Source organism: Acinonyx jubatus, chromosome E2, assembly GCF_027475565.1.
Source record: "Acinonyx jubatus isolate Ajub_Pintada_27869175 chromosome E2, VMU_Ajub_asm_v1.0, whole genome shotgun sequence".
Classification (NCBI taxonomy): domain Eukaryota; kingdom Metazoa; phylum Chordata; class Mammalia; order Carnivora; family Felidae; genus Acinonyx; species Acinonyx jubatus.
In genome coordinates, this window is record NC_069396.1 from 46,290,032 (window position 1) to 46,429,180 (window position 139,149).

At 53.1% G+C, this 139,149-nt stretch overlaps 5 protein-coding genes and 1 long non-coding RNA gene across 15 annotated transcripts; 3 read left to right on the forward strand and 3 right to left on the reverse strand.

Moving 5' to 3' along the window:
- The first annotated feature begins 19,291 nt into the window (after positions 1-19,291).
- ACP7 (acid phosphatase 7, tartrate resistant (putative)) lies at positions 19,292-36,213 on the forward strand. The gene is made up of 13 exons (XM_027044856.2): positions 19,292-19,414; positions 20,172-20,453; positions 26,391-26,591; positions 26,898-27,080; positions 28,063-28,186; positions 28,400-28,462; positions 28,560-28,674; positions 28,766-28,873; positions 28,963-29,020; positions 29,099-29,166; positions 29,266-29,337; positions 32,303-32,440; positions 34,377-36,213. Exons 2-13 carry the CDS (start codon positions 20,333-20,335, stop codon positions 34,440-34,442), a joined length of 1,317 nt encoding a protein of 438 aa, XP_026900657.1. The 5' UTR covers positions 19,292-19,414; positions 20,172-20,332; the 3' UTR covers positions 34,443-36,213.
- Positions 36,214-42,192: 5,979 nt separating this feature from the next.
- PAK4 (p21 (RAC1) activated kinase 4) lies at positions 42,193-86,982 on the forward strand. Of its 10 annotated transcripts, none has more exons than XR_008293400.1 (11): positions 42,193-42,352; positions 76,098-76,171; positions 77,377-77,635; positions 80,408-80,866; positions 81,081-81,518; positions 82,844-82,977; positions 83,196-83,322; positions 84,462-84,587; positions 85,408-85,542; positions 85,974-86,188; positions 86,328-86,982. XR_008293400.1 is itself a non-coding variant. In XM_027044954.2 (11 exons), exons 4-11 carry the CDS (start codon positions 77,432-77,434, stop codon positions 86,127-86,129), a joined length of 1,779 nt encoding a protein of 592 aa, XP_026900755.1. In that variant the 5' UTR covers positions 42,213-42,352; positions 55,670-55,799; positions 76,098-76,171; positions 77,377-77,431; the 3' UTR covers positions 86,130-86,982. The 10 variants fall into 10 exon arrangements, 9 of the variants coding, with proteins under 9 accessions (XP_026900753.1, XP_026900760.1, XP_026900759.1 ...); XM_027044954.2 differs by adding an exon at positions 55,670-55,799 and having other exon boundaries at positions 42,213-42,352; positions 85,974-86,982; XM_027044956.2 differs by lacking the exon at positions 42,193-42,352 and adding exons at positions 67,658-67,859; positions 68,313-68,376 and having other exon boundaries at positions 85,974-86,982.
- Positions 72,765-78,864, reverse strand: LOC128313146 (uncharacterized). The gene is made up of 2 exons (XR_008293401.1): positions 78,551-78,864; positions 72,765-74,446 (listed from the first exon to the last, which is right to left on the reverse strand). It is a non-coding gene; the product is annotated as an uncharacterized LOC128313146 (long non-coding RNA).
- Positions 86,983-100,100: 13,118 nt separating the features above from the next.
- NCCRP1 (NCCRP1, F-box associated domain containing) lies at positions 100,101-103,346 on the forward strand. The gene is made up of 6 exons (XM_027044857.2): positions 100,101-100,452; positions 101,072-101,134; positions 101,219-101,270; positions 101,854-101,949; positions 102,541-102,679; positions 102,812-103,346. Exons 1-6 carry the CDS (start codon positions 100,185-100,187, stop codon positions 102,950-102,952), a joined length of 759 nt encoding a protein of 252 aa, XP_026900658.1. The 5' UTR covers positions 100,101-100,184; the 3' UTR covers positions 102,953-103,346.
- Positions 103,347-104,200: 854 nt separating this feature from the next.
- SYCN (syncollin) lies at positions 104,201-105,594 on the reverse strand. The gene is made up of 2 exons (XM_027044920.2): positions 105,174-105,594; positions 104,201-104,364 (listed from the first exon to the last, which is right to left on the reverse strand). The coding sequence occupies exons 1-2, from the start codon at positions 105,566-105,568 to the stop codon at positions 104,355-104,357; spliced, it is 405 nt and encodes a 134-aa protein (XP_026900721.1). The 5' UTR covers positions 105,569-105,594; the 3' UTR covers positions 104,201-104,354.
- A 13,828-nt stretch (positions 105,595-119,422) lies between these two features.
- On the reverse strand, positions 119,423-120,427 carry LOC106988318 (interferon lambda-3-like). Its single transcript, XM_027044627.2, has 5 exons — positions 120,391-120,427; positions 120,037-120,164; positions 119,753-119,912; positions 119,616-119,671; positions 119,423-119,530 (listed from the first exon to the last, which is right to left on the reverse strand). Exons 1-5 carry the CDS (start codon positions 120,425-120,427, stop codon positions 119,423-119,425), a joined length of 489 nt encoding a protein of 162 aa, XP_026900428.2.
- Between the last annotated feature and the right edge of the window lie 18,722 nt (positions 120,428-139,149).

The following is a 139,149-nucleotide window of genomic DNA, read 5'->3' on the forward strand; positions in this document are numbered from 1 at the left end:
GCTTTTTTTTAAAGATATATGCTTTTTAAAACTTTTTTATTTTTTTATTTTTATTTATTTTTTAATTTTTTTAACGTTTATTTATTTTTGAGACAGAGAGAGACAGAGCATGAACGGGGGAGGGTCAGAGAGAGAGGGAGACACAGAACCTGAAACAGGCTCCAGGCTCTGAGCTGTCAGCACAGAGCCTGACGCGGGGCTCGAGCTCACGGACCGCGAGATCATGACCTGAGCCGAAGTCGGCCGCTTAACCCACTGAGCCACCCAGGTGCCCCTAAAACTCTTTTTTAAAGTTTATTCATTTTACGAGAGAGAGAGCACAAGTGGGGAGGCACAAAGAGAGGGAGAGAGAACCCCAAGCAGGCTCTGCATCGTCAGCACAAAGCCCAATGCATTGGACTCATCCATGAGATCATGACCTGAGCTGAAGTCGGATACTTAACTGACTGAGCCACCCAAGCACCCCAAGCTTTTTGTTTTTTTAAGTAGACTTTACACCCAACTGATGAGGGAGCATAAGGCAAGCTGAGGGCCAAGCACAAGCTAAGCTAATCCTCCCTCCACCCTACCTGGGATGTGTGTGATAGTCCTCAGGACTGCTGGCTGCCCAAGGACACTGGAAAGGACACAAAACAAATGGCTGACCCGAGAGCACAGGACCTGAGTCTCCATCAGTTCACAAACATCTTAGTAAATTACAAGAAAAAGGCAATCTTATCAAGAGCGTGATCTCCAGAAGCCTGTGGCCGTCCCCTCCATAGTGGTGTTGGGGACAAAGGCAAGAAGGAAATGGAGGGCAAAATTAAATTTCCTTATAACCTGCAGCCCATTGACAAATACTTGAGGCAAATACAGAGTGGACCATTTCTCTGGGAACGCCTACCGTCCTAATGTTAATGCTTTGCTAGAGGGAAAAAGCAATCGCAGCTCCACACTAGCTAGGCCTCCAGAAACCTGTGAGTCTTCTTTAGTATATGGAAATACCTTGAAGAAACTTCCTCTTGACTTTATCTCCCCCAACTCCATGGTGTATAAATGGTCACCCCTCACACTTACAACGCAGCTCTTTCTGCCCACGGGTCTTTGTCTTCGTGCTTTAATAAAATCACCTTTTTGCACCATAGACATCTTCAAGAATTCTCTCTTGGCCATGGGCTATGACCCCACCATCACCCCAAAACCCAATCACAATGTTGGAGCCCAACGTGGGACCTGAACTCATGATCTGAGATCAAGACCTGAGCTGAGACTGAAGAGTCAGATGCTTAACCGACTAAGCCACCCAGGCGCCCTGCTGTTTTTTTTTTAAGTTTATTTAAATAATCTCTACACCCCACCTGGGGCTCGAACTCATGACCCGGAGATCAAGCATGGCATGCTCCTTCGACTGAGTCAGCCAGGTGCCCTTCTCATAAAGTTGTTGTGGGTGATCGAAACATAGTTGTGGAGTCTCTCCGGATTGAATGGTGGCCCCGCAAATGTGGTCGACCCTATCGAGTGGGGGCAGGGCAATGAAAGGATTCACCTGAGGCAGAACAAAGGCGACAGAAGTTTATTGAATAGGCCCCAATAGCAGGGGTCAGGACAGCAGAGGAGAGGCTGTCTGCAAGGAGGCAGTGGGTGGGGGGCGTATTTAAAGTGAGAAGGTGAGGAGGTATGGGGACATGTGGAATTTTCTCTTTCTTAGTAACTGTGCCTGGTTGTCAGGAGCCCATTGGTCAGGTAGGGCCTACGGGTATTTTGAGGTGGGTCTCCCGATGGGCCCTTCTGTATTCAGCCCAGTTGTCGCTGTGGGCCCTTTGGCCTTGATCAAGTTTCCATTGCTGGAACCTGTTGTCTGAAAGCAGCTTCTGGGGGGGCGCCTGGGTGGCTCAGTCTGTTAAGCATCCAACTCTTGGTTTCGGCTCAGGTCATGATCTCGTGGTTTCGTGAGTTTGAGCCCCACATCAGGCTTTGCAATGGCAGCGTGGGATTCTCTCTCTGCCCCTCCCCCACTCTCGCTGTCTCTGTCTCTCTCAAAATAAATAAATTAAACTTTAAAAAAGATAAATAAAAGCGGCCTCTACAAGAATTGTTAACAAGTAAATTAAACAGACGTAGGCCGAATAAAAAGGTTTTAGGTGGACTTTTTTTTTAAATGTTTATTCATTTTTGAGGGGGAAGCGGGGGACAGACGACCCAAAGCAGGCTCTGGGCTGACAGTGAGAGCCTGATGCGGGGCTCAAACTCACAAACCTTAAGGTCATGACCTGAGGGGGAGTCAGACACTTAACCTACTGAGCCACCCAGGCGCCCCAGCTCTGTTTTTTCTAAGATGCCTCTTACAAACAGGGCATCTTAGAGCTGATGAGACGGAGCGCATGGAAAGGCAAAGAAGGGTGTCTGTAGCACAGAAAGCACGCCAGGGAAGTGTTAGTCGGTATTATTACTATTTAAAAACACATTTTTGGGGCGCCTGGGTGGCGCAGTCGGTTAAGCGTCCGACTTCAGCCAGGTCACGATCTCGCGGTCCGTGAGTTCGAGCCCCGCGTCGGGCTCTGGGCTGATGGCTCGGAGCCTGGAGCCTGTTTCCGATTCTGTGTCTCCCTCTCTCTCTGCCCCTCCCCCGTTCATGCTCTGTCTCTCTCTGTCCCAAAAATAAATAAAAAACGTTGAAAAAAAATTTTAAAAATAAAATAAATAAATAAACATTTTTTTTCTTAATGTTTATGTGTTTTTGAGAGAGAGACAGAACACGAGAGGGGGAGGGGCAGAGGCCGTGAGAAAGAGACACAGAATCCGAACCGGGCTCCAGGCTCTGAGCTGTCAGCACAGAGCCCGACTCAAGGCTCGAACTCGCGAACGGTGAGATCATGACCTGAGCCGAAGTCGGACACTCAACCGACTGAGCCACCCAGGTGCGCCCCCCCCCCCCCCCCCGCCAAGATTTTCTTTTTAAATAATCTCTACACCCAATGTGGGGCTCAAACTCAAGCCTGAGATCAAGAGCCTCAGGCTGTACCGACTGAGCTAGCCAGGGGCCCCAGCAGTGCAGTTGAGTAAGAGAATGACCTGATTCTTACCTGATGTGTGCTTAAGTATTTAAGATGAATGGTCATCCTGTCTACAACTTACTCCCGAATGGTTCAGGAAAAAAAAAAAAAAAGGACAAAGCAAACATGGCAAATCATTCACAGTTATTAAATCTGGACAGAGGTAATGGGTGGGGTTTATTATACGGTTCTATCCACTTTTCTGTATGTTTGGAACTTTTTAGTAAAAACGGGTTTTGGCAAACAGAACACCCATTATGGCAGGGGATTCTACTGACCAAAGGCAGGGCTGGAACCCACCAGGAGCTTTCAGAAGGGCTGGGGGTCCCACCTGATGCTCGATATTACTATAGATTGTAGATCTGTGCCCCCCGAGCTATGGACATGTTGTCCACGTCGCAATCCAGCCCCTTCTTCCTGGCGTAGAGAACCTCAGTTTTATTCAGGACCAGACAGTAATATTCTCAGGGAATTAGTTTCATTTGAGGTAGAAATGGCCAGGTCTGTGGGAAGAATGATGGGGGCAATCTGGGTGACTTTATCCTGCTTGATAAAAACTAGGAGACACACATGCCTCCTAGAATTGGGGGGAGGTGTCTGTGATTGGAGGGGGCGTGACGAGGAAGACGTCAACGTGAAGCAATGTCCCATTTCCTGGCCTGGTTGTTGGTTATATGAGTGTTTGCACTATGATAATCCATTTATGCTGTATGTTTATGGACTTTTTGGTGTGTATGTTACAGTGTTGTTACACATACAGTGTGTGTGCGCGTGTGTGTATAAAATGTTTTCTTTCCTAGGGAGCGTGGGTGGCTCAGGCAGTTGAGCATCTGACTCTTGATTTCAGCTCAGATCGTGATCCCAAGGTCGTGGGATCGAGCCCTGAGTTGGGCTCCACACTGAGTGTGGAGCCTGCTTAAGATTCTCTCTCTCGGGGCGCCTGGGTGGCTCAGTCGGTTAAGCGTCCGACTTCGGCTCAGGTCATGATCTCATGGTCTGTGGGTTCGAGGCCCACGTCGGGCTCTGTGCTGATGGCTCTGAGTCTGGAGCCTGCTTCGGATTCTGTGTCTCCTTCTCTGTCTGCCCCTCCCCAACGCGCGCTCACGCTCTGTTTCTCAGAAATAAATAGATGTAAAAAAAATAAATAAAAGATTAAAAAAAAGATTCTTTTCTGCTGCCCCTCCCCCACTCACGTGCACTTGTGCAAGCGCACATGCTCTCTCTCCCTGAAGAAAATATTAATAATAATAAAATAAAGAAATAGAAATGTTTTCTTTCTTGTGGCAAATGTTGAGTGAAGACACAGTCATGCAGGAGGTGTTGGCGGCCATCTTGGGACAATTGGGTGGCAAATCCCAAGTTGGATGACAGCATGCTGAGGATGATGGAGGAGAAAAATGGACAGAGGTGTCCCTCGCTGTCATCACTGAGCCACTGCACCAACCCAGGTGTTACATACCTCCTGGTTAGGAAGAGGGAAAAAATGCCCTCAATCTTCAAAGCCTCTTGGAATTGGGTTTCCTTTACTGTTTCCCAAAGCATCTTGGGAATTGTGGTGGGGGTCTCCAAAGCCACCCTTGGGTTTGGTGATTCACCAGAAGCAGTCACAGGACGCAGAGGGTGCAATGCTCACAGTTAGAGTTTACTACGGTGGAAGGGAAAAGGTGCATGGCAAGAAATCCAGAGGAAACCGGGCGCAAGCTTCCAAGAGTCCCTCCCCCACCCCCCTACCCCCCACCCCGCCCCCAGCGGAGCGATCAGGATGCAGCCTAGGTCCTTCAGCAATGATGGGTGACAGCTCATGCAAATATTGTCCACCTGGGACACTCACTTGAACCTAGGAGTCTAGCGTTTTTTTGTTTTTGTTTTTGTTTTTGTTTTTGTTTTTTTAGGAGTCTAGGGTTTTTACTGGAGGTTGGCCATGGAGGCACACAGTGTTTGAAGCCTGACTCCAGAGCTCCCGGACGAAAGGAGACGTTCAACTGCACATTATATTTTCTTTTCTTTAAAAAAAATTTTTTTTAATGTTTATTTATTTTTGAGAGACAGAGAGACAGAGCACAAATGGGGGAGCAGCAGAGAGAGAGGGAGACACAGAATCCGAAGCAGGCTCCAGGCTCCGAGCTGTCAGCACAGAGCCCGACGCGGGGCTCGAACTCACGGACCGCGAGATCGTGACCTGAGCCGAAGTCGGACGCTCAGCCGACGGAGCCACCCAGGCGCCCCTCAGCTGCAAATTATATTTTCTGCACCAACTATCTAGACAAACAAGCGCCAGGGTGGTTCGAGCCCCCAAGTGTGCAAAAACAATCTTGTCAGAACATTCAGAGAGCTCCATTGCCGGGTGCTGGCTAAGGGCCAGTCAGGAAAACAGGCGCCTCTCGGGACTGCATATTGGGCCTGCTGAATGAACTTTTTTTTTCTACATAAATATAATCATCACTTTCATTCTTGTCTTCGAGTACATGGAGGTCCAGAGGGGTTAAGAAACGGAATGTGCCCAAAGCCACCCTAACAAGTGCTGATGCTCTTTAGTTTCTGGCATGACTGCTTCCAGTTGGCCACATCAGTGGGACCGCCTCTCCAGACCAAAGAAAACACGGACGTGGGCTGGATTTGGCCCCAGGGCCTGCAGCCCTCATCCCTGGGATATCGAGATTCCACTGAAATCCTTATAAGGGAGTGCGAGGGGGGAGAAATCCCCAAAGGTAAAGGAAGGGATGTCAGAGGAAGGCCACACGAAGGGACAGATATGTCAACACACTTCCCAAAGAAGGAGCTCCACTCGTTGGGGGAGCAGTGGGCTCTGGGACAGGAAGAGGGGCTCAGAACTTGCAGGAAGGGCTTAGAGGGGAGGGTCCAGGTGGCGTCAGGGGGCAAGTGGAAAGGGGAGCTGGAATCCAGCTGTGTCAGCTGGCTGCTTACTCCCTCCTCCCAGGCGGCCCCACATTGAAACCCCGCCCCGGGAGGAACTATTCCATAAAGCAATACTTTTGGAATTGTGGTTATTTCATTATATTTTTTTAAGTAAGCTCCACGCCCAGCGTGGGGCTTGAACTCACAACCCGGAGCCCAAGAGCCACGTGCTCTACAGACTGAGCCAGCCAGGGGCTCCTGGAATGGTGACTGAGGATCATTCTTGGAGCGGCCACCTCTCCCCTGGGGGCATTTGGGAAACTGGAGGAAGGTTTTTATTACAAGGATTAGGGGGAGCGACCATCACTTCCTGGACAGGGGACCAGGGCACCAAGATGCCAAATGTCCCATGAGGCTTCCCACAGTGGCCCCGACGGAGAGTCCCACACTACAATCCATGAGACATTCGTGGAAGTTAAGAACCTGCTTATAATTACCCGAGTTCAGCACTGAGCTCCGTTTACTTATAAACAAAGTTATACATTTTCCAGAAATGCACACACGGCTCGCACCAAGGGAGGTTCGTTCATTGTTCGCCACTGGGTTCTTCGAATCACAAATACAGTATATTGTGTCTGTTTTGTTTGTGGCAGTCAGAGAGCATTCAGGAAGATTCTGCCCCGAGTACACACTCCCAGCCCCATCGTTATGTCTTGAGGCTTTATCAGGCCTGAGTCTTTCATGAGTGTATTACAAATTACTTTCCCCTTATTCTTTCCTTATATCACAATAAGGGCATTATCTTGATTAAAAAAAAAAACTTTTGGTATGTGGGTAGGTTATATTATCCACAAATTTTATTTCGGGGTGGCGAAAGGAGCATTAAAAAATATTTATTATAATACTAATCTACGGTGATAACAATCAGAACAGCAGTTACCCCGGAGGGTGGGTGGTGGGTGGTGAGAGGTTTGACTGCAAAGGGGCACAAAAGAACTTTCTGGAGCAATAGAAATGTTCTTTACCTTGACTGGGGTGGTATACAACTGTCAAAAGTCATTAAACTGCATACTTAAAGTGGGCTTGTTGCATTGCAATTGTAGTGCAAATTATAACATCACTCGGGCTGAATAAAACATAAATTTAAAAATATTTGTGCAGAAAAAATTTTAAGTACGTATTTGTTACAGAAAGGAGGTAATGGATCTGCTGAGGCTTTGAAATTGATTAGGTGGATTTGTGTGGGAATCTGAAAACAAAGATGAAACAATAGCAGAAGAGATCATTTCATCCAGGGCTGCTTTTCACACAAGTTATGCAAAACTTTCAACTAAATAATAAATGTGCAGATGTGGATGCAGGTTGGGTTGCGATGTGAATACATTTCTTATTTGGAGTTGCAGTCAAAAAACTTCGAGGGGTGCCTGGGTGGCTCAGCTGGTTGAGCGTCTGACTCTTGCTTTTGACTCAGGTCATGATCCCAGTGTCATGGGATCGAGCCCCATGTAGGGCTCTATGCTGAGTGTTGAGCCTGCTTGGGAATTTCTCTCTCTCTGTCTCCCTCTCTCTCTCTCCTCTGTCTCCCTCCCCTGCTCACACTCTCTCTCTAAAAATAAAACAAAAACCAAAAAACTTTGAAAACCACACTCTAAAATAGAAATCGCCAGACTTTCAAAGCGATCACTCATATTTCGGCACAAAGCGGATTCAGGGCAATGGCTTCGCTCATGGTGGTGGACGTCAATCTGTCCCCTCACATCGTTATCTTTGTTTAAAGTTTTTTAAAGTTTATTTGTTTTTGAGAGAGACAGAGTGGGACTGAGCGGGGAGGGGGGAGCAGAGAGAGAGGGAGACAGAATCCAAAGGGGGCTCCAGGCTCTGAGCTGTCAGCACAGAGCCCAACGCGGGGCTCAATCCCATGAACCGTGAGATCATGACCTGAGCTGAAGTCGGATGCTCAACCGACTGAGCCATTCAGGTGCCACCCCGCCCCCCACATCATTTTCTTAATAGATTCTTTTACAGCAACCCGATCTGATGTGATTAGATTAAATCATTCTGGCTTTACCTGAGAAGCTCGTCAGTCAGGAGCTTGTGTCTGAAGCTTGCAAGAAGATGAGATACAGGGAAGGGAGAAAGAAGGTGATGGGGTAAAGAATCAGAATCTCAATCTTTCATAATGAAAACTTAATACATAATGTCTAAATTCAATCAATCCAGCCATTAACACTCACAAAATGGGAAAAATATAAGTCATATCACACACAAAGGGCTAATTTTCCTAACATGCATACAGATTACTAAGCTTTGGAATGGGAAGCTCGTCATCACCATCACCATCAATAACACCAAAAGGTGGAGAAACAGAGTGGTTTGAGACTTCTTAAGAACAATACAGATTTTCCTTGACTTACGATGGGATCATGTCCTGATGAACCCATCATAAGTTGAAAGTACTAGGGGCTCCTGGGTAGTTCAGTTGGTTGGGCTTCCGACTTCAGCTCAGGTCATGATCTCATAGCTCGTGAGTTCGAGCCCCGCATCAGGCTCTGTGCTGACAGCTTGGAGCCTGGAGCCTGCTTCACATTCTGTGTCTCCCTCTTTCTCTGCCCCTGCCCTGTTCATGCTCTGTCTCTCCTTCAAAATTAAATAAACATAAAAAAAAATTTTTTTTAAGTTGAAAGTGCTAGAAGTCAAAGACACATTTAATACACCCAGCCTGCTGAACATCATAGCTTAGCCTAGCCAACCTAAAACATGCTCGGAACACTTACATATTAGCCTACAGTTGGGCAAAATCATCTCACACAAAGCCTATTTTACACTAAAGTGTTGAATATCTTATGTCAATATCGAATGTTGTACTGAAAGTGAAAACCAGATGGTTGTTTGTATTGGTTGTTGACCCTCACGATCGCGGGGCTGACTGGGAGCCGCGGTTTCCTTGCCACTTCCTAGCATCGTGATATGCCCATCCCTGCATATCACTAGCCCCAGAAAAGATCCAAATCCAAAATCTGAAATCTAGTTTCTACTGAATGCGTATTGCTTTTGCGCCATCGTAACAGTCAAAAGATCATAAGCCGAGAATCATTATTGTACATCGGGACCATCTATGTTACCAACGTGAGGGCAAGGGAGCAATGCCTTCAAAATTCTGAAGGAAACTACTTTCTGTCCCCGAATTCTACAGCCAGCCAAACTATCACTTGAGCGAGAGGGGGAGTTGAAGACATTTTCTGAAGCACAAGCTTTAAAAAATGTACCTCCTGAGACCCCTTCCTCAAGAAGCTGGAGGATGTGCTCTATAAAATGAAAGTGTCATTAAGGAAGAGAAGGAACTGGGACCCCAGACACACAGGGGGCCCTTCACAGGAGAGAAGTGAGGGGAACCCCAAGGATGATGGAAATCCCAGCACTTCAGCTAGTCTCAAAATTACAGGTCAACCAGTCCTAGTAGGACCATGTGACTGCAGGGACACTCACGTTGAGGGCTGTCATCCCCAGATGCCAACTGCCATTGAACTGTTTTGTTTTCTTTTGATTTTTAACCTGAGGAGAGAACGGCTGGATGGACACGAACCACATTCTTGTCTGTAGTTGACTTGTCGCGGCCATGATGGAGACCCTGTTCTCCCTCCACAACTGGCTGCTGGATCCCCACCCAGGGGGCTCATTTCTCCCCAAAAAAATGTGCTGCTTGGCTCCCACTCATGAGAGCTGTGGAAGGCTGGGGGTGTTCTCAAAAGTGGAAGACACAGGGCTGACCACATTCAGGCCGGCTGTGCTGGACGTGGCCCACATGTCCGCCCTGACTAACACTCATTTACATATGGTTAGCCGTATGCTTTCTAGGATTCATTCAGGCCCTCACCCACTGAATTCTCCAGAAGGGGTTTGTGTAGACTCTCAAGGAAGCTGCCACCAGATTACGACCTGGATATGGTCCAGCTCTTCCTCTCCCAAGGACTTCCGTTGAAGAGTGGCTGGTGTGCCCTTTCCTTACACAGATAGATGGCTCTTCTCTTGTTCTTTAACCTTTCCTTCTCTTGCAAAAAGCTTTCTTGTTTCCCTTGGGGCCATAGCTTGGGAGAGAGCTCCAGAGTGGTTACAAAGCTGCCCAGTGGGGCTGCAGGGAGAGGTTCAGGCACGAGCCCTGACCCCAGGGGGGATGCCAGATGGACCGGTCAAAGGCCGCTGGGCTCCAGTGTTTCCTAGTCATGGTTGTGTTCCCTTATCACTTTTTAAAAACTCAACCATAACAGTGGATAAATAGATATTATTATACACTAGGATCACAGTTACCACGAGAAAGGTGAACCCAGAGTGTGCAGTCTAACTGATAACGCCGTACTGACATAAATTTCTCAGTTTTGACAAACGTACTGTGGCTTTTTTTTTTAAATGTTTATTTATTTTTGAGACAGAGACAGAGCATGAACAGGGGAGGGTCAGAGAGAGAAGGAGGCACAGAATCTGAAACAGGCTCCAGGCTCCCAGCTGTCAGCACAGAGCCCGACGCGGGGCTCGAACTCACGGACCGTGAGATCATGACCTGAGCCGAAGTCGGCCGCTCAACCGACTGAGCCACCCAGGTGCCCCAAACATACTGTGGTTTTGTAAGATACTAGATGCGAACATCAGGAGAAACGGGGCAAGGGGTCTACTACACTGGAGCACTCTGTACTACCTTTGCAACTTTCTGTTGATGTAAAATTATTCTAAAATTAAAACATCGGGGTGCCTGGGTGGCTCAGTCGATTAAGCATCCAACTCTTGATTTCGGCTCAGGTCAGGATCTCACACGGTTCATAAGTTCAAGCCCCACGTCTGGCTCCTTGCTGACAGCATGGAGTTTGCTTGGGATTCTCTCTCTCCCTCTCTCTCTGCCCCTCTCCCGATTACTCGCGTGTGCGTGCATGCTCACTCTCTCTCTCTCTCAAAAATAAATAAAACTTAAAAAAAAACAAAAAAACAAAATTAAAACATTGAAAAGAAATGTCATAGGGCCACCTGGTTGGCTCAATCAGTAGAGCATGGGACTCTTTCTTTTAAAATATAGCAGCCTCTTATAAGGCATAGATTTTTAAAATTTTATCTCTGAGGGAGAGCACGAGCAGGGCAGAAGCAGAGAGAGAGGGGAACAGAGGATCCAAAGCACAGGCTCCACACGGACAGCAGTGAGCCCGATGTGGTGCTCAAACTCACCAACGGAACTCGCCAACCGTGAGATCATGACCTGAGCCGAAGCCGGGCACTCAACTGACTGGGCCACCCAGGTGCCCCAGAGCATGTGACTCTTGCTCTTGGGGTCGTGAGTTCAAGCCCCATGTTGGGCCTAGCGCTTACTTAAAAAATAAATAAATAAATAAGTGGGTGAATAAAATTAAAAAAATAAAAAGAAATGTCAACCATTATGGTGTCGGAGGACGGAGGAATTGCACGTAGGTGATCAACTATAGAGAAAAGAAAAGAAAGAGTAACACAAGAGGTCATGATAATGGCGACACGGGACTTGGGTGGGGCACACAGGTGGTGCTAAGACACTGAGGATGAGCTCGTTCCTCACCCAGGTGACGAGTTTACGGGCTTCTAAATTGTTATTCTTTAAGCTGTACACAGGGGTCTTACAACTCTGTACTGTGTTCTATGAAACCGAATACAATATTTGGGTAGTGTCTTACACACAGTCTGGTAGTGACCTACCACCAACGACACCCCAGCCAGAGTGAACACACATATCACAGGCATTCGGTTCTGTGTTCTCAGGGAAAATCCTCCCCTCCAAAACAAAACCAACTCCCTAAAGGGTATTCTACTCAATAAACATGTGTTTCATCATTTTGTTGCTCCTTCTCATAGCACAAACACCTTTCTTGTGGTAGCTGTGCTCCCAGTATATAATAATACCCATTTCTAAGATATCATGGGTCCTCGTTCAGTAGTGTTTTGTTATTGTTCTCAGATTTCAACCTCAACTCAAGCTTTATCTAAATCACCGTTCAGTGATCAGCTCTAATGTGTGAGGAAAAACAGGACGTCTTGCCCAGAGGTAAGCGGCTTAAGCCATCTGCGGTGGCTGACCCAGAGGCAGGCACTTTATGCTTGGCTTTCCTCATCTGTGAAATGGGTATAATGAAATCCCTACTCACACCCTTGTTAGGATGTGTAAAGCACTTAAATGTGGTCAGTTTTTTTGTTTGTGTTTTCAACATTTATTTATTTTTGAGAGAGAGAGAGAGAGAGACAGGGCTCAAGTGGAGGAGGAGCAGAGACAGAGGGAGACACGGAATCCAAAGCAGACTCCGGGCTCCGAGCTGTTAGTACAGAGCCCCACACAGTTCAGTTTCATGAACCTCAAGATCACGACCTGAGCCGAAGTCAGATGCTTAACTAACTGAGTCACCCAGGTGCCCCATGGATGTGTAAAGCACTTAGAATGACACCATGGCACCCACTGAGTACCCTGGAAATGTTCTTTTTTAAAAAAAGACAAAGAGTTTTTAAACGCAATTAAAAAAAATTTTTTTAATGTTTATTTTTGAGAGAGACACACAGAGAGACAGAGCTCGAGTGGGGGAGGGGCAGAGAGAGAGGGAGACACAGAATCTGAAGCAGGCTTCAGTCTCTGAGCCATCAGCACAGAGCCTGATGCAGGGGCTCGAACTCACATGCCGTGAGACCTGAGCCGAAGTTGGACACTTAACAGACTCGTCACCCAGGTGCCCAAAGGTAATTTTATTTTATTTATTTATTTTTTAAATGTTTATTTATTTTTGAGACAGAGAGAGAGACAGAGCATGAACGGGGGAGGGTCAGAGAGAGAGGGAGACACAGAATCCGAAGCAGGCTCCAGGCTCTGAGCTGTCAGCACACAGCCCGACACGGGGCTCGAACTCACGGACCGTGAGATCATGACCTGAGCCGAAGTCGGATGCTTAACTGACTGAGCCACCCAGGTGCCCCCCAAAGGTCATTTTAAATAACATCTGTTTTTAACTCTTACATAGTTTGGCTTTAAAGTCAATCCTTCCCTACCCTTCTCAATGTGACTCCAATGCGGCCAAACAATGGAACAATAGATAGGTGGGTACATACTGATGAGAGCTCACATGTGTTAAGGGTTTACTCTGTCCCAGGCCTCAATTTCTGGATCTTATGGAACCATCACTCCCACCCCACGATTGGACAGTGTTGGGAGATGCCCCTGAACTTGAGGCGTGAAATCCAGGATGTGATGGCTCATGTCTATGGGCGGAGGGCGCTGGAAATGATTCTCAGCTCTTCTTACTAAGGCATATATCTCAAGTTAGTGAGTTCACTTCTCTGAGCCTCAGTTTCCCGTTCTAGAACACGAGGGTATGAGGAGGAGTGTGGAATCTACACAATCCCACTCATGGCACCTGACACATAGTGAGCACCCACTGGCTCGGGTCATGACTATAAGGATGAAGCCTCAGGTAGGCGGGAGACTGGGTGTTCGGGGGGGCTCCCCTGGGTCTGTCACAGGAAGCTTCCATATCCAATAGGGTGAGTCACCCTTCCTTCCTACCATAATTTGAGGCAGAGTGGCATCTCCCAGGAGGCGAGCGGTGTCCTGGTCACACCCCTCACCTCCAGTGGCTCACAGGTCCCCTGACACATGACATCATAGTCAGGATGAAATAATGGAGCCAAAGGTTTGGATGAAAGGAAGTTGTTCTCTGTTCGTCTCTTCCTCTCAATCTCAAATTCTTTTTTGTTTTTTTAATTTTTCGATGTTTACTTATTTTTTGAGAGAGAAGCAGAGAGACAGAGCGTGAGCGGGGGAGGAGCAGAGAGAGAGAGAGAGGGAGACACAGAATCCGAAACAGGCTCCAGGCTCTGAGCTGTCAGCACAGAGCCCGACGCGGGGCTCGAACTCGCGAACTGCAAGATCGTGACTTGACTCGAAGTCAGGTGCTTAACCGACGGAGCCACCCAGGCGCCCCCAATCTCAAACTCTTGAACCTAGCACTTTCGGGTTCCTCTTGAAGCAGCGGTGCCCTAGGGAGTGGGCAACGGCCTTGGTTACCCCCGGTGAAGAAGGTGGTGTGGAAGATGGGCTCATGTTCTCAATAGTGAGGATTCATTCACGTATGCAATCATTTAACCTTTCTTGTACACCTACCGTGTACCAGGCAGACAAAATCCCTCGCCTTCCTGAAGCTGACAACCTAGTGGGGAAGTCAGACAGACGTAACGCCGGGGGAAATATTCTAATCTGTTAGAAAGTGAGGCGTGGGGCACCTGGGTGGCACAGTCGGTTAAGCGTCCGACTTCAGCCAGGTCACGATCTCGCGGTCCGGGAGTTCGAGCCCCGCGTCGGGCTCTGGGCTGATGGCTCGGAGCCTGGAGCCTGTTTCCGATTCTGTGTCTCCCTCTCTCTCTGCCCCTCCCCCGTTCATGCTCTGTCTCTCTCTGTCCCAAAAATAAATAAACGTTGAAAAAAAATTAAAAAAAAAATAAATAAATAATAAAAAAAATCATAAGGAAGAGAAAATATAGTGATAATGCTGTATTTACAAAGTCTACGGACATGTGGGCCCATACAATTTATTTATTTTTTAAATGTTTATCTTTGAGAGAGAGAACACAAGCCGGGGTAGGGCAGAGAGAGAGAGAGAGGGAAACACAGAATCTGAATGAGGGTCCGGACTCTGAGCTGTCAGCACAGAGCCCGAGCATGGAGCCCAACGTGGGGCTTGAACCCACAAACTGTGAGATCACGACCTGGGATGCAGTCAGACGCTTAACCCGCTGAACCACCGAGGCGACCCTGGACCCACACAGCTTAAAGCTGTATTGTTCAAGGGTCAGCTGTATAGGTTGACCACTCTATGCTGTGAATGTACCAGAACAAAATGCTCATTATATATCATTTGCGAGAGCAAAAAATGGAAACAACTTAAATTTCCAGCCACAGCTGGTGTGTAAACATATAAACATATTGTGGTGTATTCGCACAATGGAATACTACTCGGCAACGAGGACGAATGGATTGCGTCACGCACCCAACCTGGATGAATTTCACAATCGTAGCGTTGAGGGAAAGAAGCCCACACAGGAGTTCATACTGTAGAATATATTTACATCGTGTGGAAAAGAGGCACAATGAAACTCCTGTCTCTAAGGAGGCATACTTAGGCAATAAAACCTAAACCAGGTCAAAGTCAGTCCAGTAGGCACCTTCTCAGGGATGGAGAAAGTAGTGCCTGGGAGGAGGTGGGGAGGAGCTTATGGAAAGCTGGTAGAATTTGTTGCCTCACCTGGGTGGTGGTTATACAGGTACGGTCCCTTTGTCCTAATTCAGGAAGTGGACTACTTGTGTTTCAGGTACCCTGCATATGTTATGTCGTATTTCACAAGGAAGAAGGTTCAAATAATTTAAAAATGATTTAGAGGGGCGCCGGGGTGGCTCAGTCGGTTGAGCGGCCGACTTCGGCTCAGGTCATGATCTCACAGTTCATGGGTTCGAGCCCCGCGTCGGGCTCTGTGCTGACAGTTCGGAACCTGGAGCCTGCTTGGGATTCTGTGTCTCCCCCCCCCCCCCCCCGCCCCTCCCCTGCTTGCACTCTGTTTCTCTCTCTCAAAAATAAATAAACATTAAAAAAAATTTTTTTTAATGATTTAGAAAAGGAAGCTCATCACAGCCTCATGTTACAAACGGAGTAGACCAGATGTCTATGATATAATAATCATTGGAAGGGACGTGCGTGGCCCTTGCTTTGTGCTGTTGTTTATTATCTGTTACCTTATTTCATCTTTATGACAACCCTCTGAGACAGTTACTACCATTATTCCCATTTAACAGATGGGGAAACTGAGGTCCGGTGAAGTTCAGTAACTTGCCTACGTCAGTCAGCGCTAGAGCTCGATCTAATCCCAGGCCGTCGGGCCCCAGAGTCTGTGCTCTGTTCACCACCACGAGACTCTCTCCTCTCTAAGGAGAAGCAGAAATAGGGAAGCAGAAGGCTATTTCTCAAAACACAAAGCTGTCTGATGAGAGGATCTGGAAATCGTTCTACGGCCGTCTGTCCGGACAACAGGGGAAGGCCGTGATGGGAGCAGGGCTGGGGGGCAGGGCACAGGGAGCTGTGAGCCCCTCACCCACCACATCAGAGACCAGCAGGTACAAACAATTCTAGTGGGGCTTATTTATTGTTATTATTATTATTATTAATTTTTTTATTTTTTTTACTTATTTATTTTTCTACTGGGGCTTTTAACCGGAGCTGGTGGATGGAATTCAGCGGCTACGTGATTTTGGATGGGAAAGCCCATGACCTCTTTGCTTTCACTGCCCTTTAACTCAGCAGTCCTCAAAGAGTGGTTGGGGAACCCCCGTGAATCCCCAAGACCTTTTTCAGGGCATCAATGAGATCAAAACTCTTTCCTTTTCTTTTCTTTTTCTCAACTTTATTTATTTTTGAGAGAAAGAGAGAGTGCGTTCATGGACACATGCACATGACTGGGGGAGGGGCAGACAGAGAGGGAGAGAGGAAATCCCAAGCAGGCTCTGCACCACCAGCCCAGAGCTGCAGGTGGGGCTTGAATTCACAAACCCGGAGAATGATCTGGGCTGAAATCAAAAGTCCGACGCTTAACCCACTGAGCCACCCAGGTACCCCAAAACTATTTTCATAATAACACTGAGATGTGTTCGTCCTTTTCACTCTCCGAAGGCTGCTCGACCTGTGGTGACATCATTGATAGCACGGCTAATGAAATGTACGCATGTGTATTCTTGCGTTTGAAAAACTGCTCATTTTAGGGGCACCTGGGTGGCTCAGTGGGTTGAGTGTGGGACTCTTGATTTTGACTCAAGTCATGATCTCAGAGATCATGAGATGGAGCCTGGCACTGGGATTCATGCTCACAGTGCAGAGCCTGCTTGGGCTTCCCTCTCTCTCTCTCTCTCTCTCTCTCTCTCTCTCTCACTCTCTGCCCAGCGCCTCAAAATAAATAAACAAACTAAATAAAAACTTCTCGGGGCACCTATGTGGCTCAGTCGGTTGGGCATCTGACTTCAGCTCAGGTCATGATCTCGTGGTTCATGAGTTTGACCCCCCCAGCATCGGGCTCTGTGCTGACAGCTGGAGCCTGCTTCGGATTCTGTGTCTCCTTCCCTCTCTGCCCCTCCCCTGCTCGCACTCTGCCTCTGTCTCTGTCTCTCTCAAAAAATAAATAAATAAACATTAAGAAAAAAAATTTAAAAACCTCTCCTTTTATTTTTCTTGCATGACAAGTAGCAATGGATATAACCTATATGTGTGTGTGTGTGTGTGTGTGTGTGTGTGTACACAAAACGTCTTTGGGGTCCTCAATAATTTTTAAGAGGATACAGAAGGGCTGCTGCGATTGAAATTTACCATGTCCTTCTGTCCTACTTTCAGACTTTCAGCTCTGCTATGAGAAGAAATCAAAGATGTTTTCAAATCCCACTGAGTCATTGCAGGCCACTCAACCATCTTCTGTTCATCCATTAAAACTTCGGAGTTTGCCATAATTTTCTGAACCTGCACTAGATCTTGAAGTTTAATGCATTAAGAAGGAAGCGCACATCTCACCGTATCATGTATTTGTTTTAAAAATATTTCAATATTGGGGCGCCTGGGTGGTTCAGTCGGGTAAGCATCTGACTCTTTTTTTTTTTTTTTAATTTTTTTTTCAACGTTTATTTATTTTTGGGACAGAGAGAGACAGAGCATGAACGGGGGAGGGGCAGAGAAAGAGGGAGACACAGAATCGAAAACAGGTTCCAGGCTCCGAGCCATCAGCCCAGAGCCCGACGCGGGGCTCGAACTCCCGGACCGCGAGATCGTGACCTGGCTGAAGTCGGACGCTTAACCGACTGCGCCACCCAGGGGCCCCAAGGGTAAGGCGTCCAACTCTTGATGTCGGCTCAGGTCACGCTCTCAGGGTCTGTGAGATCGAACCCCACGTCGGGCTCTGTGCTGACAGTGCAGAGCTTCTTTGGGATTCTCTCTCTTTCTCCCACTCCCTCTCCATCTGCTCCTCCTCCACTCGCACTTTTTCTCTCTCTCTCAAAATAAATAAATAAACTTAAAAAAATTTTTTTAAATCTTTCAAGATCTATAATTTGGTAGCATCGGTTTCCTTCATAATCCTGTGTGTTTATTTCATGCCTGTAAAGACATGATTCAGGGAAGGGCTTCACCAGCCCGCTTAGCACAAAAAAAGTTTAGAAGCCTCAGCTTCTGCAAGAAAGACTAAAAGCAAGGGCAACTTACAATTGGGGGCGGGAGTGGGAATCGAGGGTGTTTGAGGATGAAAGAATTGTTTATTGTTACATTTTAAGCTGTAACGGGGACTCTGGAAGGTAAAAAAAAAAAATCCGAACAGTACAAAAGGCCCATCTGGAACCCCGCCCCCCTTCAGTGTCACTCCGAAATCTGTTGTAGCCAACCTGGGGACATTGTTATACTTTGAATTACAAAAACCAAGTAGGCGGGGTCATTTTATTTGCTGCGGGGAAGAGAGAACAATCGAAAACCTGGACCCTCCATACTTTTTCTGCTGCTGGAGGAACCCCCAAACACATTTTGTGGCAAGCCACACTCAACCTCCGAACAGCTCCCGAAGGTTTGCTGGAAAATTCTCACTTGCTCCCACCTAGACCTCAGACCCATTTCTGGAGTTCATGCAATAATAATTATAATGATGATGATGATGATGATAATAATAATAATAATAATAATAATAAAGCAGCTGATTCTTATCCAGCCTTTATTCTGGACCAGGCCGGTTCTCAGCCTGAAATTGCCTCACCTGGTTTAAGCCTCACACCCGCCCATAGGATATGCACTATTAATACCTTCGTTTTACGCGTGAAGAAGCCATGGCTCAGCGAGGTTAAGCAACCCGCCGAGGGCGCACAGCCCAGAAGCGGCACTGTCTTTCTTGGATTTTGATTTTGTGTTTTCAGTGTGCCCCGGGGTTGAGTGGGGGTTGGGGGGGGGGAATCCGTGAGCTAAGCTTGGAGAAGGAGGAAGGTGGAAGGGCTTTAGAGGAAGACGAGCCGGCTGGAAGGGATGGGGGACTCGAATCGCCTGGGTCGCAGACCCCCGCTGCTGGCACACGCGGGTACCGCGGGATCTGGCAGCTCCAGGGGTGGGAGCCAGCGTCCGTGCCCTGGGGGCTCCGCAGTCGCGGGGTGGGGCGCCTGGGGGACCCAGCTCAGCCTTACCTGTCTCGGCGCTCATCTGGTGGTCAACCTGGAGGTGTTGGCTGCGGCGTACCAAACCTTTCCGGGGCCCCCCATCCCACGCCCCACCCTGGGTGGGGGGGTGGGGCGCCCAGGACCGGCCGGACCTGTGTGGCCCGGGGCCCGGGTTGCCTGGGGAGCCTGTCACCTCGAGAAGGCAGGCTCTTCCGGGGCTGGGACAGCTGTGGGCGGCAGGATGCCACGATGCCTGCAAACTCATAAATACCGCCGCCGCACGGGTGGTCAGAGACGCGCGTGCGGGCAGCTGGCGCCCCCGAGGGTGAGCCGGGGACCGGGAAGGCGTCCCCCGCTCCAGCTCCCGGCGTTCGGGCTGACGGTCCTGGCCCGGCTGTGCCCCGGCAGGTCCTAGGGGAGCTGGAGAGCGAACGGGAGCCGGCCAGAAGGGGCTGGGGAGAAGGGGGGTGGGTATGCAAGTGCAGCGCCGGGGGCCGGATTGGGGTCGCCGAGGCAGGATGGGATGCTGGGAAGAGGGCAGAGAGGCTGGGGCCGCCTCCGGGAGGGTGGAATTCCGGGGGGATCTGGGGTTGGAGTGGGGGGTTGGGGTCACTAACACCAAAATGGAAGGCTGGAGGACCAAATAGAGAGCGACGAGGTCTGAGAGCCGAGTGCAATGCTAGGGGTGGAGGTAAAAAGGTGAAAAAGCTGCGGTTGCTGAGAGCAGGCGGAGTGCTGGTTACGGGGTTGCCAAGGGCAACTTGCTACCCCGAGCCCCCACCCCACTCCCAAGCCTGTCACCGAGAGTGAGCTGCGCTTAACGGCAGGAGCTCTGGGGCCGGGACCCCTGGGTTCCAGTCCCGGCTCCGTCACATCCCCAGCTGTGCACTGAATCACTGTTGCTCATTTCCCTCCTGGGTGACACAGGGGACACCCGGTGACACGGGGATCATCACAGTAGCCACCACACATAGGAATGTTGTGAGGCGCCCGTGACTTAATGTATGCAAAGTGCTTAGCACACAGCGAGTCTCGGGACATCGGGCGCTTGGTAATGATCAATACGCTTGTTTTCCCTGCAGCATCCGGGTAACCATCCTGCCTCCCTCCCCCCGGCATTGCCTGCGCTCCCTCCACTCTGTCTCCCAGGCTCTTCGCGTGTTCCTGACCTTCGCGCTGTTCCGGAATCTGAGCTACTGTGGACCCCTCCCCTCCCCCATCTGTCCCTCACCGTCCCCTTACCATGCGCCTCCTTTGTCTCTGCTCGTCCTGCTGCTGTGTGCTCCTGTTTTTCTCCCTCGGAGTGCGAGGGGCCCCAGAGGCTCCCAGGGCCCCCCCTGAGCAAGTCCACCTGTCCTACCCGGGTAAGTTTCTGTGAGCACTTCCTGGGCATTTCCCCCGGAGGCCCAGTGGGTTGGGGGCTCCGGAATCCCATGCCAATTGTTGTGGGACCTTGGGCTTGCCCTTCCTGAGCCTCAGTTGTCTGCCTCTGTTAAATGGGGGTTCCAAGCAGTGTTTCCTCTGGCTGTGTGGGAAATGATTACCGTGTCCACCCGGTGGTAAGCATTCCCCAAAGGGGGCTGCTGTTGTCCCTGCCCATTGTGTCCCCACAAAGCTGCCTCCTGATCCTTGATCCAGAGGCCATGGTGCCCTGTGGCAGTAAGGCCTTGGACCCTGGAGCCTCTGTACCCAAACATCCTGGGTTTTAATCCCAGTTTAAGTAGTTTAATCGTACTTACCTGCTGTGTGACCATGGGCCAGTGACTTAACCTCTCTGGTCTCAGCGTCCTCATCTGGACAATGGGAAAATGTTAGTGTGACCTCATGGCGAGGAGTAAATGAGATATTACCTGTGAAGGGGCAAAGCGGAGCTTGCCCTGCGTGCATCCATGCTTCTCCCACATTTTTGTCTCAGGGCCCCTTGGCACAGCTAAAAATTATTGAGAACCTCAAACACCTTTGGTTTATGTGAGTTATAGCCAAATATTTGCATCTTAGAAACTAAAACTGAGGCATTTACAAATTTTAAGTCATTTAACGTGAACACTAATAAATCTGCTCTGCACTAGGTAAATGGCATTTTTCATGAGATATTACTATGCAAAAGAAAAGAAATTTCATGAGAAGAGCAGCACTGGTTTACATCTTTCTAAGCCTCTTTAATGTCTGGCTTCATAGGAGACAGCCAGATTCTCCCCACATCTGCTTCTGCTGCTGTTGCAATAGGTTGCTTTGGATGATACCTAGGAAGAAAATTTGGTTTCTCATGGGCACTGGGTTGAAACAGGGAAGAGGCTTTTTTCATTATTATTTTTTTAATGTTTTATTTTATTTTTGAGAGAAAGAGAGAGAGAGAGAGAGAGAGAGAGAGACAGAGCATGAGCAGGGGAGGGGCAGAGAGAATAGGAGACACAGAATCTGAAGCAGGCTCCAGGCTCTGAGCTGGCAGCACAGAGCCCTCTGTGGGGCTTGAACTTACGAGAGGTGAGATCATGACCGATGCAGAAGTCAGACCCCCAACTGACTGAGCCACCCAGGCGCCCCCGGGGAGCAGGCTTTTAAAAGGAGTTTCAAATTATTGTGCCTATAGCTTTTCGATACTGCACCAAATTTCAGCACACAGCCCTGTCTTTCAAATAATTTTAGCTTTTTATTTTGAAATAATTTTAGACTTATGGAAGAGTTGCAGAGAGAGTGCAGAGTTCCTGTACCCCCTTCACCCAGCTTCCCCAAATGTCAATGTCTTATGTACCCATGGTATCGTTGTCAAGGCTAAGAAATTAACATTGGCATCATATCACTAACTGAACTATGGACTTCACCCATCTTTCCACTAATGTCTTCATTCTAATCCAGGATCCAACCCACGACTCCACAATGCTTCTGACTCTATGTCTCTAATCTCCTCTCTGTAACAGCTCCTGAGTCTTTCCTTGTTGGTTTTTTGTTTGTTTAAAAAAAAATTTTTTTTAACGTTTATTTATTTTTGAGACAGAGAGAGACAGAGCATGAACGGGGGAGGGGCAGAGAGAGAAAGAGACACAGAATCAGAAGCAGGCTCCAGGCTCTGAGCCATCAGCCCAGAGCCGGACTCGGGGCTCGAACTCATGGACCGTGAGATCGTGACCTCAGCTGAAGTCGGATGCTTAACCGACTGAGCCACCCAGGCGCCCCTGTTTGTTTGTTTTTTTAATGTCCTTGACACTTGAGGAAGAGCGTGCCCTAAAGGTTAGTTGCAATGTAGAACCTGAAACTCACAAACACACTGCTTTGGCGTTTGTTGACCAACTGACCCAGGACAAGGCACTTTGCCTGGAAGCCTCTGTAAAATGGAGCAATGATAAAACCCATCTCATGGTGCTGCTGTGGAAATCCAGTGGGATGACAGCTGTCCCTTGTTTGGCCTGCACAGTAACAAGAGCAAATACACTCTTACTAAGTCCCTCAGATAGATAACTCACTTCACCTCAAATTGGATCTTATGCTGTAGGTACTATTGGTACTCCCATTTTACAGGAGCATAAACTGAGGCTCGTGGAGGTTAACATCGGTACAATACTACTAACTGAACTAGAGACCCTGTTCGTATGTCAGTACTTTTTCCACTCGGTTATTTTGTCATTCAGCATTTAGTTGTTCTCCTTAGTCATCTCCAATCTGCCAGTTGCAAAGTCTTTCCTTGTCTTTCGTGCTCTCGACATTATTTAGCACTGAGCAGTTATTTTGTAGGGTAGCCCTCATTTGGGGCTGGTCAGGTATTTTCTCAAGATTAGGGTGAAGTTATGTGTTTTTCTGGCAAGACTATCACCGCTGCGATGTTGTGTCTTGCCCGGTGCCTGTTATCAGAGAGTTCATGATGCTGACACAGTTTATGGCTGTTACTGAGGCTGTTATCCTTCACCGCCTGGTTACAGGGGTGCGTGCTGGGTTTCTCCAGGGCAGGATTTTTATTCTTCCCTTTGTGGTTAATGAGTCTCTTGGGGGAGATTCCTTGAGACCATGCAAATGAATGTTTCTCTTGAAACTTCCTCCAGCCAACTTTGGCAGCTGTCAGTGGATCTTGCCTGCAACAATTGTTAGGTGGTGTTTGTCTAATTGTGACTTTGTAACTTTCTAATTCCCTGTCTCCATCTAACGGAAACTTTTCTGTAGGGAAAACTGTTCCTTCCCCCCTTCGTCCGTCCATCCATCCATCCATCCATCCATTCATTCTTTTATGTCAGTATAGACTTACAGATACCCACTGTTCCATCGGTTAAATATACAGTACTATTGTTATTTACTTTGTGGCTCAAACTGTCCCGGATTTGGTCTTCTGGATTTCTTTCAGATTGGCTTCTGTGTTCTTTCAACAAACCCCCATCATTTTTGGAGCACTTCCACTTTTTCTGGGATCATAGGTTATTCCAGGCTTATCTTGTATATTTCCTGCCCCATCTTTGGAATCAACCGCTTATCCAAGGAGCCCCAGTTTCTTTCACTGGAGAATGGGTATTTAGAAACTAAGATCTGAGCACTCGGTGTGCTCGCGGCTACCGAGGTATCATTGCTTCCAGGCCCTTTCACAGAGCTAGGCAGCATGTGTGTGTGTTACATGCGCATGCACACATCTCTATTTTCGAGTCTATCTGTGTGTATACACTACATACCATGAGATCATGCTGATACCTCTGATTCTATTTTTTTTTTAACATTTATTTATTTTTGAGACAGAGAGAGACAGAGCATGAACTGGGGAGGGTCAGAGAGAGGGAGACACAGAATCTGAAACAGGCTCCAGGCTCTGAGCTGTCAGCACAGAGCCCGACGCGGGGCTCAAACTCGCAAACCGCGAGATCATGACCTGAGCCGAAGTCGGCCGCTTAACCGACTGAGCCACCCAGGAGCCCCTGATACCTCTGATTCTAAATCAAGGATTTATTTTGGCCATTTTCTTTCCTTGTTTGTAATTTCTCTCGCCAGCATTGAGAAACCTACCTTCCACTTCTACAACATGCTTACTTATTTGCTCAACGCGAGTATGGGCATAAAGCGGTTCCGGAGAACATTTAGTAGGTGACAACGTGTGTGTGGTCCTTTTCCTCTGTAGTCCTTTTATTTTTTATTTTTCTGAAAGGAGAGAGGTTTTGGGTTTTTTTTTTTTTAAGGTTTATTTTATTTTGAGAGAGACAGAGATAACGTGGATCAGAGAGGGGCAGAGAGAGAGGGAGATGGAGAATCCCAAGCAGGCTCTGCTCTGTGGGCACGGAGCCCGCTTTGGGGCTGGAACCCATGAAACCTCGAGATCATGACCTGAGCCGAAACCAAGAGTCGGACGCGTGACCGACTAAGCCATCCAGGCGCCCCTCTGTCGTCTTTTTAAAAACATTTTTTTATTACTGAAGTATAAGTTGACATCCAATGTTATATTAGTTGCAAGTGTAAAGCATAGTGATTGGACAATTCTATACACTACTCAGTGTTCACCACGGTAAGTGTAGTCGCCATCTGTCACCATACAATGTTATTACGATATAATTGACTATATTCCCTGTGCTGTACTGTTTTCATCTCGGTGACTTATTTATTTTATAACTGGAGGTTTGTACCTTTTCTCTATAGTCTCTCAGTGTCCAGTCGAGACCTAGTTCCCGTGGTTACCCACCCCTTCGGTGTGGCTACTTTATTCACTTAAAAAAATTTTTTTCATGTTTATTTTTGAGACAGCGTGAGTGGGGGAGGGGCAGAGAGAGAGGGAGACCCAGAATCTGAAGCAGCTCCAGGCTCCCAGCTGTCAGCACAGAGCCCAATGGGGCGCCCGAACCCACAAACCTGGAGATCATGACCTGAACTGAAATCAAAAGTCAGGCACTTGACTGACTGAGCCACCCAGGCGCCCCACCCCTGTTCACTTTTTAAATATAGTTACCTCCATTGGTCAGTATTTATATTCCATACTGGCTTCTCCCCACATCCTGGGTGGTTTTAATTGTTAGTTTATTTGGGGAGTGCGTGAAGGAAATTGGAAGCGGGACTATAATTCTAAGAGTCAGAATTACACAAAAAAGGTAGTGTTTTCTCCCCAGGTCTTTCCTGCTCCGTTCCTGTCCCCCCCTTTTCTACCCCATCCACCCCATGTAAGTAACCCATCTATTTCCTTTCTGCTGTATCCTTCCTGTATTTCTTTGGTAGAAACGAGTAGATAACTTGTGTATATCCTCTTACATGAAGAGTAGCTGACTATAGGCACAAATAAGGGAGGGGCAGAGAGAGAGAGGGAGACACAGAATCCCAAGCAGGCTCCAGGCTCCGAGCTGTCAGCACAGAACCGGGCGCGGGGCTTGAACTCACCAACCGCGAGATCATGACCTGAGCCGAAGGCGGACGCTTAACTGAGCCACCCAGGTGCCCCGACATTTAAGAATTTTGAACTGTCACTTAAAAGTTTGGATCTCTGGGGTGCCTGGATGGTTCAGCTCGTTAAGGGGCCAGCTCTTGATTTCGGCACAGGCCGTGATCTCACGGTTCGTGGGATTGAGCCCCGCATCCCGCTCCGCGCTAAAGCATGGAAAACCACCACATAGAGACTTAGTCTAGAAGTTGACAGATTTCGTGGCACTGGGCCCACATGGTGGCTGTCACCAGAGCCAGCGATGGCCGCCCCTTTGAGATAGGGCAGGGTCTACAGTTGGCCACACACACCATAACTCCTTGCTGCCTTATTCCTTCCAGCTGGCCCTTGTCTCCATTTATATTACCCAGCAGGCTTCTAGACATCTAAATTTATAACCCCCAAATAATATCAGGTATGGGGGTGCCTGGTGACATTGGGGAGCCTACTTGGGATTCTCTCTCTCTCTCTGCCCCTCCCCAGCTCGCGCTGTCTCACTCTCTCTCTCAAATAAATTAAAAAAAAAATTCTTTTTAAATCATGCATGTAAAGTGGCACAAGGTCTGCACAGAGTGAATAATGATATTAATAATGTAATCCCAGCTGCACTGTTGCAGGCGCTTTATTTGTATTTACTCACCTAAGCCTCATCAAAACCCTGTAGAGTAGATATTATTGTCATTCTACCTTACAGATGAGGAAACTGGGGCTCAGAGAGGTGAAGCGACTTGCTCAGGGAAGCACAGCTTAGAAACGGCAGAGCCGGGATTGAACTTGGGGAGCTCCGGAACTGTGTCCATTGACTCCTCGGTGTTCAGGAGCTCTTAGTTATTGGCCCTCGCTCTCGGTGCATCCTTCCCTTCCCCCCCTCTCAGCACCCCCCCCCCCCCAGGCCTCACCGCCCAGCCTCACTCTGTTCCTTTCTCCCCAGGTGAGCCAGGCTCCATGACGGTAACCTGGACCACATGGGTCCCCACCCACTCTGAAGTGCAGTTCGGCCTACAGTTGACGGGGCCCCTGTCCCTCCGGGCCCAGGGCACCTTCAGCCCCTTCGTGGATGGGGGCGTGCTCCGGCGGAAGTTCTATATACACCGAGTCACGCTGCGGGGGCTGCTGCCGGGGGTCCAGTACGGTGAGGGGGCCCCGGACCCAAGTGTTGAGGGGAGCAGGAAGAGGAGTGCGGTGTAGACTAGAAGCTACTACCACCAGCAGGGGGCTCGGGCTGGGCTGGCAAGTGCTCTGTTTACCCGGACCCCATCGTAGGAGACTTTGAAGATGAAAATGGAAGGCGCTGGGGTCCGGGGCCTGGTGGACCAGAGGGCACGGGTCAGAACCCTTCGATCCCCCACTGCCTCCCCCCACCAGCTGAAGGTGGATGGTGGTGGAGGAGACGGCCGGGGGTGCCCCTCGCTGACCACGACCTTTCCCTTTCCCTCAGTTTACCGCTGTGGCAGTTCTCGGGGCTGGAGCCGTCGGTTCCGCTTCAGGGCCCTGAAGAACAGTCCCCACTGGAGTCCCCGCCTGGCTGTGTTTGGGGACCTGGGGGCTGACAACCCGAAGGCCTTACCCCGGCTGCGCAGGGACACCCAGCAGGGCATGTACGATGCTGTTCTCCATGTGGGTGAGGCATCGGCAAGGGTGCGCCCAGAGGTGTGGGGTGGGGCGTGGGTGGGAGGACTGTTGAGGGGACCTGGCCGGGGCCAGGGGGTTCTGAAGGGACCGGGGATGCGCCTGACCTTGGTGATGGTGTCTATGGTTAACCAGAACGCCCGGGTGAGAATCCCAGCTCCCAACACGTAGAGCGTTGCTTTTGTCCTCTGCGTTATTCCCCTGTGACAGCTGAGACTGGGTCAGAATTCACGGGACTGTCGTCATGACTAAATAGTTGACACTGCCCAGCATGCTGTAAGTGCTACATGTTCATTGTCATTATCATTGCTGCTGTGGCTTCAAGGGACAGGGAAACAGATGGGAGATGGAGATTGGGGCTGATAAGGTTCAAGGCCGCAGACTCTGGAATCAGACTCTCGGGGCTTGATTCCTGGGTCTTTACTAGCCAGCCTTGTGACCTTGCACGGCCCCCCTGGGCCTCAGTTTCCCCGTTCGAAGTGAGGTCATAATAATATCCACCTCAGAGGGTGTATTGAAGATTCAGGTGATCAAGAATGTGAAGCATTTGGAACTGTGCCTGGGACGAAACCAGTATCAGACTGTGTCGCTCTTAACATCGTTGTCCTGGGAGGGGACAAGAGGGCGGGCAAAGATGTGGGCCGGTGTAATCAGAGCACAGGAGACCAGCACGGTCCTGCGGCGGGGGCTCAGACCAGAGGTTCGGGAAACAGCCCCAAGGGCACATGTGGGTGGGTGTGAGGTAGGGATCAGAGAACCAGGATGGCTCCGAGCCAGAGTTACGGTCCTGCGGCGGGGGCTCAGACCAGAGGTTCGGGAAACAGCCCCAAGGGCACATGTGGGTGGGTGTGAGGTAGGGATCGGCGAACCAGGATGGCTCCGAGCCAGAGTTACAGCCGACTGAGCAGCTGTCTCAGTCCTGGCAGAAGGAGAGCCGGGCCTGGGTCCTCACTCTCTCCCCGCCCGCCCCTCAGGAGACTTTGCCTACAACATGGATCAGGACAACGCTCGCGTCGGCGACAAGTTCATGCGGCTCATCGAACCTGTGGCCGCCAGTCTGCCCTACATGACCTGCCCTGGGAATCATGAAGAGCGCTAGTGAGGGCCGAGGGCTTCAGGGTGGGCGGGGGCCTGAGCGGTGAAAACGGATGTGTCCTTCTTAGTGTCTCACCTTAGTCCCTCGTGCTGCAGCTGCTGATTAGTGGAGACAAGGGCTAGGCTGGGAGCCAGACCCAGCCTGGAAGTGGGGAGGTGGGGGTGGGACCGGAGAACCCAGAGTCTCTTCCCACCCCTTTATTTCCTTTTATCCAGCAACTTCTCTCACTACAAGGCTCGCTTCAGCATGCCGGGGAACAACCAAGGCCTGTGGTACAGGTAATCTGGGGGACCTGGGGGACTGGCTTCCCTCCCCCGAAGGGCGGGAGATGCAGAGGAGACCCCGCCTTCGACCCATGCCCTTTGACCCCTCCAGCTGGGATCTGGGCCCCGCGCACATCATCTCCTTCTCCACCGAAGTGTATTTCTTCCTCAATTATGGCCGCCACCTCGTAGAGAGACAGTTCCACTGGCTGGAGAGCGACCTCCAGGTAACTTGGCTGGAGGTCCCCTCTCATCCCCTGACCAGCCTGCCCTCCCCCTCCCCTCTCCCTGCCTCTCACTCTGGGCTCTTCTCTCCAGAAAGCCAATAAGAACCGGGCGGCCCGGCCGTGGATCATCACCATGGGCCACCGGCCCATGTACTGTTCCAATGCAGACTTGGACGACTGTACATGGCACGAAAGCAAGGTGGGGACCCCCTCCCCGGGGGCGGGGTGCCGAGCGCCACGTGGGGGCCGACCCGATTCACCACTCACCTCCTCTGTCGCCCTGCCCAGGTTCGCAAAGGCCTCCTTGGCAAGTTGTATGGGTTGGAGGACCTTTTCTACAAACATGGTGAGTGACCCGGGGGAGTTCCCCGCCCCCTGATCTCTCCAGGGTCAAGGGGCTTGACCCCCACTTTTTCTGTCTCAGGGGTCGACCTGCAGCTGTGGGCTCATGAGCACTCGTACGAACGGCTGTGGCCCATTTACGACTACCAGGTGAGGCTCAGGGAGGGCCAAGGGCCCGTGTGGCTGGTGTCGGTGGACCCCTGGACGCCCCTGTTGTGACATGCCCCTCCTCCTCGCTCCCTCCTCCAGGTGTTTAATGGCAGCCGAGACATGCCGTATACCAACCCCCGAGGCCCCGTCCACATCATCACTGGATCTGCTGTGAGCAGGGCGGGAAGGGGGCGCCTTCGGCTTCTTGCCTCTTGACTTTCATCGCCTCTTGTACTGGCCTCAGTGCCATGTGCTTTGTATAGTCACGGTCACCAACTCTCAACCCGAGAGCATAGGTGCCCCTAGTAGCATGCCCATTGTACAGATGGGGAAACAGAGGCACAGGCAATCAGATGCTCGTTCAGTAGTGGGTTCAGTAAGTGGCAGGGGTTGCCCTGGTCACCGGATGATCCAGAGGCACCGGGTTTATTATTATCCTCATCGCACCTGAACTCCAGACTAGTCCCATTTCCCCGAACTTCTCACTAACGACTGCCCCCTGTTCCGGGATCCCACACTGTGTCCAGTATCTTGTGTCTCCTGAGTCTTGTCCCATCGGTGACGGTTCCTCCGTCTTTCGTTGTCGTTCATCCTTCACATTTTGGAAGACTCCCGGCCAGTTGTCTGGCAGAATGGCCCTTGGGTCTGGGCATGTCTGACGCTGAGCCTCGGATTATGCATTCGGGGCAAGACAGTGTCCGGACGTCACCCAGAAGTGATGGTGTGACCGGGGGTGACGTGCCGTCTGTGTGTCTCATTCCTGGAGGTGTTTCCCTGCGTCACCTGGTGAAGGAGGTGTCTGCCGGGTTCCTCCACCGTGAATGTATTATGGCTCCCTTTCTAATTAATAAGTGTCTTCAGGGAGATACTTTGCCGCCATGCAAATATCCCGTCTGTCCTCAAGCTTTCACCCACTGAGTGTTGAATCCCTTGGCGGGTCTTGCCAGCAAGAATTATTACTGTGGTGTTCTAATGGGGAGCTTCTATTTCCCGCATTCCTCCTAGATTTATTAATTAGAAGCCTCCCATGAGGAAAAGTTGTCCCTTCTGTTCCATTTATGTAGTTAGTTATTGATTTATACCAGTCTGGACTCACGGGTAATGATTCTATCCTGTGGGCGATAATCTTATACGACCGCTATTACCTTACTGCTCCTGTTCTGGCCACTGGGAAGGCTTCCGGTCAGGTCCTGTGTTTTTCTCCCACGTGCCCCTGTCATTTGGTGAGCACTTCCTTATTTTTTGGCGCTCCAAGGTGCTCCAGGATCATCTTGTGTTTTCCTGCCCCCCGCCCTCTGCCTTGCAATCACTCATTTCTGCAAGGCGAGAAGGCTTGTTTTTTAAGCCGGTTCTTACAAATCAGGACGATCAAAGTAAGAACCACTTGTGACAAAAATTCAAACAGTTCAGGGGGCAGGAGGTGAACACCAGCCCTCCACACTCCTTCGTAGTCCTACTCTGTTGTTCTGGCTCTTGGATGGCATTTTAGAATGTTCTCTGCATGTACAACGGAGTCATTGTCTTGATAGAGATGTGCTACTGTATTGCCCACTCTTAAAAAACAACTTGGATCATGCTTCATACCCTAGGGGTTCTCGGCTTTGGTGCGCATACCATGGGGAAGTTTTAAAACTCCCATGTCTGGGCCCCACTCCACAACAAACACGAGAATCTTCGAGAAAGGGGCCCTGACATTGGCCCAGTGTTGGCCACCACCTGGAGCAGGAAATAGACTGTGGTCAGCACCAGAAGACTCCTCCTCCTACGTGATCGCTGTTCTGAACTTTAATCAGCACAGATTGGTTTTTTTCTTTGATTTTAAATTTTGACATTCCTTCAGACTTCCAGAACAGTTGCAAAAATACAAAGACTTTCCATATCCCCTTTACCAACATTTCCCAAGTGTGAACATTTAGCTGCCTTTGTTGTAATCTATTCGTTATTTTATTTGTTGTAGTTATTATTCTATTATTAATGTTTTATAATTTTATCTTATTATATATAATTATTACTAATATATATTATTACTCCTGGAGAGATTCATTTGGGACTCTGCCAATATCTGGCTATTCCTCAAACTTTCACCATTAGTTTCACGATCTACTGATGATTCTTGCTTCCATCTGTTATTACAGTGATGGCTGCTTCCATCCATTATTATAGTGATGGCTGCTTCCATTTGTTATTATAGTGATGGCTGCTTCCATCCGTTATTATAGTGATGGCTGCTTCCATCCGTTATTATAGTGATGGCTGCTTCCATCCGTTATTATAGTGATGGCTGCTTCCATCCGTTATTATAGTGATGGCTGCTTCCATCCGTTATTATAGTGATGGCTGCTTCCATCCGTTATTATAGTGATGGCTGCTTCCATTTGTTATTATAGTGATGGCTGCTTCCATCCGTTATTATAGTGATGGCTGCTTCCATTTGTTATTATAGTGATGGCTGCTTCCATTTGTTATTATAGTGATGGCTGCTTCCATCCGTTATTATAGTGATGGCTGCTTCCATTTGTTATTATAGTGATGGCTGCTTCCATTAGTTATTATAGTGATGGTTGCTTCCATTTGTTATTATAGTGATGGCTGCTTCCATTAGTTATTACAATGATGGCGGTCCCTCATGGTCTCTGCTCATGTCGCCTGGTGTTCTGCTGCTTGTAGAGGATGAGCACACCCTCTCCGCCAGGCACTGGTGATTTAAAAAGCTCTCTTGGGGAGTCTGTTGTGCAGCCAGTGTTGAGACCCACCGGTTTTTATCTATTTTGCGTTTTCCCTTTTATTATACATCTTGGCCACCTTTCTGTAGAGCCCTGCTTTGTGATGGCTATGCTATAATTTATTTAACGGACCCCCACTGATGGGCATTTGGGTGACTTCCAGCTCAGGGCTTTTACAGAAAATGCTGCAGTGGGCAGTCTTTTCCAGCCATGCACTTTTCTAGAAGTCAGAGACCCAGGGCACAGGAAGCCTGGCTGGGTCAAAACCCTCAATGCTGAGCATCAGTGAGGTCAAGTCTTAACGGATTTTGCCCTCCTTGGGGGCAGGAGGGTCCTGGCCCGGGAGGTTGTTTCTGCTCCTTGCGGGTCCTCCACCCTCCCCAGCCCTGGGTCTGAATGATTCTGTCTGGCAGGGCTGTGAGGAGCGGCTGACCCCCTTCTCCCTCTTCCCGCGGCCCTGGAGCGCCTTGCGCGTGAAAGAGTACGGGTACACGCGGCTGCACATCCTCAATGGAAGCCACATCCACATCCAGCAGGTGTCCGATGACCAGGTCAGTGAGCAGTGGTCCAATCACCTCCCTGAGTAACCGGGCCTGGCGTGTTCTGGAGTCAAGTGGTTAAAAACAGGGACTTCAGGGGCGCCTGGGTGGCTCAGTCGGTTAAGCTGCCCACTTACTCTCAGGTCATGATCTCCCGCTTTGTGAGTTCGAGCCCACATCGGTCTCTGTGCTGACAGCTCAGAGCCTGGAGCCTGCTTCGAGTTCTGTGTCTCCCCTCTCTCTGCTCCTGCCTTGCACACCCTCTGTTTCTCTCTCTCTCTCTCTCTCTCTCTCAAAAAAAAATGAACATTAAAAAATTAAAAAAACCAAAACCAAAACAAAACAAAAAACAAAAACACCCGGACTCCAGAGCTGGAAATCCTGGGTTCAAATCCTGCCTCTGCTACTTACCAGCTGAATGACCTCGAGCAACTTATTTCAACTCTTTGAGCCACAATTTTCCCATCTGTTAAAGGGGATGATAATAGTTGAATGACTTATGATAGAGAGGTGCTGAGAACAGTTTCCCAAACATGGTAAATTCCAGAGGCGTTTACCAACATGAAGCAGGGACTGAAAGAGGTGGGAAACCAATATGACATGTGGGTGGTTGAGACGCCTTAAGGTTAGATGCACCCGAATAATCACGGTTCACCATTATTTACTTGTGCCACTGTAATTTTAAAATAATAATTATGATGATTTATGGAGCACCTGTTGTGTATCCGATGCTGTGCTAGATGCTTTCCATCTCGTAGGATTTGAATCATGAGAGCCATCGCATGGGGTGGGTTTTCTTTCCATTTTACAGATGAGATAACTGAGGCTTAGAGACAGGAAATAATTTTCCAAGGGTCACACAGCTGGAGGGTGACAGAGCTGAGATATGACCCTAAAGACCATACTCTTTTCTTCTTCTTCTTCTTCTCCCCCTCCCCCCTCCCTCAACTATGTTCTTTTTATTATAAATAACTTCCATTTATTGAGCCCCACGTGCTCCGGGGGTAGGCTTATGTGTTATCCCATTCGGTTCTCCCAGTGTGTAGAATATGGAAGTTAAGGCTCAGAGTTGGATAATGTGCTTACAGTCATGGAGAGAGAGCTGTTGCACTGGGATGTAAGTGAGGTTTGTCTGACTCTGGGGTTTGTGCTTATAATAATATCCTACACTTATGCAATCCTTGCCACGCTCTGGACCCCCTTCCGAAACGTCCTTCGGGGTGCCTGGGCGGCTCAGTCGGTTGGGCATTGGCCTCTGGGTTTCAGCTCGGGTCATGATCTCGCAGTTCATGGGTCTGAGCCTCAGGTCCAGCTCCGCACGGGCAGAGTGGATCCTGCTTAGGATTCTCTCTCCACCCCCTCCCCGCCCCTCCCCTACATGTGCACACATGCACTCTCCCTCAAAATACATAAACTTTTAAAAATATAAAAAATAAAAATTGGCGCCAAAAAATAAATACAAATAAAAATGATAAAAGTAAAAACTAAAAATAAATAAAAATAAATAATAAAAATAAGTAAAATGTAAAATAAAAATAAAAAATAATAAAAGTAAGTAAAAATAAAATAAATAAAAATAAAAACTAATAAAAGTAACTAAAAATAAAAATAAGTAATAAATAATAAAAATAAGTAAGAAATAAATAAAAATAAAAAATAATAAAAGTAAGTAAAAAATAATAAAAATAAAAATAAAACATAAATAAAACATAAATTTAAAAAGCCCTCTACAAATAATCTCATTTCATTCCTACAAGATCTATGATGTACATGCTATTACTATCATCCCCGCTTTTCAGATGAGGAAAACTGAGGTTCAGAGAGGTCTAGCAATTTGTCCGGTCTCACACAGCCCATTAAAGGTAGAGCTGGAATTTGAATCCAGGTCCCTGGCCCTGGAGTCTGAACGTCCAGCTGTCATTACCTCCTTTGTTTTTGTCCCTTGCAGGACGGGAAGATTGTGGACGACGTCTGGGTGGTGAGACCCCTGCTTGGCCGGATGATGTACCTCTAGGCCCAGGGGCAGCCCTGGTCAGGAGCCCTGGGCCTTGCTGCCTTGGCTAGTGTGACCGGACGCTGCCCAGGCCCGGGTGGAGAGTCAGGGCGGGCCTTGTCTCCCAGCCCTTCTGAGGCCCCATGTGGGGTGGACACAGCCCTCGGGGAGCTGGGGCCGCTCTCCCCTCCTGGAGAGGTGGGGGTGCCCTCTGGCTGTAACGAGAGGGCAGGTGTACAGGAACCGAGTGAGGCGGGCGCTGGGCAGCCCTGCTCTCCTGCATAGCACTGATGGGGCGGGGCGCCCACAGGGCCTCTGGAATAAAGAGGCTCATCGCTGCGACTCTGCACTTCCGCTGGGGGTGCCCCCTGGCCCGTCTCCTCTGCCTCCCCCGCCATCACCCGCCCGGAGTCAGCAGGGTGGGCACGGCCGTCATGACACCACTCTCCGGCAGGTGGCGCTGGTGACTCTCTCCTGGGCGGGCCTTCCGGCCCAAGGCGTGCCAACCGGTGTTGCTTTGTGCCTCAGTTTCCCAGCCCAGCACTGGTTTATCCTGGAGGGGAGAAGTGTTAACACTCCTAGTGTTAGTCCTAGTCTGTGTAAGCCTCCAAGCTAGTGGTGTTTACACGGACCTGCCTGTTTTTTTCCCCTTTCCCCTTCCTCTTCTCCGCCCCCTCTGTCTTTCCCCCTGACCATTATTTACTGGGCGTCTACCCCCAAAGCAGAGAAGGGCCATGACGGGGGACACTTGCAATTTTCACCAGGACAATCAGGGAGACCTCACTGAGAGGGTGACATTTGATCTGAAGGAGTCAGAGGGAGTAGCCACAGGACCAGAGTGTTCTGGGCAGAGGAACGGCCAGTGCAAAGGCCCTGAGACAGAAATGTGGCTGGCCCTGCCGGGGTGTCGAAGTGGAAGTGGAGGCCGGGGCAGCTGGGGCAGAGTGAGTGAGGGGGAGAGAGGGGCAGAGAGGGGTGACAGGGAAAGATCAGAGGACTTTGTCCTCTATCCTATGTGCAGTGGAGCCACAGGAGGGCTCTGAGCTGGTGACAGACCTCCAACTCCAGGAATCCGAGGCCGAGCTGGGCTCCAGCCCCAGGGCTCAGGGCTTCCCTGAGGTAGCCCGTGGGTCCCCAGCTCTGCAGGCTCACCTTGTCTTAATCGCTCTATGAGATGCACGGGCTCAGCTTTCTAAAACCAGCCCATCCCCGGGGTGACACTTTCTGGGGGGGTGGGTCTGTCTCCCCCACTGGACTGTCCATCCCGGGAGGGCGGTGCCCAGGGCTCTCCCCGGCATAGGCCAGCACAAGGTAGGTGCTTAATAAATATTTATTGTCTTACTGATGGCCACCATATGCCAGGCTCCGGCGGGGCGATGCCAGGGACACGCCGGGGACAGCAATGAATCCGCCCCCGTCAGGCCCTGTAGGAGTTCACGGGTGAGCAGAGAAACACAGTTACCCAACGCCGGTGACAAACAATGAGGGAATGCCACAGAGGGGTGCACCCAGCCCGTGAAGTCACCCGCTGGGCAGTCGTTGCCCTGAGCTGGTGCCCGTGTGGGCCTGGCCTGTTCCATCCCAGGCCTGGGGGAGGCTGTGAACGTGCCTGGGCGGTGGGGTCCACAGAGAGCAAAGGCCCGGCACTGGGTTTTTGAATCTCAGCTCTGCCCCTTCCTGTGGGGTGTGAGGTCACCAGCCCACTCTGAACCTCTGTTTTATCATCTGTCACAAAAGGAGGATCACACATTATGGGGTTGCCTTGGGATTAAATGAGTCTGAAAGCCTTGGGGTCGTGTTGTCCTTGACTCTTCTTTTTCTCACGGCCTTCATTTTTTGTTTAAGTGAGAGCAAGAGAGAGAGAGAGAGAGAGAGAGAGAGAGTGCGCACAAGCGGGGGAAGGGCAGAGAGAAGGAGAGCGTCTCAAGCAGGCTCTGCACCATCCCGATGCGGGGCTCAAACTCACGAACCGTGAGCTCATGACCTGAGCCGAGACCAAGAGTCAGATGTTTAACAGACTGAGCCACCCAGGCGCCTCTGTCATGTCCCGCATTTAATTAGCTAGCGGGGCTCCTGGGTGGCTCAGTCGGTTGAGCCTCCCACTTCGGCTCCGGTCATGATCTCGCGGTTTGTGAGTTCGAGCCCCGCATCCGGCCCAGCGCTGACGCTGACGGTGTGGAGCCTGCGTGGGATGTTGTCTCTCCTTCTCTCCGCCCCTTTTCTGCTTGTTCTCTCTCTCTCTCTCTCTGTCTCTCAAAATAAGTAAATAAATTAAAAACTTAAAAAAAAAACCCCACACGGCATCCCACCCCCTACCTCCCATCACCTTTCCCTGCTTTATTTGCCTTCAGATCACGTTTGCTTTGGGACCCGCTATGGAGATACATCTTTCATGATTTATTCTTTATCTCCTCCATCGGAAACTGAGCTCCTGGGGCACGGGGGTTTCTGCCAGTTCTGTTTACCCCTGGAGTGCCAGTACCCGAAACAAAGCAGTTCCTCAATAAATACTGCTTGAGTGAGTGAGAGAAGGCAGGAGATGTGCAGACAAAATGCTTAATGCGGCGCTGAAGGAGCAGGTAATAAATAGGAGGAACAATGGTAATTTAGGTGAATCAGATGAAGGCCTGGCCCTCGGGGTTCCCACTGCCGGGTGCGCAGGAGACAGGCACGTCTGGCCGATTGCAACACCTGTCGTGTGTGACGTGCCCAGCAAGTGACAGGTTGCAGGACGGAAGCCCCTACAGCTTCTGGGAGGGCGAAGCAGAGCGAGGATTTTGGAGGCTCCACAGATGTGTGTCCAGCGAGCTGGGGTGAGTGTTCCCAGGAGGGGCGGCGGTTTTGGCCCTTGTGAGGCTTAAATTCTACTGGGAGAGATAGAGAAGAAACCATGAACAAAAATACTATCATGCGAGCATTCCGGATGGCGATCAGCACTGCGGAGAAAATACCCTGGAATTAAAGCATTGGGATAGACTCAGTCGGTTGAGCTCCGACTTCAGCTCAGGTCATGATCTCGTGGTTCGTGGGTTCGAGCCCCGCGTCGGGCTCTGTGCTGCTGGCTCAGAGCCTGGAGCCTCCTTTGGATTCTGTGTCTCCCTCTCTCTCTCTCTCTCTCTCTCTCTGCCCCTCCCTTCTCTCTCTGTCTCAAAAATAAACTTTAAACATACATAAATAAATGCATACATTTGAAAAATAAAGTGTACAATTTGAGGAGTTTTGGCCCATGTGCATTCCCATGAAACCGCCACTGTAATCAAGACCCGGAACATTTCCACCACCCCAAAGTTTCCCTCCTGTCCCTTGGCCGCGAATCCTTCCTGTTGTCCCCCAGCTTCAGGCAACAGCCGATCTGCCCTCTGTCACCAAAGATTCGATTTACCTTTTCCAGAAAGCTAGGAACAGAACTGTAAGAGACTGGCTTCTTTCACTCAGCCTAACACATTCGCAATTCGTCCATGAGGCCATGCTTATCAACAATTCCTTCCTTTTTATGCCGAGTAGCGTCCTGGAATGGATATATGGCAACCCGTTTATCTGTTTGCTAGTTGGTGGACGTTTTGGGTTGTTTCCAGTTTCCGCCGATGTGAAAACAAGCGCTGTGGAAAAAAATAAAACAAAAACCCCCGAAACCCCCAAAACAAGCACCATGAACCTTCCTGTACGGGTCATTGCGGGAATATACGGATTCATTTCTCTGGAGTAAATACCCACGCGTGGGATCGCTGGGTCCTGTGTCTTCTGCACTCTTTTTATGGCGGCAATCTTGTATTCTGTGACACGTTTCGAGCTCCCCTTGTCACCTTGTTTTGTATTATCCATTGGTTCACGTGTTTATTATTTCTCTCCCAAGCATTTATTCTCTGAAAAAGAAGAGAAATGGTTGGAAGCCTAGACCCTGAAGCCAGGCTGCCTGTGTGGCTTTGGAGAAGTTACTTAACTTCTCTGTTCCTGTTTGCCCATTTGGAGAATGGGAATAACAAAAGTGCATAGGGTGGCTGTAGGGATTAAATGAGGTGGTGCATGTAAAGTGCTTAGCACAGGGCCTGCTAGAATAGAAAATCTTCAGTAAATGTCGGTGGTTGTAATTATCCAGCAGGCTTGGCACACGGATGGCGTTCGACGAATGTGTTTATTGAATGAATTTGAACAGTCTTGAAGAGCATCAGCTTTGAAGTCAGACTTCCTGGGGGAAATTCCAGCGGAGCTGCTTACAAGTGGTGGGACTTTGTTCCACCCCCCGCTCTCCTCCCCTGCCTCAGTTTCCTCATCTGTTAAATGGGGCTAAAGATCCCACCTCATAGAGAAGTGGTGAGGATTAGATAAGGTCATACAGGGAAAGTGTTTAGAGAGTCTGGGAAAAATTGGAAGCAACACGAATATGCAATAATAGGGAGATTGTGAAGTATGGTATGATACATTAGTAATTAAAAAAACGACGGTGAGTAGGGGCATGTGGGTGGCTCAGTCAGTTAAGCGGCCGACTCCGGCTCAGGTCGTGATCTCACGGTCCGTGAGTTCGAGGCCCGCGTCGGGCTCTGTGCTGACAGCTCGGAGCCCGGAGCCTGCCTTGGATTCTGTGACTCCCTCTCTCTCTGCCCCTTCCCCCACCCCTCTCACTCTCTCTCAAAAATAAATAAACATTTTTTAAAAATCTGCTTATTAGTGGGGCACCTGGGTGGTACAGTTGTCTAAGCATCTGACTCTTGATCTTGGCTCAGGTCATGATCTCGCAGTTTGTGAGTTGGAGCCCCGAATCTGGCTCTGTGTTGATGGTGCAGAGCCTGCTTGGGATTCTGTCTCTCCTTCTCTCTGCCCCTCCCCTGCTTGTGTGCATGCACTCTCTCAAAATAAATAAATAAACTTAAGAAATTTTTTTGAAAATATGCTTATTAGTGGACCGATGCAGTTCAAATCTGTGTTATTCAAGCGTCACCTATACATTCGCATATATTCCTTTGTCTATGTCTTTTTTTCTCCCTTTAAGAACAATTCCAAGAAGAAGAATTGCATCAAAGGGTTGACAGCATTATTAAGTCTCTTCATGGATATTACCAAAAGCCTACCCCAAGATCATAGTCCTATAAGTGGGGTATGAGAGTGGCTGTTATCTGGTATTCTCGTCAGCACTAATTATGACATAAAAATTTTTCTGAGAGATCAAAAAAGGGATCTGTTTAAGAGTTTAATATCCATTTCATTCATTTGATTTGCCAATTCCATTTTTTTTCGTATTCGTTGTATTTTAAATTTGTGTTCATGTGTTTTGCCTGTTTTTATGTTGTATGTTCATTTTTCTTACTGATTTGAAAATGCTCTTTACATATGAAGGACAGAAAGCTTTGTCTGCCATCTATGTATCGCCACTCATCTTTTCCCTTGATGTACTGAAATTTACCATTTTTATGAGGCCAAGTCCTCCTCACCTGTTTCGATCTATTGGGCGGTCACCTCCTGGCTACCTCCTCCAGGAAGCCTTCTGGAGGAGGCTGATTTTTTCTCTCAGAGCCCTGAAGAAAGAGGGTCTAATTGCCCATCCTGAGGAGGCCCTCGGAGGAGGTCTACCACTGGGCTTGTTCCGGGGGTCTGATCTCTGACCGAGATCCCCAACTAAGTTCCAAGAGCCTAAAAGTGCAAGTTCCCTCTGAACGCTAGTGGGAACGTGAATTGGATCCTTGGAGCACAATTTGGCAGCCTGTGTTCCGGGCCGCCGGGAGGCAGCAGAGGGCAGGTAGCGAGAGCCTTGGCTGGGAATCAAAGGTGGGGAGGAGCCCTGGCTCTGCCCCATTAGCTTGTGTGACTTGAGCAAATAAAGTTACTTCTCTAAGCTTGGATTTCCTCTGCGAAGCGCAGGCACGAATAATCATAGCCCCTGTTGTTAAAATTACACAGCTTAGCTCCAGGCATGGCAACTGTTACTATTATTAAATCTTAAAGTTGTACATTTCCTTTGACCCAGCAGTTCCATTTGTGGGAATTTATTCAAAGGAAATAATTAGAGATGTGCACAAATATTTAACTGCTTGAATGGGGGGGGTATTATTTATAATAGCAAAATATTTATCACAGCTTCGATGTTCAACAAGAATGAGTGGTTAAACAAATCAGAGTTCATTGACAGGATGGCATCTGAAGCCATTAAAACTAATGCTCTCGAAGAAAATGACATGGGAAGATACTGGTGATATTTCCCATCTTGTTTTTAAAAACATATAAAATTCTTTATAAACGTATACCTCTGATTCTGTTAAAGACAAAAGGGGTAGGTAAACGTACAGGAAAAAAATGACTCATGCAATCATCCATTCATTGCCTCCACAGGCATTAATTAAATGCCTACTATGTGCTAGACACTGTTCCGGTGTGTGTGGGGGGGGGAGGGAGGCAGAATGCACTCAGCGTTTAAGAGTATTTCTGTGGGGGTGGATTTAGGAATCATCCAACCACCCCATTCAGTAAATGTTTATTGATCATCTACATACCAACAGTGCAAGGGCACTGGGGCATGCACAGTGAAGAAAACAGACAAAACCCATGCCCTCCTCGAGCTGACATTTCAGTAGAGGGAACTACCAAAAAACAATAACTACAATTAGCTAATCATCTCGTTTGTTAGAAGGTGATTACAGCAGGGAAATTAAAAAAAAAGCAGACAAAGTGAAGGGTTTAGTAGCTCGAGAGAAGGTTGTTTGCTGCTTTAGTTAAGGTGCGAAGGTGTAAGGTCACTGATAAGGTGATGCAGGAGTAAAACACTGAAGGAGTCAAGAGAGGGAGCCCTGGGGTACCTGGGGGAAGGCTACTCTGGACAGAAGGAACAGACAATGCAAAGACTTTGAGGTGGGAGAGCACCTGATATTTTTCTGGAAGGGCAAGGTAGCTGGCGCCCAGTGAGTGAAATCACAGGACAGCTTGTCTGGGTTTAGCCTAAGGATTTTGTTGTTTTCTGGTAGTTTCCTTTTTTTTTTTTTTTTTTGACACATCATTCACTTTTTAAAAACTTATTAAAAAGAGTAAGATCAAATAGTGTCTTGATTTCAGGTCAAGTTCCTGAACTCAGACAGACTGTCGTTCGAAACTCATTATCTGGGGCGCCTGGGTGGCTCAGTCGGTTAAGCGACCGACTTCAGCTCAGGTCATGATCTCCATGAGTTCGAGCCCCGCGTCAGGCTCTGTGCTGATAGCTCAGAGCCTGGAGCCTGCTTCAGATTCTGTGTCTCCCTCTCTCTCTGACCCTCCCTCGTTCATGCTCTGTCTCTCTCTGTCTCAAAAATAAATAAACATTAAAAAAAAATTAAAAAAAAAACTCATTGTCTATGTCCTGTAATCCTGAGGCAGCTAGGTCACCACTTTGAGCCTCAGTTTCTTTATCCGTAAATTGGGTATTAACAATAAAATAGGGATTTAGTGAGCGTTTAGCGGAACGATGCAAGTAAAGCATTTGGTCGGGTGTCTGGCACATAAGAAGTTCGTCATAACTGTTTCTGGCCACAATTGCGCATTACCGCTTTCCACCCACCAACTCTTTTTAGTGTAAGGTGGGTCTGTTACAAGAGAATAGTCATTTCCCCTTTAAGAACTCTATCCGGCGGGGAGCCAGCTTCCCGGCACCCTTTCCAAATTTTCCAATCCCCGCTTGGCATTTTCATCCCGAAGGCCTCCGATTGTACAATATGCACCAATCAGAGGCTGGAGCGGGTTCTGCCAGCGGCCCAGCTCCGCCCCCGAGTGGGCCCTGCCCCCTGCCCGGTCAGCCCCGTTGCTATGGGGACTGGTGGGCGGTGAGGGGGGGAAAGCCCCGGATGTTCGTTGGGGATTTAACATGGCGGCGGCAGGGGCCGCGGTGGCGGCGGCGCAAGAGAGTTGAGGGCCGTGTGAGGGTTCGGAATTCCGAGTCGAGCAGCTAGGCCGCGAGCGACTGCAGCGCCGATCCGGTAGGATAAACGGTCTGGCCAGGGGATTGGGGTGGGCCGGGCGATGGCGGTGGGAGATCGTTTACACAAGTAGGGGGCGGGGCCGCTGGGGTCAAAGTTCACTCAGGAGGGAAGGGTCGCGTCCGAGGGGTCGGGGGTCAATATTGCTGGGGAGGGTGGGGTAGGGGAGGTCAGAGTTCAAACTAGCGAAGGGGGCGTGGCGAAGGAGAGCGCAAATTTCGAAATTTAGAATGGGGCGCGTTCGAGGGGGCTCGGGGCGAGTGTCAAAAATGGGGGTCAGAACTCATCACTTGAAGGCCGGGTGCGCCTACCAGGGTCACAGATCGCAGCTAAGGGGGTTGGTGGTTCTCAGGTTTAAGGCAGCAACCATTGGAGCAGATGCATGAGATTTAGGTTGGGGGACCTCTTTTTAAGGGATCAAATGTGGGGCGTGGCCAAAGGAGGGCAAAGGTCAGAATCTGACAGATGATGTACCTGAGGGTCAAAAGTTACAACCCTAGAGGGATGCATTGCTGGGGAGGACGGGAGGAATGTCCCAGAGAGAGGTCAGGGAAGACCTGGTGGAGTAAAAGCCCCCTCCCGCAAATAATGAAAATAATAGCAAACACTTACAAATCACTATGTGCCAGTTCATTTAGATGCTTTGCATATGTTTAATCCTGACTACAGCCTTACAGGGTTGGCACTATTATTAAGAGCCCAAGTGATTAGCCCCGGATCATCTAACGAATAAGTTGTGGGGTTGGGATTCAAACTCTATAGAGTTCTGGGCGCAGAATGGTACGATGCTCTCAAACGTAATCTTGTCTATCATTTAATGACAGCTAACTTTGTTCTCAGTGCTGTTTCATTCTACCACAATCTTGTGAAGTGGGTACCGGATAGACCCACTTTCCAGACGGGAAAACAGGCTCAGATAGCTTCTGTTGAGTAACAGAGGCTGATTCCAAGCTGGGTCTGACTGATTCCAGAGCTCCTGCCCCCAGTTCTCATACTGTAGATTGTTGAAGGTCTGTTCCTGGAAGCAGGGGGCCGGGCAAAGCTGAGCCACTCCCTGGACTGGAATGGATTGTCTCTGGGCTTCTTGGAAGGGCGTGATCTGGGAAGAGAAGTTCCCTCGGACCTATGGGAGTGGGGTGTTTGTGGGTGGCCCAGAGTTCAATGAGTCTGATGGGCTTCTGCCTGGAGAGGGTGTCCTTGAGTGGGACCCTGTACAAAGTTGAGTATTCTCTGTACTGAAAACCCCAAGCTCTCACCTTGGTCCTCAGTCGCCCCCACCTCATTTCCTCCCCATCCCTCCTCGAGGTCCAACCCCACTGGCCTGTTTGCTGTTCTTACTCTCTCTAGGCATATGCCACCCTCCAGGGCTTTGACCTTCCTGTTCCCTCTGCCTGGAATCCTTTCCCCACCCTGCCCCCTCACTCCCAGTCACTCCACCCAGTTCTCACAGTCCCTCACACTCTTTATCTCACTATCTTGTTTTCTCCCCAGCCCTTTGCTCTGTTCTTACTTGGTTTTTCAGGGCACTGTTTATTCCCTGCCTGCTCCCCAGAATGTGGGCCCCCCACGGCGGGAGTTTCTCCCATGTTGTTCCTTCCCTGAACACCCACCTGAAGCCCTGCCCGGCGGTAGAGGATGCTCGGCTGTTGGTGGTCGAACGATGGACGCTGCCGGGCGCCGGGACCATAGCAGTGGAAGAGACACAGAATCCCTGGCCTCCAAGGGCTCTCGGCATCCCTTCGTGGGAGCAGACTGGAAGCAGACCCCCAGCCAGTGACACATGGCTTCAGCCGTACCCCTGGGGTGCCTGGCCTGGGAGGGGCGGCGGAGCAGGGAGGCGATGGGTACCTGCCCTGGGTCTGTGGAGCAGTACTGGGGACTGGTTCGGAGCGCGGGCGCTGGAGCGGGGATTCACACGCAGCTCCAGCGCTCACGGGCTGTGACTGTGGGCAAGTCGCTTAACTTCCTGGGCCTCCGTTTTCTTCGTCCGCAAAATGGAAATAGCGATAGTGGCCACCTCGTGGGATTGCCGTGAGGGTGCAAGGTGTAAAGCGCTTGACCCAGGACCTGGCACACGGTGGGTGCTGTGTTAGCGTTTGTCTTCCTTGGGAGGACCTCACTTTCCATCCGCCTCCTGGCTTTCTCAGCCAGCCGCCCCGCCCCCTTCTGGGCAGGGTCACTGGGTGGGCACACTGCCAGGCAGCCCCATGAGGTCAGCCCAGCCTCGTGCCCTCGCGGTTCCAGCTTGCTCAGCATCCCGGGCTTGGCACAGAAAAGGAGGGACGGGGCTTTGGCACTGGGGACCCCAGTTCGGGTCCCTGCCCTGTCACCGGCCGAGGGACCTTAGGCAAGTCATTTCTTACTTGCCAGTCTTATTCCTGACGATACATTTTAGACTAGGGAAGAAAGTGAAGCATTCAGTATAACAGAGCACTCCCCCCCTCCAGCTTGGGCCTGTGACGAGCTCAGAGCTTGCAGTGTTGAGTTCAATGCCCCGCCCCCTCCCCAGCCTCCCTGCCGGAGCTGCCCTGCCTTGGAATTGGTGTTCAGCGCTCCTCTGCGGGTCTTCCTACTTTTACTGCCTTTGAGAGTGTTCCCGAATGACAGAGCAACAGCCCTCAACCCTGGCTGCACACTGCAGTCACCTGGAGAGCTTTCAAAAATGCCGTTGCCCAGGCCAGCCGTAGAGATTACGACTTGGATCCGCTTGGGTCTGGGGTGGGGCTGGCATCAGTACGTGGCTCTGGTGGCCAGCCAGGGTTGACCGCCGCTGTTTTCCGGTTTCACGGATCATGTAAGTGGTATCCCGGTAAGCAGCCTGCTTTTCCTGCTCAACGTTAGAGTCTGCCTGTTGCTCCTCGAGGATGCGTGTCGCGCTAGGATTCACGGTCTCGGCCGTGAGTGTTTCTTTTTGTGATTATGCCACACAGGAGTTACCTGTTCACCTTTTGGTGGACATTTGGGTGGTTTCCCATTGGGACAGTGACGGTGCTGGGTCGAACATTCTAGAACGTGTTTCCTTGGATACCGTGGCCAGAGTCTCTCTCGGGCATGGGAATCGCAGTGGAACTGCTGGACCTTCCAAATTGCTGTCCTAAGCAGTTGTACCAGTCTGCTTTCCAACCAGGCTTGAGGGCTCCCTTCACGCCACGTCCTGCTTTGGGCGAGTTCATGGCCCCTGCTGAAATGGCTTTACTCAGCCATGAGATGGTGGCTTTATGCCCACCCCCAGCCCCCGGGTCGGCTGGGAGCAGTTGAGGAGGTGGTTCACGCGATGGGCTTAGCTGGGACCTGACACCCACCGAGCCCCCACACCCAGGCTTTTGCCCCGTAGGGCATCCGGGGCAGTGACCACAGCTTTGACGCAGCTCTCCTGGGGAGGCATCTCTCAGGGCTGACAGTGGGGAAGGAAACCGTACTGACTTGAACCTCCTCAGGAACGGGGCAGGGAGGAAGCAGGTGAAGGGTGGAAAGCGACAGGCAGAGCCTGTCACACTCTTTGTGTGTCTGACCACGGGTCCCACTGGCAACCAGCACGGCCCTGGCCCTGCCTGCATGGATTTTGGCATACCAGGGACACGGGCCCCATCCCCAGACAATGACGGCCCAGAGCGTCAGGGCTGGGATGGGGAAGCACAAGCAGAAGCGTCAAGGTTAGGATCCGGGAAGCACCTGGCCCAGCCTGGGGAGTCAGGGCTTTCTAGAGAAGGAGACATCTGACCGATGAGAAAGAGTGAGCCAGGCCTAGAAAGGAGGTGGAAAGAATAGAGCGGGTAGTGGGTATGGGAAGTGCAAAGGCCCTGAGATGGTCAGGTACCAGCACGGAGGCCAGTGTGACCAAGCAGGCACTGAGCTCAGGGAGGCGGGGAAGATGTGGCAGATACACGGGGGGCCGACAGGCTGAGGCGAGGAGTGTGTCTAATGAGGATCATTGGAAGGTTTCAAGCAACATTTGGTGTCTTTCTTTAAAAAAAAAAACAACTTTTTTTAAAGTTTATTTATCTTGAAAGAGAGAGTGAGAGAGCACAAGGTGGGTAGGGGCAGAGAGAGAGAGGGAGAGAGAATTCCAAGCAGGCTCTGCACTGTGAGAGAAGAGCCCAACTCGGGGCTCAAACTCATGAACCCTGAGATCGTGACCTGAGCCGAGATCAAGAGTATACTTAACAGACTAAGCCACCCGGGCGCCCCCATCCCGTTTCTCTTTTATAAGGGTTGCTCCTTTTGCCATGTGGGGCCCAGATCATGGGGGGTGGTGGCAGGGAGACCGCAGGGAGGCCGCTGTAATAGTCCCAGCAGATGAGGGCGGCGAGGATGAGGGCGGCAGTGATGGAGGAGGGATCTGTGTGCTGTCGAAATTGTGGGTACTTTCCACATGTTAACCCATTGGATCTCCACAGACAGCCTACGAGGTAGGTACTGTTATTGTCCCCACTTTAGAGATGAGAAAACTGAGACCCAGAGAGGTAGGTGACAAGTCTAAGATTATACAGCAGGCAAGCGGCAGAGGTAGGACGGGAACTCCAGGCCTTCAGACTCTGGAGTCACTGCCTGCTGTGGCTGCCCTCAGTGATTTGGAAGTGGTTTTGATGAGACAAGGTCTCTTCCTGTCCAGTTGGGCCTGACCCAGGCTCCTCTTTATTAGATGGAACCTCCTTGGAGGTCTGTTCAACCTGGGCTGTTTCTGGGCCCCGGGTCCCTACCTCTCTCGGGGCCCCCCACAACCCCTTCGCTCTCTTATCCACTGCCTCACCCCTCCTTGTCCTGCTGGCTCACAGTAGACCAGACTTCCTGGCCAGACGCCGGTCGGGGTGTCCCCAGCAGCTGTTTATCCCATCACCCGAGCCAGGCGGCCACAGATGCTGCCAGCAGGAAGCGGTCTCCTTCCAAGTCACGGCCAGGGAAATGGGACCCTTCCCGCCCCAACCACCCTTCCGGGGCTGGGGCTTGTTGTCCGCCGGCCGCCTTGGCCCACAGGAAGGTGTGGGGGGAGCAGAGGGGGGCAGAGGGGAGCTCTGCCAGGTCCCAGGGGAGCTGGCTGTGGCGGATGAGACAGAAGCCACCCCTCACCGCAGCCTGTCTCCTGGGGCCCTCTGGTCCTGCCCTGCCTTTCCCCAGGTGCTGCTGCCGCCCTCAGGGGCAGTGACCACTTCCGTGCCGGGGGCCACGCTGTCCACAGCATCCCTGCTCCCCCTAGCTGGGGCCCCTGGGAAAGAGCCGGAGCCTCCCAGCCTCACGTTCCTCACCTGTGAAATGGGCCGTTGGGAGGGTTGTAGATCATGCTGGAAAGCGCTTAGCACGTTGCCCGGCCCACGGTGAGCTTGCGGTAACAGTTTAATAATTCAACAATTTTAACAGTCTCCGTTTCGGTGCGCCCCGTCCCCCTGGGCTGCGGCGTCCTCCTCGCGGGCTCCCAGCCTCCGGGGCGGCAGGCCAGGCGCTGGCTGTGCTTTTTGAGCATCCTCGCGGTGGCTCTGCCCAAGGGCCCGGAGGGGGAGGGCTTAGTAACCTCATTTCTCTCTGCCAGCCTCTTCTTCGTTTTAAAGAGGCATGTTTTTGCTCCGTGTGCGCGTTGTCCCCTACACTTGTAAGAGTTGCAAACCTCCGCACGGCACAGCAGGCTACAGGGTGACAAGGACACCCCTCTCCGGGCCTGGCTGTCCGTCCCCTTCCCAGAGACAGCCATTGTTCCTGGCGTCTTTTCTTTCTGCACACGATCTGCCCCCTTTTGTTTCTCCCCAGGTGGAGCCGACTTCCCATGTTGGTGTTCTGTCCCAACCCTTGCAGGTTTCCCCTTCCGTTCTGTGGAGCGCTCTCTGCGGCCGTGCGATGTCCCCTGATGCGCCTGTGTTCACGTCAGTGGCCGTTCCCGCCCTTCCAGCCTTTCCCTCTTCTGGACAGGGCTTCACGCGTGTGACTGCGGCTGCGGGTGCGGCTCTGGAGGCGGGCTGGGGGGGGGGGGGTCTGAGGTGCGCACCCTGGTAGCTCTGCCCGTAGGGCTCTGGCCTGCCCGTTTACACCCCAGCCCCGGGGTCTGGTGGCTCCGAGGTCAAAGAGGTTGAGGTTTTCCTCCGGCCTGGCCGCGTTGTTGGGTGTTACCTGATACTTTGATCTTTGCCCGCCCTTACCTGTAAGGTCCTGATTTTCATGTGAATGAAATGGAGCATTTCTGTGTTTGTTGAAAGCCATCCAGGCTTCCTTTCCCGGGAGCTGTTTGTGGGATTTTTACTTTCCCTGAGAAGGGGAAACTGAGGCACAGGCTGGCAACCCCTGCGCAAATAAGTGGCAGACCCAGGACTCGAACCCCAGGCCCTCCTGGCTCCAGTCTGGAGTTCTTAACTTGAGTGACACGGTGGAGGCTGAGGGCATGGACTCTGGCGCCAGCTTTGCCCCTATTAGCTGAGTGGTCACTTAACCGCTCTGTGCCGTGGCGTCCTTATCCATAAAATGCGGACGACGAAGGGTTGTTGTGAGGATATAAATGCGTAATCTTCAGGTAAAGTGCACCAAAGGCGCTCAGAGACTTAGCTGCTAGTGATAATATGCATAGTCTCACCCGATACCGGGACTGTTCACGGGCCTCCCTCTGCGTGCTCCTGCGAACTGAGTTATTGGCCCCCGCCAGCACCCTCCAGATCGGGGCGTTCCTGTTACTCCCCTTCCACAGGGGAGGAGATTGAGAGCCTGGGAGACTTGCCTGGGGCCACTGCCGAGTCTGCCTCCTGACCACCTTGGCACACGACCTGTGCCACCCCCGGAACTAAGCCTGAGGGCTTAGAAGGCTCTCTCGCGCCCCCCCCCCCCTTTGTGTCTTCCCAGGGTTCCAGGCCCTCCCTGCTTCCACCCCCAGGTGCCTGGGGCCTGGCTCTGGAAACTCCTGATAAAGTGGCATTGTGCTGAGGTTTCGGCCCGGCTCACTTCCCTCGTCTGGTTTCAGCCGCTCCCACACTACGGGAAGGGAAGCCGCCTGGCTATCCTGGGCCTCCTCCCGCCCTCCTCCTGCCCCTTCCTCCCCTCCCCTCCCCACCCCTCCCCTCCCCTCCCCTCCCCTCCCTTCCCCTCAGCAGTCAGTGCTGGGAATAGGGAGAAAGTAGGACATGGCCGGAGGGCAGGGCTCTTCAGCACCTGCCCCTCAGGTGAGGACCCCCAGGCCGGTCTGCCTCCTGTCTCCCTAGGGACCCCTCCTCTGCTGCCCGCGGGCGCCCCCAGATCTTCCACAGCAGCCTGACCCCAGATGATTTGACTCCGAGATGCCGCGTGTGTGTCTGTATGTTTATGTACGTTTATGATTCTACTACTTTTATACGTGTACCAATCGTGAAGCGTAATATGCCTCCGGAAACGCGCGTAAGCGCACGCCTCGATTTCACATAATTATAGGAGGAACCGACACCCTCACCACACGGCGGGGGGTGAGGGGGGGGAGACAGGACACCTCACCCTGGAAGCCTCCACCCCCACTCTCTCGATCACGACCCCAGGAGTGATCACCCCCCTGACCTTGGGGGTCCCTGCGTCCCTGCTTTTCTGGAGAGTTCTTACCAGGCATGCATCCTCCACCCTTGCCTGCTTTTGAACTTCACATACATGGAGTCCTCTGGCGCGTCCTCGTTTGTGTCCGCCGTCTTTCGTCCGCAATCTGGGAGGTCCCGCCGCGCGCTCGAGTGTGGCAGGCCCCTCGTCCGCCGTCACTGCTGTGTAGTATTCTGTTGTGGAAATAAACCAGAACGGATGTCTCTGTCTCCTGCTGTGCAGGGTATAAATGTCCTTGAACTCGTCTGCTGGGGCACGTGTGCATGCTTTTTCCAGGGAATCTACCCAGGGTGCCTTGCTTGGGTCAGAGGTAGGGTATGGTACCAATGTACACTACGCATCCTCACCAACATTTGGTCAAACTTTCTTTTTTAATTTTTTTAAGTTTATTTGAGAGAGAGAGAGGTGAGGAGGGGCAGGGAGAGAGAGAGAGAGGAGAGAGAGAGAAAGAGGGAGGATCCCAGCTAGGCTCTGCATCAACATCGCAAAGCCCCATGCGGGGCTTGAACCCACGACTGAGAGATCATGACTTGAGCCGACACCAAGAGGCGGACAGGACACTTAACCAGCACCCCTGGTCGGTCAAAGTTTTTAATTGAGCTTGGAACATTTTATATTCTGTTCTGCAGAAGTAACATGTGCTTGTTTATCATTGATTGGAGTCCTCTCGTTATTCTGTCCTTCCCATGTTCCTGTCCCTGCCAGCTCTTACCCGTCCTTCCAGTAGGAGTCAAGTGCTTATTCCTGAGTAGGCGCTGTGCTGGGGCCACGGGAACCAGAGGTGACCACAGTAGGTGGCCCTTAGTGTACCCTGTCTTAGTGCACAGACCTTGGTCAAAGGTTGACACACAGACAGGTAAAGGAAGCCAGACTCCCAAGCCCCCGTCGTCCCCCAGTGACCCTGTCTCATCAACGGGCACCCCATCCATCCTGTAGATCCGGCCAGGAGTCTGGTATCATCCTGACTCCTCTTGTCCTCTTCCTTCGCATCCACCATGATAGGAAAGCCACTTGTTATACCTTCAGAACAGAACCTTTCACTCTCCCTGTGTCAGCCCCTACTTAATCCACTCTCTTCCCCCACCTCCCCGCACCCCCGCTGCCCCCACAGTCCATCCTCCCATGAGGACAGAGGGAGCTGGGGTCACATCGTGTCTCTGCCTGCTGGGGACCCTCCTGTGGCTTCATCTCTTTGGGGCAGGGGCGGCGGGGGGGGTGGGGCATGAGATCCTGGCCCAGCTTCCTTGCCAGCTTCCTCTTCTCTCCTGCCATGCTGTTCCTGGAACATTCTAGGCTGGGTCCTGCCTCAGGGCTTTTGGTTCATGCTGCTTCCTCTGCAACCTGTCACCGTCTCTTCCCGCCTTCCCCTGCTTGATTTTCTTTGTAGCACTCATTCTACATTACATTACATTAGGATTTGTGGGTCACTTGGCTTATTGTCCTCCCTGCCCCTCATAACTTGGCTTCATGGGCTGGGGGGTAAGCGTGGGAGACCCTTACCGTGTCCCTTGCTAGAACCTCAGCTTGATGTGTATGTGTCGTGATTGCTTAATGAACGCTGGTGGACTAAATGTGAAAGCAGGAATGAATGAGCTCTGCTAAGCTGTGAATGCTGTTGTCACCTGAGTGCAGTGACCAATGACGGGAGATCTGCCCCAGGTAAAGGAGGGAACACCACTTGAAGGGTGGATAGAGGTTGGCTGGGGATGGGCATTTGAGGCTGGGAGAGCGCAGGGGCCTTCGGGGGATTGAAGGGTAGCACTGTCAGTTCTGTGGTCAGTCTGGATTTTGAATGCAGACGGCCACGCGGGCCTCTCCACGTCCTGATTCTTCTCTAGAATCGAGGCCACTCTGGGTGTTCTAGGGCATCTATGAAGTTCTGCTCCTAACATACTTAGCTGATGCCTGGCGTATAAATATGATTGTTTTCGTTTCCCTTCCACAAATACTCTGGCCCTTTGTGGCCTCCAGGGACACAGTGGTTGGTGGATAAACAGATCCCGTTGCTACCCACTTGGCGTCTGCCTCTTGGACTTTCAGCCTTCTGGGGCATCCCTGCTCAGAGGCAGGGGAGGGCCTGAAATGACCTCGGGTCTGGGGAGTGCTTATTCCCTAGACTGATTAATAGGGAAAACTAATTGAAGGTTTGCACGTACCAGGCCCAGCACCCCACGTAGCACTCCTGTGCGTCTGCTCAGTGCATCCCGGGATCCCAGAAGGTGGCCGTGACTATTTGACCCCTTTCATAGAGGGTAAGGGTGGTACCAGTGGGGAGTGCTAGCCTGTCCTGAAAGCTGGTGCTAAGCAGGTCTGGTGGTATCTCCTCAGCCTGCCGATTTGCCTTTCCCTGGTGGCCGGTCAGGTGGAGCAGCCTTTCACCTGTTCCTGGGACATCTGGAAGCTCCTGTCTTGTGAAGAGCCTGTTCAAGTCACTTGCCCATTTTCCATCAGGCTGTCTGCATTTTTATTTGTCAGTTCTTTGAGTTAAATCCTAGGTTCTGGATGAGAGCCTTTGTGTTTCTGAGATGCTATACATATCTTCTCCTGGCCTGCTGCCTGTCTTTTCGCCTTCTTTATTGTATCTTTTGATGAACAGAAGCTCTTAATTTTAATGTGGTCAAATGTATCACTCATTTCCTTTACAGTTTTATAGTCCTGCTTCTCACCTTTAGTCTTTCTTTGTCCTGGGTGTGTGTGTGTGTGTGTGTGTGTGTGTGTGTGTGTGTGTGTGGTGTGAGGCATCCAGGTTCATATTCTTCATCTGGATCCCCAATCCTCCAAATACCATTTATTAAAAACAGGCTCACTTTTCTCCACAGTCAGGGTTCTCATAAATCACGTGTCTGTATAACTGGGTCTTTCTCTGAGTGCTCTGTCCTTTTCTCGCTCTTTTGGCCTATTCCTGCATCACTACCATGCTGCCTTAATTTCTGTAGTTGATAAGAAGTTTTGATCATGGGGAGAGCAAACACTCTTACTTGTTCTTCAAGAGTGTCTGGGCCATTCCTGGCTTCTTGAGTTCTATTTAAATATTAGACAAGCATCTTGTCACACACACAGACACAACATTGTGTCTCCCCAGTCCATGAACATGGTATATTTCCCCATTTATTTGTCTTCTCTGACGTCTCTCAGGAACGTGCCCTGCTTTTCCAGCACTTGGGCTTTTCCAGTCCTTGCCCACCTCTTGTTGGATTTATTCCGAGGTACTTCATGATGTGGCTGGGGGAGTCTGTGCCTTCCTCTCCCACAAGGTGCCTTGCACCCTAGGTTTGGCCTTTGCCAGGTGAGGCTCACATTAGGGGCAGAAGTCCCCCTCCCCAGACCCTGCTTCCTCCCTGGCATCACTCCTGGGCCCTGGGAGAAGGCGGGCAGGGTGCCCGGAGAGGAGGTTGTAATTTTCCTGAATGATTTCAAGGGCTAATTAAAGGTTTTCCTTGACTAATCAGCTTACAGTTTAATTATCGGGGAACAGGCTCAGGGATGCGGGAAGCAGCTCTGGAGGAGTCTCCTCACAGCGTGGCAGGAAGGAACCAGGGCCCAGCTCTACCCCTCTGGGGTGGCAGGACCTGGGGATACCCTGGCACCCTCCAGTGGGCCAGCTGGTGTTTCCCATCCCCGTGAAAGAAGAGAGGTGGAGGGCAGCTGGTGTGGCTGAGGTCAGCGCGGGTTCCTTCTCCGCCTGACATCCTTCCATGTCTCCCACTGCCTGGGGGCGAGGACCCAAACCTGGAGCCCCCTCTGGTGGACCTGGCCCTGCCCCGATCTGCTTGCCTGCTGCACTTAGCCTTGCCCACCTTTGTTAAGTGCCCTCATCTCAAGTATTCCTCGCCAGACTTGAACTAGAGGTCACCCCCTCTGGGAGGCCTTCTCAGGTCGCCCCTCCCCCTGCCCCGCCCACCAGAGCAGGTGATAAGCTCTGCTAGCTCCCTGCTGGCTGTCAGGGCCACTCACTCCACCCCTGCTAAGTGCTGGGCCTGGCGCCTGGTCCAGCATGTGAGCTGCAGAGAACCCAAAAGGAGAAGGGGTTCAGGACGGGCCTTCCGAGAAGCCTGGGAGGGCTGGAGGACTGAGGGCTAGCTGATGCCTTCCCAGGGGAGGCTTCTGGCTGGGCCAGGCGGAGGTGGGCTCCTGGGAATTTGTGCAGGGGGAGGGGACCCGGAGATGGCCGTGCCAGGCCCGCCTGCATTCCTCTGCAGGCCCCAGATTCCTGGTGGCCCGAGGTGGGGGAGGATGAGCAGGCAGAGGGGCCTCCCAGGCGATGCCCCTGCCCCTCCCCGGCCCTCCTTTCTACTTCCCTCCCCCTCTGTCATCAGTCTGTCTCACTTTACAAATCCCACCTCTCCCCTCCCACCCCCCAGGCCTCAGGCCTGGAGCTGTGTGTCCTGCCCAGCCCCTGACATCCCACTTACCCCCGGCTGCACCTTAAATCATCTGGGGGTATCGAGCCCAGATCGTTTGTTTGAATCCCAATCTCTGGCTGTGGGGCCCGAGCATTGATTAGTTTTTGTTTTGTTTTGTTTTAAGTTCCCTGGGTGACTAGCTAAGATGAGAGCCACCGGCCTACAGAAATGATAGCAAACGTGTTCACTTCTGCAACGTTGGGTGCACTTTCCAGTCTCCTGACATGGCGTGATTGAGCCACGTCACCCCCACAGGCGCACTGTCGGAAGATAGGACTGTTGTTCCCATGTTACAGATGAGGCCGCTAGGCCCAGGGAGGGCTTCCGTGCTGGCGGTACAGCCTCTGCCGCTGTTCCGTCTTCCCATCCCTGGGTCCTCCAGGCTCCTGGAGGTGGCCTTCTCTGTCTCCCTCCCCTCCTCCTCTCTTTCTCCCCATGTCTCTCTGCCTTTCGCCTCTCTCCCCCTTTCCCTGGCCTCGGTTTTTCACTCCCTCCTCCACGAGCTGAAGCTTGTCCGGCTTCCCGTTTAGCCAGGATCCTGCTGAAGCCACAGAGGGAGATGGTGTCCACCAGCCCAGGACAGGGATGGGAAGGATGCTGGCGTCACCCTCCCAGCCCCCATCACCTCTCCTGGCACCTGGAGTGGGGGTGGGGGCAAGTGTCCCACTGATATTTGGGGGTACTGGGGCCGGCTTTGCTGCCTCGCGGGAGGACTGTCCCGGCAGGTGGCAGACCCTGACGTGACCGATCCTGTGACCCAAGATCCCTCCGCGGGCCCAAAAGTCTGGTGGTGCCCTCTGTGGCCGGTTACCATTTCAAGCTTCTGCGGGACAACCCAGGGTTTGGTTTCAGCAAAAGCTTATGCTCAGATGTGGAGGTTGCATCGCGGGGGCCTTTACACTTGAGGAGGACGAGGAAATGGGTCCAGTGCTCGCCAGGGCTCACTGGCCTCCTCTCCCACGCGCACTCAGGGCAAGGGCTCCCCACTGGGCCTCTCCGGTTCTGGCAGAGCTTCCCTTGGGGCCCCGGCCGGGCCCCGGAGCCCCGGATGCCACAGTGGCGTCGGTTCCCACATCTGGAGCAGGAGATGGGTTCCTGCTGCCTCCTCTGAGTAGCTGGGAGGAGTGAGCGAGTCAGTGGCGTGTGTGACGCTCAGCACAGCACTGCCATCCGTATGTCGTCTTGGTCACTTTGGCCGCGATCACTGTTACAGTTATTAGAGGCAGGACACGTGTTTGGATTTAGTAATAAAAGATTCACTGGGCGAGCAAGCCGTAATTCTTTGCTGTTATCAGTAGGTCACATTTCCTTTTGCAAAACGTGTAAAACCTTTGTGTAGAAGTGTTCATTCATGCTTAGAGGGGTGGTCTCATGCCTTCTTCAGGTCCCCGTCACTGTCCCTGTCACCGGCATCCACAGTTACCAATGATGTCACCGGGCTTTTTCATCTCGTAACGCAGTCCCTACCTCCCTGATTGTTTCAAAGCAATTCCCAAACGTCATATACTTTAGCCGTAAGTTTTCCCAATTTTCCTCCTGAAGGAGATTAAAGAGTCTAAAAGAACAAACCCACAATCCTGTTGTCACAGGAAAAAAAGAGCTGGTAGTTCGTGAACATCCTCACATTTCTCCAATTGTCTTATCATCCTTTTTTCAATTTGTTCGTTTGATTTGGAATCCAGACAAAGTCTGTGCTTTGCATTTGGTTGACAGGCCCCTTAAGGCGTCTGTCGTCTGTGGGACCTCTCGTGTCAGCACTTTTGTGTGCTTGCTGTTTGCATTGTGTATCTATCAAAGACCCTAGTGCTTTGTCCCCTCGAGTTTTCCAGTCTGGACCCAGCCGATGAATCCTTGTGTCTCTTAACGTGTTCCTCTGTCCCTTGTGCCTCCTGTAAATTGGGACTTAGGTCTAGAGGCTTGATTATATTCAGGTTCTGTTTCTTTCCCAGGTGGTACTATATGTATGAACATCAGGTCAACATTAGTGCCTGGGGCACTTTTAAAATAAACCTAGGGGGCGCCTGGCTGGCTCAGTTGGTTAGGCATCCGACTTCGGCTCAGGTCGTGATCTCACGGTTCTTGGGTTCGAGCCCCGCGTCAGACTCTGTGCTGACAGCTCAGAGCCTGGAGCCTGCGTTGGATTCTGTGTCTCCCTTTCTTTCTTCCCCTACCCCACTCACACTCTGTCTCTCTCGAAATGAATACATGTTAAAAAAAAAAAAAACTTAAAAAAATTAAATAAGATAAAATAAAATAAGTTTCATTAAATTTTAAAAATTGAGTGGATCGAAAGAAAAATTCTTCCATTGCTCCCAGTCAGACTGGTATCTGGATACAGCAGAGTGGGGCGGGGCGGGGGGTACCTGAGGACAGAGGCTCGGGAACTGCCGGGGCCTGGGCAAAGGGCTGTGTGTCAGCCACCAGCCTCCACGAACTGTCTGTCGTCAGGAGCGCATGGCTTCGGGTTCCTGCTTTGCCAGGACCCCTAGGCCCCCAGCTGAGAGCCATCCCCGTCCCCCAGCCCCATCCTTGAGTCACCCCCTAGCTGGCCACTAGCTGGCCTGGTGGTCATTTAGGCACAGAGCTGCTCTCCTGGCCTGGCTCTGCCCTTGGCCAGCGGGGCCAGCCTGGGAAGCTGTCCCATCCTCCACCCGCTTCCTCGGGAACACGATGGGGACCACACCTCCCTAGGAGGGCTGTGGTCAGGACTCAGCCAGGCGGAGACTGTGCAGAAAAGGGTGTGATGGGAGCTACTTTTCTTCCACGGTCCACGTGGGCTTCCTTGACCTCAACTGTACCACTGCCCCCACCGCTCCCGGCCACGCTGGCCTCCTCGCACATCCTGGCGTGTATCAGGCGGGCTTCGGTCCGGCGGCCTTTGTGGTGGCCATCCCCTCTACCCTGGGTTGCCTCGTGGCTTCCTCCCTGCCCTCTGGTCCAGCTCCAGTGCCACCCGCCTCGGAGACCTCCCTGATTCTGCTCCCTGTCGTCGCCCCCTTGTTACGTCCTATTTTGTTTACTTGTGTATTGTCTTATCTCCCCCACTGGAACTTCAGCTCTGGGAAGGAGGGACTGTCTTCTTTACTGCTGTGTCCCCAGTGCCTAAAACCGTGTCTGGCGCTCACTGTGTGCGTAATAATTACCGGGCGCATGAAACGAGAGGATGAACACGGTTACGCGAGCAGACTTTGGCCTGCGTCAGACCTACCACGGACTCCTGGCTCTGATACACGCTGTGTGACCTTGGGCTGGCACCTCCCCTCTCTGAGCCTCACTTTCCTCCTCTGCAGTGTGGGGTGTTAACAGCTGCCCACCGCCTCGTTTTGGGCCAGCAGGGCGCCCAAACGGAATGCTTCGCAGCTGGCCTCGCTGCCGTCTTGTGTCTCCAGCACAGGGCACCGATGAGCCAGTAAAGTGTCCTCCAGGGGGACACTTCACTAAATCTTAACTCTGTCCTTCTACTCTGTATGACTGGCTGTTGGTGCCCCAGGGTAGGGCAGGGCAGGGACACATTCCCTTGGCCAGAAGGGCTCACTCACTGAAGAGTGATGCACATGGGACACGGGAGTGTCCAGGGTACGGGGACCCCGGCCGTGGCAGCATCCAAGGGCTCCAGGGCTGGCTGCTTGCAGGCCTGTGCCTTCCTTGAAGGAAACAGGCCAAGAACTGCAAGGGGCCAGGGAGGACTGTTGTTATTATGATAGCAGTTTACAGCTTGGGGGTGTGTGTGTGTGTGTGTGTTGAGAGATAGAGCTCAAGAGAGGGAGATTGTCTGAAGGTACAGGTGCATATAGAGGAAGCTTCCAGCTGTCAGAATTGCCGTCCCTGGTGTTTGCCACACAGGAGTGTAAAATAGGACATGTGTAGAGAAAAAGTACATCACTCCCTGTTCAGTTTAATGAATGATTCTAAGGTGTACCCCCATCTAACGACCACCCAGATCTGGAAGGTAGGTGTCACCAGCTTTGTCAAAGAAATCCAACCGTCTTTTTTTCCTTTTACTTTTAAAAAAATTTTTTTTAATGTTTATTTATTTTTGAGAGAGAGAGACAGAGACAGTGTGAGTGGGGTGGGGCAGAGAGAGAGGGAAACACGGAATCGGAAGCAGGCTCCAGGCTCTGAGCTGTCAGCACAGAGCCCCACGCGGAGCTTGAACTCACGGACTGTGAGATCATGACCTGAGCCGAAGTCGGACATTTCACCAACAGAGCCACCCAGGTGCCCCTTTTCCTACTTTTAATTATTGCTTCTATTTTTGTGAATTTTGAGAGCTATCAGATGCCCCAAGAGGACAGGGAATCACCTGACGGCCCCCCTTAGGCCCTCTTGCCCAGCTGAGAGGAGAGACACCCTGGCCCTGGGGAAAGCCCTGTGTGCCCACCTGCAGGTATTCAGGCCTCACCGTGGTCCCTTGGTGCCTCCCTACACAGTCTCCCATATTGCTCCGCAGCTTTTAAAGCCGAGTGTAATGACACCAGACCGCCAGCTCTCGGCTGTAATTTGCTCTCAATATTTTGCTCTTGAGGTTTCTCTAGGTGGACAAATGAAGTCCTGTGCCAATAGGAATGTTCCCCAGTGTGGGTCGGAGCTGCCTCCCCCGCCCCCACAGTTGCCAGATGAAAGCAGCCCAGCCCTGGGGGAGCCTCGGGAGGGCATGGGGGGGGGGGGAGGCGGTGGCTTGAAACCTCAAGTGACATCGGCATTTTCTGTCCATGGAGGGCACTGCTGGCTTCCCAGGTCACCACATGGGACTCAGTCACAGGCCCTTGACATGTAAGGGGTCTTCACTGAGCACCTGTAAGGGATAAAGGAACTCTGATATCATCCGGGGTCTGTTTGTCCCACTACAGAGGAACGGATTGCAGGCTGAGGGCCAGACGGTCTCTTCTCTTGCCTGCCCCCCTGTGCCCCTCTGCTTCCCCTGGTAGCCAGGCTCATCCAGCCTTTCCGGAGAGGCCGTCGGGGGTGGAGATGACTGTCAAAGGCTCTGGATGCGTTCCCCGGCTCTGCCGCCTATTGGCTGGGTGACCTTTGGCATGCGGCGACTTCCCCCTGTTGGCCTCAGTTTCCCCATTTATAAAATGGGACTGTATAAAGATTATTTCATCCACGGAAAGCACTCAAAAGAGACTGGCGCGGAGAATCCTTGTACTGAGTGCGAGCTGTGTTATTGTCCTCACTGCCACTCACTCATTGATTTTGTAGATATTCCCTGAGTACCGCTGTGCCTCCAGCTCTGTTCTGGCTGATGCCGGGGAAAGGCTGGTGGCCGGTCAGCCCATGGTCTTCCCTCATGGAACTTGTGCTCTAGTGGTGGAGACAGCACCAGTCGGTGACAGCCAGAATGACTGTGGAGCACAGATCACTGCCTTGGCTGTGGAGGAGGAAGCCCAGAGAACTGGGCTTAGGAAATCAGGGAAGGCTTCTTGGAAGAGGAGACTTCTGAGCTGAAGGCTAAAAGAGGCACAAGAGTTAGTATGCGGAATGGTGTTCCAAGGAGAGTGAATAGCATGTTCGAAGGCTAAAAGGTGGGCAAGGGTCTCTGGCATTTTAAATAAATTATCAATATATATATATTAATAACATATATGTTACATATATAAATATATTATATATTATATACTATATATTATATATATAAAATATATAATTCAAATAAACATTTGAAAAAAGACATATATATATATATATATATACTTTTTTTTCAAATGTTTATTTATTTATTTTTGAGGAAGAGGTAGAGAGCAAGCAGGGGAGGGGCAGAGAGAGAGGGAGAGAGAATCCCAAGCAGCCTCTGTAATGACTGAGCCACCCAGGTTCCCCTCAAGTATTAATATTTTTGACTAAGCTTTTATTTCGAGATAACTGTGGATTCACTGGCAGATGCAAGAAATAACACAGAGAAGGCCCCTGTTTCCCCAGAGGTAACATCTTGCAAAAACTATAGTTAGTACAAGACCACAACCAGGATAATGACATTGATACAGTCAAGAGACAGAATATTCCATCACAAGGTTCCTTCCTGATGCGTTTTTATAGCCACATGCCCTCCCTGGCACGTCCCTACCTCCTGACAATCACTCATCTGTCTGTTCCCCATTATTATAATCCTGCATTTCAAAAATGTGATGTACTGTGAAACCATTTTCACAGCCCTGATGTAAAGAACTGTAACAATAAGGAGAATTTAAAATATAAAATGAAGCAAAAAAGCTTACAGTTTCAAAAAGAAAAGAATGTTATGTAAGTGGAATCCTACTGTATGTAACCTTTTGGTTGGCTTTTTTTTTTTTTTAACTCAGCCTAATTCTTTGGAGAGTTCCCCAGGTTGTTGCGTGTATCGATAGTTGGTTCCTGGAGCGCCTGGGTGGTTCGGTCGGTTAAGTGTCTGACTTGGGCTCAGGAAATGAACCCACGGTTTGTGAGTTGGAGCCCCACGTTGGGCTCTTCGCTGACAGTGCGGAGCCTGCTTGGGATTCTCTTTCTTTCTCTCTGCCCTTCCCCCACTCATGGACACTTGTTCTCTCTCTTTCTCTCTCTCAAAATAAATAAACATTAAAAAATATAATAGGTATTTTTAAAAAAATAGTTGGTTCCCTTTTCTTGCTGACGAGTATCCCATGGTATGGACGTACCACAGGTTATCCTTTCACCCATGGAAGGACCTCTGGGTTGTTTTCATTTTGGCGGCTATTACAAATAAAGCTGCCATAAACAGTTGCATACAGGTTTTCGTGTGAACGTAAATTTTTGTTTCTCTGGGGTAAATACCCAGAAGTGCGCTTGCTGGGCAGTATGGCCAGTTGCACGTCTAAAGAAATTGCCAAAAAAAAAGAAAAGAAAGAAATCACCAAACCGTTTTCCAAAGCGGCTGTACCATTTTACGTTTCCCCCCCAGCAGTGTGCAAATGATCGTTTCTCTGCATCTGCACCCGCATTTGGTGTTGCCACTGTTTTTGATTTTCGCCGCTCTGTTAGGCATGTTAACGGTAACTCATTGTGGTTTTAATTTGTGTCTGTCGCCACACATCCTTTCATGTGCTGACTGCTGTCTCTACACCGTCTTTGGTGAAATGTCTCTTCGTGTCTTCTGCCCATTTTCTCCCGGGGTTGCTTGGTTTTTTTACTGTTGAATTTGGGGAGTTCTTCTAGAGACTAGTCCTTGGTCAGATAGGTGGCTTGTAAATCTTGTCTCCCAATCAGTAGATTTTCCCCCCCTCTTCTTGTGGACTTCTGCAGAGCAAAAGTTTATAATTTTGATGAGGTCTACTTTATTAATTTTTCCTTTTATGGGTCTTTTCATATCCAGTCTAACATTTCTGCCTAGCCTTAGATCCTGAAGGTTGGTTTGGTCGGTTGGTTTCTGAAAGTTTTGTGGTTTTATATTTGAGTTTGTGATCCATTATAAGTTAACGTGGGTGCACAGGGCGGGGTTGAAGATCAGGGTTCATGATTCCAGCACCGTTTACGGGAAATGCTCTTTTCTCCATTGAGTTGCTTGTGCTTTTTGGGGGGGGCCAGAAGTAAGTCACCACAGCGAGATACTACTTCGCACCTACCAGGATAAATGTTACCAGTAGAGGGAAAATAACCAGTATTGGCGAGGATGTGGAGAAGCTGGGAGCCCTCACGCATCACCGATGGGAATGTAACACGGTGCAGCCGCCGTGGAAAACAGCCTGGTAGTTTTTCAAACGGTTAAGCACAGAACCGTCATATAACCTGGCAGTTCTACTCGTTAGGTACATACCCAGAGGAGTTGAAAGCAGAGTCTCGAATAGATATTTGTACATCAGTGTGCGTAGTTGGATTGTTCACGATAGCTAGAAGGTAGAGGGAACCCAAGTGGCTATCAACGGATGAATGGATACACAAACTATGATGTGTATATATACAACACAGTGAGTTGTTTTTCAGCCACAAAAATGAGTGACATTTTGAAAAATGCTCCCACGTAGGTGGACCTCGAAAACATTATGCTTAGCGTAAGAAGCCAGACGTAGGACAAGTGTTGTAAGATCCCACTTAAAGGAGACACCCAGAATAGGCAAGTTCCCCGAGAGAGTAGAACAGAGCCTCCCAGGACCTGGGAGGCAGGAGGGAATGGGGGCTGCCGTCTCATGGCTGTAGGGTTTCTGCTGGGGATGACGAAAACATTTTGGGTGTAGACGGTGGTGATGGTTTCACAACACTGCGGAGATACTTAATGCCGCTGAATTATACACTTCACAAATGGTTGAAATGATAAATATTGTGTATATTTTACCACAAAGAAGGAAAAGCCAGTGTTTATTTATTTTAAGTATATTTATTGATTTTGAGAGAGAGAGAACATGCGTGTGCCCGCGGGAAGGGGCGGAGAGAGAATCCCAAGCAGGCTCCTCACTGTCAGCACAGAGCCCGAATGGGGTTCGCCCTCACCAACCGTGAGATCGTGACTTGAGCTGACATCGGGAGTCGGACGCTTAAGCGACGGAGCCACTCAGGCGCCCTGCAAAATGAGTTTTTTAAGCACCAGTGTGTATATTTGTGCGGGTCTGTTTGCGGGTCCTCGCTCCGGCTCGCTGACCCGTGTGTGTTTATCTGCACTGATTACTGCGGCTTTGTGAGTGGGCCTTCACATCAGGGGGAGTGAGGCCTCCACTTTCCTCTGTTCCAGAATTCTTGGGCCTGGGGCCTGTCGCTTTTGGAGTTCCTCTCAGGCCCCCTTGTGTGGAAGGTGGCACTGTGGTTTACCCAACTTCCGAGACCCCCTTGACGCCTGCCTCGTCCTCAGCCCCTGTATCTGACTCCTCAAGTATCGCCCTGGCCTGTCCCCCTCTCCGTGTCCCGCTGTCCCGGCTGCCTTCATCAATTGCCTGGACCGATGCTGTGTCTTGTCACTTGTCCCCCACACCCACTCAAGCCACCTCGATCTCGTCCTCCGCAGACAGGACAGCCAGAATTCTCTCTGGCAAGGATAGGCCCCTCGCTAGCACCCACCCGGCTCCCCCTGGCTCGCCTGTGGGCTGGCTGCTGCCCCTCTCTGGCCTTGCTCCGCCGCATTCTCGCATTCTCGTCCCTCCAACCAGCCTGGCTCAGCTGGAATTTCACATTTCATTTGTGTGGTCCTTGATCAGGGGCCCCAGCGGGCAGGGACCAGGCTGCACCCCGCCCCAGCCCTGGTGACACAGGGCAGACATGGATTGGATTTCTCTTGACAGAAACCCTGAACGTGGGCAGGAATTTGCACCCGCGATTGGGGGGGAAAGGGAAGGTGAGGGTATGAGCCCAGAGAGGCTGGGAGAGCCTGGGGAACCCTGGAGAGGGGGTGGCTTTAGCCGTGCGTGCCCGCTAGCATTTCGGCAGGAAAGGGACATAGATTGGATTTACAGAGGTCTCCCTGGGCCCGTGGAAAATAGGCAAAGGCTTGGTGGAGACACTCGGCGGGAAAGAGTCTGATGGCTTTCAAACTACGATGGGGTGTGCATCCTAAGTAGAAAATGCAAATGAAAAGTAGGCCGAGAGGGGCCAGACCTCCCCTATCTGACAGACAAGGAGCGAAGAGAGCCAGACAGCACCCTGGGCTGGGAGGCCGAGGGGCTGTGGGGGGTGGGGAGCGCTCACGTGGGCGGCTTGGCGGTGATGGTCCTTGTCCAGCGAGCCCGCTTGTCAGCACGTGGCCCACAGACATGCTGGCACACCCATGAAGTGGCATCTGCACACGGACGTCGTTTTGCCACACCATTTGTAAGAGCAGAAGGCGGGAAACCACCTACCTGGCCCCGTGGGGACTGGCTCGGGCATCCCGGTCCTTCCACGCAACAGCTCAAGTGCACGCAGTGTTTTGCAACGATCGAGGCCTGGAAAATCACCTAAGACACGTAAAGACTATGTATATAATGTGTGTATATTATACACACATAAACACATACACAGATACGTATATACACGTATGTACTTGTGTCTAACATCGTGATTTTATTTATTAAAAAAAATTTTTTTAATGTTTATTTTGAGAGAGAGAGAGAGAGAGAGAGAGAAAGACAGCACAAGTGGGGGAGGGGCAGAGAGAGGGAGCCAGAATCAGAAACAGGCTCCAGGCTCTGAGCTGTCAGCATAGCCGATGTGGGGCTCGGCTTGGGAACAGCAGATCCTGACCTGAGCCAAAGTCAGACCTTTAACTGACTGAGCCGCCCAGGCGCCCCCGTAACGTAATTTGAAATCGTTAGCCTGCATGCCGAGGAGGGTATCAGGCACGAATGTGTAGCGTAACCAGTTACTGTGAAGGGGAAACCCACCAGCGCCCCCGCCCCAGGAGAAGCAGCAGCTGGCGCCAGCCCCCCAGGACCCCCTCTCAGGCCCTCCCTGCCCCAGAGGCCGCCCCTCCCCTGACTTTGGAGACAGTCACCGCCTGGTGCTTCTCCTTGGGTTTCGCCGCCTCTGTCGTCATCCTTAAACAGCGTATTTCATTGTGTCTAGTTTTGAGCTCTTTCTAAACGAAGTCATGGGACGCATTGTTTTGCGGTTTGCTCCTTCGCTTTCGACTGTCCATTCACAGGTAGCTGTGGCTCATTTCTTCTCACTGCTGCGTACCACCCCGTGGAGCCAGCACATCCCAGACCGTCATCCGTCTCTGGGGGACGAGCTTGTGCGTCGCTCCCAGTCTCTCTAGCTGATTCCGACTGTGCTGCGGGAACTTACCCGTGCGCGTCCCTGAGGCCAGCAGTCCGCTGGCCGGGAGAGCTCAGTACGTGCCCGGGAGAGCGCTTTCTAGGTGTCGAGGGAATGTGCCCGGGAGAGCACGTGCTAGGTCCCCAGGGTGTGTCTTCACCTCCGCTGGGTGCTGCTGAGCTCCTCCCCTGTGCCCGGAGTGCGGAGGACCCAAGGCACGTTTTTGAGAAAAGCAAGGTCGGAAGAGTACGCGTGGTGTGCGGCCATTTCTGTTTTGTTTTTGTTTTCTCAAACAGTGTGCGAGCACGTGTGCGCACACGCGTGCACACGCGCGCGCTTGTGTAGGCTCTCTCAGGAAAAGAAAAGAAACTGCGTAGAGGTTGCCTCTGGGGCTGAGCTGGGGCCGCCCGGGAGGGCGCAGTCCTGTCACTGTTTACCCTTTGGTGCCACTGGCTTTTGAACCCTGGGCCTGTGTCCTGTAGAGCCAGAGAGAAGGACAGGGAAGAAAGGGGATGGATGAAGCCCAGATGTGACGGAGTGTGATGAATTTTGCATGGGTTTGTTGGTTTAGTCTGTACTTGGGGGTTATGTACACAGAGCCGTATAACAATCTGTTCCGGTGTGAGATGATCCTGGAGCCACCTCTCCTTGCCCCTGAAGCCTGTTCCCAGGAGGACCCCTTGTTTCCAGTGTGGCTTCTGGGGAAAGAGTGCTCCCTCCCTCTCCCCCCATCCCTCCCCTTGGGACCTAGTTTCCCTTGGCTGGCCAGAACTGCCCAATCCAGCCAGCCAGCCAGCCAGCCAGCCGGAGCCCAAACCTGCCTGTCCGGTCTGGGAAGGTCTGGGGGCCCACCCACTTGGCTCCTCTCTGGGCGGCTGCCTGACAGGTGCCCCACCCCATATACGAGGGCGTGGCCTGGGATCTAGGACTTCTGGGGTCTCCTAGACCTGCCCTGCTGTGGCCCCCCCATGCCGGACCCAGCCTGGGCCTGACTGGGAGTCCCAGGCTTGGTGGGTGGGTGGTAGACAGGAGGAGGGAAGGTGGGGTTTCCAGGACCTTGGAGCCGGTGCGGTCCTCCTGGTCCCAGTGATAAAGTCCTCGGGGAGTTGGCCGCCGGGAATCGTCTCTGTAGAGGCGCCAGAGCAGGAGAGTGGGAAGGACACAGGCTTCTCTGTCCACCTGCCCGCCTGGGCCACTTGCTCGCTGTTCTCACGGGCTTACCATCGACTGGGCACCCGTCCTAGGCCACCTGTGAGAACCTGAGAACCTGGTCTCCGCTGCTCACGGGACCCCGCCCCCGTGGGGAAGCAGTCCCACTCGACGTCAGTCCCTGGAGCAGGGAGTTTTGTCTAGTTTGTTCCCTGCTGAATTGCCAGGGCCTCCAACAGGCCGGCCTGGCAGGTGCCGGGAGCTCCGGAAATGTGTGAACGAATGAGGGGGACCGACATGGCAGAGACAGCGTGGCCTGGAGGAGTCAGCACCAGGATGGAGTCTGGAGGAGGTACCAGACCCAGCCCGGTGTCAAGGAGGGCTTCCTGGAGAAGAAGGTGTCTGAGGCAGGGCCGGAAATGTGGATAGGGACACAGCAGGCAGCCCCACCGTCTTGCCCCCCGAGTCCCCTGTCAGGGAGAAGACAGACAGTCACACAAAACACATTTTACGCAGTGCGCTCTGACCTGGGCCGGCAAAGGCTTTGTAGAGGAAGTAAGATCTGGAAGGGGAGGGAAGAGGGAGGCAGAGGTGGGGCGGGGTGCGCACACACCTTCTAGGTTTCCCCTCTCTAAACATCTCTCTCCTGTGTGGAATGGGGGTTCAGGGCAAGACAGCCTCATGCTCAGGACAGGTGGTGAAGGGCACCGAGGCCTGTCCGGGAAGCCTGGTGCCCGATCTCCCTGCTGGGTGCCTGGGGCAAGTGTTTCAACCTCTCTGGGCCTCAGTTTCCTCCATTGTAAAAGGACCCTGGTAAAGTACCTCTCCCTTTTAGGGCAGTGGTGAGTGTGTTGTAGGTGCCGAGAGCGGACCCAGCCCAGAGTCAGTTCTTGGAGAGTCGGGCCCCTCACTTTCAGAAGGTTAGTTGCATCCTCGAAGATGGGAGCCAGTGGGGCGTGACGAGGCCCCAGCCCTCCCCGCCTTTCTCCCTCCACATGTCCACCATTCAGGCCCACCAGTCCCACTTTTGCGCCTAGAGATGGCCATGTCAGGGGTCCGCCGTGACCTTCCCTGCATCTAATGAGAGAGTGGGGTACAGCAGGAGAGGCCCCCTTCGCGGCCCCTCTCGGAGCTCTTGCTGGAATCACGAGGTGGCCGGTGGAGGCAGGGACAGCAAGCTCTGGATCTCCAGCCGCCCCTCCGCTTCGGAGGGGCCCCCCACCCTGACCAGCGCCCCCCTCCCCCAGCCGGGGCTGTCATCTCAAACCTGGCTGCCTGGCCAGCCACTCTCGGGTACTCAGCCCCATGCTGTGTGGCCACTGCTTCCCTGGCCCCTGGCACCAAGCCTGGCACGGGGGTGTGGGGTGCCAGTGGGGAACTACCCCGTTGGAGCAAAGGGCTGGGGCTTGGGTCCCCCGTTGCTGTGTCCCTGCCCAGGTCCTCCCTCCGCCGGGGCAGTTGTGGCCACGCGGCCCCGGCTTTCCAGGCTCGGCCCCTCCTTCCCTCTGTTCCTCCCTCCTCCCTCCTCCCTCCTCCCTCCCCCCCTCCGTGGACCGGAGCCACTGCCGAGCTCGGCTCCTGCCAGGGCGGGCCTCGGCACCACCCGCTGCCAGAGAGGCTGGCGTGCAGAGCCAGCCAGCCCTCTTTGGTGGGCGCCTGCGTCGTGGGCCGGGGAACCCCTTGATCCCCGTTCACTGCTCTGCCGGCTGGAAGCCTGTCTGCTGGCCTGCCCCAGTGAGGGTGGCCCGGGACAAGGGAAGAGGATGGTGGAGGTGAGCCGACTCTGGCCTCGGGCAGCAGGGGAGGAAAGGGGAGGACCGCATGGGGCATGGGAGGGCAGTCCTACCGCCTGGCGACCAGAGCCACCCGGGCCAGGGTAACACGTGCTCAAGGGCTCACAACGATCTCGGGGCCAGGGGCGAGGTGGCCGTGTTTCCACGTGCTCAGAGGCAGGTGTCTGTCTCCTGGGGCTTCCTGCGTGCCTCAGCGCAGGCCCCTGAGCACCTCTGTGGGGGCACATTCCTGGGGCCTGCTTTTGTGGGGGTGGTCCTGAGGGGCTGTGCCCCGCTGGGTCACCCCGGATGACCCTGGGGTTGGCCATGGGTGTGCCTGGGTCTGGTGTGGGGTCTCGTTACCTTCTGTGTGTGGAGCTAGGGTTGTGTGGGTCTCGGGGTCTAACTCTGTCTCGGGGAGTGTTCCTGAGTATGTGTCTGGGTCCTTTCTAGGTAAATCCGACAGTTGTGGACCATCTGGGATTGTGTATATGCGCGCGGGTGCCTGTGTTTTAAGGTGGGTGGCTGGTCTGTATGGTGTATCTCGTTGGCATGTGTTGTGGGTCTCTTTCGGGAGTCTGTGCGTCTCGGCGGGGAGTGGGGGGTGGTCTCTGTACTCTGTGTGGAGAGGCAGCTGCAGGGCTGCCTATTATCCTGGCCCTTGCATTCTGGTTCCTCCGGGCCAGGCCCTTCTTCACGGCCGCTTCTCCCACTCGGAGCTCGGCCACGCGCTGCTGGGGCCTATATTCCGGAGGCGGAAGCTAAGGCTCAGGGTGGGATGTCCTTTCCTGCTCTGAGGCTCCTGTACGGCTGCTGTCACCAAGATGCGGTGGGGCGGCTTCATGTACTTCAGTGTCTAGGGCTCCTGTGTGTGTGTGTGTGTAGCGGGGAGTTGTTTGGCGGGGGGGCTCCAAACGCTCTTTCCTGCCTGTGACCCCCTCCCTCCTTCCTGCCCTCCCTCAGGGGAAGAATGAATGAAGTCGAATCGGATTTTCCTGGTCCCTGGGGGCTCATCCACACTTTCAGGCTTGTTGTGGCCTCTGTCCCCACCCTGGGCACCTCTGGGGGTGCCCTTTGTGTCTGTGCCCTGTTGTGCCTGGTGGGGGGTGCGGGGCACCGGGCCTGGGGCTGCCGGAGGAGCCGCCTGGCCTCCTTGGGGCTCTGGGCACCTGCCCGGCCCGGTTGGGCACAGGAAATACTGTGTCTTCATTCAGCCCCGCTCTGAGCTGTGCGCCACCCTGTGTTGGGCAGGGCTGGGGACCCAGAGGGGCTGAGATGGCCCCAGGCCCTGCCCTCTCGGAGGGCTCCTGGTGCAGCGGGAGCGGCAGACCCGTCGTCGGACAGTGCAGCCCGTTCTGCCCCCCATCTGGGCCCTGGAGAAAGCAAGGCAACAGAGACAGGCTGGCACCCCTGTGCTGGCCAGGAGACGGCTGTGCCCGGCCTCCTCTTTCATTTATTTGTTCCTAGCAGCAGGTTCACCCGTAGCGAGGACCCGCTTGGTGGCAGGTCCTGTTCTAAATGCTTTTCACGCGTCGCCTTATTCCGTCATCCAAACAGTCCCAGGAGACAGGGACTGTCGTCATCCCTGGTTTGCGGATGAGACCCAGAGAGGTTGAATCACTTGCGCAGGGGCGCACAGCTTGGGAGTGGTGGAGCCGGTGGCAGAGCTTGGGTGGCCCACTCCTAACCACCCACCGCCTCCCAAGTCCTTGCCTGGCACTGTCTGCACAAAGGCCGGGTTGGGGGGGGCAGGGCTGCTCCTCGCTCCCCAGACTTCCCCAGGCCAGGGGGATCCCTGGATCTGTGTCATCTTATGGGATTTCACCTGTTATGGAGACCAATGGGTTTCCCGCGGCATCTGTCACTGTATGACCTGCCTCTTGCCTGTCGCCAAAATAGGCTGTCACTTCTTCATGTTTGGAGCCTCGGCAGCACAGCGTGGCTGGGGTGGGCCTCCTTGGGGTGGGCAGGGCCCCGGGATAGGAGCGCAGTGGGCGCCCCTTGTGGTGTTTGGAACACGCACCAGCTTCTTCACAAATAGCCGGATTTGGTCTCCAAAGCCCAGACCAACTCCTGCTGGAGCCTCAATCGGACTTGCAGGTGGTGTGAGGCAGGGATCGGGGACTGATGTCCACTCTCCGCCTCCACCAGCCTCGCCTGTCCCCCCTCAGGGTCTGGACGCATCACTTGGGCAATGGCATCCCTCCTTTGCTCCACAAATACTTGATGAGTGCCTACTGCTCCGGATGCCAAGCCTACAGCAAGAATGAGACAGAGACCCCTGCTCTCAGGGAGAGGGAGCCTCTACTGGGGAGAGAGGAGGAGGAGGGGACCAACAGTCCGCATTTATCAGGTACTAATAAATGCCACAGAGGAGGATAAAGCAGGGGTGCAAACTTTGTCAGGGGTCAAGAAAGACCTTTCTAATGAGGTTTTATTTGCACGGAGACCCAAATGTCAGGAGAGGGTGAGCCACGCAGCTCCGGGCAGAGGGAAGCATAGGTGCAAAGGCCCTGAGGCTGGAACAAGCTTGAGGTGTCTGAGACAAAAATGCAGGAGGCGAGCGCAGTTGTAGTGAAGAGAGTGGGAGGGATGAGGTCCTGAGGTTGAAACAGCCCAACTGGTCTGGGGCTTGGTAAGTCCCAGTGGGGAGTTTTATCCAAGGGGGAGGCCTGGGGAGAGCCATTGATTTACCGTTGCTTCTGGTTCCCTCCTAACCAAGGCAGCCTTTCTGATCTTGGTTCTGGTTATCGGCATAGAGTTGTCTCTGCTGTCGTTCTTGTCCCATAAACCTCTGGGGTCCTTTGTCTGGAGCAAAGGCCTTGGCTGGAGCCTGGGCCACAGGGAAGCAGGAGGCAGAGGGGGTGGTGACCTTCTCTGTGGGTCAGAGTGGGCACTTTTGTGACCTGGTGCTGGGTAGCCCTGGGCAGTGACTTCCCCTCTCTGGACCTCAGCGTTTTGGTTTGGGAAGGAGAAAGGAAGAGGAACCGTGCGGAGGGCTCACTGTGGCCTGTCTGCACACCTGGTGCCGCACGCCTGGTGCGGGCCTGGGCCAGAGTCGGCACCAAAGCATGCGCCCGTCCCCTCCATCCACTCGGCCACCAAGAAGGAACAGCCCGCGCTAGGTGCTGGGACCGAGCCGTAATCAACTGAAACGTGGGTCCCGCCTGTGCCGAGCCACTGACTTAGTGGGAGACAATAGGCACACTCATGACTGTGTAACCTGTTGGGTGATGTGAAGGGCCGGGAGAGGGTAGGCAGAATGTGCCAGGCACCGGGGTGCGGTGATGGGCAAGACTGGACCAAGCCCCCGCCCCCGTGGCGCGCTTGCTGCAGCCAGTGCGGAAAGTGGTGTTGGTCCTCAGCAAGTCCTGTCATCGCGACCATTACCACACGCCTGGAGCCTGCCCGCTTCTCCCTCCTGAGCCCCCACGTGGGCCTGCCCACCCCTGTCTTCCGCTGGACCGTCATGTCCTGCACCTCCCCGGGCTCCCCGCTCCCAGTCTGTGCCCCACATTTGGCCATGGGGAGCCCGTGGACACGAGTCAGGCCACGTCCCTTCCCTGCTCAGAGCCCTTGTGTGGCTCTGCCTCACTCCAGGGAAAGGACAGAGTGATCTCCGTGGCCCCCAAGTCCCTACATGATCTGCCCCCACCGCCTGCCCCGCCACTCGGCCTCCTCTGCTCTGACCACACCTGGGGACATTTGTCCTGACTCTTCCCTCTGTGCTGCCCTGCCCAGTGCTCTTCCTCCGGGTATCCCAATGATTCCCTCTCCGCTCCCCTGTCAGGTCGCTGCTCAAGTGTCCCCTTCCCAGCCACGCCCCCCATCACTTCATTGAAACTTCCAACCTCTCCTGACCCTCAACACTGTCCTGACCCTTCCTTTGTGTATGTCCTCAGCGCTTACCATCTCACTTACTAGATGTTTTTCTGATTCAGCTCATTTATCGACAGTCTCCTTTCCCGTAGACCGTGAGCTCTGCACGGGCAGGGAGGCTTCTGGCCATCCTGACCACCGCTAGGAGCCCCGGCCCTAGCCTGGCAGAGATCAGCCCTCAGTAGCTATTGACGGTGGGTGGGTGCAGGAGCGTGATGGGGTCCTTTGTGGGTAGAGTAGGTATTGTCAGGCCCAGAGCTCGTGGCAGGGTCTGGGGTCAAGGTCCCTGAGGATTCCTTGGAGGAACTCAGCTCGGGGCGGGAGACTGGGAGAGAGATTTGGACTGGGGAGGGCAGGGCGCTGTACAGGTGGGCACCCAAGAGCTGAGCACAGGTATGGAGGTGGGAAGGGTGGGGGATTAAGGGAGGCAGTGAGGCTTCTGCTGGAGGCCGGGAAAGGAGGCCGGACTCTCCTTCCATTGTCAGAACACAGCCAGGGGAGATGGGGTAAACTGAGGTGAGGAGGGACTTCCCAAAGCTAGTGGGTGAAGGTCTTGACAGAAGAGTGAGTGGGAGCCACGGGTGAAAGTCCTGAGTGCAGGCCGGGGCCAGTGAGCCCTCCTCCGTGGTCCTCTTCCTGATCGAGGGGTTCGTTTGGGTGGATGTGAAAGCGAGACTGTGATCCTGTCACATCCCCTGTTCTTTCCCTGGGCCCCTGGGGTCCAGCTAGGTCAGCTCCCAGAACTGCAGCTTTATTCAGAGCCTGGGGGGAGGGAAGGGGACAGGAGGCAAGGAGTTTCACGCATGCGCGCGCACACACACACTCCCCAGACACAGCTTCGTCCCACAAGTGGATCTTGCTCTCCCCCTGGGGCCGATTTCCTTGGTGGGGAGAGTTTGGGTGGGTGGGAGGGTGGGTATCATTTTCTCCTGAAAGCTCAGAGTATAGAACCAGTGAATGCAGGGGTGACTAGAAAATGAAGCTTTTGCTGGGACAGGTTGGAAACCGCCTGTCCCACATGCTGAATAATTCAAAAGACTTTCTTTAATTGCAATGACCGTACGAGAGTAGAATGCAAAATGGGCCTGCGTTCTTGGGATCAGACCCTAGACTTCAGAGGCATCTGCATGCTGTCCTCCTCTATTCCCTCTGTCTGACGTTGCTGCTTCACCCGCCGCCCCTGGGTCCCAGGCACATCTCCGCCAGAGTGCCCCAGGGACCGCCCGGGCAGAGTCAGAGGTGTCCAAGCAGGGCTGTAGCGTAGTGGGTACAGATGAATCAGTTCATTCACCACAGGTTCCTTGAGCGCCTAGTGTGGGCTGGGGCCATGTTGTAGACGGGGTACACTGGGGAGCAAGACAGAAGACAGGGGCAAAGAAAAAGGCATAGAGGGAGCCGGGACAGGAGCAGGGATATTTGAGCACAGACTCGGGTAGCGGGGAGGAGGGAGGGAGCCATGTGCAGATCAGGGAGAATGAAGTTCCAGCAGGTGAGGTGACAGCCAGTGCAAAGGCCCTGAGGTGGGGACACGTCTAGGGTTTGAAGAACAGCAAGGAGGCCCATGTGGCTGGGGCAGAGTGAACGAGGGGGCAGAGGTGACAGGCCGATCGTACAGGCCATGGGGCCACACGGAGGAGGCTTGGGGGCCAGCAGAAGGCTTAAGGAGGTTGGCCCTGTAGTAGATCCCGTCTTCTAGGCCCAGCTCTGCCTGGTAACCTAAGCAAGAGATTTCACCTTTGTGATCCTCAGTTTCCACATCTGCGAAGTGGGAATGAGAATAGCTGCCCCACCGAGGTCATAGGGGGTCCGTGAGCTCCGTGTCCGCATCTGCACAGGGTCACGGGGGCCCTCGTGGTGGTGGTAGTGATGGAAGTCCCAGGGCTGAGCCTCAGTGTGGCACATTTGGTGGCAGGGACTGGTTTGTGGACATCTTTTCTGCTTCAGATTGTCCTGCCGAAGGCTGCGGTAAAGGCAGATAAGGATGGGAGGCAGGGGCAGGAACCCCACTCTACCCTTGGGGGCCTGGGACGGGTCAGACAGGGGGTAGGGGACCCTCAGCCCCAGGAAGGGTCAGGGCAGGACCTGAAGGGCAGGGTGTGGGTGTGGACTGGAGGCTTGAGTGGGAGGGAGAAAGGCACCCTGGTGATGACGATGATGACGGAAACAAGGGCGTCCCTGTGGCCCTCCGGGCAGGCCAGGCAGGGAAGAGCCTGGACTTTGGTGCCCGCCTGCCCGAGTTCAAATCCCGGATGCCCTGGACAAGGGACTTCCTCTCTCCGGGCCTCAGGCTCCCCATGTGTGAATTGGGGCCAGTCGGTTGTGAGGGCGGAATGGGACTGGGGGCAGAGGGCGCCGAGCAGAGCCTGGCACGCACGGACCTCCGAGGGGGCATCCGCCTTTATTTCCGAGAACTGGCTGGGCACGGGCTTCGGGTTAACAGGCCTGGAGCCTCGTGTCCCCCACTGTGCTGCCAAGCTGTGTGACCTGGGCAAGTGGACCGTGCCCTCCCCGTGCCTCGTTTTCCCTTGTCTGTAACGCGTAGTGGCTGCTTCCTCGTGGGTCACGTGTGCAGATTACATGAGGGACTCTGGGCAGGGTGCTTAGAGGAGGGGCCGGCACACAGTGGGTGCTCAGGTCAGTGCTGCCCACAGCTGCTTTCGGGCCAGGCGGTCACGGCCTCGTGTTCTCACTTGTGACTCCTGCAGGAACTCCAGGAAGCAGGCACTGGCATTATTGTCTTTAACAGAGGGGGAAACCGAGGCACAGAGTGGCCGAGCGGCCGGCCCCCCAGCCACACAGTGAGCCCCCGAGGTGGGTTGGTTGGCAGGGGCAGGAGATAAGGCGGCACAGGGCACAGCAGCCAGGCTGCTCAGGGGCCTGGGGACTCAGTGGGGGCGGGGAGCCGGGCAAGGGAGCCGCCAGAGCTGGGAGCTGTCCCAGGGTGGAGCCGGGGCCTGATCATTATAAACACGGCCAGTTCCTCTGTTTGTCCCGCCCTCCATGAGGTGCCCAGAGGGAAGGGGTGGCCCCCTGGCAAATATCCGGAGGTGTGTCCTTCCATCCCCTTCCCCTGCAGGGGTCACGCGAGCGGAGGGCAGGATAAACAGGCGGGCTGCAAAGTGCAAGGGTGGCTTGGGGCTTCTGGGGGAGGGTTCTGAGTTGGCTGTCCCACCTTGCAGGCTGCCTCCCGCGCGCCCCCGTCTCCGTGCTGAGCTCCTCCCACCTCAGGGTCCGCTCCTCCCTCTCCCGGATTTAGTGAGGGGTCACGTGACTAATCTTATGCCCCTGGAGTGACTTGGTGCCTCGGGCTGTGGGCTGCTGGGTGGAGGATGGGTAGGGCTGCGTGAGAGAGGCCAAGGTGAGGGTGAGGCTGGGCCTGGGGCCGGGTGGGGGCACCTCTGGGAACACAGTGAGGAGGTGGAGGCGAGGCTCCGGGGTGACAGCAGGGAGGATGGGGGAAGGTCTGGCCATGGGGACAAGGCGAGGACGGGTACTAGGAAGGGGGGACAGCCGAGGGCAGACAGGCTGGAGAGCCCAGACAGGGATGGAAGTCCCCCAGGAAGGATGGGCAGGGGTCAGTGGGCTGGAACGGGGGAGAGATATCCAAGGGGCTCCCGGCTTGGTTGGGGTCAGAGAAGGGAAAGAGGCAGAGGCAAAGGGGCACCTGCCCTGGCCAGGGCTTTCACACCCCACTTCCTGGCAGCCAGGGGCCCCAGAGCAAGCTGGGAAATTGGACCTGCTCAGGGAGCCCTGGCCGGATCTGGCTGTGGCCACCTGCTGCCCAGGAGGCCCCGACCAGTTGAGACAGGTTGTCTGCTGGGTCCCCACCCCCTCCCACTGGGCTCCTGCCACCAGACCGGTTCTCCCAGATGGCTACCCACTGATGGTCCTACCTCTGGGCTAGGGGTGGCAGCCTGTTCTAACCTCACAGAGCTGCTCCCACAGGAGAGGAACAGGGAGGGAGGAGAACGGGGGGCTGGAGGGCCGCATCCCAGGCACGCTTGAGAGTGTCCTCATTAGGTCACAAGACTTACTAAGCTTGGGGCCGACCCTGTGTCAGGCACTGTGCCAGGCTCTGGCGGGCCAGCATGAACCAGATGGAGATCCCCGCCCAGTGCGTTTCCCCTCATCCTCTGGGCCTTCGTTCACACAGCCTGTCTTCTGGGAAGCCTCCCCTGACCCCCACCTACCATCCTTCACGCCAGTGTGGTACTCCCTGACCCCAGCCCTGACCGCTCTGGGCTGTCAGAGGGCCAGCTTAGTCACCACTGTGTCCCAGCATCAACCAGTATGTGACTGGGCACAGGAAAGTGGGTTATTGGTGAATGAATGAATGAATGTTTTCTTCCCATTTTACAGATGAGTAACTCGAGGCCCCAAGAGGAGACGTCACCTGCCCGAGGGCACTTCTAGCACAGCCAGCATCAAACCAGGTCTGTGGGACTCTGGGGCCCATGTGTGGGACAGGGGAGCAGGACCCGGGGCCTTTCCTCCCTCAGACACTGCAAGGAATGCTCCTACTCATGAGAGTCACACACGTGGACAGGGCCCTCGCTCCACGCCCGGCTCCGCTCCTGTTAACTCAGTTAATCCTCACAGCAGCCCTATGCGGGTTGATCCGAGGCACAGAGAGGTCAAGTCACTTGCCCAAGGTCACGCATAGTAAGTGGCAGAGAGAGATTTGTGCTCTGGCCATTTGACTCCCCTTGCCCTCATCGTCCTGGTCTCCCTGTGGGACACTGCGATCTGCGCATCTCCCCTACAGCCCCTTTGGTTGTAAAACTGGCTTTCGTTGAGCATTTATGCCTTGCCTGGTACTGTGCTAAGTATTCTCCTGGAGACCACGGCCCCTAAAGGCGGGCGTGGTTTTGTCTGCTCGTGTCTGCTGCACAGAACTTTCCCCATTGTGTGAACTCACTTCTGTGAGTCTCGGTCTCTTCATCTAGAAAGTGGGAGTGTTGGGGTGAGACTCCTAGGGGTCGTGCATAGGACAGGGACTGTGATTGGATAGGTAGCCAAAAGTGTGTGGGGTTAGCCCAGATTCCGGGCTGGGAAAGCAGAGGTGGCTGAGGCCAGGCCTTTAGGAATCGGTACTGAGCACACTCTGTGTGCCTGGCATGGTTCTGGGAATGGGGTGGGACACAGAGACACTGGGCAGGTGAGACCTGGCCTGTGGTGCTGATATTCCAGTGCTGACGGGTATAGACACTGAGCTAGTAAACACAAGAACAGTGGAATTTCCAGACGTTAAATGTGTTATGAAGTGATATCATGGAAGGCTAGTGGGGTGGTCTTTTACTTGAAGATTCACCAACTCTGAGACTTGAAGGAGGGGAAGGAGGGAGCCATGTGTGGATACTGGGGAATAGTGTCCAGGGGGAGGGAACAGCCAGTGCAAAGGCGCTGAGGTTTGAAAATCAGTGTGAGCGTAAACAAAGGGGAGGTGACAAGGGCAGGTTGTGTGGGGTGGGCCACTGGGAGGACTCGGCTGAGGGCTCTGAGCAGGGGCGGGTGTCCACAGGGTCCCTCGGGCTGCGTGTGGGAGACGGGAGACCAGGGAGGAGACGGACAGGACCAGGGCAGGGCCGGAGGAGCAGAGAGGACTGGGCGGGTTCTGGTGAGTGGCCCCCTCCCGCAGGCCTGCTGATAGGAGCCCGCGTCTGCACCCTCGTGGTGCCGAGAGCCTCAGCACCATGTTTGGGAAGAAGAAGAAGCGGGTAGAGATCTCCGCGCCATCCAACTTCGAGCACCGCGTGCACACGGGCTTTGACCAGCATGAGCAGAAGTTCACGGGGCTGCCCCGCCAGTGGCAGAGCCTGATCGAGGAGTCGGCCCGCCGGCCCAAGCCCCTCGTGGACCCCGCCTGCATCACCTCCATCCAGCCCGGGGCTCCCAAGGTAGGCCAGCGCCCACCTCCACCCCTCCTGCCCCACACCGACCCCCCACGGCGCCCCCGGCCCTTAACCCCATGCTTGATCGACACACCCCAACCGTCCGCCCCAATCCTCGTCCCCCCATGCCGACCTTTCACTCCTCCACCCACTGATCCCTCCCCTTGCCTCTCAACACTAACTGCTACCTTGACCCCTGCAGCAGCCCCCCACACCAGCCTCCGATTCCTGCTCCTCTCCCTGGGCTCCATGCCCCTGTCCCCAGTACCAGAAACTTGTCCTGGGGCGAGGGACAGATCCCCCCCCCCCCCCCCCATCCTCCATGGTCAGGGCTAGGCTCAGAGGAGCTGCTGACCCAGCCCCACAGTCCCGGCCAGCTTCTGGAGGACACCTGAGCTGAGCCCTGAGGGATACAGAGGAGTCATTGTGCCGAATGGAGAGGAGGCTCTGCTTTTAGTGGAGGAAATGGTCCAAGTGAAGCCTTGGGGGTCTTTCAGTTTGGGGCTTTGGTTTCCTGCCACCTTGGGCAAAAGGGTGGAGTTGGGATTTGAACGGAGGTCTTTTCCCAAGGCCTGTGCTCTTAAGCCCTTTCCTGTCTGCGTGGTCCAGGCGCCCAGGCGTGGCCCGCGGTGAGGCTGGCCCGGTGGTGGCAGGGCGTGAGCCTGCCCGGCCCGGGAAGCTGGCTTCAGAGCGTGGACTTCACCCCAAGGGCAGTGGAAACCAGGAAGGGCCGGGGGCCAGGGGCATGCAGCCAGGGTCGTTCTAGGGGCGGAGATGGGTGTGCCCGTCCGCGGGCCCAGCGCCTGGGGACAGGCCTGCAGCTGACTCATCCTCTCCTGGTGCCCGGCCTCTGCCTGGCGGGAGGGCGCCCTTAGTGATCCGCGTGGCGTGGCGGGTGGGGACACAAGGGCGGACGCTCACCAGGATGACCGGAACCTCCATCCGGTGGCCCACCGAGGTGTGAGGGCATCCCACACAGGCCTTTTGGATATTTTGAAGTCTTTGCCACGGCTTAAAGCAGCCGAGGCTTCACCTCCGGATCTTTCTTTCTGGCTCTCCTGGGCTCCACGCAGCCCCCCTCAGTTCTACCCCTGGCTGGTCCCGTGGCCCCTGGAGCACTGGCTGTGGCCTCCCCGGGGGAGCCCCTACAGTCTAGCCCCTGCTTAGCCTGTCGGCCGTGAGCCCTGCCAGGAGGATGAGGTGCCTGGTCGTAATTCATGCAAAGGTGCCACGTGGGCTGGTGTTCGCTGCCCTCGGCTGGGAATCTCTCCAGTCCTCCCGGGCCCTCCCCCAACCCCCAGGGACTTAGCCTCTTATCCCAGTACCAGAGTCTGAGCAGATAGCTTCCTTCTTCACTGGGCTCCTGGGCAGGGCCGGGCTTCTGCGCTGGTAGCCAGGCCCAGGAGAGGCAGGGGCAGGGGCGCTGCGGCCTGTAGGTGGCTTTTGTGTCATCGGTGTTCTCTGCACAGCAGAGGCAGCTCCGGCCTGAGGCTGCCTGGCCGCCCTGGGCCTGCGTCCCCGCATAGCAGTGACTGATAGCAGAGGGATGGGGGTGCTTCTCTGCTCCCTGCGGCCTCCTCCCAGCCCCCTTCACTCACTCACCAGTTCAGCCAGTGTTTACCGAGCACTGTCTGCATACCTCCCAGACACTGTTCTGGGCGCTGAGATGTGCAAGAGCACAAAAACAGGAAAAGACAGGAGCTGCCTTCATGAACGTTGCACTGGGAGTGCAGGTGGTGGTCAGCTTATGAGTGCTTCGTGTCTGCTGCTTTTGAGTACTCCAGAGAAAAAAGAAGGCAGGGAACAGGGAACAGGGAGAGTTAGGGGTGGGCATTTTAGACTGCGGGTGGTCAGCAAAAGCTTCCCTCTGAGACGCCAAGCAAGCCTGAAAGAGGGAAGGGAAGGAGCTGTGGGCATACTTGGGGGGAAAGATGTTCTAGGAAGAGCGGACAGTCAGTGCAAAGGTCCTGAGGTGGGAGCGTGCCTGGTATGTTTGAGGAGGCCTATGTGTCTGGAGCTGAGTGGGGGCTGGGGGAGTCCTGGAGGCATTGACTCAGTACTCGAGGGAAGAGGTGGCCATGGCCCAGATCGGGGTGGACTTGGCAGGTGAGGCTTGGGTGGATTCAGGACACACTCTGGGTCCACCGGGCCTTCATGGGAATTTGCATTTGCCCCCGCTGCTCCTGGGGCACTCTTGCCCTGCGCTTTGGGCCCGGTCCTTCCCGACTCTCCCTGTCCTCCACCCTCGGCTTCCAGGGAACCCAAGAGTGTGGTTTTGGGGCTGACGGCCCTCGCGGGCTGAAGGGGAGGAGGAGGTCCGAGCCGTGCCCTGGCCTTAGCTAGCATCCTGTAATTTTCAGCTCTCCGGGGCTGATTATGGGGTGGCGTGGGCTCTGCACTCCTTCCCCTCCGGCTCACAGGGCAGAGGCCTGCTCCCAGCCTGGAGAGCAGAAGACAGGGAGTGCTTCTCAGGGGGCCCAGCCAGCCCAGGGGCCACAGCCTGCCCTGTGGGAGGTTAATCCTCCAGCTCTCCTCCGGCGGTAGACAGACAGATAGACAGACAACTCAGTGGTATGGGAGGGGCTGCAGCCTCCCCCCCACCCCCGCCGGTGCCTCCCCCAACTGCCCGGCCCCATCATCACCCCATGGCATTTCTTCATTCCGTCTCTGTCTTGTCTTTGTGTGTGTTGTGTCGTGCTGTCCTTGTGTGTCGGATCCACGTCCTGTGTCCTCCTCTTCCTTGCCCGGCCCCCATCCCGCCATTGCCCCGGACCCCAGACCATCGTGCGGGGCAGCAAAGGCGCCAAGGATGGGGCCCTCACGCTGCTGCTCGACGAGTTTGAGAACATGTCGGTGACACGCTCCAACTCCCTCCGGAGAGACAGCCCGCCGCCACCTGCCCGAGCCCGCCAGGAAAACGGGATGCCCGCAGAGCCGGCCAGCACGGCCAGAGGGGCCCCAGAGAAAGCGGGCGGCCAAGGCCGGGTCGCCGGTCGCAGCGAGGCGGGTGGCGGCAGTGGTGACAGGCGGCGGGCGGGGCCAGAGAAGAGGCCCAAGTCTTCCAGGGAGGGCTCGGGGGGACCCCAGGAGTCCTCCCGGGATAAACGCCCCCTCTCTGGGCCTGACGTCGGCACCCCCCAACCTGCCGGTCTGGCCAGTGGGGCAAAAGTGGCAGCTGGTCGGCCCTTTAACACGTACCCGAGGGCCGATACGGACCACCCGTCCCGGGGTGCCCAGGTAACCAATCCCCCTGCCCCAGGACCTCCCGCCGTCCCTTTTTCCAAAGCTTCCCCTGTTCCCCACCCACCAACCCCAACCTGTGCCCAGCCCACTGTCCATCTCCATCCTGACCGCCATGTGTCTGTCCCGCAGCCAGGGCCCCTGTCCTGCTCAGGGAGCAGAGCTGGCCCCTGTCCCCTCCACTGACAGCTGCCTCTCTTTTCTGTTGCAGGGGGAGCCTCACAACCTGGCCCCCAATGGGCCGTCGGCAGGGGGCCGGGCTGTCCCCCAGTCCTCCTCCTCCCGGCCTCCCACCCGAGCCCGTGGACCCCCCAGCCCAGGAGTGCTGGGCCCCCATGCCTCCGAGCCTCAGCTGGCCCCCCCGGCCCGCCCCGTCACCACCCCCGCCGTCCCCCCCGCCCCTGGGCCCCCCGGGCCCCGCTCACCACAGCGGGAACCCCAGCGAGTATCCCACGAGCAGTTCCGGGCCGCCCTGCAGCTGGTGGTGGACCCCGGCGACCCTCGCTCCTACCTGGACAACTTCATCAAGATCGGCGAGGGCTCCACGGGCATCGTGTGCATCGCCACCGTGCGCAGCTCGGGCAGGCTGGTGGCCGTCAAGAAGATGGATCTGCGCAAGCAGCAGAGGCGCGAGCTGCTCTTCAATGAGGTGGGCCTCGGGCCCCCTCCTGTCCCCTCCTGTCCCCACCGTCACCCTCCTCTTGGAGTCCTCCACCAGTGGGTTTCGAGGCCCGTTCTGGGCCAGCCCCTGTAAGGGTGGGGATGGGAGAAGGCCGTTCAGGGCTGGGGTTCCCTGGGGCTGGGTTCTGGGCCTACCTCCTCTCCTTACTCCTCACACCTCCCCGGGCTGTCACCTCTGCGCCCCCGTACCCCCCGCTGCATCTCTGTCCCGTTACTGGCCTTCTCTGAGCCCCAGGCCCCTCACACCCTCCCAGACTGGCCCCAGAGTCCCAGCCCTGCCCCTTCCGGGGCCCCTGTCTCAGAGAGGCCCCACCCTCCCTGACCCCAGCCCAGAGCTCTGGCCCCTCCCTGTCTCCCAGCCCATCAGCCCCTGCGTAGCCCCAGCCTCTCCCGCTCGGCCCTGCCCGGCCTTCCCCTCTTGGGCGCCCCCTGGGCATTCCCCACACAGCCGCTAAAGGGCTCTTTTTGACATGTGACATGTGAGACTATCCCATGCCCGCGCCCCACCCCTCAGTGTCCTCAGGATGAAGGCCTGGCCTCTTGGCCGAGCATTTGAGGTCCAGCCCCCATCTAGGCCCTTGGTTCTGTCCAGCCTCTGGCTTTGGCTCTTGTGGCGTCTGCCAGGGAGCTTGTTACAAAGGCAGACTCCCGGCTCCTTCCCCAGAGGAAGCAGGCCCCGGACTCTGACGCAGGAGTCCCAGGACGGCAGGCCTGGAGGTGGTCTAAACTGTGGCTTTTGCCTCCCCGTCTCAGTACTCCTCAGCTGTCCCCATAACCCTTCCCCCGGCCCCCCAACATTACAGGGCTCCAGCTGCACCGGGAGCTATTCAGCGGGACCCCTGCAAGCGGCGTGTTCCCACCCCCAAGCCCCGGCTTTGCCTCGTTAGGCCCTCTGCCCCTGAAGTCCATCCCCCCCAGCCTTTTATTCTGACCTTGGCTGATAACCTGCTTGTGCTGAGGTCTCATCCCTGTGCGTAGATGTTCTCTTCCCGAGTCCCTCTCCCAACACCAGCCTGGTCATCAGGGCCACTCAGAGACCAGCTCAGGACTGGTCGGAGAGCAGGATCCAAAACTGGGGTGTGGGGGGGCGCCCCCCCACCACGCAGGCATCAGGCCTCAAGCTGCCGTTGGGGTCTGTTGGCTTTGGCACTGGGGCAGGCGGTCCAGGATGACCCTGGTGAGCAGGAGTGACAGGTGGGACTGGGCCTGCAGCATGGCGGGGCCCAAGCCGGGGGCGGGAGAGGAGGCGGGAGGGTGGCCCTCCCCACCCCACTGACTCAGCCCGGTACCCAGGTGGTGATCATGCGGGACTACCAGCATGAGAACGTGGTGGAGATGTACAACAGCTACCTGGTCGGGGATGAGCTCTGGGTGGTGATGGAGTTCCTGGAGGGCGGCGCCCTCACCGACATCGTCACTCACACCAGGTACCGCCAGGCAGCTGGACCCCGGCGGGCACCCAGCCTGCTGCCTCCCCAGGCTCTCCAGCGGGAGCTGCGTCCCCTCAGACCTGTCCCACGACAGGATGAAGTCCCCTCGGACCCCTTGGGGCGGGGCCGCGTCTCGGGGCCGGGAGGGCCGCGTCCCCCTCGGACCCCCGGCCGGGGCCCTGTCTGCCCCAGTCGCTGACCCCCATCCCGCGCAGGATGAATGAGGAGCAGATTGCCGCCGTGTGCCTGGCCGTGCTGCAGGCCTTGTCTGTGCTCCACGCGCAGGGCGTCATCCACCGCGACATCAAGAGTGACTCTATCCTGCTGACCCACGACGGCAGGGTGAGGAGCAGGGTGGCTCGGTCTTCCCCCGCCTCTCCCCAGTTCCCCCCACCTCTCCCCAGCTCTCCTCTGCTCCGAGGGTATCTCTGATCCCGGGTTCAGTGGCTCAAGGAGCAGTAAGTTTGCGCCTCATGCAACAGTCCGGAGTCGGGTCCGGGGCGGTGGGGGGCTCTGCTCACGCATCCACCGGGGACCTGGGCTGGCGGAGTCTGCCTTCAGCGCAGGATGCTGGAACTGTGGTCTCGCATTGGGCCCAGAGAGGGGAGAGGGCGTCTGAGTGGCCGGCCACTGCTCTCGGCCATACGCTTCCTCCTCCACCAAGAAACTGTTCCTAGCCGAGCACCCAGAGGTGGGCCGTCGACCGCCATCCCGCCTCCCATCTTCTGGACCTACGCTCCAAATTTGAGGTCCACGGATGAGCCTCCCGGGGCCCAGAACCTGCATTTATATTTTTAAGAGTAGATGTGATTTTCAGCGGGAGGGGGTCCTTGACTTTCACCAAAATCTTGTTGGTGATTCGCCTGTCCTCCCCCAGGAAGGTTAAGCCATTCCAGTAGAGGTAGGGGTGGGAGCGGGCCCTGTTTCACTGGGAGTCTCAGTTGAAATCCACCAACCGTCTGCAGACGTGTTTGGGGGACATCTGGGAGCCTGAAATTGTGTGCACGCCGTGTGCGTATATTTCCTGGGGGGGAGAAGATCCACACATACCCTCAAGAATCTGAAGGGGGCTCATGGCTCCAAAACAGGTGAAAATCCGTGGTTCTGGGAACGCGGTCGTTGCCACGTGGGCCACACCCCTCCTGCCCTCGTGGGCAGGGCTGTGCCCCTCTCACCTAAAGATGTGCTCCCTCCAGGGACACCGGGGCCCAGGGCATGGGCCTCTGGAGCCAGCTGTGATCTCCGCCCCCATGAAGCATCTGTTACCTGTAAGGCTTGGGCCACTTCCTGCAGGAGTCCCAGGGCAGACCCTGTCAGGGAGGCAGAAGGTGTGATCCTGGGGAGGTGACACACCTGAGGGCCCCCTGCTGGCAGATGGTGGAGCCACTCAGTGGTCTGGCTCTAACCTCCAGGCTGCAGGTGGACACCGCTCACTCCCACCTCCAGCACCTCTGACCCCCGCTGCCTGTGCCCTGTTGCAGGTGAAGCTGTCGGACTTTGGGTTCTGTGCCCAGGTGAGCAAGGAGGTACCGCGGAGGAAGTCACTGGTCGGCACGCCCTACTGGATGGCCCCAGAGCTCATCTCTCGCCTCCCCTATGGGCCAGAGGTAACCCGGAGGTGGCCCGGTTGTCCGGCTGTCGGCCCTGGCTTACAGCGTGACAGTCCAAAACAGCTGGAGTGCTGGGGGCGGGGTGGGGCTCAGTCTGGGAAGTGGGTCACCAGGGATGGGCTTGTGGGAGAGGACGTAGGCACGCATGTGCTCTGCGCATTCGTCCCTGATTGGGTGCTAGTTCGGAGCCACGCCCAGGGCTGTGAGTGACAAAACCAGCTCAAACGGTTAGTTGGGTCTGGGTCCCAAGAACTGTGAAGTTGGGCATGGTGACCGGCTTCGGGCCCAGCCATCCATGCGCCCAGCCCGGACTGCTTCGGCGTAGTCCTCAGTCAGGCGGGCACCGCCCTTGTTGGAGCAGAGCTGGCCCAGCCCCTCAGTACATGGCCACGTCCCCACCCCACGAGCGGCACTGTTTTCCTGGATATTAATCGTAGAATTGACTCTGATTGGCTCCGCTTGGGTCACGTGCCTATTCCTGAACCAATTACTATGTCCCACCTGTGCCGATTAGGCCCCCTGGTCCGGGACCCCAGGATGCTCTGCAGAGGGAGGGAGGGAGGGTTGCTCCCCTGAGGAGACCTGGGCGTGGTTAGCAGAAAGTGAGGGGTGCTGCGTGCGCAGAACCCTTCGAGGGCTCCCTGCGGGAAGAGTGTGTGGGTCTGGCAAGGTGGGTGCCAGAGCGGGTGTTCAGGGCCCAAGGACCCCAGTCACAAAGAGGCAAAGGCAGAAGCAGGGCCCCTCCCCACCTCCGCGGCTTCCCCCAGCACCAGCCAGTCCCTGCACAGCTCAGCCCTACCGTCCTTCCCCACTACAGGTGGACATCTGGTCTCTGGGGGTGATGGTGATCGAGATGGTGGATGGGGAGCCCCCCTACTTCAACGAGCCACCCCTCAAAGCCATGAAGATGATTCGGGACAACCTGCCGCCTCGACTGAAAAACCTGCACAAGGTGGGCCCCGCCCGGCAGGCAGGTGGTGTGGGGGAGAGGACGCTCTGTGCTGAGCTCCCCACCCCCTACCCCCGCGGGTCCCCTGAGCCCTCACCGACCGTCCCACAGTGGTTGTGCTTAGGCTGGCCTGGCTGAACACACACAGCATAGCCAGGTGCAGGAGAGGAGCCTTCCTGGTAAGGGAGAGGTACCCCCAGGGCTCAGCTGCAGTCGCCTCCTTACAAACCTTGAAAATGCAAAAGAAATGAGCCCCTGGCTGGATTTGTTGCTCCCCCCGGGGCCCGACCCTAGTACACATAGGACCTCCTGGCCCCCTCCCTGGGCAGTGGGTATTGTCATCCCATTTGACAGAGGAGCACGGAGGCCCAATGGCAAGTGAGCGGTGGAGCTGGCACTCAGATCCCCTGACTGTCTCCCTCTCTTCTCGACAGGTGTCCCCGTCCCTGAAGGGCTTCCTGGACCGCCTGCTGGTGCGTGACCCGGCACAGCGGGCCACGGCGGCTGAACTGCTGAAGCACCCGTTCCTGGCCAAAGCGGGCCCGCCCGCCAGCATCGTGCCCCTCATGCGCCAGAACCGCACCAGATGAGGCCCAGTGCCCTGTCCCTGAACCAAAGAGCCCCTGGGGTCACCCCTGCCCTGCCGCAGGCCAGTAGGGGGCCGGTCCCCACTCCTCAGCCTGGGAGACACTCCATGTGGCACCGCCCTTCTTGCTGGGGGTGGGGGGCTGTGCAGGACCCTACTACTGAACTCCAGTTTTGATTTTGTGACTTTTGAAAAAACACAGGGACTCGTGGGAGCACGTGAGGATCCCAGGACCCCCACCCTCGGGGACAGGCCCTCCCTGTGTCTTCCTGTCTCCAGGAAGGAGGGGCAGCCCCCCATCACTGGAAGTCATCTGCAGTGGGGGCTGCTGTGGGTGGAGAGAACACTACGAAAGTTGTGTGTCTGTCTGCGTGCGTGTGCTCACGGGTGTGCATGTGTGTGCGCGTGTGCATGTGCGGAAGGTCCATCCGCTCTGTCCTCCAGCCTGCGAGTGGGTATCGCTGAGACCTTACCTAGCATACAGCGCAGCCCCCTGTCCCCGCCTGAGCCATTGTGGGGGCGGTCATGAATGTCTGAAGAGTGGCCTTTTCCCCAAGTCCTGCACCCCCTTTCTGTGGCTGGATGGGGAGACGGGGGTCAGGGCTTCCTGCCCGTCCCCAGCCTCTGCAGAAGACGACTACTGCGCCTGGACAGCCTCCTCTTTTCTAGAAGTCTATTTATATTGTCATTTTATAACACTCTAGCCCCTGTCCCGACTTGGGGACGGATGGCCCCTGTCCTGCGGGGCAGCGTCAGGGACAGAACCACCACCTGAAGAATCAGGTTCCTGTCCCCTTGGAGCCGCCCCACCCTCCCCTCCCTTGAGTTAGTTTTACAATTAAAATGTTTTCTTGTTTTGTGTGTGTGTGTGTGTGTGTGTGTGTGTGTGTGTGTGTGTGTGTGTGTGGAGCCCCACCCCCACCCCCATCCAGGCCGGCTTGGTGTGGAATTGGGAGGGGTTGGGGCGGAGAGAGGGCAGTTCGGGTCAAACTGCGGGAGTTCGGGTCAAAGAAGCCAGTAGCACCCCCCTGACCAGGGGCCCGGATTCACTCCCCTGCCGGCCTGCCAACGGCCAGGTTCCCGGAGCCCATGTGCCACGACCACCAGTTGGCCAAGTCTGAGATTTGCTGGAAACTTGTTTCAGAGGTTGTCTTGAGCATGTCCAATGGATGGAAATGATCCTTGATGAGTTGACGTTCGAGTAAATTGGCCACTCAGAAAATCGGTCAGCGGGCAGGTGGGCTTTTGAGGAATCGGCGGAGGCAGATGGATCCCGAGTGGCCAGCTGGAAGATACTCCATTGGCCAAAGGCTTCCCTCCACGTCAGGGTCCCGGTGGGGGCTGAGCCTGGGTCTCCACAAGGGGCGAAAGCAATTGGCTGACGTCACAATAACCACGCTGCCTCTGAGTCCTGGTCACTGACTGCCCCGGGCTGGTCATGGGCTTGCCTGCACGCATCTTCCCCGGAACCCGGGAAGTGGCGGGGGCGGCGGCAGCGGGAGGAGCCAGTCGCATCACCATTGGCACCCGGGACCTCAGCCTGGTTTGTGGGCATGAAGTATGTAGAGATTCTGGCTCGGGCCACACCTCCTGTTCCCCACGGTCACATGACACCCCCTCCTCCGCCCCCAGCATCCCTCTCCTCAGGCCCTGAGCTCCCCAAGGATGGGGCACCGTGTCTGTGATCCGGGCCGGCCAGGAACATGCACTAAGGCTAGGTGGGGAATCGGGTCGAAACCTACCAAGGGCGACAGCTGTTGCTGAATGTGTGAATGTGTTGGAGCCTGGGTGGAGCTGTTACGTCCCTGGGAAGAGCCAAAATTGGTATAAGGAGGAATGGAAAACAGGAAAAGTCCAAAGTAACACACACCCCCGTCCCCCGCCAAACACACAGTAACGAAAAAGCTTGGAGCTTAAATGCTTTTACAAATGAGTTCTACCAGACTTGGATCCAGTAATTCCTACCTGGTACAGTTTGTTCCAGGAAACAAAAAAGATAGAAACCCCCACTCATTTTAGGAGGCTGGTAAGCCTGTGATTCTAAAACCAGCGAAGGACGGTGAAGAACAGAGCCGCCGTGCTCACAGCCTGAGTGTCTTGTTTCCCTGGGGCCCCCGGGGCCTCTCCAGGACAGGCCACTGCAGGTGAAGGACGGGAAGTCCCTTGTAGGGCCATTACATGGTGGAGGCGACCCAGCTGTGATTGTCCCCTTCAGTCACCGTCACTGCAGTTTAAAGAATGGTTTTGGGTGGCCTTGAGGATGTCTGCAGGCCCTGTGCCCCCGTCCTGCTGTCCTGCCTCCGCAGAAGGGGCTCCTGTGACATCAAAGGCCTCTAGTTGTCTCAAACAAGAGATTTAATACAGGGGGTTAGTTACAAAAGTATTGGGAAGTCTGTGGGAGCCGACAGGGCCAGTAACCCGGCCATGCGTGGGGCTAGAGGAACAGAAGGGCTCAGTGGCACCACCAGAATCCCGGAAGTCCCCTCGTGCCTCTGCTGCTGGGGGAACAGAGGTTCTTCCAGCTTCCCGCCCCGCAGCACCGGTCCCTCCTGCAGGCAGAACCCTATTGACCCCAGCTCACAAGGGGGTCCGTGCAAGTTAGTTCTTCAGGCTTCCAGCCTCGGCAGGACGGGAGCACTCAAGGGCAAGTGTGGCACAGTGGCAGCCGGCCTCTGAGTCGACCTGGTGCCACACAAGCAGCGAGGGCTACCTCAGCTCCAGCAGGGGGTGCTGTGACCTAAACTGCAAAGGCCTGGGAGGGGCAAGTCAGGATGTATTAGCCTATAGGTCAAAGGCATGTTTAACAAAAACCCAAGATGAGTGAGTGAAACAAGTCAGACCAATGGTTCTCCAAAGTGTGGTTCCCAGACCAGCAGCATCCCTGGGAACTTGCTGGGAATGCAAATTCCCAGCCCCCCACCCCCACCCCCACCCCCGGCTGAATCAGTGGTCCAGAGGACTGGAAGAGGTAGGCACTCCCCTTTAAGGACATGACCAGAGGTTGCACCATTGCCTCATTGGCCAGAGTTTAGTCACACGGTTTCCTCCAGTGGCAAGGGAGGCTGGGAAATGTAGTCTTTATTCTGGGCAGCTGTGTGTCTGGCTAAAAAGTCTGTTAGTGTAGAATTGTGATTCTCCACCTCTGCTGTTCACTAGACTCACTGGGCTTCTCCGGAGAACCCAGAGGCCGACCCACGTGTATTCAGGAGCTTAATATACAATAAGGATGGCCCCACAAAGCAACGAGGGAAAAATAGTTTAATAATAGTGTTGGGGAAATTGGTTCATTTTCTGGAGATAAAAGAAAACTGAATCCATACCTAACACCACAACAAAACCCTAGATCTGTGCTGTCCGGGGCGGTAGCCACTAACCACATACGGCTATTTAATTTTTTTAATTAAGCAAAATGAAGCGTTCAGTGCTGTGGCTGCAGTAGCTACATTTGACATCCTCAATTGCCACTTTTAACCAGTGCTACTAATTTGATGGTATAGATATGAAAGCTTTCCATTATCTGAGTTCTATTGGACAAGGTTTCTCTGATGGATTCAGCATCCTCTGAAAAACTATAAAGGTGACGGAGGAAGATACTTGATGACCAGGAGCAGAGAAGAACTTAAAACTCCATTGGAACAAGTTGTAAAGTAAAAGAAAAAAAAATTAATTTGACTATGTTAAAATTTAAAGCTTTTGTTCAAGGAAGGACATCATGGGCAAATGTAACAGGTTTCAGAATGGGAAGAAATATTTGCAAAGTCTAACATGGAGATTTGTGTGTGAGAGAGAGAGAGAGAGAGAGAGAGAGAAGAGCGTGTGAGCGAGCAGGGCAGAGGGAGAGAGCGAGAATCCCAAGCAGGCTCCATGCTGAGTGTGGAGCCCAACTTGCGTCTCCACCCAAAACCCTGGGATCATGACCTGAGCTGAAATCAAGAGACACTCAACTGACTGAGCCACCCAGGTGCCCCGAGAAGATTTTTTTTTAATGAGAAAAAGAGTGACCCAAATAGGAAAATGGGCAAATGGTATAAACAGGCAACTCATAGAAGAAAAGAAAAAAAAAAAAAAACACAAAAGACTAATCAGGGTGTGTACAAGCACAAACTCACTGGTAATTAGAGGAAGACAACTTTCAACAACAAGTTGTCACAAGTCTGCTAAAAATTAGAGTGTGGTTTAGTCTGATGAAGTAAGTATTGCACATATGTATCTCCCAATAATTCTGCCTCTGGGTGACTTCCCAAAGAAATCATGGGACCGGGAGGGAGCGAGCACGAGGATGTTCACTGCAGCAGTGTTTATGGGGCAGGAGCAGGAGGCGGCCTGGGTGTCCCTCCTAGGGCAGTGAGTGATAAACACGGGCTGCACACCAGCTCGTGCCGTGCTCAGGACCCAGGGACCAAGTGCGCCCATGGGTAGGGGGAGCCAACCCAGCAACAGAAAAAAGTGAAATCAAGATCTATAGTACCAGGCTACGTGTGTCGATTACAAATTATGGGCATAAAACAATAATATTCATTTTTCAGGGTTACAAACAAGAAAGACTCATTTACATAATGAAATGGCTCCCAGTGGGGAGGAAGGGGGAGGGAGAGGGAACAAAGAGGAAGAATAAATGAACAAGAGAGGGGTTTGGGGAGGAATAAAGACCTTCAAGGTCATGCTGATGGTCTGTCCTATGAACAAAGGGCAACCCTCTTTGGTATGGCTTGGGACCTAGTCACGGGTATTTAAATGAAAATTATCCAGGTGATTATACACACACACACACACACACAGAGTGGGGGAGGGGGGGACAGAGGATCTGAAGCAGGCTCCACACTGACAGCACAGAGCTTGAGGCAGGGCTCGAACCCATGAACTGTGAGATCATGACCTGAGCCAAAGTTGGACGCTCAATCGACTAAGCCACCCAGGCACCCCTGTGCAGGTGATTCTAACGCGCAGCCAGGATTGAGAACAGGAACATGGTGTGGGGGCCGCCCAGCACTTTGTCCGCCACAGTGTCACTGTTGGGCTCAACCCTCGTGCCTGCTTCCTGCCAACACTCCACAGCTTATGAAGAGGGGCGCAGGGAAGCATCTCATGCCTTCCCCCATTTCACAGATGTGGAATCATGTCCACAGAGGGTAAGGCCCTGCCCCGGGTCCCGTGGCCTAGGAGGGCCAGGCCTAAAGTCTCAGGTGCCTCGTTGGTTTCTGTGCCAGGCCCTGGGTGGCCCAGACGGTGGAGCAGCAGCATTGAGCATGACAGACATGGTCCAAGAGGCTCAGCCTCCGAGCCCCGGGGAGGCTTTTCCTTGAGAAATCCCCATTTTCACGCGAGAGCTCTTCAGTCTTCAAGGTAGGCAACCGATCTGGCACGGTGAACAGTATCGTGTGGCCCAAGCAAAATCAAGGTCATAGCTAACATTCATTAAAATAGTCCGTGTCCAGGGCTTTGCTGAGCTCCGAGTTTACCTCGTTTAACCCTACAGCGTGTTGAAAGGCGCCCCTTGCGGCCTCCCGGAGATCTGTCCACGTGGAGCCCACCCTGGTTCCTCGGGCTGGGCCCTGCATCCAGTGACAACGTCCTGTCCTTAGAAGGGAAAGCGGAGGGAGGTTTGCGATGCCCAGAGAAGGCACGTGAAGACGAGGCGGACACGGGAGGGCTGCAGTGGGAACAGCACCGGCGGCTCCCAGCCACCAAGAGGATTCTCCCCTGAGAGCCTCAGAGGGGGCAAGACCCTGCTGACGCCTTGATTTTGGACTTGGGCCTCCAGGGCTGTGAGACAGCACCTTTCTGCTGGTTTAAGCCACCAAGTCTGCGGCGATTCCCTTACGGCACTCTGGAAGCTAATACAAGCCTCCCAGGAAGTCACCAACCTGAGGTCACACAGCCAGAAGGTGCGAGAGGCGGGATTCGAACCTAAGCACGTGGTCTGGGATTCTCTGCACATCACTGCCCTGTCACAGCTTCCTGGACCGGGCAGGGCTCCCTTCACTACTGCGCCTGAGGGGCCACAGCACCCAGTTGGAGATTGTCACCGTCTGTCTCCCGGGGGGCTGGGGGTGGCCAGTCAACTGGACTAGGGCCAGGCCCCAAAAAGGCTCAGGGGAGAGATGGTTGCTCAAGAAGCCTTAGGGCTGAGAGGTGTTGGGGCTGGGAGTGACTCTGGACAGCAAACAGGGTCCAGGTCTGTGGTCTGGGGAGGTGGGGACAGCTCACGGCCTGTCCCTAGAACGTCAGACGCATCACAGAAGTTTGGGGCCCCCGGGTTCAGCAAAGTTAGAATCTCTCCCTTTCTTCCTCACTCCCTCTCCTCCCTGTACCTTTGTCTCTGTCTCTGTCTCTGTCTCTGTCTCTCTACCATATTCTATCGCTGACTCTTAGTATTTAAGCAGGTAACCCAAACCCATGGAACAAAATGTAAAAGATTCCAAACGGGATAAATTGCAAAATCAACCCCCCTCCCTCCCCCGTCCCCCCTCCCCGGAGGCGACCCCTGGTACAAGTTTCTCTACAAGTTTCCCGCAATCTCCTTCCAGAAACGTATGGCATGTACCAGCAAATCCCTCCGTGCATATGCAGATATGTGTCCTACTTTGCACAAATGTTAGCATAAATGTACACATCCTTCTGTGCTTTGCTTTTTCCTCCCTAACACTCTATGGTGGCGGTGGTTCCTTGTTAGTACGGACACAGCAACCGCACTCCTTGTCGATGGCTATAGTATCCCATGGAGCATATGAACCGTGAGTTACTGAAACAGTCCCTGTTGATGGACTTTTCAGGAAGCTTGCGGTTGTTTGCCGTCCTAAACAATGCCTCGGTACAGATCTCGCACGAATACTTTGTATTTGGCACAAGGGCAAATGTATCTGAAATACACACGCCTTGCCTCTTCCCGCACCTGCCGCTGGACTCCCACCTGCCCTCTGCCCCAGGTAATGCCTTCCGGGTGTCTCTAACCTTCTAGATCCTTCCCTGCCCCTGGCCAAGCTCATCCCAGTCTGTCTTTATCTACACCTCTGTCTCTGTGTCTCTTTGCTTCCCTCCCCACCACTCTCCCCTCCTCCTCTTCCTCTCTCCCTCTGCCCCTCCCATTTCCCTCCTACCCAACTCATCCCTGCCTCTCTGTCGCCCCCTGCAGGACGCAGCTGGCTCCCCGCATCCTCCACCAGACTGTCTCCCATCCCCTGCCCCCTCCCGACCTGGCTGGGCTTCCCCACCCCCCGCATCCCTGGTGGGAAACCTACCGTCTGTTTCTCAAGGCCCCTGTACCTGCCCTCCAAGAACCCCACCATTCTCTCTCAACCAGTAGGATTGGGCCCTGGGGGTGATACTGGTTTTGCCGTGAGAGCTAGACTCTAGCTCTGGTGGGAACTAGACTCATGCACGTTGGATGCGGTTCCTTGACTGGATGGAGCCTCGTCCTCCTGCCTTCTTGTCCTCCCTGCTCAGCAAACAGAGCAACCAGTCTGTCGGCCCTGAGCTAAAAACAAAACAAAACAAGAAAACAAACCCGCCCAAGGCCCTGCCCTGGTGAGGCAGACATTCTCATGGGGTGACACGGTTCATGACCAAGTGAACATATCCACATACTCATAGGTATTTATAAATCATACAGAATTCAAGAAAGAAAGAACGGGGTGTGACGACAGAGAATAGCAGGGGGTGGGAAACTGACCTTGGCTGGGGAGGGCCCAGGTTGCTGTTTATGCACCGGTAGGGAACAATTGCCAGGATATACTGTTGGGTAGAATAAAGGCAGAAAGGTGTGTGTTATGAAGAGGTGACGTTTGAAGGGAAGATGGAGTGGAAGGCCTGGTAGGCAAAAGGGGCAGCCTGTGCAAAGGCCCTGAGGTAGAAAGGAAGTTGGAAGGTCAAAGACCAGCAAAAATATGGAATACCACGAGCGAGGGGAGAGTGTGGGCTATCTCGGATAGCACTGTGGGGAGGAGTTAGCCCAATATTATAGATGAGGAACTAAGGCTTGGAGAAGGAAAGTCCTTCGCCCAAGGACACACAGGATAAGGGTGGCGACTGTTGAGCTCAGGCAACCTTATGCTCAACCACCAGCCAGTGGTTCCTAGTGTGGGATCCCAGGCCAGCATCACCTGTTGGCCCACCCCAGAACTACCGAATCAGAAACTCGGGGTGGGAGCAGGGTTTGGAGCCCGACAGTCTGCGATTAATAAGCCTTCTAGAAGATTCTGACACATAGTCAAATTTGAGAACCACTGAGCCAGGCTCTCTTGCCTCCCCAGACCTCTGAGGAGGTCCTCTGAGGGATCCCTGTCTGTCGTGGGTTGCATGGCGACAAATGGCAGTCCCCCAAAAGATATGTCCCCAACCTAGTCCCCAGAATCCATGAATGCTACCTTACTTGGAAAAAGGGTTTTTATAGATATAATTAGGTTAGAGAGCTTGAGGTGGAAAGGTCATCCTGGATTAGTCAGGTGGGCCCTAGATTTAATGACAAATGTCACTGACCTATGCGAGTGAGGCAGAGGGGCCTGGGTGGCTCAGCCTGTTGAGCATCTGACTCTTGATCTCAGCTCATGTCATGATCTTGTGGTTCGTGGGATCGAGCCCCACATTGGACTCTGCCCTGACAGCAAAAAGCCTGCTTGGGATTCTCTCTCTCCCTCTCTCTGCCCCTCCCCCCTCAAAATAAATTAACTTTAGGGGGAGAAAAGAGCGAAGCAGAGGGAAATCTGAGAGTGAAGAGGAAGCAGCATGACCACAGAGGCAGAGGTTAGAGCGAGGTGGCCACAAGCCAAGGAACACGGCAGCCACCAAAAGGCACGAGAGGCAAGGAAGGATTCTCCCCTAAAGCCCCTGGAGGGAGTGAGACCCTGCCGACCCCTGATTCCGGATTTAGAATAAGCTTCTGTTGTTTCAGGCCACCACGTGTGTGCTCATTGGCTGTGCAGCCCTAGGAAAGTCGTACACCATGTGTAATGGGGCAGACGGACCGACAGACCCCAGCGGGACTTCCCACCTGCGACGAGATGGAGCCCTGTCACCGTGCCCAGCACAGCCTTCATCTGTCCTCCTCCTGAGGGCTCTGAATCCTAGGAATGGCAGTTGGAGCTGCCGGAATGCAGAGAAGGGGCAGGGGCGGTGTCCGGGTAGCTCGGGACCAGCTCCATGACTTAGAGACTGGGCTGCTGACCAGGATCCCCTCTGAGGCCTTTGGGGCTACGGGAGGGGTTTTAAGGAGAGCAGAGCCATGGTCAGATGGCTGATAAGAAGGGTCCCACTGGGGGTCAGGTACTAGCATGAGGACCTTGGACCCCAACCTCAGCCACCCTCCCTGGGGGTGCAGACTCTGGGGCCAGCCCGCTGGGGTTCAAATCTCAGTTCTGCCACGTCCTGGCTGTGTGACCTTGGGCAGGTCACTTTACCTCTCTGTGCCCCAGTTTCCTCCCAGTGAAGTGGGCTTAATAATAACAATACCTACCGCAGTGAGTGCGTTACGTGAACATACACGAGCGCATCGGGCAGTGTCTGGTCCAGAGTAAGCGCTCCATAATTGCAATCATTATTGTTGTTATATCTCATTATTTTCTTCCGCTGTCGACATGGTGGTGCCTCCCAGATCTGGGTCTCGGCCCTGATCTGTCCCTCAACCGTGGCCTCGTACATCCAGTCACCGCCTGGCACCGTCCCTTTGGATGTCCTGCACTTTCCTGTCTCTCCTCCCCAAGCCCGCATCTGTCCCGCCTTCCATACTCCCCTCTCTGATAATGGTGCCACCATCTGTCCATGGCCCAGGGCCAATCAAGAGGGGATACTGAACCTGTCCTCTGCCTGTCATTCCATGACCCCGCCCTGGTCCTGTCCACCCTCATCTGCCTCCTCGCTGTTCCCCTGACCACTCTCAGCCAGAGATCATTTCCCAGCTGAGACCTTCCCCAGGGTCTCATTTAGAATGTATTCCACCTACCTACCTACTGCTCCCTACCTAAGCTGCCCCCCAATGCCCTACATTCCTCTGTTCCAGCTGCCTGGGCCTCCCTGTTGTTCCCCAAACACACTAAGCTTGGTCCCACCCCAGGGCCTTTGCACTTGCTTTTCCTGCTGCCTGGATACGCTCAGCTCTTTCCCTTTCTTCAGGTCTCCACTCGAATGTCACCTCCTTTGAGAAGCCCTCCCTAACTACCTTAGTTAAAGCAGGCTTCCTGCTCCTCTCCTCCGTCCTCACAGTCTGTTCTTTTTCGTCAAAGCACTTGATGCTGTTTGTTAATTAACCAGCTACCCCTGGACTTGTTGAAGTCCATACCTCCCCCGACGAGGCCTGAGGCTCCATGAGGACAGGAATCTGTCTGTTTTTCCACATTATCTCCCCAATGCACAGGGCTGGGGGATACAAGTAAATAGTGGTACTTGATAAGTATTATTACTTATTATTATGTAATCCTTAAGTATTTGTTAAAAGAATAAGAGGTAGAAAGGCAATGGGAAGCCAGGGATCCTTGTTTGCTTTGTATATATTTTTTTCTTCACACGAATAGTAGCATATAAGGTCCCCTGTCGGTCACCTCGCTTTTTTCACTTAATAAGCTTGTAGATAATTTCTTATTAGTATGTAGAGAGAGTTGCCATATTCGTTTTGTTTTGCTTCTTACTGAGGTATAATTTACAATACAACACACCCATTTTATTTTATTCTGTTAATGTTTATTTATTTCTTTTGAGACCCAGAGAGTGCGCGCGGGGGAGGGGAAGGGGGAGGGGCAGAGAGAGATCGGGAGAGAGAGAATCCCAAGCAGGCTCCGGCTCGAACCCACGAACGGTGAGATCATGACCTGAGCCGAAGTCAAGAGTCGGACGCCTGACTGACTGAGCCACCCAGGCGCCCCCCCCCCCCCAAACACACCCATTTTAAACACACCGCTGGGCGAGTTTTGACAAACGTATTCACACACATATATAACCACCACCACTAAGACAGAACTGCCTCACCCTCCCAGAAAGCACCCCCCCTCCCCGCCTCATGCCTCTTTAAAGGGGACCCTCCCGGGCCCAGGGAGCCACCAGCCTCCCTTCTTGGATTCTAGGTGACTGCCGCCTCTTCCGGCATTTTCCCTAAGCGGAACCGCAGAGCACGTGCACTTTTTTGCTTGGCATTTGCCACTCTGCGTGACAGTGTGTGGTTTCGTGCGCGCGCTTGTATGTTTCGATGCTTTATCCCTTTTCCTTACTGAGAGGAGAGAGTACGAGCACCTTGCGCTGTTCTCAGCTTGGAGCTGTTATGAAAAAGCGTGGCGTGTGGCCCTTTGTGTGGACCTGTGCTTTCGTGTCCCGTGGCTGAGTCCTCGGCGTGGTGGGACGGCTGCGTTGTAGGGTGGGAGGATATTTGTTGTTTTTGTTTCCTTCATGTTTTTTTGTGTTTTTTTTTTAAGTGATCTCTACACCCAACGTGGGGCTTGAGCTCAAGAGCCCAAGATCAAGAATCGAATGCTCTTTCGACTGAGCCAGTCAGGGGGGCAGGCGGGGCAGGGGTGTAGACCCCACTCTACACACTCCTTGCCACTCTTCCTTTTAGGTCTCTGGCCCCAGGCCACTCCCTGCCTTGGATTCTGACCCAGGAACAACTGTGACTCCCCTCGAAAGACACTCCCGCTCTTCTCTGCCCTTCCTCTTCCTCCTCCCCCACCCCTGCTCCTGTGCTCCCTCTCCGGCGAGGACAGGAGGGCAGGCAGCCAGATATGGGTGTGTGTTGTGTGCTTGTGGCGGCCGGGGGAGTGTCTCTGACCGTGCATGTGCCAGGAGCTCTGCGAGTTTTTGGGAAACCCCTGAGGCCTTCCTGGTGCATCTGGGTGGCAGCCCTTGAGGGCAACAGTTGGTCTGCTCCCTCCCATGGGTCCCGCTTGCCACCCCTACCCTCCCCCCCCCCCCCCCCCCGCCCCGACCTCGCCCAAGACCCTGGCTAATTCTCACCTTTCCCAGGACAGGTCATCTCACCTCTTGCCTCAGTTTCCCAATCTGTGAATGAAGGAACCATGGCTAGATCCCCCCTACCCGGGCTTGTTGTGAGGTTCCATGAGTTAAAGACAGACACCCAGTAAATGTGACCATTATCTCTCGCGTGCTTCTGTGCGGGTGGGGGGATTTGATTCTGGGTCCCCGTCCGTGTGCCTCCGCGGAAACTCTGGTGTATCCACCTGTCGACCCGCCAGCTGTGCAACCGCGTATGAGTTACCAGACCTCTCTGCGTCTCCGGTTCCTCATCTGCAAAATGGGTGCAATGATGGACTCCATTTCCTAGGGAGGATGTGGTGATCGAGTTAATTACTCCACCTAAAGAACGCGGAACAATGCCTGGCACGCAGGCAGCCCGCAATTACACGAGCAGCTTCATTCGGGTGTGAGGTCAACTCTGAGTGTCTGGAACATGTGTCTGTCCGCGTCTTGCAAGAATCCGGGGCAGGAAGTGCCCGTGGAAGCATACGGAGTTATTTAGGGCAGCATGGGACCAGGCCTGTGAGGGTGGCCTCTCTTTCCTCATCTGTGAAATGGGAATAACAACACACCCCACACGGGGTCGGTGCGCCGGCAACACAGGCACTGGGTGCGCAGGGCCGGGCCGCAGCGCCACCCCTGTGTGCTGCCGCCTTTCCTGGGTCTCCAAAGTGCAGATAATAGGGGCGTCCACCTCCCCTGTTGCTGGAGGACGAAATGAACCCATAAGCACTTAGAACAGCACCTAGTACACAGGAAGCACCCACTGTGAAAACTGTCGCCAGTAATCCGTGCGGAACTCTGTGCCTGTGCTTGCCTGGGCCGGTGTGGGACGGGACCCCGGAGGATGTGGCCGCGGGCATCCGGCCCTACAGGTTCCTCCGGCACCCCACTTCCTCCGTACCCCGACCTCTTGCCCCCACCATCGCCCTACCCCTCGCTCCAAAATCCCCAGGACTTCTGAGGAAAGAGGGGTTGGCAGTCCGTAACCCCTGCCCCTGTCCCGGGAAGGGGTACAGGCCCCCCCAAACCCAGGTGGGGTTGCTGCTCCCCTCTCTGCTGCTCTCTCAGGGCTTCCCTGAGGTCCCCCATCTCGTGCCTTCACATCTGTCCCTCTGCATCTCTCTCTTTCTAAAAAAAAAAAGTTTATTGGGACACCTGGGGGGCTCAGTCAGTTAAGCATCAGACTTCAGCTCAGGTCGTGATCTCGCGGTCCGTGAGTTCGAGCCCCGCATCAGGCTCTGTGCTGACAACTCAGAGCCTGAAGCCTGCTTCAGATTCTGTGTCTTCCTCTCTCTCTGCCCCCCCTCCCCCCCATTTTCTCTCTCTCTCTCTCTCTCTCTCTGTCCCTCTCTCAAGTTTATTTATTTTGAGAGAGAGAGAGAGAAAGAGAGAGAGTGCGTGCAGGGCAGATAGGGAGAAAGGGAGAATCCCAAGCAGACTCCGCACCATCAGCACAGAGCCCTAAGCGGGGCTCGAACTCACAAACTGTGAGATCATGACCTGAGCTGAAATCAAGGCGCTTACCTGACTCAGCCACCCGGGTGCCCCTGTGTCTCTCTCTGCCCTCCACCTTGGTTTCCAGAACAGGAAATGTCAGGGTCCCAAGGGTGTGGCCCAGGTGAGGGGGGAGGAGGAAGCAACAGAGGTAGGACCTCCCCCCACCTCCTACCCTCTGGATGAGAACGGGGTGGGGGCAGGAGGGGTCTTCCTCAATTGACCTCCAAACCCTGCCATGCCAGGTCTTGATGAGGGCGGGGAGCCCTGGTATTAGCTCTTTTGTCACACGCTTCTCCCAGGGCCAATGCCTGGGCCCTCGGCCGGCCCCGGGGAAACTGAGGCAGGAGGCTTGGGAAACTGAAGCGGGGCTGGGCGCCCGGGCTCCTGGGTCTGAAGGGGCAGGGGACTGGGGCCCCGGACTCCTAAGTCTGAGGGCGGAGGGCCTGGGACCGAGGGCCTTCCCCAACACACCCGTCTCTTAAATGCCCGCCGAGCGCCCCGCCCCTCCCGCCCCCAGTTAACCCCGAGCCCCGCGGCCGAGCCCGGCACAGTCGCCCGGAGCCCACAGACCGAGCAGGTGCACGACCCACACGCGCTCGGCAGCGGGATGGACACCGACCAGCCCGAGAGCCCCCGGGAGCCGCCGTCCCCGCCCCCGCCGCCGTCGCCGCGGTCGCCGCCGTCCCCCGCGCCCCCCGAGTCCCCCGGGTCCCCCCGGCCCGAGCAGCCGTCGGAGGCCTACGCCCGGCAGCTGCTGCTGGAGGAGTGGGGGCCGCCCGGCGGGATCCTGGAGCTGCCCCCCCGCCTCACCTGGAAGCTGCTGTTCCTGCGGCGGCCGCTCTACCGCAACCTGCTGCGCTCGCCCAACCCCGAAGGTGCGGGACCCGCAGGGCACCCGGCCCCGAGGCCCCGCCTCTTCCGCCGCGCGCGGCACCCTCGCAGCCCTCCGTCTCTCCTTCTCTGCCCTTCTCGCTTTCTCTGCATCCTTCCCCGGCTCTCCCGTCATTGTGCCCCTCTCCGTCTCCTGGCGCCTCTCTCCGTCCCGCCTTGCACGGCCCTCTGTCTCTGTCTGTATCATTTGCCCCTGCTATGTCCCCTTGTGTCTGTTTGTCTTACCCCGTATCTCTACCTCTCCCTCCCTGCCTCCCTCCGCCTGTATTTCTGTCTCTTTCTCTACGTGCCTCTCTCTCTCGGTCCCTCTGTCTGTTACACCAGGACGCCCTCCTCCTTCCACCCTCCCTCTTCACCGCACCGTCGCTTCCCCCCCCCCCCCCCCCCCGGACATTCTCAGGGCTCTGGCAAGGCTCTGACTCACACGTCGCTGCCAGGCAGGTCCGGTCTGGCACAGATTCCTGCCCTTCCAGCGGAGCCCTGCGGGGGGGGGGGGGGGGGGAGGGAGTCCGGTGGAGGCGGGTAGGGGTGGGACGGGGTGGGGGGGAGCGCTGGAGGCAATTTCAGCCTGCCTGAGGCTCCACTCACCTTGTGCATTTCAAGGCATCAACATTTATGAGCCGGCACCCCCTACTGGTCCCACCCAGCAGCCCCTGGAGACTCTGGGTGAGTGCTGGTGGCTGCGCCCGAGGGGAGGGGACAGTCCTGGAGAATGTGCTTGTTCTAACGCTTTGCTCCTCCACCTGCCAGGCAACTTCCACGGCTGGTACATTAGGACCGAGAAGCTCCAGCAGAACCTCAGGTGAGCGGCCGGGATGCGTGTGGCCTGCGTTTGGTTCCCTGCCCCAGGGTCTGGCTGCGGGCCCTAGAGACACTGACTTTGCCCCTCTGGGCCTCAGTCTCCTGCTCGGTGCACAGGCTTTGGCATAAAAGAATGCTCGCAAAACACAAGGGAGGGTCTGGCTGGCTAGGTCCCACCCGCATGTAGTAGATGTTCAATAAATAACAGGTCTTAGTGTTGTTTTCTCCACTTCCCCCCCCCCCCCCCGGGAGAGGGAGTCACCAGGCCACTATTGATTCTCCATCAAACCGAGCCTCATTTCTGCACATTAGGGGAGACGGTGTAACTCAGGGGCTCAGTCACACGCGCCTGGGTTGGGATCCCTAAGGCCAGTGACTTCCCTTCTTGAGCCTCTGTTTCTCATCTGCATCATGGGGTTCCGAAGGAGTGGCCCTCAGAGGGGAATAGAGGAACCCTCAAGGTGCTGACTGAGTGCTCGGCACCCCTATGTGGATGCCCTTGATGTCTCTGCGAGGGCGCTAGGACCCCAGCACGTCCCAGGCCTCACCGCCCCCCCCCCCCCCCCCACTGCCCTGTCCCGCAGCTGGACCGTGAAGCAGCAGTGTGTGGATCTTATGGCCGAGGGCCTCTGGGAGGAGCTCCTCGACGATGAGCAGCCAGACATCACAGTCATGGACTGGTACGTGCCCCTGCCTGGCAAGCCTGTCCCCGCCAGCTCATGGGATGGGCTCCTGGATGTGGAAACCTCACCTTTCCTCCCCTTTGGTCTGAGCTCATCACCAAGACCCGCTCGCCCGCTGCAGGACCCAGCCCCGCCCACTGCACTAGCCCCTTCGCCCTGAGACTCCCAGCTTTTGAGATGGGCCAGGCCGGAGGCCGGTCCTTCTTTCTGAGATGCTCGGCACCCCCTCTTCTCGAGATAAAGCCCTTCTTATCCTTTGGGGTTCCGTCACGCGTGGTTACACAAGAATCCTTTCCTGACTACCCTTGAGCTGGGGCAGACGCATCATGCATTATGTGCCCCCAGACCTCCCCCCTCCCAGCCCCCACCATTCTTGGTTTCACTGGTGACAGGTCTGCCTCCCCCATCAGACTGTGACTCCTGCAAGGGCGGGGTGGGGGCCATCTTGCTGTGTGGCCAGCACTGCCCGGCCCCGGGGTGCACAGAGCGGGTGCCAGTGAGCGTGTGCTGAATGGCCATCAGGGCCAGGGGTTGGGGCCGGGACGTCGGGGCCGCAGTGGCAGCTGAAGGCCTGGACCCCACCCCCAGGTACGAGGACAGCCGGCTGGACACGTGTGTCTATGAGCTGCACGTCTGGCTGCTGGCAGCCGACCGCCGCACGGTCATCGCGCAGCACCATGTGGCCCCCCGGGCCTCCGGGAGAGGCCGCCCCGGCTGCTGGATCCAGGTGAGGCTCTGTCCCCGTCTGCCATCCCCAGACACGTGTTCCTGTCACCTCAGAGAGGGCAGAGGGCAGGGTAGGGTAGGGATCGCAGGTCCCTAACGAGGACTTCTCCCCTAACCCTGGGTGCTGCCACAGGTGTCCCACGTGTTCCGCCAGTATGGCCCTGGCGTGCGCTTCGTCCACTTCCTGCACAAGACCAAGAACCGGATGGAGCCTGGGGGGCTGCGGCGGACGAGGGTGACGGACTCCTCCGTGTCCGTGCAGTTCAGGGAGTGACTGGCAGACTCCGGGCCTGTTCTGACCCCCGGTGTCACTTGTCCACAGCCTTGACACTTTACCCGATCCCTTGGCACCTCCCTGACCCTTGGGCTCTGTGGCCTTCTCTTCACACCTCCCTGGTGCTCACCACCACCTGTTCCCTTAATCCCTTCATGACCCCTCAGCTTCTCCTTGATTGCTGACCATCTCCTGGGCCCCTTATTCCTGCCTGGCCCTCGGCTCCCCGCTTGGCATCTTCCCACACCCTTGGACGTCTGACTCGTTGGCATTGCTTCCGTACTCTCTGAGCTCCGTGAGGGCAGCGGCCACTTCCTCCTGAGTTAGTGCTCGACAGACAGTAGGGGCTTCGTGCATCCTTGTGGATCGATGAATAAATGCGTGTGCGCGGGGATGCGGAGTCTTTTCCCTGGCGTTTGCTTCTTCACAATGTCACTGAGTTCACACCGTGATTTTCCAGCACCCCACAACCCCTGTGCCCTTTGCACCTCCCTTGACCGCTGATCTCTCCACATGTCCCCAGTTTACAGCCTCTTGGAGCCCCCACCTGCCTCTTCTCTGGCATCTCTTAGTCTCAGACTGTTCCCCTTCCCTCCACACCCCCAAGTTCTCAACCCCTAGAGCCGTCCCCGTATCTTTTCCCACAAGACCCTCATTTCTCCGCCTCAGTCCTCCAGAGCCCCCGAACCCAGCAAGGTATGGTATCCATCCGGGGCCATCGTTCTGGGGACAGTGGCGGGACAGACTGCAAATCTGAACTAAAATTTTTTCCATGTGTTGGAGAAAAAGAGATTGAAAGTCTTTAACCACCCCTAAGCCCGGGGCTCTGGCCAGATCATGCAGGAGACCCCGGTCTTAGCCTGGGCAGGGTCCTTGGAGGCCTCCTGCTGTTCCATTCGTGAATCCTGAGGGAATCTGGAGGTCCCTGGCAGGCCAGAACAGCTGGGGGCGGGGTGGGGGGGACATTCAGGGGAGGGCTATCTACCAAAAAGTGTGGGAAGCATTTGAACGTTTAACAGTCAGCCAACAGTACATGTCACACACGTGTCCTGTGGCTGTGTGCCTTTGTGCACACCTAAATCCATGGCAGAATCTATGAGTATGTCCCCACCTACAGCATTGTCCCAAGTATAGGCTGATGCAGGCCTCACCACCCTGCTCTCTCCCCCGACCCCACCCCCACCCCCGCCCCGACCGCCCTTCCCAGTGTGGACTTGGGCCCCAAGCACGAGTAGATGGCAGACAGGGTAACTTCACAAGCACACTCTATATTGCAGGGAAGACAGGGTGGGGAGGGGGCAGGAAGAAAGTTCTCTCCTCCTGGGACTTGGGGCCTTCAGCATACCCCAGGTGAGGGGCCTCTGCACTCTGTGGGGGTTGGACACGAGGTACCTCTAAGGCATCAGTAACACCTGCAACAGAGTCAAAAATTGTCACCAGCGGGGGATGCCAGGGGCTTAGAGATCCAGGGTGTGGGGGCTTCCGAAAGCCTGAGATGGGGTGGAGGGCTGGGGCTGGGCTCTGAGTTCAGGACCTAGGTGTCCTGGGAGCTCTTGGCGCTCTTGTAGGGGGAGGGACCCAACAGGTGGAGAGAGCTCTGACTTGGTGTAGGGCCCCAGGGTCTGTGAGCTTGCATGCGAGAGTGCAGAGTGGGCTCTGGGGCCTCCAAAGTTGGGTCTGGAGGACTCCAGAACCCTAGCAGGGCCTCCTGGGACTGGTTTCCAGGGCGGAGGCCCATCTAGAGGGTCTAGGTGGATGGGGGGAGCATGAGGGTAGCTGGGGGCTTCCTGGAACTGGGTTTGGGGTCTTGCAGTGGGTCAGTTTAGAGTCTGGGAGTCCCAGAGTTGGGTCTGGGAGCTCCAGGACCCAATGATCTGGGGGTGGGACGACTGGCTTCGGTTCTGGGGGCTCCAGGGTGAGAGGATTGGTGGCTCCCCATCCCCAAGCCAGGCCTAGGACTGCCAGGCTCTGGACGGATCCGCAGGTGGAGGATTCAGGAAGGTGGGAGGCGGGCTGGAGGGTGGGGTCAGCTTCTGAGTCCGGGAATCCCAGAGCTGGGTCCGAAGGGCATGGCCTTGCTGGGGGGAGGGTGCGGGGAGGGGAAGGGGGCCCTCCGGGATTGGTTCTAGGGAGTCCCCACGTGGGTCGGGGGCGCCGGGGGCGGGGAGGGGGGCGGTTCGCGCTTTGGACGCGGAGGCGGGGCCGGGGCGCGGGCGGGCACCTGCAATAGAGCGACGCGATGGTGTTGGACCAGTCTCCGAAGATGCCCTTGCGGAACTCTTCCAGGCGCGGGTAGGCGCCGGCCGAGAACTTGCGCGTCTTGCCGGCCTTGCCGCGCAGGGACCACACGGTGATCTCGCAGCGCGGGGCCACCACGAGCGAGGAGGCGGCGTTGTTCCAGTCGGCGGGCAGGAAGGGCAGGTCGGTGCCCGGCTCCACCGACAGCTCGGCGCCCCCACAGCAGTTCTCGTAGTAGGGGTCGCTCTTGTCGTAGAGCTTGGCGCACGTGCGCGTCCCGTCCGGCCTCTTGAGGTCGGCGGGCAGCGGGCAGGCGGCTCGGATGCCGGGGACGGCCACCAGGGCCAGGGCCAGCAGCAGGGCGCACAGCGGGGACATGGCGACACTTCGGGCCGCGTCCCCTCGAGCTTTTATGCGCCTGACCCGTGGGAAGGGAGAAGCTGCGAGATAAGGACGCCCTCCCTCGCCTCCCCCGCGGGGAGGCCTTCCTCACCGAGGCCGGAAACCCACAGCCGATGAACACGAGATGGGCAGATTTGTATACAACCTAGTAACTTTCACGTGGCAAACGTTATTTTTAAAAAGTCGATTAACGGGACTTGAGGACGAGTCTCTTGTAACAGGAGGGCAGCATAGCCTTATAGGTGTAGGTACGAAGAGCTCTAGAAAACCGACAGGGATTGGAAACCACCCCCCCTCCCCCGCCCACTTCCAAATAAAGAGAGATCAACGGAGGGCGGGGTGGGGGTGGGGGGCTGGGTTTCCAGGCTGGGCAAGTCCCCTTATCAGGACACAGGACCTTGGGAAAGGAAAAGCTGGAGGTAAGGAGAGAGAGGCCCTGGAGGGAAGGGAGAGGAGGGGAGGAGAGGAGGAGAAAGATCCCACTCCCCCCAGAACAGGAGAGATTCCCAACCAAGGTTGGAAACCCAGAATCTGTGAATTAGACATATCAGGACAACACTTGGTTTTTACCACCTCGAGGCAACCTATAAAAAGGTTTGGGGTGGGGGTGGGGGGTGGGAGATCGCAACACTTGGGACAGTGTATCAATGATAGCTATAATATATAAAGAGTGCTTACAAATGGACAAGAAGATATCAAACAACCCCCCTCCCCAAGAAAGGCAAGCCTTGGAAGGGGAGAAGGGAGGAACAGGAGGCTGCCACAACCTCCTCCCCATTTCCCAGGAGCCAGAAGATTTGCTTAAGAAGACCGGAAATCTTGAATTTATAAGATAAACAGAGGACCTAGTGAGCTGTATAACATGTAAACCTTTTGTATAGCAACAAACACAGCCTAAACGAAAACCTTTTAACCTGGGAAAAAGTAGACAATTCTTGTAACATACAGTAAGCGGTGACCAATCAGCAAGCAGAAATGACACAAGCCGAAGGGAAACTTAAGGAGCAGCAAAGGAAGGGTGGGTAGGCTGGGACCTCACAGGGGGACAGGGAGCTGGGCATCTGGGAGCCTGGCCAAGACCCTTCAGAGACTTTGGAGTTCCTGGCTGCCTGCCAGGCGAGCACAGAGTGAAGAGTGGATGAACCCATCAACAATCAGTGTTTCAAGTCTGTGGCTCTGTGGGTAAGGCCAAGTCTGGCCTTGGTTTCCTCATCTGTAAAATGGGTGATAATCCGGGGCACCTGGGCGGCCGATTGAGTGTCTGACTCTTGATTTCGGCTCAGGTCATGATCTCACAGTTGGTGAGATTGAGCCCCCTGTCGGGCTCTGTGCTGACAGTGTGGAGCCTGCTTGGATTCTCTCTCTCCCTCTCTCTCCCTCTTTCTCTCAAAATAAATAAACATGAAAAAATTTTTAATGGATGATTGTTATGAAGATTACAAAGGGTGACAGAAAGTACAGAGGGAGGGGGTAAGTGAACGGCCTACGGAGCCAGGCTGCCTGGGGCCAAATCCCAGCTCCTCTTTGAGCAGGGCCCCAGGGGGACAACGATGATATCCACCTCAGGATGCTGGCATAAGGGGTCAGTGAGTTAGTCCCCGTGACAGCACTAATGGTAGGGCCCTTGCCAAGTGTCCTGTGGGCATTTGCCATCACTGTTACTACGTCAGCCCTGAGCACGGTGCCTGGCACACAGTAAGAGCTCAATAAACACAAAGCAGCACAAGGCGACATCAACGACAGTCTGCTCTTCTCCCCGACCAGCTCGCCCTGCCCCCACCCCCGGGGCCCCCAGATGCTGTCTCCCCGCTTTGGCCAGGGTCATGCAGGGGTGAGGAGCCAAAGGCTAGAAACACTTGGAAGTAGGTTCAAAGTTTTGACTCTTGTCACTCTGTTGAGTGACCTTGGGCAAGTGAACTCACCTCTCTGAGCTTTGGTTTCCTCCTACCTTCAATGGGATGATAGAAAAGGACAATAGAAATTTACTATGGGGCGCCTGGGTGGCTCAGTGGGTTGAGAGTTCAGCTCAGGTCATGATCTCGTGATTCGTGGGTTCGAGCCCCGCGTCGGGCTCAGTGCTGACAGCTCAGAGCCTGGAGCCTGCTTCGGATTCTGTGTCTCCCCCTCTCTCTCTGCCCCTCCCCCACTCGTGTGCTCGCACCCTGTCTCTCTTTCACTTTCTCTCACTCTCTCAAAAATAAACGTGGGGTGCCTGGGTGGCTCAGTCGGTTAAGCGTCCGACTTTGGCTCAGGTCACGATCTCGCGGTCCGTGAGTTCGAGCCCCGCGTCGGGCTCTGGGCTGACGGCTCAGAGCCTGGAGCCTGCTTCCGATTCTGTGTCTCCCTCTCTCTCTGCCCCTCCCCCGTTCATGCTCTGTCTCTCTCTGTCTCAAAAATAAATAAAAAACATTTAAAAAACATTAAAAAAAATAAACGTTAAAAAAATGTTTATTTATTTTTGAGAGACAGAGACAGAGCATGAGCGGGAGAGGGGCAGAGAAAGGGAGACACAGAACGGGAAGCAGGCTCCAGGCTCTGAGCTGTCAGCACAGAGCGGACGTGGGGCTCGAACCCACGAACCGTGAGATCATGACCTCAGCCGAAGTCAGACATTTAACCGGCTGAGCCACCCAGGCGCCCCTAAACATTTAAAAAAAGAAAACAACTATATAAAGAAATCTATAACTGACATAATTAAATCTTATTCATAAACATTAGGAACAATCCACATAATTTTTATTTATACATATAATATAAATACTTAATCTGTAATACTGAACAAAAACATTATCAATGTAAATATATAAAGCACAAAGTACAGTGCCCAGCACAGGGAACAAGCTCCAGAGACGGGAGCAGTTGTGACTGTCTTATAATGATGATTTTGAGACCCTGGATCGTGGCCTGGCCCTGCCCCAAACCAGAACCTGGATCCTTCTCCCTCCTTTCCTCCTGTGAGCCCATGAAATCTAATCTCCAGCCGCTAACTTCCCAGCCGGCCTCCTTGACCTCAGGGACACAGAGCCCCCACCCTCCCAGCTCTGCATGGGTCCCTGGATCAGGGATGGAGACAGGAAAGCATAGTGCTATTGGAGAGGGCCATGAACATCAGACACTAGCGACACGGGACAGCAAGGATACCCTGATGGGGAGACAGACCCAGCGACAGGACCCCTGGCTGTGGACCATAGTATACAGCCAGCATCAGAGAGAACCCACAGAGACCCAGCGCGAGGGCACGGCATCCCCAATCCGGGGACACATACACGGGCAGGGGAGGGGAGGGGAGGGACATGCTGTGACACAGTCCACCACTGATGGTCACTGAGACTCACTGGTGAGTTCTAGAGAACAGCACGCACTGAGCGCAGACACATGCTTGGACACAGTCGGGGAGAAACTCTGTCCCCGCCCCCGGACAGAAGCACACCCACCATCAACAACAAGCCCCCAGCCCTCAACCACTCCCGCTCTACAGCCCATGAAATCTCCAAAGCACAAAAGTCCATGCACATTTCTGATGTCCCAGAGTGAGCACCCACAGCCATCTTCACCCAGAAACAACTTCCTTACTGTTTGTTAACACAAACTGGGCAAATAGTAGAAAAGTAAACATCTCCTTTTTTCCTTTTTTTTTTTTTCAAAAAAAAAAAATGGAAGAATGCCCTGCCCTTGAGGAACCCATGAGCCCTTGAGAAAGTAGATCAATAATTTGAACACAATGTGAAGAGAGTTGAAACGGGGCATTGCAAAGGACTCTGGGAATACAGTGCAAAGAATAGCCAGTTTCCCCCTTAATGTCCACTGGTATATTTTGATTTGTATCATCAGGAAAAAATCTTTTCAGAGCTCACAACCTGAATGCCACATTTTTTCACAAGACCCTAAAAAAGGAGATTGGTGTGCACGTGAAATTGCCACTAGTAGAAAAAGGAAGTATTTGTCTCAGTCAAGGTGGTGCCTGAACACAGACAATATTATAGGTGGCACACCCTTGAAATGAAAATGCTGTCTGTTGCATAAGTACAGGAAAATATTCAGATCGGTACTCAAGTTCACACTGGATCAGGGGAACTCACTACGCTTCTGCAATGATATGTCACTGGTGGGATTATTTCTGTATAATTCTTAAGGGCTAATATGACCACCCTCTTCCCCCCCCCCCCCCCCCCAAGCAGCCATAATCCTATGGTTTGGAAATAGGGATTCTCAGAAGTGTGGTCCCCGGATCAATGGCATCAGCATCCCCCGGGGACTTGTTAGAAGTCAGTGCAAATTCTCAGCCTCACCCAAGTTGGATGAATCAGAAACTCTAGGGGTGGAGCCCCACAATCTGAGTGTTAAATGCCCTCCTGGTAATTTGATGCCTCCTGGAGTTTGAAAAACGCTGGGTAGGGTTTTGGTCTAAGTCTCCGCAGGTCACTGACTTTATTACATCTAGAATTTTCTGTATTGACACCTCAAGTTTTTCAGCTTCTATAAGACGTATTTCACAGAATTTTCCTGATTAAAAAAAAACACGTTAGCCATAGAAAAAGGGACAGGTCCTGGGGGTCCCAGGGGGAGCCTCATAAGGCCATGCCTGGAACCTAATGCCTCACATGAACTTGAATCTTCTCCAACACAGACAAAAGGTCAGTCATCATCCAACTTCAGGACGTGGCTGAAGACCGTATTCTCAGATACACCGGCCCCAGGTGAGGCTCCTTGTTTCCAAGCCTCCCTTGGATCCCATGGCCCCCTTGCGGTCTAGGTCAAGGCTACTCAACCTTCACTGCGCCGCAAATCGCTTGGGGAGGGAGGGGGGAGGGTCTTAAGAAACCGATCCAACAGGTCTGGGTGAAGGATCTAGGCTCTGCATTTCCCGCGAGCTCCCGGGTGCCGCCAGGCTGCTGGGGGCCACTGAAGAAGCGTCTCTCCCCAGCCGAGACAGGTGTAGCGAGAATGCAGCTCCAAATATGGAACCTGTCACCAGGAGGTCGTGGCAGGATTTGGGAGGTGGGCAAGGCCAAGTGGACGCCCGGGCAGCGGTTAGATAGAAAGAGAAACTCCAACGAAATTTCAGGAGGAAGGCTGTGGAGGAAGCGAAGTCCGAGACTCCTCGGGGCTGGAACAGCTTTGGCTCAAGAGTCCCTGCAGCCATGGGTGCGGGTGCGGGTGAGGGTGCGGGTGCGGGTGCGGGTGCGGGTGAAACCCTGGGCGGAGCCCGAAGCGGGGCGGGGCTTCGGCGGCTTCGGGACGGGTTAGGGGAGGCTGGGAGCCCTCGCGAGGTGGCGCCAGAGCACGGAGATTCACCAGGCAGCCTGGGCGTGCCGGCGTCCAGGTTCAAATCCCGACTCTGCCCTTCACGAGCTCCGTGCACTTGGGCACGTTGAACAACCTCTGTAGACTTCAGCTTCTTCGTGTGTGAAGTGGGGCTAAGACACAAAAGTTAGTTGTAGCTTCTTAGCTTTGAGGCTTGCATGGGACGTTTCCTTTTTATTGCTTATATTCGTCATTGGTATATTTTTTTGAGAGGGGGAGGGGCAGAGAGAGAGAATCTTTTTTTTTTTTTTTTTTTTTTTTTTTCAGAGAGAATCTTAAGCAGGCTTCATGCTCAGCACAGAGCCCCAGGCGGCGCTGGATTCCACGACCCTGGGTTTATCACCTGAGCCTAAATCAAGTGTTGGTAGCTTAACCGACTGAGCCACCCAGGCACCACCACCATTACACTTGCATGGGGACTAGAGATTAGAGCATGGACATCTTGGGGGGACAATTACTCTGCCTATCGCAGATCAGTATTGAGTTTTACTATAAAGGAGGAGTAGTCTCTCTTGTATGAAGAGAGGCAGTTGCCCAAGCTGTCTGGGGCTCCAGTGTCAGGACCCAACCTCCTTCTATACTGTGGCTCCATCGTCAATATATGGGTTCCTCTTCATGGTCCAAGATGGCTGCTTGCGCTCCATCCTTCACACCCACAATCCCAGACAACAGGTGGACAGTGGGAGGGAAGGAGGGAAGAGTGAATGCCTTACCCTTTAGGTCTTTCCCAGAAGTGCCACATGACACTGAACTTAGCTCCAGGGGAGCACATGATGCCACACGAAGATGAGTCTTGACTCGGGTTAGCCATTTGCCTGCTGACAGACCAAGTTTCCTGTTCCTAAAGAAAGAACAAACATTGAAGGATTGTCACAAAGCTTGGGTAAGAGGCAGGTCGAGGGATGGCACGAGAGGCGGATAGGGGACAGATATCCAGGAGAAGAGAAAAGGGGATCCAGCCTGTCCACAGCCTGGGTGTGGTAGAGAGAAGGCTGACTGCGGTGGGCTGATGAACGGCCTCCAGAGATACTCTGGTACCAATCCTGGAAGCTGTGAATGTGACCTTATTTGGTAAAAAGAGACTTCGCAGATGTGAATGCGTTACAGATCTTCAGATGGGGAGATTGTCCAGGATTATCTGGGTGAACTCCAATCGCAAACACATGTCTTTGTAAGCAGGCAGTTGGAGACTTGACCACAGAGGAAAAGGTGTGACAGCCGAAGCAGAGATTGGGGCGATGTGCTTCGAGGATGAGGAAGGGGCCCGAAGCCCAGGAATGCAGGCCACCAGCGGAAGTTGAAAAATGAAATGAATTCCCCCCTGAGGAATCAACCCTGCCGACACCTTGATTTTAGTCTTTGAGGTCTCGTCCTTACCTTCTGACTTCTAGAACTATCGGAGAGTGAATGCTGTTGTTGCGGACTACTAAGCTTGTGGCAATTTGTTACACCAGCCATAGGAAATGAATGTGGTGACTCTGCCCTAAAATGTCTCATGTCCCCTAGGAGAGCTAACTGGGGCAGGAGATCCCCTGAGGAATTGGGTGTTGGCTAACGTCTTCCAGGGAACCACAGTGATTGTGGGCCCAGCAGCTCCACTTCTGGGTATTTACCTGAAGAAAACAAAACACAAATTCAAAAAGGTATCTACGCCCCCATGTTCATCGCAGCCCTATCTACGATAGCCAGGTCATGGAAGCACCCTAAGTGACCACCAGTGGAAGAAAGGATAAGGGAAATGTGGTATAGGTACACAATGGGATGTTATTTGGCCATGAAAAAGGGAAATCTTGGGGCGCCTGGGTGGCTCAGTCGGTTAAGCGTCTGACTTCGGCTCAGGTCATGATCTCGCGGTCTGTGGGTTCGAGCCCCACGTCAGGCTCTGTGCTGACAGCTCAGAGCCTGGAGCCTGTTTCAGATTCTATGTCTCCCTCTTCCCCTGACCCTCCCCTGTTCATGCTCTCTCTCTCTGTCTCAAAAATAAATAAATGTTAAAAAAAAATTTAAAAAAAATAAAAAGGGAAATCTTGCCGTTTGCGACAACCCAGGTGGACCTTGAGAGCATCATGCTGAGTGAAATAAGTCAGACAGAAAAAGACAAATAGTGTAGGATCTCACTTATGTGTGGCGCATGAAAACAACACACACACACACACAAGCAAAACCGAACTCACAGAAATAGAGAATTGGTGGCTGCCAGAGGCAGGGCAGAGGTAGAATGTGGACAAAACTGGGTGGAAAGGGGCAAAGGCACTGAGTCTTCGTTATGAAATAAATGTCACGGGATTGTAACCACAGCATGATGGCCACAGTTAATAATGCTGCAGCCCATATTTGAACATTGCTAAGATAGATCTGAAAAAGTCTCATCACAGGAAAAAACATCGTAGTAATGTACGGAGACGGATGTTAACTAGGCTTAGTTGGTGATTATTCATACATACCGACGTCGAATCATTATGTTGTATGGCTGGAACTAATATGATATTCTATGTCTATTATACCTCAAGTCTTGAAAAAGTGATCGTGGGGAGCAAGGGGACTTCCAGAAGGCAAGGGATGAATTCGATTGACTGGTGCCAATACACCCCAAAGTAGGAGTAGTAGTAAATTAAAAAAAAAAATAGTGACAGTAGCAATGATAAAAGTGGTACTAATACATGTTCTCATTTACTCTTCATAGACACTCAGTGGGTTGGTGACGACGAGCCTGTAAGTTAAGACACGTTTCATTTTGCCGCGGGAACAAGCAACCCTCAGGGGCTGACGTCTGCAAAGGTTCTTGCTCACACCACATGCTCATCCAAGTCACTTTGGCGACTTACTCAGACAATACCCCGGATCCTTGCCAGTCTCTGGTCATAGGAGAAAGCAGGTAAAGTGTGCACTGGCTCAGAAACGACATGTCATACCAGTCACATTTAGGGGCTGGGGGTGGGGGGTGGGGTGGGTAATTGGCTTTACTAATGAGACAAAAAGACAGTGCCCTTGGGGAGATTGCATTCCACGTGGGGAGACTGGCAATAAGCAAAATAAAATAAATGAAATGATTGAATGCCACATGGTGTACATGCTACGGAGAAAAGTTAATCAAGCAGCGGGCATGGAACAGAGTAGGAACAATTTTGAATGAGTGGTCAGGGAAGCCTCAGGAGGAAGCACTCGAGCAAAGACTTGAGGAGGGCAAGGAGGGAGCTATGGCAATGCTGGGGGAGGGTGGGGGAGCATTCCAGGCAGATGGAACTGCCAGAGCAAAAGAATATTTAAGAAATGGTAAGGAATTCGTGTGGCCAGAATGAAGAGAGGTGGGAAGAGAGAGGAGTAGATGAGATCAAGGAGGTCAGGGGGGCAGGTCATGTGAGGCCTTATATGAGGACTTTGTCTTTTACTCTGAGCAAAATGGAGCCAGGAGAGAGCAAGGGGGGTCCTGGCCTGACTCAGGTGTTCACAGGGTCCCTCTGGCTGTGTTTGGGGAATAGACTGGGAGCCCAGGGAGGAGGCTGCTGCCATGGTCCAGGGGGAAGAGGGTGGACAAGACTAGGAGGGGGCAGTGGAGAGAGTGAGAAATCGTCAGATTCAGCATATACTTACAATTAGAGCCAACTGGGTGTACTAACCAGATGTGAGAAATGACAGAAAAGAGAGGAGCCAGGGATGATTCCACGGTCTTTCGCCTGTGGGTCTGGAAAGATGAGCTGCCACTTACTGGGCTGAGAAAGATTATAGAAACAACAGGGTTAACATGAGAAGAGCGGGAGTTACGTTTGGGGCATGATAAGTTTGAGAAGCCCATTGGACATCTAAATGAAGTTGTTCGGTAGTCACTTTGATGTATAAGCTTGGAGTTCAGGGGTGAGGTCTGAAGATCAAAATTTGGGAGTGGTATCAGTCACTTTGTGCTGTGTAATAAATAATCACAAATATCTCAAAACCACAATAACCACTTACTGAGCCCAGCATCTGCAGATCAGCCGGGGGTGGCTCTGATAATCTCTGGCAGATTCCGGCCAGGTTCAGATGGGTGGCTCTGCTTCAAGCTGTGGGTCTGGCTGGTTCAGATCCGAGGCCAGCCTGAAGGACAGCAGCAAGCCAGGGGAGCTCTTCTCATTGCCATGGCCAAAGCCCAGGCAAGTGGAAACCCATGAGGCTTGGCTTAGCTTGAGAACGACACATCATCACTTTTAGACATACATCATTGGCTTTAAAAATCCACATGACTTGGTCCAAAATCGAGAGGCAGGGAAGTAAACTCTGTCTTCAGTGAGGCCATGCCAATGATGTGGATTTGGGGGTGCGGGGGAGAATTTGCAGCAAGAATTCAATCTGTCCCAGGAGCCATGACTGTAGAGGCTGGTTATGTTCTAAAGCCATGAGAATAGACGAATGCATCACAGATGGAGGAAAGATAAAGACGAGGATGAGCCCTGGTATATTCCAATGTCTATAAGTGGGAGAGGAGGAGAATAATCAGAAAATAAGACTGAGCAGGAGCCACCAGAGAGCTAGAAGGAAAATCAGGCAAGTGGGAACTAGCGAAGAGTATGTTTCACAGAACAAAGAATGATCACCTAGATCAACAACTATGAATAGATCATGAAGGATTGGACTGAGAATCAACCACTGAGTTTAGCAATATGGAGATGATTGGTGGGCTGGAGAAGAGCTGAATCTGTGGAATGGTAGGATGCTGTCCCTTTTCTTCCTCTGGATATTGCCAAGAGGATGTAATGTCTGGAACTGTAGTAGCTCCCGGGTGACCATAAGTTGGCCCAACTTAAGGGTGAAGCTAAAATGCTGAGAATGGCAAGGCCGAGAGATAGGAAGAATCTGGATTATTGACAACATTACTGTGAGTTCCTGAATTAGCCAACTCTTGGCCTATTTTACCCTTAGACCTCTGGTTATATGAGATTACAAATTCCTGATTGTTTTGAGTTGGGGTTTTCTATTATTTAAGCAAAAAAAAAAAAAAAAAAAAACCCTGATAAACGTATTTGCATTTAATACACAATGGTATGGTTCTTTTTGTTCTACAACTATATGTGATGTTACAGTATTTCGTTTAAAACACAACCGGGACACCTGGGTGGCACAGTCGGTTAAGCATCTGGCTCTTGATTTCAGCTCAGGTCATGATCTCATGGTTGTGGAATCGAGCCCCATGTTGTGCTCCCCTCTGAACATGAAGCCTGCTTGAGATTCTCCCTGCCCCCCCGCCCCGCCCTCTGTCTCTCCGTCCCTCCCCCACTGGCACACACTCTCTCGCGCGCTCTCTCTCAAAAATAAAAGCCACCACCACCACCATTACCTCTAAGTGCTGAAGATGTTAACAGGCATTCATCAAGATCCAAGGGATGGAAGAAACCACCCTGCTCTGGCAGATAGCGGTGTTCAGAACCATGGAGAGCAGCCAGTGGCGCTGCCTTCTGGGTGCAGTAGACTGGCTCTTAGAGGGGTTTCCGCTGGCCAATCCCTTTCTATGGATCATTATTCAGAAGATGGCAAGGGGACCTTTAGAATTAGAGTTTTTGTTGCTATTGGCTTATGAGGTGGTCCAGTGTGGATCTGAACTTGAGCTGTTTTCTATGCACAAGAACAAAGCTAATTTGTCCCTGTCCTTGAAATTAGAGTTGGAGATATGACTTTAGAATGTATTAGACTGCCTTATCATTCAAATTATGTTCTTACATTTGTTTGTTTGTTTGTTTGTTTGTTTGTTGAGAAAGAGAGAGAGCACACAAGGAGAGAAGAGGGGCAGAGGGAGGGAGGGAGAGAGAATCCCAAGCAGGCTCCACGTTCACCATGGAGCCCAATGTGGGGCTCGATCCCACAACCCTGGGATCATGACCTGAGCTGAAATCAAGAGTCAGATGCTCAACTGACTGAGCCACCCACCCAGGTGCCCCTGTTCTTACTTTTTAAAGTGAGGAATCCATTTATTGGGAGGGAATTACAAATCTCTGCCCTATTGACCTCAGTCTTGGTTATGTCATTTGTTTTGTCCAATGAAAGTATGTGTACCATTTTGGAGCAGATGCTCTAAGAATGAGTACATAGACCACCATGTACTCTAATCTCTCTACTCTAAGACCAGCAATATCCCAGTTAGGGCTACACCTTTATCCTGGATCCCAGTGAGGAGCTGGGACTCAGCCTACCCATGATGGTCATATTGAATGAGCAATAAACATTTGTTGTTACTAGCCACTGAAATTTGAGAATTATTTGTTACGATAGCATAACCTGGCCTACGTTGACTGATACAAGAGTAATCAGCAAGAAGGTTGTTGGTGAATTCATGTATGTATGAATGTATATCATGTATATAGAAATGTATAAGTCCAGAGAGACCATAAAGAGGGAAGCGAGAAAAGGGACAGGACTCTGAGAAGCTCTAGTATTTAAGAGGTAGGAAGAAGAAAGAGAACCAGAAAATGTGACTGAGAAGTAGCAGCCAGAATTTGAAGGAAGATAAGAAAAGTATAATATCACAAATATCAAAATGGGAGAGAGTTACAAGAAGGAATGGATGAAGAATGGGTTCTATGCTGCTGGGAGGCCATCTGGGGTGAGAACTAGAGAATCAATCACAGGATTTAGCTGTGAAGAGATTGTTGGTGTTGAGTGGAGCTCTTGGGGAAGAAGCCAACTGTAGGGGCTATGGAGACTGGGGTAGGTAGGTAGTGGAGCCAATGGAAAAAAGATATGGAGAAATAGTTGGAAAGAAACCTATGGACTAAGAAAGGTGAGCCTGATGATGGGCAAATACTTGTAAAGAAGGTTTTGAAAAATAGAGGACAAGAGAAGGGTATTTTATGGGGGAGTGAATTAAGAGGGGCCAGGATCAGGCACTGGCCCAAGTCAGGCAGAAAGACACTTCATCCATGGGGATAGAGGAGCAAGGTAGGAGAGTGGTGTAGATGATGAGGAATTTCTACCTTGCAGCTTCTGGAAGGTAGAGGGAAAGGTAGTCTGTATGGAAAGAGAGAGGAAGTGATGGAGTAGTGAATACGAGAAAGAAGAGATTTGAAAGAGATGGAGTGAAACGTTCCAGAAACAGATTTAAAGAGAGGGGTGTCACAGAGATGGGAGTGGGCAGAAGAGCCTGGTTCCCCAGACTGCAGCCCCAGATTATCCATTTTCCTGACTCTCCTCCATGGGTACTGAATACAAGGATACTTTGACACTTCATACCGACTGCAGTCCCAGGGAATGATGGTGACAAATAATCCCATGCAGCCAGAACTCTTCAGCTTTGAGGGAAACTCACCTTTCACTTCCACGTGTATCATTAAGGATGTTTTGGCTACAAATAACAGAAAGTACTACCTCAACTAGCTTAAAAAGTGAGGTGAATTTGTTATCTCACACACACACAAAAGTAATGAATATAGACACAAAACTCTTTAACAAAATATTAGCACATAGAATTCAGCAATAGATCAAAGAATTATACACCATGATCCAATGGGGTTCGTCCAAGGATGCAAGACTGGTCAGTATTTGAAAACTAATCAGTATAATCCACCAAAACAGGCTAAAGAAGAAAACTCATGTGATCATATCAATCAATGCAGAAAATACATTTGCCAAACTTCAACACTCACTCATAATTTTTAAACACCTCTTATAAAAATAGGGACAGATAAAAATTTCCTCAAGTTGATAAAGAGTGTCTACAAAGAGTATCTACAAGTTGATAAAGAGTTAACATTACACTTAATGGTGAAAGACTGAAGGCTTTCCCTGTAGAAGAGAGAAAATGTGCCTTCTCAGGCCATTCTTATTCAATGTAGTACTACAGTTCCGTCCAGTGCAATAAGGCAAGAAAAGGAAATAAAAGTGTAAAGGGTGGGAAAGAATAAATAAAACTGTTTGCAAAGGACACAACTGTCTGCATAGAATGATGTCCACGGTGTAACGTAAATGACTTCTTGGTGACAACTCTGACATCCCTCCCAAGAGATTTCCACCATGACAATTATCACTCTGGATTGGGAACCACAGTAGGTTTAGGGGAGGAACCACAAACACAAGATTGACACATATCCTTAGAAATACGCAGATACAGGCCCTAGGTCCATGATAAAGCCCTTGTCCCACTGATCTGACAGCCACAGCCTCCATCCAGACATGTTATGACTTGGTATCACAACTGCTTGTTTAAGTAGCTTGCAATGAAATCTTCCGCTACTTGCAGCTGAAAGCGTCCTTAGTGAGCCTGTCCCTCCTCATTCATTCTTTCATAAACTCTATCACCTTCTCCCCCCTTCCTTTGCTGCCCCCTCCCCACACACACACTCAGAGGGCCACAGTCACTTGTGCAATCGTGCAGTCATTTACGCAGTCACATACAAACAGGATCAATGTCACAAATAGTTTGTTTTCACACATTTTATGAAAAGCATGAAATAAACATCTTTTGGGGGCTTCATAAACAAATAGGGATCTGGAAGCAATAATCTAGGGGAGATTGTTGGTGTGGCAATAACATCTAAGGGACACGCTACAGGTGGGTCTCAGTGATCAGACACAAGAGTCTTCACTAGTGACACCTTTCAGGTCCCGGATGAGGAGGTAGAAGAGGTTGAACATGACAGAGGCCTCCAGGTAGCTGAGGGACTTCAGTGGGGAGGAAGGGATGGGTCAGTGACTATCATCTGGGCTCCCAGCTGTCCCCAGATACCAGTCACTCCCTGGTCACTCACCTTCTTCAGGCCTTGTGGAGCCGGGAACGCCAGTGGTGGAGGTGGCCTTGGGTCTGGGGGCCTGCTGGGGCAGAGGAGGGTGACATGTGAGGCAGGGCCCAGAACAGAAGCGGACGTTCAGGTGGTCAGAGCACAGACACGGCCTGGGTGCCCTGAGTGCTCACACAGGCCCGGAGCTCGGAATGGATGTGGCGCAGCATGTGAAGGGGCTGGTCCAGGATGTCCCCCTGGGACGCGTCAGCCACGGTCCCCAGGACCTTCAGCGTCAGGGCCAGCTCAGCCTCCAAGGCCACGGGGCGCTCCCACACCTGGGGACAGGAGACAGAGGCAAGTGAGAGAGGACAGGTTGGGAGGGTGAAGAGAGAGGGGCGGTGAGAAGGAGAAGGGCAAGGGGACAGGTGAGGGCAGGGGTGGGCCTGACTGTCCCCTCACCTGCAGCTGTCGCAGCTCCCGGGTCTTGGGGAAGAGGCAGGGGTGGCAGGTCCAGGCCTGTGGGGCGACTGACTCTTTCTGGAGAGCAGAGGCAGAGGTGGACCCCGGCAGGAGCAATGAAAGGGACACTCACAATGGTGTCCTCCCTCTAGGGCCCCGCACCTGGCTGCATTCCCGGCTCCTGAGCCTCTTTCACCAAGAGGAGGAGGAGGATGCTGCCCTGGGATCTGTTGCCCTGGGGCCTCAGTCTCCCCTTCCGGGTGCCAGCTGCAGCTCTGTCCCTGATGACGATGACAGTGCCTAAATTTCCACGTCCTCCTGGGAGCTCATTCTTGCCTCAGCTCCATGTCGCACCATGTGGCCCGGACAGATGGGCCGTCTGGGCTGACATGGCAGAACACAGCCCGAGGTTGTCTGGGGAGCCAGGGGAAGCCCCAGGCTGGGGAAGCTGGGGGGCAGGGCGGGGCCAGGGGAGCCTGGGGAGAGGAAACAGACACGGGAAAGTGATCTCCTGAGCTGGACACTCCTCAGGGCTGGGGCGGCCTCAGCCCCACAGTCAGGGGTTACAGGTGTCCGGGTGGGGTGGGGAGCTCATCTCTGCAGGCTGCCCAAACGTGGACAGGAGACAGGGAGGGGATACCCAGAAAGCATCTCCACGAAGGGGCTGGAGGCTTCTGGAGGGAGGCTGCTTGCAGCAGAGGGATGACCCAGGGAGCCACGCAGGGGAAAGAGTCAGTAAGGCAGAGACAGAAGAGGAAAGCTTCTCTTGGGCCCCCCTTCACGTGATACCAATATGAGATGGGAATGAGCGTCTGCTAAGGACTTCAGGTGCGGCTGAGGACGTCAAAGGACCCAACCCATTGTGGAATAAAGGAACTCATTCCTTTATTTCTTTGTTCAGTCATTCAGCCGATCATTGATTCAAGAATGTATTCATGGGGCGCCTGGGTGGCTCAGGGGGTTAAGTGTGGGATCGAGGCTCAACGCAGAGCCTGCTTAGGATTCTCTCTCTCTCTCTCTCTCTCTCTCTCTCTCTCTCTCTCCCTCTGACCCTCTTCTTTGCTCCTGCTCTCTCTCTCTCTCTAAAATAAAAAAAGGGGGGGGGGCGCCTGGGTGGTTCAGTCGGTTGAGCGCCTGACTTCCGCTCAGGTCATGATCTCACAGTTCGTGGGTTCGAGTCCTGGGTCGGGCTCTGTGCTGACAGCTCAGAGCCTGGAGGCTGCTTCGGATTCTGTGTCTCCCTCGCTCTCTGCCCCTCCCCCGCTCATGCTCTGTCTCTCAAAAATAGATAAATGTTAAAAAAAATTAAAAATAAAATAAGCTAAATTAAAAATAGTCACAGGTTCCAGGGACTGGAAACACCTGTGGGGGCCACTATTCAGTCCACCGCTCGTCTGTTGCGAATGGAGACAACAGACTACAAGTGTTGGCAGAGCTTGTGACTTTATCACCAAAAGAAATCACAGATGTTTTCTTATTATGTTATTTTCCAGCAGGCATCTTGCAATATTATTTATGCTCATCCCTACTTTCAAGTTCAAGTAGCTATTAAAGCTGCCATGAGTGGCTTTCTATTTAATGCATTAGCGAAGAAGCACATAAATTACTATATCACGGGTTTAAAAAATATTTTGATGGCCGCATTACAATAAAAATTGGATTTCTTTGTCCTGTGTCTTTTCCTTTATTTCGAGAAGCTTTACAAGGCTGTCATGAGGTCCCATGTGTGAAAACGTTTACGAATGCCTGCCCTCTGCCTGAGTGGCTCAGTTGGTTAAGCATCCGACTCTTTTTTTTTTTTTTTTTTTTGAGTTTATTTGTTTATCTCGAGAGAGAGAAAGCAAGCAGGGGACGGGCAAAGAAAGAGACAGAATCCCAGGACGCTCTGCACCGCCAGCACAGAGCCCGATGCGGGCCTCGAACTTACAAGCTGTGGGATCATGACCTGAGCTGAGTCGGTTGCTTAACCGGCTGAGCCACCCAGGTGTCCCGAGCATCTGATTCTTGATCTCAGCTCAAGTCTTGATCTCAGGGTCATGAGTTCAAGCCCCCTGGGCATGGAGCCTATGGAGGGGGGCAGGGAGTGAAAAACTGGGTCTCTGGAAAACTGGGTAGAGATGTTCTGTCAACTGGACCACGGCCCTCAGGGCTGTAGGGTGGAAGAGAATTATACTTCCGTGGGGTTTTCTCATCCACTGGTTTTGAGAGTCTCTTTGTTACAGTAGCTCACCCTTTATGCAAACTCTTTAGTATGAATTGTCTAGAGTTGTTCTCACTCGTGGGGGCATATCCAGGATTAAGTGGGGCTTGAAGCTTACACCATTCAGGGGCTCCTTTTGAAAAACCGAATGGATGCAGCCACTAGGGAAAACAGTATGGGGGGGTGTCCTCAAAAAATTAAAAATAGAACTACCATATGAGCCACTAACTGCGCTTTGGGTATTTACCCCAAGGATAAGAAGACACTAACTCAAAAGATATACACACCGCTGTATTTACTGCAGCATCATTTGCAATAACCAAGACATGGAAACAACTTAAGTGTCCATCAATGGATGAATGGATAAAGAAGGTGTGGACTGTATATAACAAGGGAGTATCATTCAGCTACAAAAACGAAGGAAATCTTGCCATTTGTGATAACATGGATGGAGTTTGAGGGCATTGAACTTAGTGAAACAAGTCGGAGAAAAGCAAACCCCATATGATCTCACTTATATATAGAAGCCATGTATATCTGTATCTGTATCTATATCTATATCTATATCTATATCTATATCTATATCTATATCTATATCATCTATATCTGTATCTATATCTAGCTTCTATATACAAACAAAAAACAAAAAACTCATAGACACAGAGAACAGACTGATGGTTGCCAGAGGCGGTGAGGGGGATGAAGGTGGCCAAGATGGGTGAAGGTGTTCAAAAGGTACAAACTTCCGGGGTGCCTGGGTGGCTCAGTCAGTCGAGCGTCCGGCTTCGGCTCAGGTCACGATCTCGCGGTTTGCGAGTTTGAGCCCTGAGTGGGGCGCTGTGCTGTCAGCATGGAGCCTGGAGCCTGCTTCAGATTCCGTGTCTCCCTCTCTCTCTGCCCCATCCCCACTCGTGCTCTGTCTGTCTCTCTCTCAAAAATAAAGAAACATTAAAAAAATTTTTTTAAAGGCACAAACTTCCAGTTATAAAATAAACAGCTATTGAGGGTGTGATTTACAGTGATTGTAGCTAATAATACTGTATTGAATCTTTGAACATTGCTAAGAGAGTAAGTCTTAAAAGTTCTCATCTCAAGAGAGAAAGTTATAAGTATATATGGGGATGAATTGAGGTGATCATTTCATAATGTATACAAATATCGAATCATTAAGTTGGACACCTGAAGTTAATATAATGCTATACATCAATTTTATCTCAATTAAAAAAAAAAGGAAACAGAAAGGGAAAATATTTTTTAATGTTTCTTTATTTTTGAGAGAGAGTGAAAGGGGGAGGGACAGAGAGAGAGGGAAACAGAGAATCCCAAGCAGGCTCCGTGCTGTCAGCGCAGAGCCCAACGTGGGGCTTGAACTCACAAACCCTGAGCCCCTGACCTGAACTGAAATCAAGAGTCGGATGCTTAATCAACTGAGCCACCAGGGGAAAAGGTTTTATTTTGCTTATTTTACACAAACGTGTGACCTTGTGAACCTGCGGAGAAGGCCCCACCCCAGACTGGGAAGGGCCAGACAAAGGCAAGGCCCTGAAGCTTGGGCTGTGTTGTGCCTGGTGAGGCCTGGTGAGGCTCCGCCCACATCCCTTCTTCAAGACCAGGAGGCTCAGGCCCGAGCGGGTAGCTGCTGATGGCTCCCGGCTGCACCCCCCCCCCCCCAGAGGGGAGAGCTGTCAGCTCCAGGGAACTGCCTTGCCTCAAAATTAGTCCCCCTCCCAGGGAACTGGGCGTGGCCAATGGTTGGCTGACATAGAGATACCAAAGCCTGAGTCCCTGGCTTCAATTTGGGACAAGTCTGAGGGGCCATTTCAGCTGCAGAGCTCTCTGTAGGATGGGCTAACGTCTTGTGGAACTGCCTTGCCCCCCACAATCCTGCCTTCCTCATATTCTTACAGGTGCACCTCTCAAGAGCCCTCCCCAAAAAGCCTTCTGCCCAGGGGTCCCTGGGTGACTCAGTCGGTTGAGCGTCTGACTTCGGCCCGGGTCCTGATCCCAAGCTTCGTGGGTTTGAGCCCCGCATCGGGCTCTGTACTGACAGCTTGGGACCTGGAGCCTGCTTCGGATTCTGTGTCTCTCTCTCTGCCCCTCCCCTGCTCATGGTCTGTCTCTCATAAATATACACTAAAAATTTTTTTAAGATGAGGTCATTAGGTTTGGCCCTAATCCAATACAAATGGTGTGCTTATAAAAAAAGGGAGAAGAGACACAGAGGAAGAAGGCGTCCATGTGACAATGGAGGCCGAGATGGCAGTGACGCACCCCAGGAATGCCAAGGATTGTTGGCAAATGCCGGCAGCTGGAAAAGATGAGGAAATTCTCCTGCACAGGTTTGCAGACGAAAACCTGAATGGCCCTGCTGACACCCTGACTTTGGACTTCCAACCTTCAGAACTGTGAGACCACACACTTCTGCCATTTTTAAGTCACTCGGTTCGTGGTGCTCTGTTATGAGAGCCCCAGGCAAGTAAAATATTATGTCTATTATTTCTACGTAGAAATACTAGATCATGACGTCCTGCCGGACATGTCTTCCAAACTCCGTGCTCAGCGATACCATGTTGGCAGCCTCTGTATTTACACCATCGAAACTGGAAAATGCTACAAATTAGAGCTTTTCTTCTCTGAGAACCAGTCGGTAAACATTTACGGGAAGCCACTACCCATGGCCGTTACCTTGGTTAACAGAGCACTGGTTACAGGTGACAACTCAGACCTTTTGATGATCGTGGAACACAGAATCTGAATGAATATCGATGCCATTCTGGCCCTTCCGTTCGAGTGGGGGGCATATGGAGGCAGGTGATACATGGCATCCCGACCCAGGTCTCCCTCACAGAGCTGTTACAATGGGGAAGGGCTTCTTATAATAGAAATATCTGCAGCTGGCCCCTTCCCATCCTGATCATCATAACTAAGAAACAATCATCACACCCCCCGAGGGCATGGCAGAGATCAGTGCCCTCAGACACGAAGAAGGCAAGAGTGGTGATCCCATCATACCCTCATTTAGTTCACTTGCCTGCTCCCTTTGAAGCCCGTCTGGATCATCATGGATGACAGTGGATGTGCACATTCAATCAGGCAGTAGCCCAAACTGCAGCTGCTGTGCTGGACAGGGTATCTTTGCCAGCGAGAATGAACACAGCCTCACGGTGTGATATGTGGCCATTGCCCTGACAAATGCAGTCTTTCTGTCCCTTATGGAAAGGAGAATCAGAAGCCGGTCGCATTTACTCAGGATGGCCAAGATGCATACTTAATCTGGCCCCAGGGATATGTTAGCCCATCCTGTCCTCTGCCATAACATTAACTGCAAGGACCTAGACCATCTGGACACGGAACGTCATGTTGGCCCACTCTTTGACAGCGACATGCTAATCAGATTGTAAGAGGGAGAAGTGACAAGTATGTGGAAGATATCCTCCCGGGGGTGGGAGGGAAACTCTTCAAAGGTCCGGGCACCTGCTCCATGAGTCAAGTCTTTAGGGGTCCAGTGGCACAGAGTATGTCAGGATGCCCACTTCAAAATAAACTATTGCAACTCACACCTCTTCCTGCTAAGAAAAAGGCCCAATGCCAGTTAGGCATGTTTGGACTCAGCAGACAGCATATGGGAATAATGCTCCAAGCCATAAATGTGAAACAGCGTCAGCTTCGAGTGGGGTGCAGAGAAGAAAAGCACTCTGTAGCAGGTCCAGACTGTGATGTGAGTCCTCTCTGTCACTTGAAGCATATGATCCAACAGATCCTATGGAACTTGAGGTATCTGTGGTAAGAAAAGACCACTTGTGGCATTTACACAAAACCTCAATGGGAAAATCACAATGGAGCCCACTAGGGTTCTGGAGCAAGGTCAGGGCATCTACAACAAAGTACACTCCATTCATAAAGCAGTGCCTGGCGTGCTGCTGGGCCACAGTGGACAGGAAGTTCAATGTCTCGAGACATCAAGTGACCAATTATGAGCTGTCTGACCCACCAAATCATAAGGCCAGGTGATCTAAGCAGCCATTCATTGTAAGATCTAAGATCTAAGATGAGACACAGGCAGGGCCAGAGGACAAGTCTGCTTCATGAACAAGTGGCCCAAGCTTCCATGTCATCTATTGCTGTTATATGGCTGCCTATTCCTCTGTTCACATGTATGGCCACACGGCAGGGGGTTCTTTGTGACTGGCCCATGAGAATGAAAGAGGCTAAGTTTGGCCCATGGATGGGTTGGCTCAGTACTTGGGTCTAAGATGAAAATAGACTTATGTCTCATGACAGCCCATTCAAGGGTGACCCCAAAAGACAGCTTTGAGAGGAAACCTTGTCAATAGGCAGAGCTCCAGGTGGTAAAGCTGATCATCCAGTATGTGGAAACAGAAGTAGCCCAAGGTGACTATGCAAGAATTTATAAGCACTAGAAAATGGCCCTGACGCTTGGTCAGCAGCTTGAAATTAGCCTCAAAAAGACGAGATGACCTCAGATGGGGACATTTGGGATAGAGGTATATGGATGGACCCAGGGGAATGGACACACAGCGTATTTTGGTTTTGCATGTCAACGCCACCGGAGAGCATCTACTACCGAAGTGACACTAATCAACCAAGGGGAAGTAATGATTTGGCCAGCTGACATCAGCCGCCTCCATCATCAGCCTCCCCAGATCTGCTACCATGCGCACATGAATGGGGGAGCCATGGTGGCAAGATGAAGGCCATGGATGGGGCCCAACAGCCTGAGCTGCTGCTCACAAAAACTCATCCGGATAATGCCACTGCTGAATGTCAAGCCTGCTAGCCAGAAGCACCGTGAACTAAGAAGACCAACCTGCCACTGGGTGATAAGTTGATGACATTGGCTCCCTTCCACCCTGAATAAGACGCTGATTCATCCTGATCGGGATAACCCAGCCAAGGGTTTGCCTCTCCTTACCTCAAGGCCTCAGCAAGAACTACCATCTGAGGGATGTCAGAACTCAGATCCACCAACATAGGATCCTGCATAACACCACCATGAATCAAAAGACTTCATAACAAAGGAAGCCCAGCAGTAGGCATGCAACCATGGGATCCACTGGTCCCATTTCATACCTCACTACCCAGAAGATTTGGCCTAATTAAGCTGTGAAATAGCCTCTTAAAGATGTAGCTGAGGCTTCCGCCTGCAATGGAAATTCTGCAATGGAAATTACTGAGTATGCAGCATATACCACAAATCAACCATCACCATATGGTATTGGGCCCCCAGCGAGTAGAAAAAATGAGTCCGGGAACCAAAGAGCGAATGCAAAAATGGCATTGCTTACCATCATTTCCACTGACCCACCTTAGAAAGTCATGCTTCCTACCAGAAAAATTTAGGTTCTGCAGAATGAGAGATCCTGGTTCCCAGTCAAGGGTCCCTTCCACCTGAAACTCAGCAAGAATCCCATTGAACCTTAAGTTCTGATTGTTACCCAGCCACTGCTCTTCTGCGAAGACACCAATGAGCAACATTTTGGCAGGGGAAATTGACCCTGTTGTACAGTGGAGATGGGGAAGCATATGTTTAGCACTCAAGTGATCCACTGGATCTTCAGTTCAGTTAATCTGTTGGCCAGCTTTGATGGGGAAAAAAATGCATAGGTAGACTGCAGCCATAGATTGAGAAGGTCATGGTAGCAAGGGCCTCACACCACTCTGGGATAAGGGTCTGGGTTACCCATCCAAGCCAGTAGAAGTTCTAGTTGAAGATGAAGGAAATCTACAATGTATGGTGCAGGAGGGAATAATAAGTATCAGTAACTTGCTTGTGACCAGCTGCAGAAGCAGGATGTAGATCATCCTACTAAACCTTCTTTCTCAAGTTCCTCCAGAAGACTGGACCAGCCAGAATCTTGGAAAAACTGTTCCCAGATGGGACAAGGTGAGTATATGGAGCAAGCAGCTCGACTAAGACAAGGGGTGGACTGTAGTGGACACTGTGGTGGTCAGAGCCAAGCTGCCGACAGTGCACAGCCAGGTCCCTCCATGGAAATTTCCATCATCCACTGGAAACCAGCTGGGACTATGTTTATACTCCAGTTCTTGGGGGGGGGGGTGTCCCACAACCACTAACTGACTGATATAGAAACAGAAAGGCCTGAACTCCTTGTGTCAATTTGGAACAATTCCAAAGGGCCTTCCCAGCTCCAGAGCTCCCTGTAGGACCTCGTTTTCAAGTGTATGGTGGTTTAGCTTCCCCCTCTACCCAGTCCTGCTCTGCACACTCCCTTGTATGTCTATCTCCTGAGAATCCTCCCCAGTAAAGCTTGGGCTAGGAGGCTCTCATCTCATAATCTGTTTCCAGGAAACCCAACCAAAGGTGAACTTTGTTAGCTTTATGGCAAATCTGGTTCAGCCCCCTGGAATCTCCCCTTCCATTTCTTTTCTCCTGGTCTCTCCCTTCTTTCTGTCCTCCACATTATCACCAGCCTGGAAGTGGCCTTTGTGGGAATGGTTGAATATCAGAAACTTCTTGATGAGGTAAGAACAGAGCCACCTTCCCTAGTAAACCACAAAAATCATAAAGCAAAAATGTTTGTAACTATAAAACTACCATTAGTACATGAATGATGTAAATGAAATATAAAAGTGGTAGCTTTATTTATTTTACCAATTTTTCATCAAGAAAGCAAGGAAAACAAAAAACTATGAGCATTTGTTACTTTTGAAAATGCTATTTTAAACTAACCTCTATCTTTTTATTTCCATATGGCATCTCTCTCCTCCTCTACTTCATTGACCCCCATCTGTGTTCCTGTCTACCCTCATTCATAATTTCAGGGAGAGTCTGTACAGGGGTGTAAAGAAAACCACTGGGTTCTGTCGTGCAATAGTGTTGAAGAACCAGAAATAAGGATGGTCTCAGTAAAAAAAGTTTTACTTTTCACATTTACTTTTGTTGCCCATTTTCTTTTAGAGTCCATATATTATAGTGGTTAAGAGCATGGAGTCTGTCAACAATAATTTGTTTTGGGGCGCCTGGGTGGTTCAGATGATTAAGTGTCCGGCTCTTGGTTTCGGCTGAGGTAATGATCTCACAGTTTCATGAGTTTGAGCCCTGTGTTGGGCTCTGTACTGACAGTGTGGAGCCTGCTTGGGATTCTGTCTCCCTTTCTCTCTGCCCTCTCCCAGTCACACTGTCTCTGTCTCTGTCTCTCTCTCAAAAAAAAAAAAAACCCACAATAATTTGTTTCAAATCCTAACTTATTAGCTGTGTAACATTGAGTGGGAAATTTACCTCTCTGTTCCTCACTATTCCTGGCCTCAAAATGTATGTGGATAATAGTACCTACAACATAGGATTATTGTATGAATTTAAGGACTTCACCTTGGGATAGTGCTTAGAATATGACCAGATCCATTGTGACCTGTCACCAACTTCTTGCTATTGTTATAAAACAGAATGGTTCTCTTTTTTCTATTATTATATTTCATGTCAATTTTTGCCAATATTGACAAGGAAAGAACATGCAGTGTGTGTGTGTGTGTGTGTGTGTGTGTGTGTGTGTGTGTGTGTTGGTAGAGTTGGACCATTCTCCTGCATGGCTTTGGGCAGGGAGAAATCACACAGATTCAGGACCACGGAGAGTGGTACTAATTGGTCTTCTATCCCCTAATACTAGTGTTAGACAAAACCTCTGGAGGTGTGCCAATTTTTTTACTCTCCAGGGCACTGGAAGCCATGGACCCTGGGCAGACATTCACATTCATTCACACAGCATCGTACACACTTAGAGTATTGCGTGGAGGGAAATTGTGCCTATTGTGGTCAAACTGTATTTTCCAGCAATCTCTATTACATGCTCTGCTGCAGTGTGGCACTTCCACTCCACCATCAAGACTGAGTTTTACTTTTCACCAGTCCCTCAAATCTGGGCAGGGCCTGAGACTGCTGGGACCAATAGAATCTAGTGTCATTTCTGGACATGGCCCTTAACTGGCCTCTAGCATTCACATCTTGTCCTTTAAACACCGTTTGGAGGTCAGCCAACCCCATTGTAAGAAGTTCAACTGCCCAGGGAGTGCAGTGCTGGGAGAAGTCTGAATCGCATGGAGAAGCCACTTGCAGGTGCTCTGGTAACTCTCCCTGCCGAGCTCATAGCCAGCCATATGAGTGAGCCATCAATGGCATCCAGCCCAGTCAAAACTTCAGATCAATCAAATCCCAGCTGACATGTGGTCTGCAACCACAGGAGAGACCCTGAGTGGAATCACTCACTTGAGAGGGAACCAGAGAGGGAGAAGGATAGGACAAGGACAGGTGAGAAGGCCGTGACTACCTTCCCCACACACAGCAATTACCAATTCTGGACCAAAAAAAAAATTTTTTTTTAAAATAACTATTTACAAGCACTGGAGAGAAACTAGAGGCAGGCAGAAACTTGGAGAGGATTCAACCTTTTAAAGACAAGAAGGCACTGTATGAGATCTAAGTTTACATGGCTTTTCCCCTAGAGACGCATCTCTGTCTGTGCGGGAAGAGGCAGCTAGAACTCAAGCAGAAAATCGTAATCATTCATTTGAGGTGTCAGATGCCAGAGTTTGGGGCTTCCAGAGCAGGTAGAAATTGAGAGAAGAAATCTCAATATGGAGGGAGCTCCAGAAAGAAAGGACCTCGGTCTATATATAACTTACCCTGAATTGTCAATGTGCTGAAAGAAAAAAAGGCTGTCAACACAGAATTCTATAGCCACTGAAAATACCCTGGGAAACTGAAGGCAAAATAAAGTGACTGTTCTCATTCTTGTCATTCGGCAAGAAAGGAGAAAGGAGAAAGAGACGGGCATTGCCATTTCCTTCAAAGGAATGACTCATGAGGTGCTCAGATCACTTTCACTCACATGCATTGGGCAATACCCGCTGCTGTAGTTGCAGGGAAGGCTGGAAAATGTCTTTAGTAGAGCGCTCTTGGATCCACTTAAAACTTAGTTTGTCTCAGTAAAGGGAGAAAGAGAGAATAAGTATAGATACAGCTAGCTGGAATCTTTGCCACTTCTGGTTTTTTTGTTTGGTTGGGTTTTTTGGTCCGTTATGTGATTGTGTGATGGCTGGATCTGTGGCAGCCATTTTATGATCATGATGAGAGACAGTACTGATACACTGAGGAAGGAGGAGCAACCGGGTGGAGTCTAGAACCAGTAAGACGTCATGCCCTCTAGACCAGCACTGTTCAATATAAGTATTATGTGAGACACATATGTAATTTTAAATTTCCTAGTAGCCACATTTAAAAAGTAAAAAGAAATATATGAAATAACATGTGACCAATAAATATATGAAAGAAAAAGAAAATAATAGAAATATTCATTAAATATCATATATTTAAATATATCATATCTGCAAATATATTTATAATGTTAAAAATATATAATTTCAACAGATAACCTGTGTAAAAAATTGTTTTAAGTTTATTTATTTGAGAGAGATAGAGCATGCGCATGAGTGGGGGAGGAGCAGAGAAAGAGGGAGAAAGAGAATCCCAAGCAGGTTCCTTGCTGTCAGCACAGCACCTGATGCAGGGCTCGATCTCACGAACAGTGAAATCACGACCCGAACCAAAAGCAAGAGTCAATCGCTTAACCGCCTGAGCCACCCAGGTGCCTCCAGTGTAAAAGTTGTTAAGATTTTAGCCTTTTACGCTGAGCCAAAATTCTGTACGTACATCTATCTATTCCCTGGCTCTGTCCCTCTGTCCTCAGAGAGAGTAGAAGCAATGGTGTTCCTGAAACAATCAACCCACCTCGTACCCAGATCTCCATCTCCAAACACTGTGCTCCACTGAAAAAAATAACCAGATCTCCTTGGAGAAGCGGCTCTTTACAGACCTGGAAGGGGCGGGGGGATTACTAAAAATTGTATTCCAGAAAGCAAGGCGGTGCTCAAAGAATGACGGGAACACACACAAAGACACAGGCGCCCTCTTGAACCCTACTGACCTCATCCGGAACAACTGAAATACCAAAATAAAGGATAGCAAAGAATTACAATCCACTGAATAAAATAAGGAGTCATGAGTCTGTGCTGATGGAAATCCATCGGTAAATACATAAGTGAGGGAGGAGAGAAAAGCTCTTCCCAAGAGTAGAATGCCAGCGAATACATGTAAAAAGAGAATCACTCGTCGGTAACTGTCCTAACAGTAGCCGTCAAATGACCACCGTCAATGGATGCCAACATGGACGGGTCAGAGGTAGGGAAGGAATACGCATTTACCTAGTCTCAAAGTCTCCTCACTTACTTGTTACAAAGAGAAAAAGAGTAGCTTTACAGTGGGGAAATTTGGCAGGCCCGATGTGAAAAAAAAAAATTTTTTTTAATAAAAATTCCTCAATTTCTGCAGAATGTTCTATACTTAGAGCACAGCTCAGCTTGTACCAGCTACATTTCAAGTGCTGACTAGCTAGGTGTATGTAGCCTGTGGACCACCCGGGTCAACACAGCTTCACACGAACCCTGCTGTTCCAGACTTCTCATTAAATACGGTGAAAGAGGAGCACCTGCGTGGCTCAGTCGGTTGAGCATCCGGCTTTAGCTCAGGTCATGATCTCACGGTTTGTGAGTTCGAGCTCCGCGTCGGGCTCTGTGCCAACAGCTTGGAGCCTGTTTTGGATTCTGGGTCTTCCTCTCTCTCTGCCCCTCCCCAACTCGTGCTCTCTTTCTCTCTCTTGAAAATAAATATTAATTAAAAAAAAAAAAGAATCCTGATCTTAAGAGACAGAATCTTAATCTCTTAAGAGAAAATCTTAAGAGCCTCTTAAACTCAGCAGGGCTCAGTCCCACGACCCTGGGATTATGACCTGAGCCGAAATCAGGAGTCGGACGAAACGTGGCCGAAGGGGAAGTCAGAGGGATTCGAAGCATGAGAAGGACTTGCCACACGCTGCTGCTGGCTCTGACATGTAGGGTCCCGTGAGCAAAGACCACAAAGAGGCCACCAAGAGCTAAGGGTGGATGGGTGTTCACAGCCCCACGAGGGAGCAGGGATCTCAGTCTTACAACTGCCCGGAGCCGATCCTGCCAATAACTTGAATGAGCTCGGAGACAGATTCTTCCCAGGGCCCCGGATAAGAACCCAGCCAGCCGCACTTTGTCCGGCCTCGTGAGACCCACGGCGGAGAAACTACCGAGCCCACGTGGATTTCTGACCCGCAGAACCGTGAGCTAGCAAATCCGTCTTGTTTTGAGAGGCTAAATGTGTGATAATTTGTTATGGCAGAAGAAAAAATATTTTTCTTAAACAAATTTTTTTAATGTTTTTTTTCCTTAAATTTTTTTATGTAATTATTAATTTTAAAATTGACATCCAAGTTAGCTAGCATATAGTGCAATAATGGTTTCAGGAGTAGAGGTCAGTGATTCATCCCCTATGTATGACACCCAGTGCTCATCCCAACAAGTGTCCTCCCTAATGCCCCTTCCCCATTTAGCCCACCCCCCCCCACAACCCCTCCAGCAGCCCTCAGTTTGTCCTCTGCATTTAAGAGTCGCTTATGTTTTGGGGAGCCCGGGTGGCTCAGTTGGTTAAGCGTCCGACTCCGGCTCAGGTCATGATCTCACGGGTCGTGAGTTCGAGCCCCACATCAGGCTCTGTGCTGACGCCTTGTTCAGAGCCTGGAGCCTGCTTCGGATTCTGTGTCTCCTCCTCTCTCTACCCCTCCCATGCTCATGCTCTGTCTCTCTCTGTCTCTCAATAATAAATAAACACACACACAAAAAAAAAAGAAAACAAAAAAAACCAACTTAAAAAAAAAGAGTTGTTTATGTTTTGTCCCCCTCCCTGTTTTTATATTATTTTTGCTTCCCTTCCCTTATGTTCATCTGTTTTGTACCTTAAATTCCTCTTATGAGTGAAGTCATATGATATTTGTCTTTCTCTGACTGACTAATTTCACTTAGCATAATACCCTCCAGTTCCATCCACGTAGTTGCAAAAAAAAATTTTTTTTTAATAAAAATTAAAAAGGGGCGCCTGAGTGGCTTAGTCTGGTAAGCATCTGACTTCTGCTCAGGTCATGCTCTCATTGGTCGTGAGTTCAAGCCCCACATGGGGCTCTCTGCTGTCAACATGGAGCCTGCTTTGGAACCTCTGTCCCCCTCTCTCTGCCCCTCCCCTGCTCGTGTGCGCCACCCACCATGCACACTCCCAAAAATAAACATAAAAAAACCCTCACAAACTTAATCCATACAAACACACACAGTCCCACACCACGAGGAGCGTTTTTTTCCTCATTTTTTATTTGCACAATGTTTACAAAAAGTAGAAAAATAAACATTTTATCAGGTCCAAGTTTGAGAATTCACGCACATGAATTCATAAATCATGATTTGGTGGCAATGAATTAAGAAAAGTGGTGGATGCATAAGTAACACCTAAGGTGTTGGGACAGGGTGCAGGTGGCTGTCAGGGGTCACACACACAGGTCTCCGCTGGTGACACATTTCAGGTCCCGGGTGAGGAGGCGGAAGAGGTTGAATAGGACAGAGGCCTCCAGGCAGCCGAGGGACTCCGGTGGGGAAGAAGCGATGGGTCAGTGACTGCCTGTCATCTGGACTTCCGGTTGTGCTCAGACACCGGTCACTCACCTTCTTCGGGGCCTCGTGGAGACACTGCACCCTGTGATGGAGGCGGCCTTGGGGCCGGGGGCCTGCTTCAGACTGAGCCGAGACCTGGGGGCAGAGGAGGGTGGCATGTGAGGCAGGGCCGGGGACAGACAGGGACATTAGGGTGGGTGGTCAGAGCGCAGACACGGCCTGGAGCTCGGAGTGCATGTGGCGCAGCGTGTGAAGGGGCTGGTCCAGGATGCCCCCCTGGGACCCGTCAGCCACGGTCCCCAGGACCTTCAGCGTCAGGGCCAACTCAGCCTCCAAGGCCACGGGGCGCTCCCACACCTGGGGACGGGAGACAAAGGCAGGTGAGAGAGAACAGGTTGGGAGGGCGAGGAGAGAGGGGCGGTGAGAAGGAGAAGGGGAGGGGGCAGGGTGAGGGTGGAGGTGGGGGTGGGCCTGACTGTCCCCTTACCTGCAGCTGCCGCAGCTCCCAGGTCCTGGGGAAGAGGGGGGGGCGGGGCGTCAGGTCCGGGCCTGCAGGGCGAGTGACTCTTCCTGGAGAGCAGAGGCAGAGGTCGGCCTGTCAGCCTGAGGCACGGCGAGGAGACCACCCCAGTAGGACTGGATGGTGCTAACAACAGGAGGTTAAGTTGCAAAAGGACTGGCAGAGTCCTTCAGAGTCTGCCCACTGCAGGGCTGATGCGGGGGTTAGCCCAGGGAGGGAAGGGTGCAGGTCCCCCGCTGGGGGAGTGCGGAAAGGTAACCCACAGAGGGAGGGGAGGAGGTTAGCCCGCAGCTCTTGTGGGGACAGAGACTTGAACTGGGCCAAGTGGCAGCCCCCGGCATCCAGGAGGGCCCCGAGGGGCTGGGGGCCGGGCACTGCTCCCGTCCCGGTCTGGACCATAGCAATGAGCGCCAGCGTGCGTCCCACAGCCGGATCTGTGATACGGAAGGACAGAAAGCCAAGGGCTAGGGCAGCATCAGGGGCCGAGGGCGAGGGCTCTGGGGAGGGGAGGGTCGTGGACGGTGCTGTGGGGCTCGCTCGGCTTCATTCCTGGACTCTGGTCTTCCTCAGCAGACGGGGGACTCCAAATGTCAAAGAGGCTGTCCCCCGGGGTCCTCAGTCTTGTCGGGCGTCCTCTCCCGGGTCCCAGCTGACTGTTCTGTCTGCGTCCCCGAAGAACGTGCAGCTCTGAGACGTGTCGTTCCTGCCCGAGCCCCATGGTGCAGCTTTTAACCTGGACAGATGGGCAATTCCGGCTGATGTAGGAAAAGTGAAAACTTTCGCTGCCAGGGGAGGCCCCCAGGCCGGGGAAGCCCAGAGCCAGCCAAGCATCTGGAGCGAAAGAGAAACCGGATTCAGTGTTCGCCTACGCGAAGGTGAGTTCCGAAGGTGAATCCTCAGGGCTGGGGCAGCGCCGGCCCCACCGGGAGGGGTCGCGGTGCCCTGAAGGGACTAGCTTCAGGACTGGGGTGGGAGGGGACAGAGGGACTTGCCTTTCTACGGGACTCCCTAATATAGGGAGGGGAGGGGTAAGGCACCCTTGGTGGGTGGTGCCACAGGGAACTTGAGACTTCCAAGAGGGAGGCGGTTCAGGGGCTGGGAGAAATCCCAGGGAGAAGGCTGGCTGGACGCAGGCAGAGAGAGTCGAAAAGCTAAACATCCAAGAACAGAGAGGACACCAACCCTTCCCCACCTGTCCTCACCTGCCATTCATTGACAGAGAGCCCGCATGCACACCTTCCATCGTCCAGGCACAGAAAGACCCAGGGATCTGACGCTCTGCTAAAGAATGGGGGGTGGAGTGTGCCCAAGGACTTCAAAGGAACCAGCTGGTCACCAGTGGTGACAAATGCCTTCATTGATTCACCCGGTGCTTATTCGGTCCCCATTTTGTCAGGCACTGCTCAAGGTGCCAGGAATTGAGCACCGAAAACAAACACAAAACGACCCTTCACAGAGCTTGTTACTAGAGAGGAGTAAGAGACAGTGTCCGGGGTTGGGGGTGGGGGTGGGGAGCGTGGCGTATGTATTACGTCAGGTAACAGAAAATGGGGGGGAAATAATGCCGAGATGAGAGCAGAGTGCGGGATTAATGAGGCGGCCTGAGAAAGTGACATGTGAGCAAAAGCCTAAAGGAAGGGAAGGAGGGAGCTATGTGAACATCTGAGGGTCGAGCCTTCTGGGGAAAGGCAGCAGCCAGTGCAAACGGAAAACAGAGACACCCCCCCCCCTTTTGTCGAGCACTTCTGTGTCTCGCCAGGTCACGGAAGCTTTGCCACAAGGCAGTATTGAATGCCCGTGAGAACACCAACTGCATTTGTGCTTCGCCTGCCTTGTAAATAGGTAGTAACCTGCGGGGACTCAGAGAGGTTAAGAGACCTGCCCAAGGTCACACAGCACATAAGTGGTGAGGGCAGGGATTTAATGAACTTGGTCTGACACCTGGACAGTAACCACTGCTGTCTCTGGCCTTTGTGTAGCTGGAACTTCTGGACCCAGAAGGGATGAATTTTTTGGAGAGAAGGTGTTGGGTCCTTTCTGACACGTGATCCCCGCCTGCAGTCCTTTCCCTCATTGATAATTCCAGAGAAAGGGTAAACAGAAGTCCTCAGTTGGGAAAATCTTTGAGCTCTGATACAGAAAAATGTTTCAAAGCCAAAAGCAGGGATGTACCCCAGTCACCTACCAGGGCATTGTCAATTTCTGTCAATTGCAAGGGCCTTAATTCAGGGGAGAAGACATTGGATCAACAGCGAATTCTGAAAGTGGATAGAGTATCTCAAATTTCCTAAACTTCAGGCTTGTTTTTCTTAGAAAGGAAGTTCAGTGGGGGTGATTAAGAGCATAGGTTCTGAAACCAAAGGGTCTGGGGTTCAGACCTGGCTCTGACTTTCACTAGCTGTGTGACCTTGAGAATGAGGATCACAGTTAGCAACAAATATCGCCAGCCCACAAATCTGGACAAGTTTAAAAAGCACAATTGTGTACTTCTCTGTGTGTGGTTATTTAATGGAGACCATTTATTAAGACCACACTATGACCTCACCTGGAAGCTTTATAAACACTATTTCAAAATACATTACTCATTTGCAAGGACAGTATCATAATGTCATTGCATAGATGAGAAAACCGAGGCTCAGAGAGAAGCAATTTGCCCAGAGTTACTCCATAATTAAATGGCAGGGTCAGAGCTGAAATTCAAGTCACCTGACCTCCCTGGTTCAGCATTTTTTTTTACTGGACAGTGCACCCCAAAATGGTCACAAGGAAACAACCAATGCAAATGCAATAATATTTAATAATTGGCCATAAATTAACACCCGCAGACAGAATTGCAGATACACACAGGAATTTTGCAAATACAAACCATGCGTAAGTAACAGAAGTAAAAAAACTACAATAATTTAAGGACTTTAGGCCTTTCCACTACCAAATCCCTCAGGGAACGTATGCCGCCTCCCCACTGGGGAGATTCAAGAATCACAGATTCAGACAATCCCGAAGTGGGCGTTGAAGGTTCAAATCAGGGCCTGGGACCTGCTCTGGGAGAGGGCCGCTGGGATTCTGGGAACCACAGAAGTAGAAACTGGTACATGGCGCGTGGGAGTCAAGGCAGACTCCAGACTCCAGTCTCTTCCTGCCACACCAGGCGCCTGGAAGATCATGCGTCCCACGGAAGTATCGCTGCATCCCGGGGAACTCGTTCTGGCCTTGGGAAAAGCACCCGCACCTCTGGCACCCAGTGCCGGTGGGTCGAGGTCCCGCCAACCGAGGCTGAGGATCTCCCGAGCTGGCTGAGAGACCCGCCTGCTGCAAAGGGCCCCCCAGAGGGCGGGGCCCGAAGCCTCCCGCCCGCAGAGCTTCGGGTCCCAGGCCCCGCCGAGCCCAGGCCGGATCACAGACAAGGCCCCGAGTCTGCCACCAGCCTCAGGTCCCACGTGAGCAGGCGCAGGAGGTTGAAGATGACGCTGGCTTCGTGGCACCCAGGCGAGTCCTGGAACCCGGGAAGGAGGCGGAGGCGGGCTGAGCCAGGAATTCGCTTGCGGACCAACTCCCCTGCCGGTGCTCAGCGCTCCGAGTCCGAGCTCCCATCCCGTCTCAGCCTCGCACGGCTCCCCCCCATGTAGACTCACCGCCTCCCCGCCCGCGGCACTCGCAGCTCTGCGTGTTTGGGGACGCGTCCTCGGTGGCCTGAGGGACTTCTTCCAGGAGCCTGGCCGGACCAGCTCGAGCTGCAAGGGGAACAGGAGGGACGTGAAGACGGCGAAGAACCCAGGGTCCCTGGGACTCTGCCCGTGAGTGACTCTCCCACCGCAGACCAAAGCCCGGATAGGGGGAC

Coding starts and splice junctions, on each gene's coding strand:
- SYCN (XM_027044920.2), bottom strand. CDS start 105,568: ATGTCCCCGCTGTGCGCCCTGCTGCTGGCCCTGGCCCTGGTGGCCGTC.
- PAK4 (XM_027044952.2), top strand. CDS start 77,432: ATGTTTGGGAAGAAGAAGAAGCGGGTAGAGATCTCCGCGCCATCCAAC. Junction 80,867..81,080: donor ACCCGTCCCGGGGTGCCCAG/GTAACCAATCCC, acceptor TTTCTGTTGCAG/GGGGAGCCTCACAACCTGGC. Junction 85,543..85,973: donor GACTGAAAAACCTGCACAAG/GTGGGCCCCGCC, acceptor TCTTCTCGACAG/GTGTCCCCGTCCCTGAAGGG.
- ACP7 (XM_027044856.2), top strand. CDS start 20,333: ATGCGCCTCCTTTGTCTCTGCTCGTCCTGCTGCTGTGTGCTCCTGTTT. Junction 20,454..26,390: donor AGTCCACCTGTCCTACCCGG/GTAAGTTTCTGT, acceptor CTTTCTCCCCAG/GTGAGCCAGGCTCCATGACG. Junction 28,874..28,962: donor GTACATGGCACGAAAGCAAG/GTGGGGACCCCC, acceptor CGCCCTGCCCAG/GTTCGCAAAGGCCTCCTTGG.
- NCCRP1 (XM_027044857.2), top strand. CDS start 100,185: ATGGACACCGACCAGCCCGAGAGCCCCCGGGAGCCGCCGTCCCCGCCC. Junction 101,135..101,218: donor GCAGCCCCTGGAGACTCTGG/GTGAGTGCTGGT, acceptor TCCACCTGCCAG/GCAACTTCCACGGCTGGTAC. Junction 101,950..102,540: donor GACATCACAGTCATGGACTG/GTACGTGCCCCT, acceptor CCCCACCCCCAG/GTACGAGGACAGCCGGCTGG.
- LOC106988318 (XM_027044627.2), bottom strand. CDS start 120,427: ATGTCAGCCCAGACGGCCCATCTGTCCGGGCCACATG. Junction 119,913..120,036: donor GGGAGCTGCGACAGCTGCAG/GTGAGGGGACAG, acceptor TCCTGTCCCCAG/GTGTGGGAGCGCCCCGTGGC. Junction 119,531..119,615: donor GGCGTTCCCGGCTCCACAAG/GCCTGAAGAAGG, acceptor CCCATCCCTTCC/TCCCCACTGAAGTCCCTCAG.